Raw genomic sequence first — 121896 nt, 5'->3', positions numbered from 1 at the left:
GCGAGGGCGACCGGAGGAAAGAGGCAGGAGCCCAGACCTTGAAAGCTTTGGCAAGGCCTGGACTTGGTTTGATTTTAGGCTGTCTCTTCCTAACATTCAACAGGCATTCACTTATTAATGGTACAGTACAAAACCCGCAAGTGGGTTTTTAAACCACACATCTGCGCTCGGAGGCGGAGCGAAAGCCTGGCGCGTGCGCAAAGAGAGCATCTTCGGTTGCGCTTCGGCCACGTCCTACAACTCCCAGCGCGCTCCGCACACGCGTCGGGCGCGTCGCCGACTGCTGACGTAGCTCTGTAGCGCGGGGAATTTCGAGTGGTAGTGGAGCGAGGGAGATCAGTGGGTAGCGGACCCTCTACCCTCTTCAGGGGAGGCCATGGACTCCCTAGTCGAGCCCCAGTGGCCTCCGGGCCTGGCAGTCATGAAGGTGAGTGCTTCGGGGTGGTCGGGGGCGTACGACGTCCGCGGGAGGCCAGCCCCGCCTTGAGGAGGACAAAGGACAAGGCGCCAGCGCCGAGCTGGGCCAGGATACCCGGCTCTGCTTTGCCACTTGCCACCGCGTGGATCTGGGCCTCAGTTTCTTCCTCTCCTGGGAAGTACCGGGGACAGGCCTCGGTCCCTTATGGTGAGCCTAGGTTGGCTGTCGTATGGGACGGGGTATTCTGCCTTTCAGTCACAACAACCACAGTGATGTGGAAAGAAACTGTAAACAGTGGAAAGGACAGTGATACCTAATCCTTTCTTAGAGCTTACTGCGTGCCAAGCATTATGTAAACTCTCCCTGTACTTTAGTGAACAATCTCCCACAGTGACACCGGACACGGTTTGGAGTGGAGCTTGCATCAGAAAACATTTATGTAATCACCTAGCAAAGCGGGCAGTCTCCTTTACATTATCATTCATTTCTTCTAATTACCCTCAAGAAGCCTAGTGCTACTTTGCCCTAATTCCTCCCTAACGTGGCCTAACTCTTGATAGTTGTGCATCCTTTCTTTTAAACAAAGAAATCAGGACTCACGTTTAGCACTGGCCTTTCTTTTTTTCGTTTTTTTTTTTTTTTTTTTTTGCGGTACGCGGGCCTCTCACTGCCGTGGCCTCTCCCGCTGCAGAGCACAGGCTCCGGACGTGCAGGCTCAGCGGCCATGGCTCACGGGCCCAGCCGCTCCGCGGCATGTGGGATCTTCCCGGACCGGGGCACGAACCCGTGTCACCTGCAAAGGCAGGCGGACTCTCAACTACTGCGCCGCCAGGGAAGCCCTATCCTTTCATTTTATTGAAGTCTTTCACTCAAATAACATTGAGTTTTGTGGCTACTTTGTTTTTGGCAATGCATTCCTGTTTCCATGGACGGTAGTGGTTGAGTCCTGGATTCCTACTATGTTTGGTCAAGAGCAAACACACCATTCTGTACTAGCTAAAAATCAGTTGCTTGGTTTTTCTCCTTGTTCTGTGATTACTTCCGTTTGTGACTGAGCAAAATCACGTTCTCCTTCTGTTGCTCAGTTTTGTAAACTAGGGATTATGGCATCTGCCCCACTGACTCTTAAGGTGACTTTGAGGATTAAGTGAAGGGACTTGGGGGAGGTTAAAGTAAGTGGAAGGCCTTGTTCTACCTGCCATCATCAGTGTCATCTACAGGGCTTGGTGACTGAAGATCTCCCCGTGTTGAAGAGCTGACATTGTGGAAGGATCTGGGAAAGCCGTGGTTTTACAGTTGTGGTGGCTTTGGCTCCAGTGTGCAGTGGAGAAGAGCAGAGATTTGAGTTCCAATGGTTCTGGGTTAAATTTAGTCTCTGCCTTCTGTTTAACTGTGACCTTGATTCAGTTACTTAACCTCTCTGAGCCTGGGTTGCCTCAACTATAAACTGGAGACAGAAATAGTTTATAAGTTTGGTTAAATGAGTTGATGTGTGTGGATAGAGATCCTGTCTGGCTTATTCACTGTGCCTAACACAATGCCTGGCACATAGTGGGTGCTCAAAAATTATTTGCTAATTGATTGAAGGTATCTAGAAGGTAGTAACCATTAAATTAATATATCTTTATTATTATTATTAATGCTTAACATGTGTTAAGTATTTCTCCCCCTGCTTTTTATTTGTTGTCATGAAGATTATGAATTGGATAAGGGAAGTGAAAGCTTCCCCCTTCCACTTTCTCTAAGTTGAGGAAATCCTAGGGCATCCACTGGACTGAAAATCTGTGCAAGAATGTTATAGCTCATCGGATGCGGTATCACTTCCACAGATCTTGCTCAGCACATCTGTCAGAACCACTCCTCCTCCAGGAGAGGACGGTGATAGAGAAGAAAGCAAATAGACCAGGTGCCAGGGCTTTGGCTTCTGGTCCTGCCTCTGCTCTTGATTGATTTGCAACACAATCCTCTAGCTTTTTGTGTCAGTGGTAGCTTACCATCCAAAGTAATGGAAGATTTGGGCATTTGAATGTTTATTTCCCTGGTTTTACTGTAACAAAAATTTGTTTTTGACAGGTTATAAATGTAGAATGTGTATATAGTAGGAAAAAATTAAAGTTTACAGTAAGATAAAGGAGGAAATGAAAGTTGCCTAGCATCCTACCATCTAGAGAGAACCACTGTTTAACATTTTCTCTTATTGTTCTTCAGTTTTTCTCATGTGTCACCATGCACACACATACCCACAATGTGTATATGCATTGAAAATTTGGGATCACCTTGGAGTCAACCTCTCGGATTTGATCCAATGCCTTATAAGCTGTATAGGCTTCATCTAAAAAATTGGCATATAGATGCTATAGACCACCTAAGATTGTTAAGGAGATTAAACTACATAGTTCTGTTGTTATATATTATTGTTGTAGGTTTGTTCTCTGATTTTTTTTTGTTTGCATTAAAACATGAACATTTTTCCATGCATTAATTATTATTTGAAAGCATGTTTTCTTTAATGGTAACAATATATCATATGTGAACTATTGGAGACATTAGTCTTTGTTTGTTTGCATTTTTAAAATTTAGGTCATACACTCATGGTTCAAAAAGTATGCGAAATAAAAAGTAAAAGTCTTGCTCCATACTTGTCCCTCATCTGTCCAGTTTCCTGACCCCTTTGACCATTATTTGTTATGTTCTTGTGTTCAGATTTGCATTCAGATTTATATTCTTATTCCCTCCTCCCTTTGTAACAAAAGGTCACAGACCGTGTGTACTGCCTGTACCTTACTTCCTTTTTTCACTTTTCTTGGCAGTCTTTCCGTACCAGTACATAAGAGAGCACTCTCTCTCTCTCTCTCTCTCTCTCTCTCTCTCTCTCTCTCTCTCCTCTTAAATATCTGCTCAGTATTCTTTTGAATGAAATAACATTTTAGGGCTTCCCTGGTGTCGCAGTGGTTAAGAGTCTGCCTGCCAACGCAGGGGACACGGGTTCGAGCCCTGGTCGGGGAAGATCCCACATGCCGCGGAGCAACTAGGCCCGTGAGCCACAACTACTGAGCTTGCGCTCTAGAGCCCGCATGCCACAGCTACTGAAGACCGCGAGCCACAACTACAGAAACCTGCGTGCCTAGAGCCTGTGCTCCGCACCAAGAGAGGCCACCACAATGAGAAGCCCGCACACCGCAACGAAGAGTAGCCCCCTCGCCACAACTAGAGAAAGCCTGTGTGCAGCAACGAAGACCCAACGCAGCCAAAAATAATAAATAAATAAAATAAATAAATTTATATATATAACAAGAAATAACATTTTAAATGATTTAGAAGATTTTAGGTTGCAAGAGAGATCCTTTCCTGTTTGGGTCTCATTCCAGATGGACGCACATCTATGTGACTTTGCAGATTGCCTGCCTCTTCCCCTCCTTCTGCTGTCACTGGCGCTAGCTCTTTCCAGGGCTTCCTCATCTGGCTCCACCCTGTAGTACCGTACAGTACCGAGCAGAAAGCACTGGACTGACGGCCAGTAGACAGGAAGTTTTGTCCTGGCTTGACACATGTGCTGTGAGCCTGCTCTGGATACAAGTTTACTCATTTGTGAAGTAAGGGCTTTAACTAGATAATTTCTAGTGTTTCTCTTTAATATTCTCTGATCTGGTTCTTACCCTGTGTGGTGAATGGCTCCTGGTACCTTTCACCCTGCAGTGACAGTGGGCCAGGGAATGGGGTCTGAAGAGGAGGGGGCTTGGAGGAGGAGCTGGAAATACATGGCAAGTAGAAAAATAGAGTAGCCCTTTTGTGAAGGGCTGGCAACATGGAGTGGGAATCTGTACAGTGTCAGCTTTATCTTTCTGTAGTGTTCTCCATAACCTAAGATTTGCATAAGTCATATGGGGGAGGTTTTCTCTCCCCTGCAGTTTATGTGGACTTAGCTTTTGAGTTTGAATATTTGACAAAGAAGTATTATTAAATTATTTTTTTAGGGGATGGAGAAGGAGTTCTGTGGCAGATGTTCCAGTCTTGGTGGCTTTCTGATAGTTGTGTATGTATTTATGCATTTCAGACAATAGATGATTTGCTGCGCTGTGGAATTTGCTTTGAATATTTCAACATTGCAATGATGATTCCTCAGTGTTCACATAACTGTAAGTATGTATTGTTTCTCTGAGTTACAAAAACGTGGTTTTTTATATAATGTAGTATTATTTTAACACCAAAGATAAGCACACATTTATTATTTATTTCTCACCTTTAGCTCCTCTATCTGGAAGTTTTAGCAAGGTCTTTTCCATGACCTCCCTCTTAAATGTTGAATGTTTTTTACAAGGCTCCTATATTTTCTACCACCTTCCTCTTGGATACTTTTATGCCTTTTGTAACATTTACAGGAATAAAGATTTTGATCACTATATATTGTTATTTGCCCGACACTTTTAGATGTTAAATTTCAGATTTTTCATTTTTAGCAGGATAAGAGATAGGTGGTTCAACCAAGTAGTCCTTGGCATAGAATTTTAAAGTTTAAAAATTCCACTGGGAGAGTTCTACAACTGAAGAGTATTACAGACACTTTTATCACTTAGCTTGCTGTGTGATGGTGGGAAGACTCATATATTGAAATGTGCTTGTACTTCTCTCCATGAGTCTAGTATGTACATATTTTGTATACTGTAGTTTGACGTATTTAGTGCATGGGGTGCACTTGTCATTGTTCTGGATCTAGCCATCAGTTTATGGATTATCTAGGCTTATGATCGTTCTTATTCTCTATTTTCGAGTTGATTTGCCTTGGAAAGTTAAAAAAAAAAGTTAGGCTTAAAAAATGGTTTTAGTGGATAGTAGTAGCTTTGGTGAAAAAATTTCCACAGGGAAGACATAATAAGAGGATGGTGGTGGTAGCAACATGGGCATTAGAGATAAGCTTAGGCTTGACTCTTAGTTCCCCACTTATTAGGTGGGTGAGATTGCAAATGCTCAACATTTCTTCAGATGTGAAACCCTGGTGAGTAGTTTCTGCCTTAGGAGATGGTTGTGAGAATTAAATGTACAGAGTCCAGTGTCTGGCACGTTATAGGGCCTTAATAAATCTTAGTTTCCTTCTAGGCTAGATTCATATTAGGAACCAAGATAAGTTTTGGGGATTGTTTCTAAATATGTGTTAAAATCACCTTTATTTAGGTATGATTTATATGTAGTAAAAGGCATCCATTTTAAGTGCACAGTGAAATGTACAAGTGTCAACGAGTTTCAACAAATGTTTATACCAGGTAATGACTACAATTAAGATATTAAACATTTCTGTCACTTGATAGAGTTCTCCCCATTATCAGTCAGTATGGCCCCAGAGAATTATATGTGGGTCTGTTTCTGGATTCTCTTCTATTTCATTGATTTTTATGTCTATCCTTGTGCCAGTACTACACTGTTTGAATTACCCTAGCCTTCTAGTAAATCTTCAAGTCAAGTATTGTAACTACTCCAACGTTTTTCTTTATCAAGATTGTTTTGGTTCTTTTAGGTTCTTTGCATTTTATATGCATTTCAATATAAATTTTAGAATCAGGTTGTCAATTTCTACCAAAAAAAGCCTGCTGGGATGTTCCTTGGGATTGCACTAAATCTAGAGATCCATCTGAGGATATATGACTTTTTTTTTTTGAGATTTATTTATTAGTTATTTATTTTTTATTTATTTTTGGTTGTGTCGGGTTTTAGTTGCAGCACGCGGGATCTTTGTTGAGGCATGCGGGATCTTTCGTTGCAGTGTGCAGTCTTCTCTCTAGTTGTGGTGTGCGGGTTTTCTCTCTCTAGTTGTGGCGCACAGGCTTCAGGGCGCATGGGCTCTGTAGTTGTGGGGTGCAGGTTCCAGGACGCATGGGCTCTGTAGTGTGTGGCACTCAGGCTGTAGTTGAGGTGTGCAAGCTCAGTAGTTGTGGCATGTGGGCTTAGTTACCCTGCGGCATGTGGGATCTTAGTTCCCTGACCAGGGATCGAACTTGCGTCCCCTGCCTTGTAAGGCGGATTCTTTACCACTGTACCACCAGGGAAGTCCCTATGACATCTTAACAGTGTTGTCTTCAATGTAAGAATGTTGTCCTAAATTAGAAATAAATCCCAGAAAATAGTCAGGATTATCTTAAAGCAAAAGGACAGCTTTATTGCTTGCAGGGTTTGCAGACAGGGGTTATGCAGCCTTTGGCTGTAACCTAAAGTACCTTTGGGTGTAAGGGGTAAAGAGAGTGAGGGATTTTTAAAAACAAAATCTGTAGAAGTCACAGTTGGGAGACTTGCAAAGAGGATTGACTGACCCGTGCAGCCTGATCACAAGTCCTTGAAGCTTGACTATAGTTTTTGATGATTGGCTTGGTCATCAGAGCTTCTAGTTGGGGACGTTTCCAGGTAGGACCCTTAGCAGAATCAGAAGTCATAGTTTTCTGTTCTTGGTTTTTCTGAGAACACAGAGTACGTGACTGAACCCCAGGTCTGTCATGACTGCCTGGCTCTGTTTTATTTTGGGTCCCTGTTAGCCACACTGGGCCCATTTTCTAAGTTCCTTACACAGGGATTCCTCTTATTTGTACTTTTCCTTAGGGGATTTTATTTTTATATGAACGTGGTGTGTTCCTCCATTCTTTAGCTCTTCTTTAATTTCTCTCCACAGTGCCGTTAGTTTTCAGTGCACAGGCCTTGCACATAGAAATAACAGTTTTTTGTATTGACTTTTTATCTTGTGATCTTGCTAAATTCACTTTTTAATTCCAGCATCTTTTTTGTTGATTCCTTGGGAATTTTTATATACACAATCATGTCATCTGTGAATAAAAACAGTTTTACTTCTTCCTTCCTTAATCTGCATGCCTCATATTTCTAGTTGTTAGACAGGCTAAGTAAGTACCTCTAGTAGAATGTTAAAAAGAAGTGGTGTAAGTGAATATCCTTTCTTTTTTTTTTTTTTTTTTTTTTGCTGTACGCGGGCCTCTCACTGCTGTGGCCTCTCCCGCTGCGGAGCACAGGCTCCGGACACACAGGCTCCGCGGCCACGGCTCGCGGGCCCAGCCGCTCCGCGGCACGTGGGATCTTCCGGGACCGGGGCACGAACCCGTGTCCCCTGCATCGGCAGGCGGACTCCCAACCACTGCACCACCAGGGAAGCCCAAATATCCTTTCTTTATTCCCAGTTTTATGAGGAAAGCTTTCAGTCTTTCAGGCATAAGGTTAGCTGTAAGTTTTATCGTATTCTTAATACATTTTCATAAATTTATCAGGTTGAGGCAATTCATCTATGCTCTGAATTAGCTGAGAGTTTTTTTTTAATCATGAATGGTTACTGAATTTTGTCAAGTTTGTTTTTTTTGCATGTATAGAGATGCTCATATGATTTGATTCCTTTATTTTAGAATGTGATTAATTGCACTGATTTGTTTTTAAATGTTACAACAACCTTGAATTCCTTTCAAGAAATTTGTCCATTTAATCTAAGCTGTTGAGTTTATCAGCATAGAGTTTGAAAAATGCTACTCCCTAGGGACTTCCCTGGCAGTCCAGTGGTCAAGACTCTTCACTTACACTGCAGGGGGTGCGGGTTTGATCCCTGGTCAGGAAAAGAAGTTCCCACATGCCGCACTGCAACGGCCCAGAAAAAAAACAACAAAACAAAACGGAACAACCTACTCCCTACTGTCCTTCTCTTGTCTGGAGGATATGTAGTGATATTCCCTTTTATACATATGCTAGAAAGGTATGTTTTCTTTTTTTTTCCTTGATTAATCTAGCTAAAGGTTTATCATTTTATTGCTGTTTTCAAACAACCAACTTTTGGTTCATTGTTTTCTGTATTTTATCTTTTTTCTATTTTATTGATTTACACTTTTAGAATCTTTATTATTTCCTTTCTTTTACTTATATGAGTTTAATTTGCTCTTATATTTCTAGCTTTCTAAGGTAGAAGATGAGATCGATATTAGACCTTTTCTAATATAAACATTTAAAGCTATAAATTTTCCTTTAAGCCCTGCTTTAGCTACATTCCACAAATTTTGATATGTGAGTTTTCATTTTTGTTTAAAGTATATGCTAATGTCCTTTTTGATTTAATTTTTGATCCATGAGTTATTTAGAAGTCTTTAGTTTAATTTCTAAAAATTTGGGAGTTTTCCTGCTATCTTCCTGTTATTAATGTCTAATTTATGTCCTTTTCAAAAATCAAACAATTATGTCTGATTTCAGTTTTTAAATCAAACTGAGACTTGTTTTATGGCCCACAATATGGTCATTCTTGGTTAATGTTTCACGTATACTTTAAAAGAATGTCTATTCTAGTTGGGCGGAGTGTTCTATGAATGTCAATTAGATCAAGTTGGTTGACAGTGCTTTTTAAATCTTCTGTATCTCTGCTGGTTCTCTGTGTATTATTTTATCAATACTGAGAGAGGAGTGTTGAAATCTCCAAATATAATTGTGGATTTGTCTGATTTTTCTTTTTACTTCTGTAAGTTTGTGCTTTATGTATTTTTGAAGCATTTTTATTAGGCACGTACACATTTATGATTATTTTGTCTTCCTGATGAATTGGCTGTTTTGTTATTGTGAAATGGCCCTCTCTTTATCCCTGGTAATGTTCTTTGTTCTAAAGTCTTCTTTTTTCTGATATTAATATAGTCACTCCCACTTCTTTAAGATTAGTGTTTTCATGGTTTGTCTTTTTCCATCCTTTTACTTCTCATCTACCTGTGTCTTGATATTTATATTGGACTTTTTTAGACAGTATATATTTTGGGTCTTCCCATTCAGTCTAGTCGGAAAATATCTATTTTTATTTGGAATATTTAGACATACACTGTATAATATAGTAGCTGCTAGCCTCATGTGGCTATTTATATTTCAGTTAAAATTAATTAAAGTTAAATAAAATTAAAACTTTAGAGTCCCAGTTCCACTAGCCTCATTTCAAGTGTTGAATAGCACATGTGGCTAGTGGCTACTGTCTTGGATAATGCAGATATAGAACATTTCCATCATTGCAGAAAGTTAATTATTGATAAGGCTGGATCTAGAAATACTACCTTGCTTTCTGTTTTTTATTTACTCATCTATTTTTTCTTCTCTTCTGGCCTTTTAAAAAAATAATTGAACATTTAAAAAATATTAAATCTTTTCCACAGTTGACTTTAGTGCTATTTCTTTGTTTTATTATTTTAGCGGCTGTTTAAAATAGGCATCTTTAAGTTATTACAGTCTCCCTTTGAATGATATTATACCACTTGACTAGTGTAAAACTGTTAAAACTGTGCACTTCTTCCTTTTTTACATTGAAGTATAGTTGATTTACAATATTATATTAGTTTCAGGTGTACAACATAGTGATTCAATATTTTCATAGATTGTACTACATTTAAAGTTATTATCAAATATTGGCTACCTTCTCTGTGCTGTACAACAGCGGTCCCCAACCTTTTTGGCACCAGGGACTGGTTTTGTGGAAGACAATTTTTCCATGGACGCGGCGGGTGGGGGATGGTTCAGGTGGTAATGCGAGGCAGTTAAGTCACTTGTGGATCAGATTGGTTCTGTCAAGTTTTGTTTCTAAGCTTTGTCATGATGAATCTAGAGTAACCTTTTTTATAGGACTATAGTGGGGGGGAGGGTGAGAAACACATAACATAAAACCTTCTCCATTAACAAGTTGGTAAGTGTATAGTATAGTATTGTTAACTATATGTGCATTGTTGTACAGCATGTCTTTAGAACTTTCTCATCTTGCATGACTAAAATTCTGTACCCATTGCACGGCAGCTACCCTTTTCTCCCCCACCCTGGCCCTGGCAACAACCATTCTATTTTCTGCTTCTGTGAGTTCATTTAGATACCGCATATAAATATAATCATGCAGTATTTGTCCTTCTGTGATTGGCTTATTTCACCTAGCTTAATATTCTCGAGGTTCATCCATGTTGTGGCATATGACAGAGTTTCCTTCTTTTTTAAGGCTGAATAATATTCCATTTTATGTCTAGAGCATATATTTTTTTAATCTGTTCATCCACTGGTGGACACTTGGGTTGCTCCCTCCTTTTGGCTCTTGTGAATAATGCTGCTATGAACACAGGAGTGCAAATATCTCTTTGAAATTCTGTCTTCAGTTCTTTTTGATCAATACCCAGAAGTGGGTTGTTGGATCATATGGTAACTGTATTTTTAATTTTTTGAAATGTCTCCATACTTTTTTCCATAGTGACTGCACCATTTTACATTCCCATCAACAGTGCACAAGGGTTCTGATTTCTCCACGCCATCACCAATGCTTGTTATTTTCTTTTCTTCTTTTTCTTTTTTTTTGATAGTGGCTGTCCTAACAGATGATGTCATTATGGTTTTGATTTGTATTTCCTGGATGGTTAGTGATGGCGACGATCTTTTCATATACCTGTTTGCCATTTGTATGTCTTTGGAGACATGCCTTTTCAAGTTCTTTGCCCATTTTTAATCAGGTTACATGTTTTTTTGTTATTGAATTACAGGCGTTTGTTGTATGTTTTGATGTTTTTGGATATTAACTCATCAGGTATATGGTTAGCAAATATTTTCTTATGTTTCATAAGTTTTTCTTTTATTCTATTGATTGCAGAAGCTTTTTAGTTTGATGAAGTCCCATTTGTCTATTTTTGCTTTTATTGCCTGTGCTTTTGGTATCATATCCAGGAAATCATTCCTAAGACTAATGTTATGAGGCTTTTTCCCTTTATTTTCTCCAGGCAGCTTTATAGTTTCAAGTCTTTATTCTTTTGCAGTGGAAATCCAGTTTTCCCAACACCATATGTTGAAGAGACTGTCCTTTCCCCATTGTGTACTCCTGGCACCCTTTTCAAGGACCATTCGACTGCCTATGTGTGGGTTTATTTCTGGGTTCTCTGTTCCACTGGTGTACATTCCTGTCTTTATGCTAATACCATATTATTTTGATTACTGTAGATTTGTAATATGTTTTGAAGTCTGGCAATGTGAGACCTCTAGCTTTGCCTTTCACATTATTTTGGCTATTCAAGGTCCTTTGTGGTTCCATATGAATTTTAGAATTGACTTACCTGTTTCTGCAAAAAATACCATTGGTATTTTGATAAGGATTGCATTGAATCTATGGATTGATTTTGTTAGTATGAGCATTTTAACAATGTTAAGTTATCCAGTCAATGAACATGGAAGTGTCTTCTGCAGTTTCTTTCAGCAGTGTTTTATAGTTTTCAGTGTACTTGTCTTTTGCTGCCTTGGTTAAGTTTATTCCTAATTACGTTATTCTTTGTGATGCTATTGTAAATGCGATTGTTTTCTTAATATCTTTTCTGGATTGCTAGTTTTAGAAGTGAAACTGACTTGTGCATTTTGATTTCGTATCCATCAACTTTGCTGAATTCATTTATTAGTTCTAACAATTTTTCTTGTGGTATCTTTAGAATTTTCTACATATAAGATTATGTCATCTGTGAACTGAGATCATTTTACTTTTTCCTTTCTGATTTGGATGTTCTTTATTTCTTTTTAACGTTTAATTGCTCTAGGTAGGACTTCAAGTACTATGTTGAATAGAAGTGGCAAGAGTGGGCATTGTTGCCATGCTTCTGATCTTAATGGAAATCATTGGGTATGATATTAGCTGTGTGCTTTTCATAATGGCTTTTATTATGTTGAGGTAATTTCCTTCTAATTTTGTTGAGGTTTTTTTTTTATCATGTAAGGGGGTTGAATTTTGTCAGATGCTTTTTCTGCATCTATTGAGATGATCATATGATTTTTATCCTTATTCTGTTAGTGGTGTAGCACATTGATTTTTGTATGTCAACCTATCCTTGCATCCCAGGAATGAATCCCACTGGGTCATGGTGATGATGCTTTTAATGTGTGGTTGAATTCAGTTTGCTAATATTTATTGATGATTTTTCATCAGGGATATTGGTCTGTAGTTTTCTTATAATGTCTTTGGTATCAGAATAATGCTTGCCTCATAAAATAAATTTGGAAGTGTTTCTTTCTCAATTTTTATGAAATGTTTGAGAAAGATTGGTGTTCATTCTTTTAATGTTTGGTAGAATTCTGCAGTGAAGCCATCTAGTTGTGGGCTTTTCTTTGTTGGGAGATTTTTGATTACTGGTTCAGTCTATGCACTAGTTTCAAGTCAGTTTGTGTTTTCTATTTCTTCATGAATCAGTCTTGGTACGTACAACTTGTTGGTATATATTGTTCACACTAGTCTCTTAACTCTTTATTTCTGTGGCATCAGTTTTAATGTCTCCTCTTTCATTTCTGATTTTATTTACTTGAGTCTTCTCTCTTTTTTTCTTAGTCTGGTTAAGGGTTTGTCAGTTTTGTCAGTCTTTTCAGGAACCAACTCTTAATTCCATTGATTTTTTTTCCCTATTCTCTTTTGTTTATTTCTGCTCTAATCTTTACTATTTCCTTTCTTTCAGTAACTTTGGGCTAGTTTGTTCTTTTTCTAGTTCCTTGATATGTACAGTTAGGTTTTCATTTGAGATTTTTTTTTCTTGTTCTTAATGTAGTCATTTACTTCTATAAACCTCCCTCTCAGTGGTGCTTTTGCTACATCCCTTAAGTTTTGGTGTGTTGTGTTTTCATTTTTTTTAAACATTTTCTGATTTCCCTTTTCATTTCTTCTTTGACCCATTGCCCGTTCAGGAGTGTGTTAATTTCCACATATTTGTGAATTTTCCATTTTTTTTCTTCTGCTATTGATTTCTAGTTTCATTTTGTTATGGTCAGAAAAGATACTTGATGTGATTATTTTGTGACTCAACATGTAATCTCTCCTGGACAATGGTCTGTGTGCACTTGAAAAGAATGTGTGCTCTGCTGATGTTCTGTATATGTCTGTTAGATGCCTTTGGTTTATGGTATTGTTTAAATCCTCTGTTTCCTTATTCATCTTCTGTCCTATCCATCATTGAAAGTTGAGGCATTGAAACCTTCTACTATTATTGTTTTGCTCTCTGTTTCTCTAGTTCTGTTGGTGTTTGCTTTGTGTGTTTGGGTGCTCTTTTATGGTGTCCTGTAAGTCCCTTAGGTGTCTTCCTTTTTCCTTTTTGTGCCTATGAATGAATAATTTCAAATGACTTGTCTTTAAGTGCATTGATTCTTTCTTCTGCTTGATCAAGTCCACTGCTGAGCTCTTCTGGTAAATTTTTCATTTGAGTTACAAGTATCCCCTGCTTTTCAAAAGTTTGCTTTATAACACTTCCCTTTTATGAAAGACCTACATTAGGACCAATTTCCACTAACCAAAAGAAATCTGAAGAGGATTTTCACTTTTACAAAAAAAAGGCAAAAGGTGAAAATAGCCTTCAGTATTTTTTTTGAAGTGACCTGTAATAGAAGTGATGTGCACCCTGAACAGCGAGAGTGGCTCCCCTGGCAACTATACTCAGCATCGCAGCATCAAGCCGCCATAGCTTTGAACTGTGTCTGTGAGTATCTGTGTTTCATTTTGCTTTATTTTGTGCATCTTCACTTTTTCACTTTATGCCATTTTGGCTTATGAAAGTTTTCACAGGAACAGTCAACTTTCAGATGGTGGGGGAAACCTGTATTATATTCTTCATCTCCAGAATTTCTGTTTTGTTCTCTTTTGTATTTTATGTCTGTGTTGATACTTTCGTTTTGTTCATGCATCATTTTCCTTAGTTCATTGAGCATCTTTATGATGGTTATTTAAAATTTTTTGTCAGGTAATTCATACACATCTGTTTTTTTAGGATTAGTTTCTGGAGATTGGCCATCTTTTCCTGTTTCTTTGTATGCCTTGTTACTCTGTTGGGCTCCATGCATTTGAAAAAAACAGTCACCTTGTACAGGATTTACAGACAAGCTTCATATAGGGAAGGCCAGATGTTCCTGCACTAACTCACCAGCCAGCCCAGCTAGAGATTCTGGGGACCTCTTAAACCTTTTCTGTGATGGATCTTCTCTAGACGTATGAGTATAGTTAGAGATGTTTTGCTGGTTTCTTTTTTCATTACTGTGTAATCTTTTGCTGCTTCTTGTATCTGTGGTACTGTAGAGTCTCTGGAATTGCAGCAAACTGCCTAGCTCTTTTTTGTTCCTAGTGGCCCCCGGGCACTAGCGTATGCCAGGTCCCATCAGAACTCCAAGTCAGGCAAGGTAGAAGCAGTCCCTTGGGCAGCCCCTTGGAAAGCTGAAATACTGGTTGCATCCTTCTCTCTTCTCTTTCTCTCCACATGAGAAGCCACTGAGTTGTATCGGCCTCCATCTGTACTCTGGGTCCTCTGGAGCAGTGTCCCAGCTCTTTTTTGTTCTTATTAGTCTCCAGGCATCTAGAGTATGACAAGTCTCTTCAGTACTGTGAGTTGGGTGAGATAGACACAAGTCCCTTGGGAAGCCCCCTGAAAAGCTGGAACGTTGGATGCACGTTCTTCCCCAAGAGAAGCTGAGAGGTGGGAATTTCTCTTGCTCACTCCCAGGGGAGGGGTAATGGTGAATGAGTGACTACTCGTGCAAACCGTCACCTTTGTTCTCAGCGACGCCAACCTGGTCCCCTTTCTTGTCAGTGATTAGATTCAGGCAAGATGGAAACCAGTCCCTGGGGCAGCCGCATGAAAAGTCTGAACATTTCATATGTGTTTCAGTCTCCTCTTGCTCCCTCTCCCGGAGTTGGGAGTGTCTTTCTGATTATGTGGTGCTGAGCCAGGGGTAGGAACTCTGGCAAGTGAGGGCTACAAATTTTCTACTGGCTTTGATGTGGCTGGTTTTGTGCTTGCCTTGGGGTATAGGAGCATCTTAACTAGTATCTGGATTTCTCACAAAGGGAATTGGTTTATGTATTGTTGTTGATTTGTGTTTTCATGGGAAAAGTAGGTCTGGCTTCCCGTTCTGCCATCTTGCTGACATCATCCACTCTCTATGGCTAATTTATGAATAAATTACTAATGAATATACTAAGGTATGATGTTCTGGGGTGTCTACTCAATGCCCATGCATTTAGTGAGGTTCCTCCAACCTGGCTGCTAGAAATTTCATGAACTCTTGGTGCTTTGTTACCTCTCCAGTTATTGTTCTTTCCTTGGACGTTGATCTTTGTTTGGCCTTATGGATTTTCACGCCCATGTATGTGCAGATTTGCGTTCAGTCATAGAATCGAATGGATTTGTATTCATATTTCTGGAGGTCTCTCTGTATGTAGCATCTTTCTTTCTGGTACTCTGCCCTACAAATTCTAGCTACCTGGATTGCCCTGAACTCTGATCTTTGTTTCTTCAACTAGCAAGACTGATGGGCTTTTGGCTTTCCTCCCTGCACTGTGGTCCAAAGTCTGAAAATTTAGAAAGAGTTGTTTTATATTTTCCCCTGGTATTTTAGTTGTTTACAGAAGGAGGGTAATTCTGGATATTGGTTACTTTCTCATGGACAGAGATGGAAGTCTACTCTATATATTTTAATTATGTCATTTTAGGGAAGAAAGACTTGACTTTTTATGAAATCAGTGAACTCAGCTGAAAAATTAACCTTTACTTCTATTCTTTTTTCTTTTTCATGTTTCTTTGTCACATACAGTTGTCACTGATGTCATTCTTTATCTAAGAGGAATTCAGTGGAGAATACTTCCAATAATGATCATTTATTTTATGAGCACTTATTTTTCATACTCTACTTGTCATGATTCAATAGGCATTTTCTACTAATCATCAGTTGTCACAGGTTCCCTCAAGGCTAAAAGTTGCTCTGGGTCTGTAATTGTTTTAATGACATAAAAGCCCCCAGAGCTTAGTAGAAGCCAGACTTAGCTATCATGTTCTGCTGTCATCCTGGATTGACTAGAATTGGTGACCCAGAATCCTAGCCACTTTGCTGTTCTTTTCCTTAAACATTTCAGGATTTGTCATTTTAAATTCCTTTATTCGGTTTTCCTATGTTAGCTTTTTGGGTGTAGGTAATGAATATTGCATTTGCATATCTGCTGCTATTAAGGTTTGAGTGGGGTGCAGTGGCAGAATGCAGGACAGTTAAATTGATCCAAATTCATGCTATTAAAGAGTACATTTTGGGGGAGAGGGCCTGGACTTAACTCCAATCCATAAAATACCATTAAGTGAGAATGTTCTCACTAATAGATTGATCTGCTTAAGTGCCAATTTACTTTGCACTTGCAGTTTTTCTGACTTGATAATGGAAGATGCTCAAAATATTTACTGCTATGTGAAATCATTGGCTTTTAGGCACTGTTAAATTACCACTATTTTAAAGATGGACCAGCAGTCATTTTTCTTTTTCTTTTGTGGATTTTTGACTCATAAAATTAATTGAGGCTTGTGTTGTAATAAAAAGCAATTTAGGGCTTCCCTGGTAGCGCAGTGGTTAAGAATCCACCTGCCAATGCAGGGGACATGGGTTCGAGCCCTGGTCTGGGAAGATCCCACATGCTGCGGAGCAGCTAAGCCCGTGTGCCACAACTACTGAGCCTACATGCCTAGAGCCCGTGCTCCACAACTAGGGAAGCCACCGCAATGAGAAGCCCGTGCACCTCAGTGAAGAGTAGCCCCCGCTCCCCGCAACTAGAGAAAGCCCATGCACAGCAGCAAAGACCCAACACAGCCAAGAAAAAGCAATTTAATTTTAGTAAAAAAAAAAAAAGTGAAATGTGAAATGTTCTGTTTACTGACTTTTTCTAAATTAAGAGGCAGTGTAAGATTCTTTTAGGCAAATAGTCAGTGTTATTCTTCTTTATCATTCTTATGCGGCAGCACTGTGAAGCAAAACGGGAGAAAAGAGATAGTTACACGTACAGAAGGGACATATAGTTATGCAGAACTGCCCTTATGGAGATGCTGGAGTGCTGGTTGTTAGGTGGGGGGGTGTTATTCTCTTATCAGCTAACTGGTCACTTAACACTGGACTTGGAGGCAGAGGCCAGCTTTCTCAGCTTTGAAAGGATCCTTTGAAAGCATCTCCTATACCTTTGAAACTTGGAACTGGATTTTCTTTTTTTAATTGGACACTTTAGAATTATTTTTGAGATGGTTCAGTTTCTCATAAAATCCTTAAGATCACATGCAATATGGATTGGTTTAAGTTTTAGAAACTTGCTTTTTACTGTCAGGATGCTATGCTCTTCTGATATATGAATGCCAGCAGATGGTTGCATCCTGTTTGAGATTAGAAATACCTCCTTCCCCAGGCTTGCTTGTTTCTTTGAAACTACCCTTTATTTCATTGTTTTATTCTTCCCTCCCCCACCCTATACACATGGCTCATAGTTGGGCTTTTGGGTGGAAAAACAGACTTCACAGGTGATTTAAATAAAGCCAGCTAGGAATACAGGGTTCAGAGTTCTTCAACTGCTCTACTTTGATTGAAATATCATGGTTGCTCACTAGAGAATAAATTATGCTGGTCTGCAGTTCACCAGTACATATTTGGTAGTAGACTGGTAGGTTGAAATTAAGTCAAGGGCTTGATCCACTTTGGACTAGTGTCTGGTTCTCCATGTTTAGAAAGAAAACACGTATAAGATTATGCAGAAGAGAAAGCAGTAGCCTCATTTTACATACTCTGATACAAGTGATCCTATTAATTAAGTACATATTGGTATTACATAGATATATATAATAAGTACATCTTATAAGCAAATTATAAATATTTTAAATAATTAGTTAGAAATATGTTAAAACCTCGGGCTCTGGTACGTGCCTTTGCCACCTGTTAATTCCATGATCTTGGGCAAGTTGGTTAAGCTGTATGCTGCATTTTCCTTCTTGTAAAATGGGACTAATAGTACCGACCTCAGGGTTGCTGTATGGATTGAAAGTGTTAATACAGCTAGCATGCTTAAAACAGAGTGCACAGTAAGTACACAATGTTATGTTAAATCGAATGAAATTGCCAATATTTGTCCTTTTTTGACTTACCAAAAGTTTCATATGGTTCAACCTAGTAAAAAAACATATTAATTAAAAAAAATAATTGTTCAATCAGAATCACATATTATGGATGTGATTTACTGATGAAAATCCATTGAATCGGTATGACGGGGGATAGAGCCTGGCAACTAAACTAAAGCCAACAATAATCTCCCCAGGTGACTCAGATGAGCAGCCAGGTTTGGGAATTCTTGACTTACAGTATCACTCAGGAGACTTTATATACTGTGGAGAGAATAACATTGATAGTCAAGAGAATGAGTCTAGAGAGGAATTTTGCCTCAGGATGAATCATATTTCAGGTCTCATCCGCATCTGATTTAGGTGATGTTTAGATGAGAGTTTGGACTTCAGACTTTAGAGTTGATGTTGGGATGAATTATGACTTTTGGGATTGGTGGGATGGGGAGAATGTGTTTTGCATGTGAGAAGGACATGGATTTGGGGGGTAAGTGGTGAAATGCTATGGACTGAAGTGTCCCTCCCCGCCCCCCCAGAATTCATAAGCCCTCAGCCCCAGTTTGATGGTATTTGGAGGTGGTGCCTTTGGGAGATGCCCCTGATAGTGGGATTAGTGCCCTTATAAGAAGAGATGTAGAAAAATAAAAAAAATAGAAGAGCTGTAGAAAGCTTGTTCTTTCTTCTCTGGCCATAACAGGTCACAGTGAGTAGGCAGCTGTTTATAAGCCAGGAAGAGAGTCCTCACCACAAACCTATGATACTGGCACCTTGATCTTGAACTTCTAGCTTCCAGAACTGTGAGAAAAGAAATTTCTGTTGTTTAAGCAACCAGTCTGTGGTATTTTTTACGGCAGGCAGAGCTAAGACACCTAATTCCTCCCTCCAGTCCTTTGTATCACTGCTATCATTCATTTTACTTACACATAAGCATATGTGTATTTACATAAGCATAAATAATCTAATTTGCTGCTATTATTATTTTGAACAAACTATTGTCTGTTACATCAATTAAGAATAAGAAAAAAAGGTTTTAATTTTACCTGTACTTATTCCTTCTGGAATTGCTCTTCTTTTCTATATGTGGATCCAAGTGTCTGGCTTGTATTATTTTTCTTTTCTCTGAAGAACTTCTTTTTTTAACATTTCTGCCAATGTCAGTCTACTGGGAGCACATTTCCTTAATTATTGTTTGTCTGAGAAAGTCTTTTATTTCTCTTTCACTTTTGAGGGATCATTTTGCAGAATATAAAATTCTAGGTTGGTGGGTTTTTTTCTCTCCTGCTTGCATGGTTTCTGAGAAATCAGATTTAATTCTTATCTTTGCTCATCTGTAAGTAAGGTATTTTTTCCCCTCTGGCTTTTTCCAAGAGTTTTTCTTTATTTTTGATTTTCCAAAGTTTAAATGTGATATACCAAGTTGTGGGTTTTTTGGCATTTTTCCTGCTTGGTGTTCTTTTAGCTGCTTGGATCTGTGGTTTGGTGTCTGGCAATCTGAGGGAAATTCTCAGTCATTAATGCTTCAAATATTTCTTGCTTTCTTTCTCTTTTTCTTCTGTTTCTGGTATTGTTATTACGTGTATGTTACACCTTTTATAGTTGTCCTGCTACAAAATGTTCTTGAATATTGTTCTGTGGGGTTTTTTTTTTCCCCAGTCTTTTTTCTTTTTGCTTTACAGTTTTGGAAGATTTTATTGAGATATCCTCAAGTGCACTGATTTTTTTCCCCTTAGCTGTGTCCTGTCTACTAATGAGCGCATGAAAGACATTCTTCATTTCTTCTACAGTTTCTCATCTCTAGCATTTCTTTTTTTGATTCTTCCTTAGAATTTTCACCTCTCTGTATACATTACCCATTTCTTCTTGTATGTTGTCTACTTTGTCCAGTAGAGCCCTTAGCATCTTAATCATAGTTGTTTTAAGTTTCTGGTCGATAATTCCAACATTCCTGCCATATCTAACTATGCTAATGATGCCTGCAGTTTCTTCAAACTGTGTTTTTTGCCTTTTAGTATGCCTTATAATTTTTTCCTAATAGTGGGACATGATGTACTGGGTAAAAGCAAGTGTAGTAAATAGGCCTGTAGTAATGTGTCATGAGATTGGGGGTGTCATGAGATTGGGGGGAGCTGGGTAGCATTCTATATTCCTACAATTAGGTCTGTCTCTTAGTGAGCCTGTGGCCTGGACTGTGAACTTCACAAGTGGTTCTCAATTTTTTACCCCCTTAGGTGGGACAGGATGGCTAGAGGTAGCTGGAGTTGGTTATTTCCCATCCCCCAGGTTAGCTGGGCTCTGGTAATAGCCCAATGGAATAGGCTCCAGTAAAACTGTTTCTCTTGAAGTTAGGCCTTGTTAAGAAGAACAGAGTGCTTTCGTGTATTTCAAAATGATTTACTTTTCTTCCTCTCCCTGCAGAAGAACTAGGGAATTGTTTTCTGATAGTCACTGTGAGAACCTGGTAGAACCCTTGGAGCAAAAGCTCACATAACTGTCACGCCTCCCCTCCCCAATGTCTGGGTCCCCACTGAGTTTTTAACTCTCAGACTTGTCCACACTGAGCCTCCAGCAATTTGTCAGTTACGGTTCAGATTTTCCTACGCCAACAGTGGTTCCAGCAGAACCTCTTTCTCTGGTTCCCATGGAAGTTTCTGCTCTGGTAAGTTGTATTTCTTTGTATCCATCCTGTCTGTCTCTTCAGTTTTGGAGGCAGCAGTTTGCCTCATATGGTCACTTCTCTGAGGGATCTAAGGAGAATTATTGATTTTTTAGTTTGTTCAGCGTTGTACGTGTTATTAGTTGGCGTGATGACTTCCAAGCTCCTTACATGCCAAACTGGGAGTCCTCGTTTATTTGTCTTTGCTTCCCCAAAGAACTTCACTTGTTGCCCGATTTTTCTTTTTCATAATGTGTTTCACTGTTCCTGGGTGCTCTTACTGAGGCTGGCATGACTTGTTCACTTCCAGGATGTCTGTACCCGAAATCACACTGTCTCCTTCTCCTTAACTAAACTGAATCCTTTAATGAGGCCCCTTCACTAAGGTGAATTTGTGCCAATAGCAAATGGTACCAGTAAGGTACCATTGTATTAGTCACATTTTGGGAGATCATTGTATGCTGCCTTGGGTGTGAAGAATTAGTTCATGCCAGTTTCCACGTTAATTGTTAAGACGTAATACATTGTCCTTAATACACTGAATTGTACTGTAGTTGCCTCACGCTTTTTTAACTCCTTGAGGTCAAGAATCTTCCCTCTTTCCTTAATGCCTGCCACAAAGATATTTGTAAAGTGTGGGATGAAGGATATCATTTACAGAGTTAGGATGTAGAAATCCCTAATTTGATAATCCAGGTATATATTATTTCTTAACACATGTATAGATCTTATTTCAAAATTTATATTTTAGAATGTTAGGCAGTGGAGATATCTGACATGTTTATACAAATTCATCCTAGGTCTTAAGTGTATGTTTCCTTCATTTTACAGATGGAAGGTACAGAGAGTGATACATGTTGCTTATAGAGTTGTGTTATGCTAGGGACTCATAATTATTATTATTTGATATGTTTCCCTTTTCTAAAAATGCTATTTAATCATATTTGCAAATGTGTAGAGATAGAGTAGAGGTACTAGAATTTTGAGATGATACTGATATACCTTAGAGGATGGAAATATTCTAGGGTTTAAGTCAGGTTTTGTTAGAAGTCAGAATCCAATAGTCTTATACAGCTTAAGTAATTTATTATGTTGCATTTGTGTTTTTGCAGACTGTTCTCTTTGTATAAGAAAATTTCTGTCCTATAAAACACAATGTCCAACTTGCTGTGTGGTGAGTTTTTCTTTTCTTTTTTTTCTTTAAGGGGTGCAGATATTTCTGCTTCATGTATACACAAAAGCCCATGGGAAGATGTATAATTATTGAATTAAGCTATATCAAAGACAGTTTCAGAAAGGACTTATAAAATACATATATGGAGAACTGGGCTTTGTTCAACTTTTCATAAAGATTTCTGATAACCTAAATGTATTTTAGGAAGAAAAAACTAATTTTAAGATCAGGACATAGCACACTTTAAATCTTATGAACTGTGTTTTTATGGCTCCTCACTTTTTATAATTTCTCAACTTGGGTAGAAAATCTGATGGTAGGATCATTTATTTGCAAAGGATTGATGTTTAAGTATTTGTGCAGAAGGCAAAGATTCAGCTTAACGTGCCCCTTACCTCTTCCCCAAACCAGACCTTCAAGGAAAACACCAAGAAATTTGTTAAAGTTTCTGAAGCATTTTATGTAGTGGAAATAGGTGAAAAGGAATGTAAACAGGGAAGGTAAACATAAGTAGGAATAAAGAAAGAAGAAAAAGAGATAGTGAGGTCTGATAGAAAGGACGCTGGGGCTAATTAAAGGGTTTGGGTTCTAGTTTGGTGCCTCTGTTAGGTACATGGTGTCAGGATGTCCCTGAACTTGTTTGGCTCCCAAGTCTAAGCTCTTTACAGCCTGGGATGCTGCTGTCATCAGGATGGTATCATCACAGAGATAAAGTGTATGCCATTTGTGCTAGATAGCTACTGGGTTTATCGTTTTCCTCTTGCATTCTTGAACACCAATCTTGTTTTTAAAGTCTCTTTGAGCACCTAAGGCTCCCGTGTTATTACTTTAAAAGAGCATCTGTGTTCTGCTTTTCTAGGGACATTTTTGGGGAAGCTGAGTGCTGGCATTTTGAAGAAGGATTCTTGCTCATATTAGGTTTTATCTTAGTACAGAGTACATATGTTTTTACCAGATGCTCTGGAGAGTTTTTAATCAGACTTCCAGTCAGCAGGTAGTGATTCACTGTTTTAAAATTCTGTATTAGTATGAGATGAATGAACTTTATTCTCAGGTTTTCCTGGAAGACTTAGTGGGATGGGGAATCTCAGGAGGATGAGACACACGTTTTCAAAAACAAGATTATGACAAGTTAATTATTGTTTCTGACCTTTTTCTCTCTGTTGTTTTTCTTTTCTAGACAGTCACAGAGCCGGACCTGAAAAATAACCGCGTATTAGATGAACTGGTAAAAAGCTTGAATTTTGCACGGTATGATTTACTTTTGTGACTAATCCCTAACTGCTTTTGCCTTTTATATGTGTCCGCCCCTTTACTCTGTGCACTTTTCGGGATTAGGGAATGCAGGGCTGAATATTTGGGGGTAAAAGAAGGGATGCAACAACAGTCATTAATCACATACGGACAATCTAATCATAATAGGATTTTCTTCCTTTACCTAACAGAAAGTCTCCTGTTAAGGAAAACAAGAGTTAAAATGTAGATTTGGGCACTTACTTTTGAGTATTTCAGAAATACTTCAGCTTTATCTTTTATTTTCCCTGCCCCACCATTAGAATCAACCATTTCCCCAAGGAGCCCTGGTTCCTTTTATTGGAGAATGGCATTTAGAAATCAGGATCTGGAGCTAGGTATGCTCATTGTCACTGGGGTGTCATTGCTTCTAAACCCTCTCAGTGGACAGAGCTGGGTAGCATATGCATGTGTATGTGTACACGCATATATGTATAATGGTTTCTGTGTCATATATTAATCCATTAATTCTTAATCCAATTTGCTCAGCATGTGTAAAATGATATGTAACATGAAATGTGTAATTGCTGGTGCTTTATAAAGTGTAACTTTACTTCTTAACTGTCAGATGTATGATGGTGATAGTCAGTGCTCACCCAGAGGGATTTATTTTATTTATTTATTTTTTATTTATTTATTTTTTTGCGGTACGCGGGCCTCTCACTGTTGTGGCCTCTCCCGTTGCGGAACACAGGCTCCAGACACTCAGGCTCAGCAGCCATGGCTCACGGACCCAGCCGCTCCGCGGCATGTGGGATCTTCCTGGACCGGGGCACGAACCCGTGTCCCCTGCATCGGCAGGCGGACTCTCAACCACTGCACCACCAGGGAAGCCCACCCAGAGGGATTTAAAAAGGCATGTTTTATCAGACAATATCTTGAATTATTTTTAGTTTTAATCATGCAAGCCAAGCAGGAGTTTTTATTAGGAACATATTGTGTTTAGTTAATGGTTAGGTGCCCACATACTTAAGTACATGAATTCCAAGCTTGTTAGGACATTCTTGGAGGTTCATTACATTACTTCTAAAAATGTAAAGAGATTTCTTCCAGTAGAATTGCACATTGCATTGGTTTGCATACTAAAGATGATCAGATTTAGTACTCTGAACTCGCCTAGTAGGGCATTTTAGAAATCAGCTGGTTGGTTATTTCCCTAGGCAGAGTCATAAGAAGGTGGTATACTTTCCTAGATTAAGACACTCTGAGATTCTCTGGTGCTCATAATTAAAGTGATTGCTTTTCTTATTCTAAAGTCCTTCACCAGTTAGATATTTTTTTTTTTTTTTTTTTTTTTTTTTTTTTTTTTTTTTTTTTTTAATTAGTTTCTGCTTTATAACAAAGTGAATCAGTCATACATATACATCTGTTCCCACATCCCCTCCCTCATGCATCTCCCTCCCTCCCACCCTCCCTATCCCTCCCCTCCAGACAGTCACAAAGCACCGAGCTGATCTCCCTGTGCTCTGCGGCTGCTTCCCACTATCTTTCTAGCCTACGTTTGGTAGTGTATATATGTCCATGCCTCTCTTTCGCTTTGTCACAGCTTACCCTTCCCCCTCCCCATAACCTCAAGTCCATTCTCAAGTAGGTCTGTGTCTTTATTCCCGTTTTACCCCTAGGTTCTTCATGACATTTTTTTTCTTATATTCCATATATATGTGTTAGCATACGGTATTTGTCTTTCTCTTTCTGACTTACTTCACTCTGTATGACAGACTCTAGGTCTATCCACCTCATTACAAAAAGCTCAGTTTCGTTTCTTTTTATGGCTGAGTAATATTCCATTGTATATATGTGCCACATCTTCTTTATCCATTCATCCGATGATGGACACTTAGGTTGTTTCCAGCTCCGGGCTATTGTGAATAGAGCTGCAATGAACATTTTGGTACATGTCTCTTTTTGAATTATGGTTTTCTCTGGGTATATGCCTAGTAGTGGGATTGCTGGATCATATGGTAGTTCTATTTTTAGTTTTTTAAGGAACCTCCATACTGTTCTCCATAGTGGCTGTACCAATTCACATTCCCACCAGCAGTGCAAGAGTGTTCCCTTTTCTCCACACCCTCTCCAGCATTTATTGTTTCTAGATTTCTTGATGATGGCCATTCTGACTGGTGTGAGATGATATCTCATTGTAGTTTTGATTTGCATTTCTCTAATGATTAATGATGTTGAGCATTCTTTCATGTGTTTGTTGGCAGTCTGTATATCTTCTTTGGAGAAATGCCTATTTAAGTCTTCTGCCCATTTTTGGATTGGGTTGTTTGTTTTTTTGTTATTGAGCTGCATGAGCTGTTTATAAATTTTGGAGATTAATCCTTTGTCAGTTGCTTCATTTGCAAATATTTTCTCCCATTCTGAGGGTTGTCTTTTGGTCTTGTTTATGGTTTCCTTTGCTGTGCAAAAGCTTTGAAGTTTCATTAGGTCCCATGTGTTTATCTTTGTTTTTATTTCCATTTCTCTAGGAGGTGGGTCCAAAAGGATCTTGCTGTGATTTATGTCATAGAGTGTTCTACCTATGTTTTCCTCTAAGAGTTTGATAGTTTCTGGCCTTACATTTAAGTCTTTAATCCATTTTGAGCTTATTTTTGTGTATGGTGTTAGGGAATGATCTAATCTCATACTTTTACATGTCCCTGTCCAGTTTTCCCAGCACCACTTATTGAAGAGGCTGTCCTTTCTCCACTGTACAGTCCTGCCTCCTTTATCAAAGATAAGTTGGCCATATGTGCGTGGGTTTATCTCTGGGCTTTCTATCCTGATCCACTGATCTATCTTTCTGTTTTTATGCCAGTACCACACTGTCTTAATTACTGTAGCTTTGTAGTATAGTCTGAAGTCAGGGAGCCTGATTCCTCCAGCTCCTTTTTTCGTTCTCAAGATTGCTTTGGCTATTCGGGGTCTTTTGTTTTTCCAAACAAATTTTGAAATTTTTTGTTCTAGTTCTGTGAAAAATGCCAGTGGTAGTTTGATAGGGATTGCATTGAATCTGTAGATTGCTTTGGGTAGTAGAGTCATTTTCACAATATTGATTCTTCCAATCCAGGAGCATGGTATATCTCTCCATCTGTTTGTATCATCTTTAATTTCTTTCATCAGTGTCTTATAATTTTCTGCATACAGGTCTTTTGTCTCCTTAGGTAGGTTTATTCCTAGATATTTTATTCTTTTTGTTGCGATGGTAAATGGGAGTGTTTTCTTGATTTCATTTTCAGATTTTTCATCATTAGTGTACAGGAATGCCAGAGATTTCTGTACATTAATTTTGTAACCTGCTACTTTACCAAATTCATTGATTAGCTCTAGTAGTTTTTCGGTAGCATCTTTAGGATTCTCTATGTATAGTATCATGTCATCTGCAAACAATGACAGCTTTACTTCTTCTTTTCCGATTTGGATTCCTTTTATTTCCTTTTCTTCTCTGATTGCTGTGGCTAAAACTTCCAAAACTAGGTTGAATAAGAGTGGTGAGAGTGGGCAACCTTGTCTTGTTCCTGATCTTAGTGGAAATGGTTTCAGTTTTTCACCATTGAGGACAATGTTGGCTGTGGGTTTGTCATATATGGCCTTTATTATGTTGAGGAAAGTTCCCTCTATGCCTACTTTCTGCAGGGTTTTTATCATAAATGGGTGTTGAATTTTGTCGAAAGCTTTCTCTGCATCTATTGAGATGATCATATGGTTTTTCTCCTTCAACTTGTTAATATGGTGTATCACATTGATTGATTTGCGTATATTGAAGAATCCTTGCATTCCTGGAATAAACCCCACTTGATCATGGTGTATGATCCTTTTAATGTGCTGTTGGATTCTGTTTGCTAGTATTTTGTTGAGGATTTTTGCATCTATGTTCATCAGTGATATTGGCCTGTAGTTTTCTTTCTTTGTGACATCCTTGCCTGGTTTTGGTATCAAGGTGATGGTGGCCTCGTAGAATGAGTTTGGGAGTGTTCCTTCCTCTGAAATTGTTTGGAAGAGTTTGAGAAGGATGGGTGTTAGCTCTTCTCTAAATGTTTGATAGAATTCGCCTGTGAAGCCATCTGGTCCTGGGCTTTTGTTTGATGGAAGATTTTTAATCACAGTTTCAATTTCAGTGCTTGTGATTGGTCTATTCATATTTTCTATTTCTTCCTGAGTCAGTCTTGGCAGGTTGTGCATTTCTAAGAATTTGTCCATTTCTTCCAGGTTGTCCATTTTATTGGCATAGAGTTGCTTGTAGTAATCTCTCATGATCTTTTGTATTTCTGCAGTGTCAGTTGTTACTTCTCCTTTTTCATTTCTAATTCTATTGATTTGAGTCTTCTCCCTTCTTTTCTTGATGAGTCTGGCTAATGGTTTGTCAATTTTGTTTATCTTCTCAAAGAACCAGCTTTTAGTTTGGTTGATCTTTGCTATCGTTTCCTTCATTTCTTTTTCATTTATTTCTGATCTGATCTTTATGATTTCTTTCCTTCTGCTAGCTTTGGGGGTTTTATGTTCTTCTTTCTCTAATTGCTTTAGGTGCAGGGTCAGGTTGTTTACTCGAAATGTTTCCTGTTTCTTAAGGTGGGATTGTATTGCTATAAACTTCCCCCTTAGAACTGCTTTTGCTGCATCCCATAGGTTTTGGGTTGTCGTGTCTCCATTGTCATTTGTTTCTAGGTATTTTTTAATTTCCTCTCTGATTTCTTCAGTGATCACTTCGTTATTGAGTAGTGTATTGTTTAGCCTCCATGTGTTTGTATTTTTTACAGATCTTTTCCTGTAATTGATGTCTAGTCTCATAGCATTGTGGTCGGAAAAGATACTTGATACAATTTCAATTTTCTTAAATTTACCAAGGCTTGATTTGTGACCCAAGATATGATCTATCCTGGAGAATGTTCCATGAGCACTTGAGAAAAATGTGTATTCTGTTGTTTTTGGATGAAATGTCCTATAAATATCAACTAAGTCCATCTTGTTTAATGTATCATTTAAAGCTTGTGTTTCCTTATTTATTTTCATTTTGGACGATCTGTCCATTGGTGAAAGTGGGGTGTTAAAGTCCCCTACTATGATTGTGTTACTGTCGATTTCCCCTTTTATGGCTGTTAGTATTTGCCTTATGTATTGAGGTGCTCCTATGTTGGGTGCATAAATATTTACAATTGTTATATCTTCTTCTTGGATCGATCCCTTGATCATTATGTAGTGTCCTTCTTTGTCTCTTCTAATAGTCTTTATTTTAAAGTCTATTTTGTCTGATATAAGAATTGCTACTCCAGCTTTCTTTTGATTTCCATTTGCATGGAATATCTTTTTCCATCCCCTTACTTTCAATCTGTATGTGTCTCTAGGTCTGAAGTGGGTCTCTTGTAGACAGCATATATATGGGTCTTGTTTTTGTATCCATTCAGCCACTCTGTGTCTTTTGGTGGGAGCATTTAGTCCATTTACATTTAAGGTAATTATTGATATGTATGTTCCTATTCCCATTTCCTTAATTGCTTTGGGTTCGTTATTGTAGGTATATTCCTTCTGTTGTGTTTCTTGCCTAGAGAAGTTCCTTTAGCATTTGTTGTAAAGCTGGTTTGGTGGTGCTGAACTCTCTCAGCTTTTGCTTGTCTGTAAAGGTTTTAATTTCTCCATCAAATCTGAATGAGATCCTTGCTGGGTAGAGTAATCTTGGCTGCAGGTTTCTCTCCTTCATCACTTTAATTATGTCCTGCCACTCCCTTCTGGCTTGTAGAGTTTCTGCTGAGAGATCAGCTGTTAACCTGATGGGGATTCCCTTGTGTGTTATTTGTTGTTTTTCCCTTGCTGCTTTTAATATGATTTCTTTGTGTTTAATTTTTGACAGTTTGATTAATATGTGTCTTGGTGTATTTCTCCTTGGATTTATTCTGTATGGGACTCTCTGTGCCTCCTGGACTTGATTAACTATTTCCTTTCCCATATTGGGGAAGTTTTCAACTATAATCTCTTCAAATATTTTCTCAGTCCCTTTCTTTTTCTCTTCTTCTTCTGGAACCCCTATAATTCTAATGTTGGTGCGTTTAATGTTGTCCCAGAGGTCTCTGAGACTGTCCTCTGTTCTTTTCATTCTTTTTTCTTTATTTTGCTCTGCATCAGTTATTTCCACTATTTTATCTTCCACCTCACTTATCCGTTCTTCTGCCTCAGTTATTCTGCTATTGATCCCATCTAGAGTATTTTTTATTTCATGTATTGTGTTTTTAATCGATGCCTGATTCATCTTTAGTTCTTCTAGGTCCTTGTTAACTGTTTCTTGCATTTTGTCTATTCTATTTCCAAGATTTTGGATCATCTTTACCATCATTATTCTGAATTCTTTTTCAGGTAGACTGCCTATTACCTCTTCATTTGTTAGGTCTGGTAGGTTTTTATCTTGCTCCTTCACCTGCTGTGTGTTTTTCTGTCTTCTCATTTTGTTTATGTTACTGTGTTTGGGGTCTCCTTTTTGCAGGCTGCAGATTCGTAGTTCCCGTTGTTTTTCGTGTCTGACCCCAGTGGCTAAGGTTGTTTCAGTAGGTTGTATAGGCTTCCTGGTGGGGGGGAGTAATGCCTGTGTTCTGGTGGTTGAGGCTCGATCTTGTCTTTCTGGTGGACAGGTCCACGTCTGGTGGTGTGTTTTGGGGTGCCTATGGCCTTATTATGTTTTTAGGTAGCTTCTCTGCTAATGGGTGGGGTTGTGTTCCTGCCTTGCTAGTTGCTTGGCATAGGGTGACCAGCACTGTAGCTTGCTGGTCGTTGACTGAAGCTGGGTGCTGGTGTTGGGATGGAGATCTCTGGGAGATTTTCGCTGCTTGATATTATGTGGAGCTGGGAGGTCTCTTGTGGACCCGTGTCCTGAAGTTGGCTCTCCCACTTCAGAGGCACAGCACTGGCTCCTGGCTGCAGCACCAAGAGCCTTTCATCCACCCAGCTCAGAATAACAGGGAGAAAAAGCAGAAAGAAAGAATTAGTAGAAGAAAGAAAGAGAGAGGGAAAGAAAGGAAGAAGGGAAGAAAGGAAGGAAGGAAGGAAGAAAGAAAGAAAGGAGGGAGGGAGTGAGGAAGGATGGAAAGAAAGAAGGAAAGAAAGGAGGGAGGGAGGGGGCAATGAAAGCAAAAGGAAGAGTGAATGGAAGAAGGGAGGAGGGAGGGAGGAAGGAAAGAAAGAAAGAAAGACAGGAGGGAGGGAGGGAGGAAGGAAAGAAAAAGAAAGTGGAAAGAAGAAGGGTGGGAGGGAGGGAGGAAAGAAAAAGAAAGAAGGAAAGGAAGAGCGGAGGGAGGGAGGGAGGAAGGGAAGGTAGGAACAAAAGAAAGAGCAGGTAAAGTAAAATAGAGTAAAGTATGAAATATAGTAGCGTTATTAAAATTAGAAAGTAATTATTGAAAAAAAAAAAAAAAAAAAAAACGGACCGATAGAACCCTGGGACATATGGTGGAAGCAAAGCTATACAGAGAGAATCTTACACAGAAGATTACACATACACATTCACAAAAAGACAGCAGGGGGAAAAATCAAAAATCTTGCTCTCCAAGCCCACCTCCTCAATTTGGGATAATTCGTTGTAAAAAGAGGAAAAGGGCAAGAAGTCTGAAATCTTGCTCTCTAAGTCCACCTCCTTACTTTGGAATAATTCGTTGTAAAAAGAGGAAAAGGGGGGAAAGTCTTAAATCTTGTCCTCAAAGTCCACTTCCTCAATTTGGGATGATTCGCTGTCCATTCATGCACTCCACAGACGCAGGGCACATCAAATGGACCGTGGAGCTTTAATCCGCTGCCTCCGAGGCTGCACAGAGAGATTTCCCTGACTCTGCTCTCACAGCTCCCGGGTATCAGCCTTGGACCTGGCCCCGCCTCTGTGCGTAGGTCGCCGGAGGGCGTCCGTTCTTCGCTCAGACAGGACGGGTTTAAAGGAGCCGCTGATTCGGGGGCTCTGGCTCACTCATGCAGAGGGGAGGGAGGGGCGCGCAGTGTGGGGCGGGCCTGCGGCGGCAGAGGCCAGCGTGACGTTGCAGCAGCCCGTGGCGCTCCGTGCGCTTTCCCGGGAAAGCCGTCCACGGGTCTCGGGACCCCGGCAGTGGCGGGGTGCACAGGTCCCCCGGAAGGCGGGGCGGACAGTGACCCGCGCTCGCACACAGGCCCCGCGGCTGCGGCGGCGGCGGGCGGCGGCAGGCAGCGGCGGTGGCGGGCCGCGGGGGCGGCGGCGGCAGCGGGCCTCGGCGGCGGCGGCGGCGGGCGGCGGCAGGCGGGCCGCGGCGGCGGCGGCGGCGGCGGCGGCGGCGGGCCGCGGCGGCGGCGGCGGCGGCGGCGGCGGGCCGCGGCGGCGGCGGCGGCGGTGGCGGCGGCGGGCCGCGGCGGCGGCGGCGGCGGCGGCGGCGGCGGGCCGCGGCGGGCGGCGGCGGGCGGCGGCGGGCGGGCCGCGGCGGCGGCGGGCGGCGTCGGGCGGTGGGCGGCGGCGGGCCGCGGCGGCGGCGGGCGGCGGCGGCGGCCCACGCCCGTCTCCGAGGTCCACGCCTTACCCGCGGCTCGCGCCTGTCTCCGGCGCTTCCCTAAGCAGCCCTTTTAATGCCCTCTCCTCGCACACCAGGAAACGAAAGTGAAAGTGAAAAAAGACTCTTGCCTCTTCAGCAACTCCAGACCCTTTCCCCGGACTCCCTCCGGGCTAGCCGTGGTGCTCTAACCCCTTCAGGCTCTCTTCCTGCCGCCAGCCCCAGTCCTCTCCCTGCGCTCCGACTGAAAGCCGATACCCAAGCCTCAGCTCCCAGCCCCGCCCGCCACGGCGGCCGAGCAGAGAAGCCTCTCGGGCTGGTGTGTGCCTGAGGGCACCGATCCTCTGTGCCGGAATCTCTCCGCTTTGCCCTCCACACCCCTGTTGCTGTGCTCTCCTCCGCTACTCCGAAGCTTTCCCCCTCCGCCACCTGCAGTCTCCGCCCGCGAAGGGGCTTGCAGTGTGTAGAAACCTTCCCTCCTTCACGGCTCCCTCCCACTGGTGCAGGTCCCGTCCCTATCCTATTGTCTCTGTTTATTCTTTTTTTCTTTTGCCCTACCCAGGTATGTGGGGAGTTTCTTGCCTTTTAGGGGGTCTGAGGTCTTCTGTCGGCGTTCAGTAGGTGTTCTCACCAGTTAGATATTGAAGTTGATAAGAAAAGATGGAGACATGTATTTAGAAAGGAATCGATCAGCTGTTTGCTCTTCTCTGAGGCAGTAAAATTGTATCTCATGGCTTATGTTTTCCTCAGCTGGTATCAAAAGCATAACAGCCTCCCTGCTAGGAAAAAGGGACTGTTACGAAGAACTGCATCTGTTTGTTGAAGATAAATGATCAGCATCTTTGGGTTCATAGACCCTTTGGTAACTTAAAGGGAGGCCTTGGAATGATTGCGCTCTCTCCTTCTCTCCTCCCTCCCCGAAGAAATAGGCTATTTAAATATTCTTTGTAGTGGGTGTGGTGGGGTAGGAAGCATTCTTTGTAGATTTGGGACAGATTTTATCATTTGTTTCTCCCTCTGTTTGCCTTCTTGGAATTGCTTTATGGGGAACATTTCTTGGACATTTGTCATATCTAAAGTACTGTGGTACTTCATTTGCAAAATTAGTAGGAATGAAATTCAACGTAATCGGTTTCATTACTTGTTCGAAATTTGGTTTAAGATCAGTGAGGGAGGAAGTTTAATTTTATGAGTAAAACGTAAGTTATTTATATTGTTTGTTGATTTTATTTCTTCCTGTGCTTCCCATCTGTCATTGCCATTTTATGATATTATGATTTTTAAAAATTTAATATTCTAAACTGAATAACAAAAGAGTATTGGAAATAATTCCAGAGGTTTTCAGGCACAAGGCTGACATGCGGATCTTACATTTTCTTCTAACGTTTGCCTTTTATTTTCAGGAAACAAGTGTTTTGTTTTTTCCCTTGACTCATTTTTATTTAAAATAATGTTCTTAAGAAACTGTTGTATTGAACAAAATTTATTTAGAATATTGTTGTCCAAGTGGAACATTATTCTTTTTTTTTTTTAATGAATTTATTTATTTATTTATTTATTTTTGGCTGCGTTGGGTCTTCGTTGTTGTGCGCGGGCTTTCTCTACTTGGAGTGAGCAGGGGCTACTCTTCGTTATGGTACGCGGGCTTCTTACTGTGGTGGCTTCTCTTGTTGCAGAGTGTGGGCTCTAGGTGTGTGGTGCGGGCTCTAGAGCACAGCCTCGGTAGTTGTGGCGCATGGGCTTAGTTGCTCCGTGGCATGTTGGATCTTCCCAGACCAGGGCTCGAACCCATGTCCCTGCATTGGCAGGCAGATCCTTGACCACTGTGCCACCAAGGAAGTCCCTGGAGCATCATTCTTGACCTAAGCAAGAAAATGTTGTTTTGTATTTTTGCATAGCAGCCAGTCTACATGTATATTATATTTTTATTTTTACAAATTGAGAGTATAGAGCATTATTTATTGCTTTGCATGTATATTATATTTTTTTACAAACTGAGACTATAGAGCATTATTTATTGCTTTGGTTTATCCACCATCAAGGAATGAATTTTTCTCCAGGTACTTATTCCAAGTTTAAAAATTTAAACAGGGACATCCCTGGTGGCACAGTGGTTAAGAATCCAGTGCAGGGGACGTGGGTTCGAGCCCTGGTCCAGGAAGATCCCACATGCCGCGGAGCAACTAAGCCCGTGCGCCGCAACTACTGAGCCTGTGCTCTAGAGCCCGCAAGCCACAACTACTGAGCCCACGTGCCACAGCTACTGAAGCCCGTGTGCCTGGAGCCCGTGTTCCGCAACAGGAGGAGCCACTGAAATGAGAAGCCTGCGCACCACAATAAAGAGTAGCCTCCTCTCGCCGCAACTAGAGAAAGCCCGTGTGCAGCAACGAAGACCCAATGCAGCCAATAAATAAATGAATTAATGAACGAATAAATAAATAAATAAATTTAAACAGATGATAATGGATAATTCCCTTAGCATCTCACAAGAGTATGTAGAGTATAATTTCACCTTTCCTTATGGTATAGTTTAAAGCATACTGGGTTTGGGTTCAGGCAGAATTAGGTTCCAGTCTTGACCCTACTAGTTTTGATATGAGTGTGATAAAGATATTAATCCTTTTCAGCTTCTATTCCACATCTGAGAAATGGGAATAATATTGTTGACACTTTGAGGAATTGTAAGGATTAGAAATGAAGAGATATATTAAAAGATATATAGCATAGTACTGTATCTGGAACAAAGGAACCTAAGAAAAGGTTCCTATCATTACTATCTATATATTTTATCTATTTATATTGTGTTGCCCTGTTATACATATGTGTGTGCCCTAAGGAGCTAATGAGACCTTGTGCTTTGGTGGGCCTCTGCCTGTTTGACCAAATGGTGCTAGACTGCCGTTTGCGTGTTCCGGATTAGAACAAATATTTGCAGGGACATTTACTAGTTGCCAAAGTCCATGGACTTGATTGCATGGATTTTATGACTGCCCATGTCTACCCAGAGGCCTGTTTTCACTTATGATTCTTAGCCACATTCTGAGGAGGTAAAGTTATTGTATAGTTAACAAATGGGCAAGATTTTCCTGTATTTTATTGTCACAGTTATTCTGAAAGTCCATAATTCATCCAATGTGAATGTCTGTGAGGAATGCTGTTAGGCGTTATAATGCCAACTCACTTTAATATATAGGAGTGATGGAAAGTGAAGGAAAAATTAGCAGTTCAATCTGAGTATCAATTTTGGCATTAATATTTTCACACAGCTCATTTTTAAGGTATGTGAATTGCCGTAAACAATCTCATGGTTTTAAATACCAGTTGTACGTTCATGGTTTCCAGATTTATATATCAGCTAGATCTCTCTCCAGGACATCAGCATCACATATCCAACTGCTTATCTCACACCTCTGCTTGGACCTCTTAAAACCAAAACTAAACTGATTCCCTCTGCTGCCCCCGAGGCCCCACTCCCAATCTGCTGCTCCCACAGTCTCCCTCATCTCAGCAAATGGCAGCTCCCGCCTCTCTCCCTCAAGGCCAAAAAACCTTGGGGTCATCCTTGACCCCTTTCTTTCACACTTAGTCTGTCATTCCGTCAGTAAATCCCATTGGTTCTATCTCTGCTCTCCTTCCAGAATCTGACAACTTTCCCTCACCATGCCAATACTATCCTGTTCAAGCCAGCGTCAGCCCAGATACGGTGATTACTTCTTAGTGGTCTTCTTACCTCTGCTTTTTATTTAAAATAATGTTCCTAAGAAACTGTTGTATTGAACAAAATTTATTTAGAATATTGTTGTCCAAGTGGAACATCATTCTTTTTTTTTTTAAATGAATTTATTAGTTTATTTATTTATTTTTGGCTGCGTTGGGTCTTCGTTGTCGTGCGTGGGCTTTCTCTAATTGCAGTGAGCAGGGGCTACTCTTCGTTATGGTACGCGGGCTTCTTACTGTGGTGGCTTCTCTTGTAAGGACTCCTCTTACAGTCCTTCTGAGGGCAGCAACCAAACCGATCCTTGAAAATAAAAAGTCGGTCATGCTGCATGTCGTTCAGATGTGGTTTCCTATCTCATTTGGAGCAGAACCCCAAGTCATCTCGATGGCAGTCCTCTGGGCCCTACAGAGTAGGCTCCCTGACTTCCTTGCCTGCTTCTCTCACCCAGGTCAATTAGCTCCCGTCACACTGGCCTTCTCCCTGTTTCTCAGACATGTTAATCACACTCTGACCTTAGAGACTCTGTGCTTACTGTTATTTCTGAGTGAAAGTGTTTCCCTAGATGTCCACACAGTTTAATCCTCTACTTTCTTGGGCTGTGTTTTTCATAGGCATCTTCTCAGTGAAGTCTTCTGTGACCATCCTGTAAAGAGTATCAAGCTTATCCTCTCCTAATTCATGGCTTCATCGGCTTCCTTTTTTTTCATAGTAATTTTCACATATGTTGTGGGTGTCTATTCTCTCTTCCCTTACTATAGTGTAAACTTCATGAGGACAGAAACTATTTTGTTCTCTATTATATTTCCACTGCTGAGATTAGCAGGCAGCTGAAGAAGTTAATGAATTTTAATTTTAGCATGGGGCATAATTTTATTATTGCAGTGGTGCAACTGTCTGCCACGTTCTTTATTGGCATGTGTTGAAGTAAGAGATCAAATTGGAAGACTAAAATTCATCTGAATTGTGAATAAAAGCAAAAAGGAGTTATCTCTAGGGTAGACACTTAGCTGAAAAGGTATACTTGTGTAGCAGCATGGAAGTGATTTATCAGTGACAGCTTTATCCATTAGTTGGAGAGTGTGTCTTTTACTTTGTCATAATGAGATGAAAGCTTTTCTTAGAACCTTCTTTGTACCAAATCCACATCCTAGAAGGAAAAGAGACTTAATGATTGTGGTTCTCTACTTTTACTTTATTTCTCTTTCCTTGCAAAGATGAAGATCCTGAATTTTTTTTTAACCTTTCTCCCACTGTAGCTTTTATTCATTCACTTAAAAACTTTTTATTGTGGAAAAGTTCAAATATATATAAAAATAGAGAACATGGTATAATGACCCTCAGGTACACATCACCTGCCCTAAACATTTATCAGCTTATGGACGTTCTTGAGCTTCTACACATCTACTCACCCTCTCTCAACCCTGATTATTCATTTAAAAATATTTAATAATAATGTTGAAAATAGTAGATATTCCTATTAGTCTAAGGACATATTTGAAAGGATCAAAGCATTCAGATTATGACTGGCAATTAAATATGATATAAAGCAGGATATCTTGTTGTAAATAGAGTTTTTGTGGATTTCTGTAAAACTGTAAAGCAGAATAAGATATTTACTGCTTTTTTCTTTTTGTATTATTTCCTGCCCAGCGAAGTAACTAACCTCGAGGTGGTATGAGTGTTAATAGAGTAGTTTTATTGACGTCAAGCCAGCAGAGAAAGGGAAATTCGATAAAAAAATATGTCGTTGTGGTAAGCATTTGGTCTTTTTCTGGATCTTTTGATTTCAAATGATAGTATATGGATTATTTTTTCCCTGTTTCCATATCGACAGCCATTTGGGCTGTTTCTGTTTTTTATCTATTATGAATACTACTGCTGTGGACATTCTGGTACATATCTTTTGGCATGTATGTCTTTTGGCATATATCTAGAAGTGAAGTGTAGTTGCTAGGTCAGAGAGTAGGCATTCATTTATTTGCTGGTATCTTTTTTTTTTTTTTTTTTTTTTTTGTGGTATGCGGGCCTCTCACTGTTGTGGCCTCTCCCCTTGCGGAGCACAGGCTCCGGACGCGCAGGCCCAGCGGCCATGGCTCACGGGCCCAGCCGCTCCGCGGCATGTGGGATCCTCCCAGACCGGGGCACGAACCCGTATCCCCTGCATCGGCAGGCGGACTCTCAACCACTTGCGCCACCAGGGAGGCCCTATTTGCTGGTATCTTTAAAGCTAGTTTCCAAATGGTTAAAGCATTACATTTCTACTGTGAAGTATGAGAGTTCCAGTTGCTCCATAGCCTCACCAACAGTTGTTATTCCTGGTCTTTCTAGTTGTAGCCTTTTTCAAAAGTATATCAGTGAGATTTAAAAAAAATTATTGTTATTGTTTTTATTCTTTCTATTTCTTGATTTTTTCAAAACTGTGGTAAAATGTACATATAATGAAATACGTACAGTACGTTTGAACTTTGATCATTGAATGCTGATAATCATACATCTGTGTCATTACCATCATGGTCAAGATATGAAACATTTCCATACCGTGGCTTCTTTATTCTGCTTCTAGTCAGTCCCACCCCCATAGACCATTTGGGTTTCTATCATCATAGATTGTTCTTAAACTTCATGTAAGTGGAATCATATAGTATATGTTTATTCTTTTCTTTTGCTTCACATACTATTTCTGTTATTTGCCTATGTTATTGCTTGTGTCAGTATTTTCTTTTTTAGTGCTGAATAGTATCCATTGTATGAATACGCACAATATGCTTATCTATACCTCTATTGATGAATTTGAATTGTTTCCAGTTTATGGCTAATATTGTAAAAGCTCCTGTGAACATTTGTGTGCAGTCTTTGTGTAGGCATCTATTTTCATTCTTTTGGGTATATATCCAGGAATGGAATTGCAGGCTTATAGGGCAGATGTATATTGAACTTTATAAGGAATTGGCAAACAGTTTTCCAGTTGGTTTGGACCACAGTGAATTTCAGTTGCTCCACATCCTGGTTAATATTTGGTACTGTTAGTCCTTTTAGTTGTAAGCATTCTATTGGGTGTGAAATGGTAACTCATGGTGGTTTAATTTACATTTCCTGATGACTAGTGTACCTTTTCATGTGCTTATTGACTCTTCTTTTTATCTTTGGTGAAGTGTCCTGGTTTCTTACCCAATTTTTAAAAATTGCATTGTTTGTCTCTTTCTTATCAATTAGTGGTTCTTTATTTTGGTCAAATATATTTTCCTTCCTGTCTGTAGCTTGCCTTTTCATTTTCTAAGGGTGTCATTTGATGAACAGACATTTTAATTTTGAAGTCCAGTCTGTTGTCTCTCTCTTTTTCTTTCTTTCTCTCTCTCTTTCTGTGTCTCTTTCTCTTTTTTATAAAATGATTATAACTTTTTTTTTAATCCTGCCTAAGAAATCTTTGCCTACCTCAGGTCATAAAGATGTTTTCATAGAATTGTGGTTTTAGCTTTTATAGGTAGGCCTATGAACCTATTCAAGTTAACTTTTAGGTATGATGGAGGTAAGCGTCAGGATTCATTTTTTCTCAGCAGATATTCATTTGCTCCAGCCCCATTTATTAAAAAGACTCACTATATTGCCACATCAGTTTTCTTTTGGTTAGTGTTTGAGTGGTACATCTTTTCCTGTCCTTTTTTTCCCAACCTTCCTGGGTCTTTATATTTAAAGTGTTTTCTTTTAAATAGTATATAATTGCATCTTATATTTTAATCCAGTCTGATAAGCTTTGTGTTTTAACTGGCGTCTGTATCCATTACATTTAATTGATTACAGTTTACCACCTTGCTCTCTGTTTTCTCTTTGTCCATTTGTTCTTTTTAAAAAAATTATTCCTTTCCTGTCCTTTTTTTGACTATTTTTATTATTTTATCTCAAGTTTTTGCGTTATACTTCTTAGTGTTGCTCTTTTTAGTCTTTACTGAACAAATTACAAAATACATCCTTAACATATTATAGTACTAACCATAAGTTAGTACTTTTATCACGTCCTGAACAATGCAGGAATTTTATAATATTTTTGCGTTATCTTAATGCCTCTTTTTTGCTATGTTAGAGTTATTTTACTTCCATGTATGTTATGAATTCCACAAGCCATTGCTAGTGCTTTTTAAAAGTCAATACTCTTGAATTTAACCACATATTTACCTTTTCTCGAGCCTTGCTGACATTTTTTTGTGCTTCCATCTACGATTATTTTCCTTAAGCTGAAGAACAGTTCTTGTAGTAATTCTTGTCTCTTGGTGAGGAATTCTCTTAGCTTTTGTTTGCTTGAGAATGTATTTTGCTTTCATTTTGGAAGAATATTTTCAATGGGAATAGAATTCATCTGTGTTTTTTTTTCCTGTACTCTTTTAAAAATAAATTTTTAAATAAATAAATTTATTTATTTATTTTTGGCTGCATTGGGTCTTTGTTGCTGCACGCGGGCTTCCTCTAGTTGTGGCGAGTGGGGGCTACTTTTTGTTGTGGTGCGCGGGCTTCTCATTGCGGTGGCTTCTCTTGTTGCAGAGCACAGGCTCTAGGCACACAGGCTTCAGTAGTTGTGGCATGTGGGCTCAGTAGTTGTGGCTTGTGGGCTCTAGAGCGCAGGCTCAGTAGTTGTAGCACAGGCTCAGTAGTTGTGACGCACGGGTGTAGTTGCTCTGCGGCATGTGGGATCTTCCTGGACCAGGGCTTGAACTGGTGTCCCCTGCATTGGCAGGCAGATTCTTAACCACTGTGCCACCAGGGAAGCCCTCCTGTACTTTCAAGATGTCATTCTGTTATCTTCTTGCTTCCATAGATTTTGTTGACAAGTCACTGATATTTCTTACTGTTATTTCCTTAGAGCCATGGTTCTTAACTGAGAGTGATTTTGCTTTCTCTTTACCTCTTCCCCCAGGGGATATTTGGTGATATCTGTTTGTTTTGGTTGTACCAACCTGGGGCAGGGGTGTTATGCTATTGACATTCCTACAAGGCACAGAACAGTCTCTTACAACAACATATTATTTGACTCACAGTGTCAATAGTACCAAGGTTGGGGAATTGTGCCTAGAGGTAGTAGGTAGTGTGTCTTATTTTTCTCTGGTTGTTTACAAGGTTTTCTCTATTCTTTTATTTTTCAGCAGTTTGATTATCATGTGCCTAGGTTTCATTTTCTTTGTTTTATCCTTTTTTGGGATGGATTTTAATTCCCTCTTACAGCATACAATTTTAAAAATTCATTTGTCTATTATTTTCTTCTTTTTTCTTTAACATATTCATCATAGTTCTTTTGAAGTTCTTCTAATGCCATTCAGATCACCTGGATCTGCTTCTAATGACTATTTTATCTCTTGATAGTGGCTAATTTCTCTGCATGTCTAGTAATTTTTAAATGTTTGTTGAACGTGGATGTCATGTTATAGAGGCTGTGAATTACCTTCCTTTGAAAAACGTTGAATTTTGTTTTGACATGCAGTTAAATTACTAGCTCTTCACTTTCATTCTGTCAAGGTTTGGATTAGTTTTTTGTTAGATTTGTTCTATTTCACTTTTGTTTCTATTTCTAGAGTGTGGTCCTTCCGTGGCCTTTGTGGGGTTTCAGCTGAACGTCTAGGATCTTTACCAAAATCTCTCAGCTTTGGCTGGGCTCAAACTCTAACAACTTTCCAGCATTGACCTTTAGAATATCAGCTTCCCGGCATCTGCTTCCTGCCAGGCCTCCTATGGCTTCGTCTTATGCTTCTCCAGCCCTGAAGATGATCAGGAATTGATGAGCATTTCTCAGCATACTTTTAGGGTATTCTGTGGCTACTCCCTGCCCAGCACCCTGTCCCTCCAGTCCTAGTGATCTTTGCCCAGAGCTCTAATCTCTGTTCCTTCCACCCATGTTGACTATAGTCCATGCTTACAGACAGTTTTATATGTTCTGTTTAGATTTAAAATTATTTATGGTTGGAGAGTAAGTCTCATATGAGCTATTCTTTGTGACCAGAATCTGAAGTCCTCCCATTATTTTTTATAGACAGATGAACTGCTTTTAAAATCAGATTTATTGCTTTGTATTTTAGTCTAGAAGAAACACTGGTTTTGTTGTCATTATAGAGTAAGTTCTATATTTCGTAGAAACAAGTGTTGAGAACACAGCTTATGTCAGTTAGATTATTATGTATACAGAAGTTGAGGTCTTAATTAACTGTTATGTTTTCTATGCTTCAAGGAATCATCTGTTGCAGTTTGCCTTAGAGTCACCACCCATCTCTTCTGCTTCTTCCTCTTCAAAGAAACTTGCTGCCAAAGTGCACACTTCTGTAGCCTTCAGACATTCATTAAAGCAAGGAAGCAGGTTAATGGAGAACTTCTTGATTAGAGAAGCTGGTGGTTCTGTGTCAGAGTTGTTGATAAAAGAGAATGAAAGCAAATTCAGCCCTCAAAAAGAGCTGAGCTCTTCTGCAAAGACCAGAGGGACGCCTTCCATAGAAAAGTCAGCTCCAGGTTTCTCAGAGGCTAGTGTTCCTGAGACACCCTCTACATCGGCCTTGAAAGAAGTTACTAAAGGTAAGAAATTATTTTCACATGTTTGTTTTCTTACTTAAGAGAAATCTTCTCATCCCACATGACATAATATATAAGCAGCATTTTTGAGGGGGAAGGAATGGGAAAGGGCAGACCCGCTTTCATCTTGTAACAGCCTCGGAGATGGATGTAGGCAGTGCTTCCAGATGTGTTCTCTTTCTGCCTCAAAGAATAGGAATTCAGGCTGACGGCTGGAAAAGTGAAACCGTTTTAATTAGTTCATACTTCACGTATGGCGTACCTTTCTGTTTTTCAGCTTTTCATTCCCCCCTCATTCTTTATATCGGTTCCAGTTTAACCTTAAAGAGCTCATTTTATCTTAAGATATCAGCACTTGAACACTTCCAAGCTGTTCTCAGTGGCATTTATAGCCTTAGACAGTTTGACCACTCCCCTAGCTGTCTGACCTTATTTCTCACCTCTCCCTCTCAAAATCCTTCTGCCATAGCCAAGCTGATCTCCCCACTATTCCTTGAAAACACTTGGGCATTGGAAAAGTACAACCTGCAGGCCAGATTTGGCTTGTTGCCCGTTTTTGTAAACAAGGCTTCACTGGAACACAGCCATGTCCATTTGTTTACCTGTTGTCTATGGCTGCTTTCATGCTACCTTCCATGGTTTATTGGCTGTGACAGAGACCATCTGGCCCCCAAAGCCTAAAATCTTTACTACCTGCCCCTTTGCTACAAATGTCTGCCAACCCTGTTCCACCTTTCCAGACTCTATCCAGGTCTAACCATTCTTTGGTTATGTTACATAGTATTGGTTTCTCACATTACTAAAGTATTACAGCACTTCTTTTCTGGACTGTTTTGTGTATAGTTGGCTTAACTTTTGATGACTAGGTCAGCTTGTTTATTCTCTTGTTTCTATATCTTCTTGCCAGTGAAGTTCAGAGCACCTTTTAGGTAGAAACTCTGTCTTAGTTATTTTTGGTACGCCCATACCACACTCAGTGCAGGGCTATTAGTGGTTACTAAACTTAGGTTGAAATTAGTTTCTTAGTACTCAAGTGTTTAAATTTCATATGGCTATGTGAATTTTTTACTTACATTTCCTAGGATATCTTATCTCTTTCAATTTTTTAAATTAATTGCCACTTCTTATTATATGTTTTTAAGTTGATAACATTTTCCCTGTAGCAAAACCTTTTTTCCAAGCGAAATCTTGCAGTGAACCATAACATACAAAGTGGATAAAATTGGCCTTGCTCCATTAAAGTGGATGTGGAAGGTCTGGGGATTGTGCTCCTCCATGTGAGCTCCCCCTGCATCCCTGCCTGTTAGCCACGGTGGCCTCTAGGCCCTGAGATACCTCCACAGGTCCCTTAACTCCATCAAACAGTTTCAGAATGATTGTGTTTCCACTTTTTAACACTACACTTGTATAGGCATACCTCAAAGAAATTGCGGGTTTGGTTCCAAACCACTGCAGTAAAGCAAATATCACAATAAAGTGAGTCATGAATTTTTTTGTTTCCCAGTACATATAAAAGTTATATTTACACTATACTGTAGTCTGTTAAGTGTGCCATAGCATTATGTCTACAAAAACAATATACACACCTTGATTAAAAAATGGTTTATTGCTTAAAAATGCTGACAGTCTCAATTAATCGTCAACAAAGGAAACAGGAATATAAAATGGAGAAAAGACAGTGTCTTCAGCAAGTGGTGTTGGGAAAGCTAGACAGCTGCATGTAAATCAATGAAGTTAGAACACACCCTCACACCATACACAAAAATAAATTCAAAATGGCTTAAAGATTTAAATATAAGACATGACACCACGAAACTTTTAGAAGAGAACATAGGCAAAACATTCTCTGACATAAATCATACCAGTGTTTTCTTAGGTTAGTCTCCCAAGGCAATAGAAATAAAAACAAAAATAGGGGAACTTCCTGGCAGTCCAATTGTTAGGACACAGAGCTTCCACTGCTGAGGGCCTGGGTTCAATCCCTGGTCGGGGAGCTAAGATCCCACAAGCTGCCTGGTGCGGCCCAAAATAAAATAAAATAAAAGCAAAAATAAACAAATGGGGCTTAATCAAACCTAAAAGCTTTTGTACAGCAAAGGAAACCATAAACAAAGCAAAAAGACAACCTATGGAATGGGAGAAAATTTTTGCAAATGATGTGACTGACAAGGGCTTAATTTCAAAGTATACAAACAGCTCATGCAGCAGCTCAATAATGAAAAAACAAAACCCAATCAAAAAATGGACAGAAGGGGCTTCCCTGGTGGCGCAGTGGTTGAGGGTCCGCCTGCCGATGCAGGGGACGCGGGTTCGTGCCCCAGTCCGGGAGGATCCCACGTGCCGTGGAGCGGCTGGGCCCGTGGGCCGTGGCCGCTGAGCCTGCGCGTCCGGAGCCTGTGCTCCGCGACGGGAGAGGCCGCAACGGTGAGAGGCCCCCGTACCGCAAAAAAAAAAAAAAAAAAAAAAAATGGACAGAAGACCTAAACAGACATTTCTCCAAAGAAGACATACAGATGGCCAACAGGCACATGAAAAGATGCTCAACATTGCTAATTAGTAGTGAAATGCAAATCAAAACTACAATGAGGTACCACCTCACACTGGTCAGATGGCCATCAAAAAGTCTACAATAACAAATGCTGGAGGGGGTGTGGAGAAGAGGGAACACTGCTACATTGTTGGTAGAAATGTAAATTGGTGCAACCACTGAGGAAAACAGTATGGAGGTTCCTTTAATAGCTAAAAATAGGGTTACCATATGATCCAACAATCCCACTCCTGGGCATATATCCAGACAAAACTATAATTCGAAAAGATACATGCACCCCTATGTTCACAGCAGCACTATTTACAATAGCCAAGACTTTGAAACAGCCTAAATGTTCATTGACAGATGAATGGATAAAGAAGATGTGGTGCATATATACAATGGAATATTACTCAGCAATAAAAAAGAATGAAATAATACCATTTGCAGCAACATGCATAGACCTAGAGATTATCATACTAAGCAAAACAAGTCAGAAAGAGAAAGACAAATACCATATGATATCACATATGTGAAATCTAAAATACGACACAAATGAACATATCTACGAAACAGAAACAGACTCACAGACTTAGAAAATAAACTTATGTTTACCAAAGGGGAAAGAGAGTGAGAGGGGGATAAGTTAGGAGTGTGGGATTAGCAGATACAAGCTGCTATATATAAAATAGATAAATGACAAGGTTCTACTATATAGCATGGGGAACTATATTCAATATCCTGTAATAAACCATAATGAAGAATATGAAAAAGAATAGATATATGTATCTATATATATGTATAAGTGAATCACTTTGTTGTACACAAGAAGCTAACAACATTGCGAATCAACTACTTCAGTTAAAAAAAAAAAATTCTGGGACTTCCCTGGTGGTCCAGTGGTTAGGACTCTGTGCTCTCACTGCCGAGGGTCTGGGTTCAATCCCTGGTCAGGGAACTAACTAAGATCCCATGTGCCCCTAGCTGTACATACCCTCACCTCACCTTCCTCCTGTGGCAGGTATATCTTACTCAGGTGGTTAGGATTGCTTCGGTGCTAAAGATGAATGGGTCCTAAGATGGGAAAACTTAATATTAGTTTTATAGCTTTGTCACGCCTTGGTAGAAAAGATTTAACTAAAGCATTTTCTAAAAAACAGATTTCCAAACTTCTTCACAGTCTCTTCCTCTAGGCCCCGGATTCTAATTATGTGACTTTCCACAATGTAGCCCTTACCCAGTAAGCAGTCTATTCTACTCCTGATGCCCTGAGGTGTCCTTTTTCTCTTCTGCTTTTCCAAGTGCATGTTAAAGTTGGATTCTTTTTTTTATCTTAGTTGCTGAAAGATGCTGGGTTGTATTATTTTTGCTCTTTCCACAAATAATAAAATCTCTTTCTCTTTTTGAAAAATACAGTGGATTGTCCTGTTTGTGGGGTTCATATTCCAGAAAATCACATTAATAAGCACTTAGACAGCTGTTTATCACGTGAAGAGAAGAAAGAAAGCCTCAGAAGGTAAGAAAGTTAAGCATAACTGTTGAGCTACTTTAGCTTGTTGCTGCCTATGGTTTATAAAATATGAGCCAACTCCATTGGCTCTCCTTGTCCATCTCTCTCCTTGTTCTTTCCTCAACTCCCACCTTGCCAAATATAATTAACTTTATTATATGCTAATAAAATTTGACTTAACAAGAAACTAGTGATTTAGAATTAAGTTCTTTTTAAACTTGTTTTCTTCTCTTAGAATTTTAGAACTACCATAAAGCCCTTGGCCCAAGAAAGCAAGGTTAGACTCTGAATATAGAACACATCAAATCTGGTTTTGGTTCTTAGGAAGCTCAGAAGTTTAAATTTGTAAAATCTAGCTTTTTCAAAAATTCTGAATAGTTAATTACGATATACATATGACATACTATATACACATGACAGTAAAAGTGACAAAAGACACCTGAAAGTAACACAACATTGTAAATCAACTGTACTCCAGTAAAAATTAAAAAGAAAAAAGGTACAAAAGGGTATTTTTTTTTTTTGGTCTTTTTTTTTTTTTTTTTTAGAAAATATGGAATCATTTATTCATTCAACAAATACTTATTAAGCACATAACTGTGTGCCAGGCATTCTACAAAGCATTGGTGAATCAGTGGTGAATGAAAGTCAAATTCTCTGCTCTTAACACCCTTTTGTTCTGGAAGGATGCAACCAGTAGGCTTGCATTTTGAAGTCAGTGGTTTTCTCTGTTATTGCATATGTAGAAGCTTGCAGTTGTATAGTTTGTCTGTGGGGCAGATTCAAAAGGGTGTGTTTGAAATGTAGAGAGAGAGAGAGAGAGAGAGAGAGAGAGAGAGAGAGAGAGTGTGTGTGTGTGTGTGTGTGTGTGTGTGTGTCCGTCCCGTCTAGCTACCCAGGTGAGATAACTAAGTTGTCAACCCAGTATCTGCACCTAAACTCACACTATTCTGCCTCCCCTTATACATCAAAATCACAATAGTTTATTAAACTAGGCCACTGTTGTTACACATGTAAGTTTGTAAGTTAGGAATCAAATTGTAGTCAAAGTTAACCTGCAGGGTGTTAAAGAATCAGTGATAATGAAGATAATAAGGAAGCAGAAGCCGCAAATTAGTTGAGTCTGGTGATGAAGGGAAGAGGAGAGATGAGATGGTAGTTTGGGGAAGGATTAAGGAGCAAGATCAGAGAAGATTTTATTTTTTAAAATAGCAATTATATAAGTCTTTAGCCTCCTTCTACTATCTCCAGGGAGAGAGCAGATGATATAAAGAACAAGAGATCAAAAGTCCAGTAATGCAGTTATCCTTGACATACAGAAGGAACCCTTCTTCTGAAACAGGATGGAAGAGGGAGAGAATAGGTGATAATTCCGAGATCTGGAAAGGAGAGGGCGGAAATTGAAGAAATTAATCGTATCCGGGAGGTGGGAATGAACAGAATGATTGGCTCTTACGTTTGGTCTGTTTGGAAGAACTTGGAAGAGTGCCAAAAACCATGCTGATAAGACAGGACTATTTTACTGTTCTTTTGTGAGTAAAGCTAAAATGGTGTCACTAGATTTTATGAGTAAGTCTGGAGTCAGTGCAGGTTCCAAGGGACAAACTCTGGCTGTTATAATTTACAGAAGCTAACATATAAAGCACAGTGATGCTTTATTAATTTACAGTGGGGGGCACCAATTAACAGTTCTTAGTGTCGTGTTTTTAACTTGATAGTTAACTTCTTTCCCCGAGCAGAACCTTTTTTGCAAGTGAAAACGCACAGTGAACCATAACATATAAAAGAGAGAGAATTGGCCCTGTTTCGTTAAAGTGGAGCTGGAGGGCTTGGGGACTGTGCTCCTCTCCCTGACCTCCCTCTGTGTCCCTGCCTCGTATCCACAGTGGCCTTCAGGCCCCAACATCCCTCCACAGGTCCCTGCGACAGATGCCTGTGTGGTCCTGCGTGCCCAGTACTCACTCCTAGTGGGTATGTTTGTTGACGAGAATAAAATTTAGATTTTTAGGTTGCCTAGTTAGTCGAGATTCGGAATAAAGCTGGATCATCACGAGGATTATTTCTCTTAAGCCGTGAGAATCTAATGACCTGCCTTTCTCTTTAGAAATGTTTTTTCCTGAAGAGTGAGTTGGGACTACAGAAGCTGGGCATTTTCTCCTTGAAGAGTAAGGAATCGGTACTGATAATCTTGCTTGGACTGCTCTTTCTCTAGATGCATCCATTGTATTTCTTCTAACACACTTCGCTCTGTCAGTTTATCCAACGACGTACTCCTCCGTGTGTAATTAAGTTCAAATTCCAGCAGTGATTCCAGACAGGCTCCGTGGAATACCATAATCCTGCTGATTACTCTGTAGCGCAATTTAGAAGCACTGCATTCACTCCCTCTTTCTCTCTCTCTTAGGGAAAGAGTCACTGTGTAAGTTAGTGTCTTGAAGGCTCTGAGAATTCCTTCGTCAAACATAATTGTTGAATTTTGTTTAATCCAGTAATTCCTAAATTTATTTGACCTTAAAACCTTTTTGTCCTTATAACTCATCTTGCCAAGCTAGTGTTTGTGGAGATACACTTAGGGAGACATTGAACCACCTTTCTCTTTAGTTACATCCTGGTCCTGGGGTCTGGTCACATAAAAGAATCTCTGACATTTAAAAAATTTTCTCCACAACACCCCGACAGGCCACTTCTTTAATATGGATGACAGCCCTTAACCCATTCTATGTAGATTCATATCACAGTTGATTCAAAGAATACTCTTCCTTTTGATGTCCTCAGATTCTTAGGACCCTAAAATGCATTACTGTTTCACCAAACCATGGAAGAAAGGTAAAGTAGCATTTTCATGTTTTGGGAAACATTTATCAGGCTTCGTATTTTAAAATTCATGACAGAAATTGTTGATTTCTGCTGGTGCTTTTCATTGTAAATGCCAGTGAACAGTAGAGTTTTCCATTAGAATTTCACAGTCCTAAGTTTTATCATCTATCCTTAATAAAATTTAAAAAATGTTTTAGGTACAGACTTACTGAATTATCCCTCACAGTATTCTTGTATAAACTCCTACAAAAGGTTTTTCAGCTCTCGCTACCTTCTGTGATTTTATTTAGCCATAATCTTATCAGTGTTGTAGGGTCCAATAGGCTGTCTGTCATTATAAGAAGAGCAATTTTCAGAAAAATGTAATCTGTTGAGGGTTTACAGGTCTTTCTGCAGTTATATAGTTATTTCTGGCTTTTAGACCATATTGATAGAGCATAAAAGAAATAACCTAGCCAGGGAATGGTACTGTTGGGTAATAGAGAAATGTTTGGTTGTTTTCAGTCTGTATTCAACTGTACTCTTTCCCTCTCAGTGTGGTCTCTGGACCATTTGCATTAGATTTCCACGTGGAACCTTGTTAATAGAGATTTTAGGTTTCCACTTAAAGAGCTGAGTCAGAATTGGTGGGTGGTGTGGCCATGCGACTGAGAACTGCATTTTAAATAAGCTCTCCAGGTGGTTCTGAGATGCACTCAAGTTTGAGTAGCATGGCCTTGTGCCAGCTAGTTATATGCAAGTCTTTTGTAAAATCTTGTTTTTCTGGATAAACCTATTACTTTCAAGTTCCTATTAATTTTTACCTGAAGTTTTGATATTTCATCTAAAAATGATTGCAGTTGTAGTGACTACCTTGAATACATTTTTATTAAGCACTTTATTGCCATAGTGGTGAGCCAGGTGATGTACTTAGAGAACCAGGTATAATCAGACTAAATAGATTAAAATCCACTCTGGGTTTCCTGTTTAAATAATTGTCTCAAGTCATTGATACCCTTAGGTAGCTTGACTTCTACATATTCTATTTAAAGAAATAATGTTTCTTAATTGGTGTTTAGAGGGAGTATAAGAAAGTCATTTGATAGAGCTTTGTCATACTTAAAATTGTAGCTGAGTGCTTATCATTGTATTCGTTATGTAAATACAGTGAAGAGCCAGGTGGGGATTTTGCCAGTACACTTCTTAATGCCTTATATATTTGTTAATATAGTTAATTGAAGTTGGAGGAAAAAAAAAAAACAGTGCTGTGTTTCTTGCTGTTGTTTTCAGTTGTGTTCTTTTGAAGATGATCCCATAAGAATACTACCTACCCATCAACTCTGAATTCTTTTTCCATTGGTGTAATGAGTTGGGTAAAGCTAACCATCCCAACAAGTCTTCTTTTATGTCATCTAGTGCTTTTGCAAAATGATTGCCTTGGGCCTAAGCGGGCATTTTTGGCTATGCATCAGAAATTTTTTTAAAGAAGCTGTATATGATGATATTCTTAAATCCATATCCTGACCCGCCATAGCATTTGTACTCTAATCACCTGAGATAGCTGGTTTTATAGAGATTTGTGTGAAAATCATGGACAAATTTTAGGAAAAGCATGCTTTAAATAGGTGAAGAAGTGAAGAAGTTCACGTAAGTATGACCCTAATTTCTCATAGCATTTAGTCCACAAGCCTTCTGTATGAGCGCCAGGTCTGCATCTTTAGGCCAGGCCTCTCTCTGAGACCTAAACTAACTTTGTCTAAGTTTTGGCTGCCACCTAGGCCCCTCTATGTGAATGTCCCACTGCCACTTTAGATGCATTACTGTCAGAAAAATACTGTCAACTTTATTTGTAAATTTAATCCTCCTTCTCTTTCCTGCTTTTGTGTTAATGGTTCTGCTATTCTCCCAGTCGCCTTCGTATTGAGTCAGAAGGAAAATGACTGTTTTACACGAAAAGCATTGGATAATTCACAGTAAACCTCAGTGATCTCTTTTCTCCCTTTTCAGCTCTGTTCACAAGAGGAAGCCACTGCCCAAAACTGTATATAACTTGCTCTCAGATAGAGATTTAAAGAAAAAGCTAAAACAGCATGGATTATCTGTTCAAGGAAATAAACAACAGCTCATTAAAAGGCACCAAGAATTTGTACACATGTACAATGCCCAGTGTGATGCTTTGCATCCTAAATCAGGTAAAGTAATTAAACAATGAGTTGTGCTTATCCTCTGGGTAAAGCAGTTTTGTGTGGCTTAGTGGTTATAAATCACAGAAAAAATTTTTAATACATTTTTGATAATAGGTAAGGTACGCAAATGTACTCCTTCCGAAGGTACCTAGAGTGTCCTGTGATAAGCCAGCCTTTCTCTCAGCCTGCCTCTCCGTCCCCCTTCCCTTCTCAGAGACAACCAACCACTGCCGCCGGCTTCTCATGAATATGAAGGTTGATCTAGAGAGTGTGGCCTATAATCCTAGTTTTGCAACTTTATGACTGGGTGACTATGGGCAAATTACTTATTATATCTGACCTCGGTTTTCTCACCCATAAAGTAAGAGTTATAATACTACCTACTTCATAGTGTTTTTGAGCAGAATAAATGATAAAATGCATGTAAAGTCCTAGCATAGTACCTTAGCAAGTAGTCAGCATTGAATAAATGTTACCATTAGATTATTAAGGTTGTTATACACAAAAATATATCCTTGATCATTATTGTTATAAAAATGTTAATTTGACATACATACTGCTTAATAGTTTGTTTTTTTCCATTTAACCACACACAAATCTTGGAGTTATTTCAGTTATTAGCATATGGATGGAATTGCCTAATTAAAAAAAACTAAAGTATAATATGCAAATAGGAACTTACACGAATTGTAAATATATTGTTTGGTGAATTATCACAAAGCAAAGGGAAAGTGCCTTTGAAACCACTACTCAGATCACTACCAGCATCACAGAAGCCCCCTCCCAATCACTACTACCTTCATTCTCACAGATGACTACCTTCTTGACTTCTCAAACCATATATTCTTTTTGCCTATTTTTGCCTGTATTTTATCTTTATATAAATGGAATAATAAGTAGCTTATGCATTCTTCTCAGTCTGATTTCATTTTTTTCCAACATTATGTTTATAAGATTTATCCATATTTTTGTGTACAGTTGTGATTTTTAAAAATTTTTGTTGCTGTAACATATTCTATTATATAAATATATTACACTGTCCATTCGGTGGCTGATGGACATTTGGATTTTTCCACTCTTTGGCTTTTAAGAATAATGCTGCTATGAGTAACCTTTTGCAGGTCTCTTGGTGCTCGTAGGCACACATGTTTGGGGGATACGTATACCTATGCCCCAAATTATGTTTTTGCAGATGTTCAGCTTTCATGGATACAGGCAGAAACTCAGTGCCAATGTATGCTCTCATCAGGAGGGTATGAGATTCCAGTTTTTCCACATCCTTAACAACATCAATATTGTCAATTTTCCGTTTGGGCCATTCTGGTGGGTCCACAGTAGTATCTCATTATGGTTTTAATTTTTGTTTCCCTAATGGCTTGTAGTGTTCAGCATATTTTTATATTGTTATTGGCCATCTGGATATTCTCTTTGGTGAAATACCCATTTAAGTCTTGTGCCCTATTTTTCTGTGCCGTGGATCTGTTGTTTCCTGATTTACTTGTGGGGGTACGTGAATTTTTCTGGATACACATCTTGCTGGGTGTATATATGTTTCTCCTTTAATTTCATCTTTTCCCTCTCTTAATGTCTTCATTTGAGAGGTAGAAGTTTTAAATTTTATATCCAATTCGTTGCATTTTCCCATTGGTTAGTACTTTTTTGTCTTTGCCTACCGCAAGATCATGTTTTCTTCTAAGAGCATTATTCTTTTTGCTTCTACCTTTCAATCTACAGTTTATCTGGAATTGATTTTAGCATACGTTGCGAGGTAAGGGGAGAGATTCTTTTGTTGTTTCCATATGGATAGCTGATTGATGTCGCACCATTTATTGAAAAACCATCCTTTACACATTGAATTGTTGGTACAGCTTGGTTGAGAATCCGCTAACCGTATATGTGTGGGTCTGGACATTGTTTTGTTCCATTGGGTCATTTATTTATCCTTGTGCCAGTAGTGCACTGTCTTAGTTACTTTATGAGTAATTTGTAATAGATCTTGCTGTCTGGTAATGTAGTTCCTCCAGCTTTGTTGTTTATTGAGATTGTCTATTTATAGGTGAATGGGTATACAAATCGTGGTACAGCCGTACAGTGGAACACTGCTTAGCATTAAAAATGAACTACTGGGCTTCCCTGGTGGTGCAGTGGTTGGGGGTCCGCCTGCCGATGCAGGGGACACGGGTTCGTGCCCCGGTCTGGGAGGGTCCCACATGCCGCGGAGCGGCTGGGCCCGTGGGCCATGGCCGTTGGGCCTGCGCGTCCGGAGCCTATGCTCCGCAATGGGAGAGGCCGCGGCAGTGAGAGGCCCGCGTACCGCCAAAAAACCCCAAAAAACAAAAAATGAACTACTGATAACTGCAACAACATGGATAAATCTCAAAAGCATTGTGCTAAGTGAAAGAAGCCAGATACAAAAGACAACACACTGTATAATTTTAAAACTCCATTTATTTAGCGTTTTAGAAAAGGCAAAACTATAGGGACATAGAAGAGATCAGTATGTCCCAGGGCCTGAGGGTAAGGGGGAGGGAATTTACTGCAGTGGGGCAGAAGAATTTCTGGGGGTGAAGGAAATGTTCTAGATTTTGGCTGAAATGATGACTAAATGACTATTAATAGGCAACTGGGCTTGTCTCCAATTTTTGGCTATTCTGGATAAAGCTACTATAAACATGGTCTTATAGATTTTTATGTAGCCATGTGCTTTCATTTCTCTGGTATTTTCCTTTTCATTCAGTTAAAATATTTTCTAATTTTTATTGTGATCTCTTCTTTTACCCATGGGTTATTTGGAAGTGTTTTCAATTTCCAAATATTTGAATATTTCCCAGATATATATTTTTTTAATCATTTCTAATTTGATTCCATTAAAGCAGTTCTGTATGATTTCGGACCTTTTACATTTATTGAGACTTGTTTTATAACTCAACATTAGGTCTTCCTTGGTGAGTGTTCCTTAAGCACTTGAAAATTTTGGGTTTTTTTGTTCAATGATCTGTAGTGTTAGTTATGTAAAGTTGCTAGGTAGTATGTTCAAGTATTCTACATCCTTACTTATGCTATGTTTACTGATTCTATCAGTACTGAGAGGATTATTGAAATCTCCAAGGGTATTTGTGGATTTTTTATTTTTCCTTTCAGTATGCTCTGTTTTCTTTACATTTTGAATCTCAGTAATGAGGTGTATGTACATTTAGTATTGTTATGTCTTCTTGATGAATTAACCTTTTCATTATTATGACATATTTGTTTTAGTCTCTGGTAATATTCCATAAATAATAATCTTATTTCACTTTTTTCTTTAAACATACTGTGTCATTTTATTTAAACTGTGTTTTTTGGTAAGCAGTATGTGGTTTGGATTTGCTTTTTAAACTTAATTTGACAAGATATACCATTAAATTGTAGAATTTAAAACTTTTTCATTTAATCTATTTAGTTGGATTTAAGTCTACCATCTTGCTCTTTATTTTCTCTTTGTCCTGTCCATTCTTTGTTTTTTTCTTTCTTTTCTTGCTTTCTTTTAGATTATTTTTTAGTTCTCTATTCTATCTCCATTGTTGGCTTATTAGCTGTACCTCTGTTTAATTTCTTTTAGCAATTGTTCTAGAGTTTACCACGTGCATCTTAAACTTATCACAGTCTACCTTCAGATATTATTGTATTACGTGTTTAACATAAGGACCTTACCCTTTCCATCCTTGGTTTTATTGTCATAGATTTTTCTTCTATGTGTTATAAACCTCATGATACTTTGTTACCATTTTTGCTTTAAACTGTCAATTTTCCTTGAAAGAAATTTTAAAAATTGAAAAGGAAAGTCTTTATGTGCCTACACATTCACCATTTATAGTATTCCTTATTTCTTTGCTTAGATCCAGGTTTCCATCTGATGTCATTTTCTTTTGGTCTGAAAATCTTCATTTAATGTTTCTTGTAGTGCACATGTGTTGAGACAAGTTCTTTCCACTTTTATTTGTCTGAAAAAGTCTTAGCTTTGCATTCTTTAAAAAAAACTTTATTTGGAAATAATTTTGCACTTATAGGAAGGTTGAAACATTATCATAAAGAACACATATGTACCCTTTACACAGATTCACCTGTTAACATTTTGCCCCATTTGCTTTATGAATTATTGTTTCTCTCTCTTTATTAATGTATATGTGTTTGTGTATATCTTTATATACACATTTTTTTCTTAAACCATCTGAGAATAAGGCGTATAATCTTGTCTCCTAAATACTTCATTGTGTATTTCCTAAGAAAAGAGATATTCTCTTTTATTGCTGCAGTACAGTTATCAACTTTAGTAAATTCATCTTTGTTAAATAGTTCTTTAATCTATCATCTCTATTCCAGTTTCAGCAGTTGACCCCGTAATAGCCTTTATGGATTTTTTTTCCCCCTCCAGTACATGATCCAGTTTTGGATCACATTATTAAATTTAGTTGTAATATCCTCTCAGTCTCTTTCAGTCTGGAACAATTCCTCAGCCTTTCTTTGTCTTCTATGACATTGACATTGGCATTTTAAAAGAATACAGTCTTTGTTGTTGTTGGGTTTTTTCCCCAAATAGAATGTTCCTCATTTTGGCTTTGTCCTATGTTTCCTTATAATTATGTTCAGGTTGTGCATTTGTGGCCAGAATACTATATGAGTGATGTTTTGTCCTTCTCAGAATATCACATCTAGAGGTATTTGACATCTTTGTGCCCTTCATTTGTGATGGCAGGTTTGATCACCTTGTCGATTTCTTCACTGTGTAGTTTCCTCATTACTCCTAGTAAGAAATCTGTAGAGAGACACTTTTATACCATCTAAATATTCTAAACCTCATTAAAATCTCACGCCTGTATTTAGCATTCTTTGGTAATTTTTACCTGAACTGGTCTTTTCTGTGTAGTTGCACAATGTTGATTTTCTAATTTTAGCCTTCCTTCCGCATTTGCCAGTTGACACCTGCCATGGTTCTGAAAACAGGAGCCTTCCTTTCTTGTATTTAATTTGTCTATTATCAATATGGATTCACAGATTTATAGCTTATTTCCATCCTTAATCATTTTGGTGTTTATGTTTCTAGATTTGGCCAGCGGGAGCTTCTCCATGCTGATCCTTGGTCCTCATGCCATACTTTCATTATTATCATTATTATTTTTTTACCATTTCCTTATTTCTAGCATAACAAGGTAGTGATTCCCTGTCCCAGCCCTGGAATCAGACATTTCCCTGAGAAGCTTTGGCTCTTTTGAGGGGAAAACAAGATAAGACTACCAGCTATGCTCATTGCTACCTGGTACCTTTGCTTCTAGACTCTTTCAGCAGATGGAACTCAGGAATATATACACACATATACATATTCATACATGGATATGTGTATACATACACATGCATGTATGCCTGTATACTACATGTATATGTATGCATGTAAATCCACTTATACATATTAGAAATCATGAGAACATACCAATACCTTTACTTTCAATCCAGCCCCACAGAGGTCTTCTTTACCTTTCTGTATTTCATATTTCTATTTCCCTTTTTCGACAGGGAGAATCTTCCCTCTCAGTAGCATCAGCACGTTTACTAATTTGTTCAGTTCTGTAATATATCTAAAATCATTTCAGAATTGCTTCATCTGTACTACTACACCTCTCTGCAACCAGAGAAAGAATTCCAGATTTTTTTTTAGTTCTCTCTACCCAGTCTTCCCTCTCCCCTCCCCCGTCACCTGCATTAAGGGTACATAGTCATTTACTGTGTTCATAAGTTATTTTTTCCCTTTATTGTGGTTATGTTATTTGAAATAATACAGTGACAGTTCATTTGTTTCACTTTGTTTCCAATTTAAAAAGATAAGTTTATTTATTTATTTGTTTTTATTTTTGGCTGTGTTGGGTTTTCGTTCCTGCGTGCGGGCTTTCTCTAGTTGTGGTGAGTGGGGGCTACTCTTCATTACAGTGCACGGGCTTCTCATTGCAGTGGCTTCTCTTGTTGCAGAGCATGGGCTCTAGGCGCATGGGCTTCAGTAGTTGTGGCTCGTGGGCTCAGTAGTTGTGGCTCGTGGGCTCTAGAGCACAGGCTCAGTAATTGCGGCACATGGGCTTAGTTGCTCTGTGGCATGTGAGATCTTCCTGGGCCAGGGCTCGAATCCATGTCCCCTGCATTGGCAGGCAGATTCTTAACCACTGTGCCACCAGGGAAGCCCTTTGTTTCCAGTTTTTATTGTTGTTATTTAGTTTCCTCTTCTAAGTATGAGAAATTAATAACAGATATATCATTTAAACTGCTTTAAAGAGATATACAGTTGACCCTTGAACAACATGGGTTTGAACTGCAGATTATATGCAGAGTTTTTTCAGTAAATATAGTACCTGTGTTTTAATTTTACAGGTCTTTAAATTAACTAAGTGTGGGGAGAAGTTTGTGTGGCAGGCTGGGAGCATCAGCAGGGTTTAGCTGGAGTAGGTCCGATATTGTCAGAAAGGTTTCTGATCTCTTCCTTTAACTGACCTTTGCTTAAAATAGGTTTTTCTTGGGACTTTTTTTTTCTTTCTTCTGTGAGTGTTGGTGGTTCTGGATTGCAGGCTGAGTCTGGGATTTTGTGAAGATAAAAAGAAAACCCGGGAAACTTACCACAGTGTTGTTCCTCAAATTCTGAGGTCCTTAGCCAGTCCATTTTCCTCCTTCCACTTTTCAGAATTCTCTTAACCTTGTCTGTTATATCCAGGGTTTGTAGTTATACTTTGCAGGTAAGATTATGAGAAATGAGAAGAGACATGAATCTAGGCCGTCTTGTTTGGAAACAAGTTCTTGTTCTTGTATGTATTTTTGATTTCTGTTTTAGATGCAAACACATTAGGATTGTTAAGTCTTCTTGGTGACTTGACCCCTTTCTGTAATTTCCCTCTTTGTCCCTGATAACATTCATTGCTCTGGAGTCTCTCGCACCTCATATTAATACAGCTATTTCAGATTTCTTTCCATTGGTACTTACAGGATACATCGCTTTCCATTCTTTGTTTTGAACCTATTTTGAATCTATGCCTTTTATTTAAAATGGGTTCTTTGTTGACAGGATATTGTTTGGTTTTTCTTTTTTAATCCAGTCTGCATTCTCTGGCTCTTATTAGTGCCTTTAGACCATTTACGTTTGATGTAGTTGGCTTTCGACTTAACATCGTGCTAGTTGTTTTGCTTGTTCCATCTGCTTTTTGTTCCTTCTATCCTTTTTTAAAAAAATATCTTGGATTAATTGAGTATTTTAAAAATTATATTTCCTTTCTACTATTGACTTATTATTGTACCTCTTTTTCAAAATTTTAGTGTTTGCCTTAGGGTTTACAGGGTACACCTTTATGTAGTCACAGTCTGCCTTCAGATAATAACCTGCTTTGCTTGTAGTATAAGAACCTTATACAACAGTTTACTCCCAAAGCCCCTAATTCTTTGTGCTGTTGTTGTCAAATGCTGTTAACACAAGGCGTTGCTATTGTTTTCCCTTTAAACAGACAATTATCTTTTACAGTAGTTAAAAATAAGAAAAGTATATTTCATATTTACCTTCATTTTTACCATTTCTAACACTTTGTTTCTTCTTACAGCGATGAATTTCTGGTTTTAAATTTCTTTTGCTTGAAGAAACTCCTTTAACACTTTTTTTGGTACAGATCTGCTAATCATATATTCTGTCAGTTTTTGTTTGTCTCAGAAAGTCTTCATTTCTCTTTCACTTTTGAAAAATATTGCCCTTGCTATAGAATTCTGGGTTGGTAGGTTTTTTTCCCCAACACTTTAAATTCTTCATTGTTGTCTTCTGGATTGAATAGTTTTTGATGAGCAGTATGATGTAATATATGACTTTTATGGGTGTGGTCTACCCCTTTTTCTCACTGGCTTCAAGATTTTCTTTGTGTGTCTATGTATATTGTTGCATTTTTGTTTTGTTATGTTTTTTGTTATTTTATTCTGCTTGATATTCTTTGAGCTTCTTGCATTTGTGGTTTGACATCTTTCATTATATTTAGTAAATTCTGGCCATTAGGTTTTCAAATATTTTCTCTCCCTTTTTTCTTCTTCTGGCATTTCTATTACGTGTGTGTTAGGGCTTTTGATATTGTCTCACAGCTCTTAGTTGCTCTATTCTGTTTTTTTTTTTTTGTGGTTTCTTCCCCCCTTTTTCTCTGTTTCTATTTGGGTAATACCATCGATCCCATTTTTAAGTTCACCTATTCTTTCCTTAGCTGGGTCAAGTTATCTCTGCTAATGTTTTTTTATTTCTAACATTTCTGTTTATTCTTCTTGATGATTTCATCTCTCTCCTGAATTGCCCCATCTGTTCCTGCATGTTGTTCATCTTTTCCACTAGATGTTTTAGCATATTAATCGTAGTTATTTTAAATTCCATGTCTGGTAGTTGTAACATCTGGGCAACTGATATCTGAGTTTGGTTTTGTTATTGTTGTTTGTTTGCTTGCTTGTTCATATATCTTGTAAATTTTGGTTGAAAACCAGACTTAATATGTGAGACTCTAAATGCTGAAGTAAATAGTATGAATGACTAAAAAATGGACTTGTCTCCTCTTCTGCTAGGACTTCACTGTGTGTGGTTGATTGGTTTGGATTTTGTTATCGCTGTGGTTGTCCTCGTTTGACCACCACTTTCATATCCCTTGTGCTTTTTAGGTCGGTGCCTGAGCTACCAGAAATTTGTTTGTTTGTTTTTAAAATGTACCTGTATCACTCGCACTTAGGTTTTCCCTGTGAACCTGTGTCTTAAGGAGTCTTTCCATGCTCACTTCTCTCCCAGTGGCTGATTACAGTTACCTGTCACTTGGAGTGTCCTGGCTCTGTGGTAGGGAACATGAGGTTGTTCTCTGTTATTCTAGCTTAGCCTCTGTCTTAGGCAGGCCCTTGATTCTGGGTCTCACAGGTGGGTCTCTCTCAGTGATCCTGTGCCTCCCCAAGTGACAAGGGTCCTCTAGTGGTCTGGGCCCAGGGTAGTTTCCTGACCCTTCTGCCGGAGTAGAGGATTTTGTTTGTTTACTTTTTCTCCATTTACCTGTGCTCTGGCGACTTCAGTTTTGCTGAGCTTCCCTCAGTGGCTTAATGCTTTTGTTTCCTAGGGTTAAAAATCTGATGGGGCTTTTCATGTCCTTCCTGCACTGGGGGCTGTTCTTTCCCAATCCTGTATCCGGAGGGATACTTTTTCTAATTTCTTATCCTTCCCCCAGTAGTTCTTGAGAGTATCCAGTAAGGTCTATAGAAAACCTTGGAATAGGTGTGAGTCCCCTTGTGTCTAATATTCCCAAGATTTTTATATTTTCATGCTGGTTCACCCTTGGCCTTTTGCAGTTCATCAAAAAGTTTATCTGAGGGACTTTCCTGGCGGTCCAGTGGTTAAGACTATGTGCTTCCACTGCAGGGAGCACAGGTTCTATCCCTGGTCTGGGAACTAAGATCTCGCATGCCTTGCTGTGTGGCCAAAAAAAAAAAAAAAAGTTTATCTGAAATCTTCTTACTCAGCGATAAGATAATCCTTATTTTCTTATGTCAACCAGTACTCGTGACCCCTCTCTTCTCTAAGGCACCTGACTTTCCTTAGATTCTAGGCTAGTTGGTTTCCCTGTGACCCTGTTGGATTCGAGTAAAGTTACAGTTTTATAGGTTATCCAGCCTTTTCTCATTGTTAGGGTGAGAATGACACTATATCCAGCTCTTTACATCACAAACAGAATCAGAAGTCTCCCTGAAAGATTTAAGCCCCTAAATTGCATCTAATCCTAGTACAGTTTCCTTAATACCTTAGAAGAGAGTATGCCAGATATTCTCTAACTTGAGTGATAATTGGGTTAGTGGATTGGGTAGAAAGCAAGTGGTCCCTTTGCTTTCCTGTTACACCATGATTCACAGAGGGAGAGATTGTTTACATTGTTTCTACTGCTCTTATGATATTAGGGAGGCAAGAGGTACCTCTCAGTGCTTGAAAAACAAACTTTGAAATGAGGTAATTGCATTCTTAAATGATCCTCTCGAGGGCTGTCAGTTTTGTAAAAAACTTTTTAATAGAGATTATTTATAAGTTCTATAGAATTTAAATTCTTACGGTGAAGAATATGGTGATTTTCCCCTATTTACCTGTTACCTGACTCAAACAGTTGTCAACTCATGCCTAATTGCATGTTGTCTGTCATTTACATCCCTTCCCCCCATGGATTATTTTGAGGCAAATTCTAGATATAGTATCTTTTTATGTATAAATGTGTGTAAGGGATTGTAGTTTTTTTCCCCTATACTATATGTGTATTTTAGTCTTAATATGTTGGCCTAGTAGGCAGAAGGATAGCATTGGCGAATTTCATGCTATTTGCATTCAAAGGTATTTATATATGAGATGGAGTGTATTTCAGATCTCTTTGATGTATGTGATTGGTAAATACACCTACTGACAAAAATTCTGGAGTCAAGGCCATCTACCCTCTAGTATTCGTAGACCTTTGTCTTTCCTTGAGAAGTAGACTGTTGTAACATTTTGTACATTGGAGTTTCAGTGGATATCCCCTAAGAGTAGAATTCACACTAACATTAATTTTCATATTCCATTGGGACTCTTGTTTATACCTGTATCCTCAAAGGAAAGAGCAAAATGACTTTGCTGTACTCTTCCAGTTATATTTTAAACTGAAATTGCATGTGTAAAAGTTAAGTGTTTTAACTCTGTGTTTTTTTTTTTAAACCCTTTTATTTTGAAATGACTTTAGACTTACAGAAAAATTGCAAAGACAGGACAGGGAGTTCATGTATACCCATCGTCCAGCTTCAGTGTTAAGAATTTATATAACCAGGGTACATTGAGCAACACCATGTAATTAATATTGGCTATATGCCCTTATTTTAACAGCTGCTGAAATAGTTCAAGAAATTGAAAATATGGAGAAGACTAGGATGCGTCTTGAAGCTAGTAAACTCAACGAAAGCGTATGTTGATGGTCTTTTTCAGTATCTCGGTAGAAATGAAGGAAGGAAAAGTCGAATACCCTACAAATTAAAGCAAACCAGTGTTAAATCTGTTCAGTGGGAAATATACTAGAACACATTTCCATTTAATGTATTATGATTTACTTGCAGCTCATTTTAGCATTTTTATCATATTTAGCAGTCTTCTGGCACAAGATCAATCCAAAGTAGAGTTGATTGATGAATTACAGTTTTATGGAAAAAAGCATGTGCCCGTACATCAGGTAACCTTGGTATTGGTCCTTTTTCTGGTGGTTGCATTTAATAAGCTGTTTAACATTTGACCTCTGTGGCCCTTAAGATCTTCATCTGTAAAATTAAGGGGTTTAACTATATAATCTCTAAGATCCCCTTTTAGCTCTGGCATTCTGCAATTCTATGGTTATACTGATGGTGAAATTAAGTAATTTTAAGAGTTGATGAGGATTGAGCATCTATTGAGCTTACTGAGGAAATCAGAGACCTAAAGTTCTTCACTATTGCCTTCCTATAGCTTGATGGTCCAAAACTTGAGGAAAGGATACCAAAGAAGAAAATAGCCATTGTGTCCTTTGACACAGGAGGAAGTGTTTTGGGCTCTCCCAAGTAAACTTTTTTTCTAGACCATCGGTAATGTGTTTGTAAGGAAAGCAACAACCTTAGGGAAGTAAGTTTATAATCAGATAGTAGAAAAAAATGAGATTTTCATTGACTTTGCTATTACCTGTGTGCTAACTATAAGATGGAGACTATAATGAATCGTGTAAGTACATTTCAGATCTTTTAAGTCTAAAATTTTAAAAAGTGAATTAGAAATTTAACACATGAAGTCTTGTATTAGTGCATTTTCTCTGTATACCTTTGTGGTAGACTTGGACAAGTTAGGCTGGAAAAGGTAGAAGACAAACAAGACGATGTGCCTTGTTAATGATCTGCTAAATGTCTCTTCAGTCTTGTAGTTTTATGTTACCTATTGTAGTAATGAATGTGGAAAATTAAATATTGAAAGTAGGAAACTTAATTGATTGTTGTCTTAATACTTCATAAATTCTAATGGAATCAGTATTGCATTTTCTACTGATGAAAAAAAATAATGAGTAAAATGTATGTTAATTACAATATTCAAGAGAAGTAAACAGGAGTTAATCTTCCTAAGTCTATATAAAACAGAGATGAGAGATTATTTTGCTCTATTTTAAACATCCACATTTGAGATTTTAAAGTTTATAGTACTAATTTCTATTTTTTATCATTTTTGGTAATTTTTAATTAAGAATTTTTGGATTTTTTAGATAATGGTTTTTACAAAGGACCAAACAGAAAAGGAAATAGATGAAATTCACAGTAACTATCGTAAGTTATGTTTTCTTTATTTACAAAGAACTTGGGTTACAGTTTTTCATCTTAAGTATTTTTATATTAATGTTTAACACAAACTTTCTTGTTAATATTACTTAAGAGACTGAATTTTGGTTGAGTGTTTACTCAAGACAGTGACCTTTTTTTGTTACTATGTGTGTGCTCTTTGATTTGTGACTAACATTCTACTTTGAGCTTATCACTAAGCACTTTGCAAATATTAATTAGTTGCTCTCAAAGCATCTCTGTGAGAAGAAAATGGGATTAAAATGGAAACATTGCTGACTTGCCATCCTGTCCTCAGGCCAGTGACAGTATTTATGTAAAGAATTTCAGCACTCTGCAGCTTGCATATTTATGCTGAAGATAGTTTTCATTTTATTCATTATTACCAGCTTCCCAACTTTATCGCTTCATTTTCCTTAAATGACCTTTATATGTATCTTTCCCAGTGCTAGCACATTACTGTTTTGTCAATTAGATAGCTGCTTTTTCTTTGGCTGGTTGGTTGGTTTTTAGTTTAAATTTAAATTTAAGTGCCTGGCAAATGGTAGATAGTTAATATTTGCTGAATGAATATTCCACACATGATATGCCTTAGTTGTGCCAAAAGAACTGTGTTTTCTTTTTTCACTTCTTAAGCTTTGAAGGGGCAGATACAGCTGTGATCTGTGTGGGGAGGAAAGAGGAAGTACACAGGCACTAGATGCAGTTGTGATGGCCCGAGCCTTCTCGGAGTGGGGAAAGGAGGCTGGAGGATTCACGGACCGGAGGCTGAACCACAAGAGTTACAGCGCTGGTGCTCTAAAGATAGACAGATGTGATCGATCCTCTTTGATCAACCTTTGGGAAGCCAAAGTAATTTTTCTTGATACAGGAGCTAGAGAATATCAGACAATCACTGAAGTGGCAAAACTAAGGCCTGTAACAATAAGGAAACCAGAAAATGTGCATGGAACAAAAATAATTTAAATCACTAAAGGATGGTATCTAACAATTATGCTACACTAAAGAAAACGTGGGTTAGATATAGGCAAGAAAATATACAAATATCTATTGCCCACCATTTAAATATCTTTAAAAACTTTAATTTGACTAAATAGGTCAACATGTTAAATTAATTCACTTAGCTCTAAAATAAACCTCAGTATATACTTTTTTTTTTTTAAACCTTTTGGGCACTTCCTAAAGCTCAAGCACTTATTATTAGCATTATAGTCTAGTTACAGTTTGATTTAGTATCAGGATCTAAATATACCATTGATGGTTCTTCTGTTTTTTAAACATTTTTATTAATGTTTTAATGTACATGGGTTTTTAATTTTTTTAATTTACTTTTTGGCTGTGTGGGGTCTTTGTTGCTGTGCGCGGGCTTTCTGTAGTTGCGGAGAGCAGGAGCTACTCTTCGTTGCGGTGCACGGCCTTCTCATTTTGGTGGCTTCTCTTGTTGTAGAGCACAGGCTGTAGGCACGTGGGCTTCAGTAGTTGTGGTACACGGGCTCAGTAGTTGTGGCTCGCAGGCTCTAGAGTGCAGGCTCAGTAGTTGTGGTGCACGGGCTTAGTTGCTCCGTGGCTTGTGGGATCTTCCCGGACCAGGGCTCGAACCCGTGTCGCCTGCATTGGCAGGCGGATTCTCAACCACTGCGCCACCAGGGAAGCCCATGTATGTGGTTTTTAATCACATTTCTCTAAGGCTTATTAAAAACTCTGCCTCTCGCCACCTCCTTGTCTCCATCTTCATTTCCTAGAATTAACAACTGTCAAACCTTTTGGCTTTTGTTTTAGTAATTATCTTCATGTTTATAAAAGATTATTCTTTCTGCTATTTCTTGAAGTGTTTCAGTTTTCCATGTTAACAATTGATTGAAGCCCTAATTTGAAAAATGAAAATTTAGCTCTTTTGTACATCCTGACTCTTACCTTCTCCTCCCTCCCAATTTCTGAATATTGTCATAATTTTTTATAAGGTCAGTATTAGTTAGAGACCTTGTATACAGTTTGAACCAGGCAACATACAATACTATGGTTATGAAGTGTGTCAGAGTATGCCACCACCCAAGAATATGCCACCATGACATGTTGCTTTGAGCAGAAGGCAATTGAGAAGCAGCAGAAAGGAAAGCTCTCTGCCTTCCCCCATTTGCCTAAGTGTAGGACACAATTACAAAGGTGTCTGTCCCTCCTCCCCTCTCTATCCCTAGAAGTAAGTTAGTCTTCCTGTTGATGGAGAAGGCTGTGACTTAAATCAGCATAGCAGACTTCACTCTTGTTTACTGTGTTTTTCCTGGCCATCTCCCCATAACTGGCCTCCCACATACCTTTCTTTTTTTTTTTTTTTAAAGTCTAGCTGAAGATGATATTTAAGCCAGTGTTCTAAGTCACCTCCAAGTGGCTTAGAGTTACTTATTTTTCTCTGGGTATCTTCCATATATACATGAGGTATACATGTTAAAAGACATCTGTTTGTTTTTCTCATGTAAATTTGTCTTTTGTTATAAAGCCCCAGCTAAGAACTAAGAAGGTTAGAAGGGAGATTATTTTTTCTTCCCTTACAGTTGTAATTTCTTTTAGGAAAACATTCTATTTTCCCTATAATTAGTAATTTTATTTGCTTAGTTTTCTATTTATCTGATATTAATTTATCTGTTAACTTTCCATGAGAAATGTCAGTGACTTTCTATTACATTGAAACTCATAGATTATTTATCAACTCACTATTTTCTCCAGAACATCTTGCCTGAAGCAGCCCCCAGCCCTTTTCCAGGCTACTGTGCCTGTGCTTTGGGCCTCCTTCATAGCTACCCTGGAATTCCCTTTCACCAGCCTTCTGGGTATTCTCTCCTCCCTCCTGTGTCAGTTCACCTATTTCAGGATCCAAATCTGCCTCTTCTTTTTCCTTGTTTTGGTGGAATACATTTTTCCAGGCAAGTCTCTGGGGAAAAAAAAGGTATATGGAGGAATACTTTTTGAGTCCATACATATAAGCTTTAGTTTCAGGTTATCTTGCTTAAAAAAAGCTTAATTTTATGAATGAGTTACTTTGGTAGTTTTGTGACAATATGTCTTTCTTTAGCAGTCTTTTGGATAGATTTATCTTCATGAGTCCCTCTTTTAGAAGAGGAGAGAAACAGTGAAATCAATTTGAGGCTTAGTTGCAGATCTGTAGAAAGTGTATTTGATACAGAGTTGAATCAAATGAGTTTATTGAGTTACCTGCAGGTTTCAGGTTGCAAATGCTTTTGGTAGGTCTTCTTAATTAAGACTGAATTGCTCCAGTAAGAGGTGGAATCTTAGCCTGAACAAAGTTACTTTACTTGCCTAACTGCCATGACAGACATATTTTGGGGATCTTTACACTCTTCACCTTGGTAAAATATAGTTTTATACGTTGCCAAGAAAAAAAAGACATACCTCTAATGAACACTCTGGGATTACCTCCTGTAACTTTTCCTGAGAGCACCGGCTTAATCCTGTTAAGTAGGCAAGGCATTTTAGCTTAATATGTTCCTTTGTTTTTTTAATTTGGTTATTCATTAATTCAGTAAATATTTATTGAGCATCTACTATGTGCTAGCTGTTCTTCTAGGTAGTGAGTATAGAGCAGTGAGCAAGATACATAAATTTCTCGTCATGGAGCTTATATTCTAATAGCAGACAGATAAATAACAGTAAATCAGCAGATGATTATAACAATTTTAGGTGGCAGATGCTATAAAGGAGAGTAATTTATAGAAATTATGGGGGCATTAGGTAATGTAGTCAAGAAAAGGTTTTTCTTGAGGAGTTGACATTTGAGATGAGTCATAAGTAAAAAAAAAAAAAAAAAAAATCGAAATGGGCTTCCCTGGTGGCACAGTGGTTGAGAATCTGCCTGCCAATGTAGGGGACACGGGTTTGAGCCCTGGTCTGGGAAGATCCCACATGCCGTGGAGCAACTAGGCCCGTGAGCCACAACTACTGAGCCTGCGCGTCTGGAGCTTGTGCTCCGCAACGGGAGAGGCTGTGACAGTGAGAGGCCGGCGCACCGCGGTGAAGAGTGGCCCCCGCTCGCCGCAACTAGAGAAAGCCCTGGCACAGAAACGAAGACCCAACACAGCCAAAAAATAAAATTAAATAAATAAAAAATTAAAAAATGACGTAAAATTAAAAAATACAAAACAAAACAATATCGCTAGCGGAACTTCCCTGGTGGCACAGTGATTAAGACTCTGCGCTTCTAATGCAGGGGGCTTGGGTTTGATCCCCGGTCAGGCGCAGCCAAAAAAAAAAAAAAAATCGAAATGAAAATAAAGGCAGCCATTCACAGAGCCGGAGGAAGAGTACTGCAGGCAGAGGGAGCGTCAGGGGCAGAGGCGCTGAGGTAGACACCGCGTCAGCGGGTGTGAGTAGAGTGTAGTGAGCGAAGCGGAAGAGTGGTGTACAGGGAGGCAGGGCCAGGTCCCGGAAGGAAAGACCTTGTAACAGTGTACTTGGGTTTTATTCTTCCTGCAGTGGGAAGTCATTGGAGAGTTTAGAAAGACAAGTAATATGATTTTATCTATGTCTAAAAAGATGGCATCTGCTGAATAGATAATAAATTGTAAGGTGGCAAGAAATAGTAAGAAAACTAACCTAAAGGCTCTTCACTCAGGCAATATTTATGGATCACCCAGACAGTATTCTAGGTATTGGGAATATAACATTAAAGAAACAGACCAAGTCTCTGCCCACATGGGGCTTACACTCTATTGGGAATAGTCAGACAGTAAACAAACGAGTAAGATGTATCAGATAGTGATAACGTGCTATGAAGAGACTTAAGGTAGGGATAGAAAGTGATGGAGCTGCTGGACCAGAAGGGCTCCTTTAAGAAGGGTGATGTGATGTTTCAGAAGAGACCTGAATGAAGTGAAGCCATTTTAGTAAATTAGGTCAGGGATGTGGCATTTCTAGAGTGGTAGCAGAAGTAAAATACACAATTCAAGGTAAACTTTCAAAGTAGAACCAATAGTACTTTCTGATGAATTTAATATAGGGGGGTGAATAAAAGAGGAATCAAGAATGACCCCTAGCATTTTTGGTTCAAGCACCTGGAGAAGTGATGATGCCATTTACTGAGATGGAGACCAGGGTGAGGATTGTGGATGGGGAAATGGAATCAAAATTCCTATTTTGTCTCTGTTAAGTTTTGGTTTCTAGTGGATATCCAAGTGGAAAATAGAATTAAGTACAAATGGATGAATCTAACTAAAAAGACATGTGCTTTAAAATTGTATACTTAGATACAATTAGCTGGGAGAAGAGTACTGTGGGGAACAGGGCCTAAGGCTAAGCCCTGGGGCACCCCAACGTTTAGAGCAACAATTCTCAGTTCTTTAAGCCTCTGTACACTCTTAAAATTTGCCTAGGGCACCAAAGAGCTTTCATTTATGTGGGTTATAGTTGTTGATATGTATCATATTACAGATTAAAGCTTGGGGGACTTCTGCTTTTGGCCAAGACAGAATAATTGGGACCTGATATACAACAATCCCCCCGCCCCCCTCCAAAAAAAACAACAAACAACCATTGTAAATGGACAAAACATATGAAATAGTTTTCAAGACGTTAGACATTAGGTAACAAAGGAAAGGAATCTCTGAGAGATGGAAAAATTTATTATACGAGCCCTATAATAGAGTTTCTAGGCTGTGGGTCGGGCAGGGAGATCCTAGGCAGAGCTTGGAGGGCTCTGAGTTAAGGAGAAAGAAAGACCAGAGAAACTGAAGGAGCTGAAGTTTGCAAGACAGAGTGCGGAGAGGAGAAAGTTGCACTGAAGAGAGAACCCCGGGGATCTGCAGAAGGTCACCTTGTGGGTTCATTCAGTGCACAAAGTCTGTTCTCTACCATGAGATGAAATCAGATTAGAAATCAGTAACAAAGCCCTCTGGAAGATCACCAATATTTGGAAACTAAATAATACACTTCCAGATAACACATGGGTCTAAGAAAAATTAAAACCAAGAAATTTCAAAAATATTTATTAACTTATTTAAAAACAACAATAAATTTATTACGTTGACATAAATCATAAATAGCATATTTTGGTAAAAAAATAACTTTCCCAGCACAGAAAATTCAAAGTAATTGGAGATTTCTACTCCTAGCCCAGATGGAATAACAGACTGTATTTACTTTTCTCCATTAAAAGCTAGAAAACCAGATGAAATATATAAATCACTGGATTTTCAGATATTGGAAAAAGGTAGCACAGGACTGTTTCCCCTGAGAGAAAGAAAACAAATAAGATGGTGAGCTCTACAGGTCCAGCAGCTTGCAGGCAGCTTTAAGGTCCTGGGTGGGGGAACCTCAAAATAATCACTAAATAGGTACAACAATATAAAATTAACAATATCCTATTGAAATTACCAGGAATTCAAAGAAGAAAAAAAATAACATCCTAGAAAAGAGAAAAATCAATTAATAGAACCAGACCCAGCAATGACAGAGATGATGAAACTAGTAGATAAAAATGTTTAAACAACATTTACAAATATGTTCTTTGTATGAAGAAGGAAGAATGAGGGAGGGTCCTACTGAGTTGAGAAATGGACAGTATTAAAAAAAGACCAAAAAGGGAATTCCCTGGCAGTCCAGTGGTTAGGACTCCTCACTTTCACTGACCCAGGTTTGATCCCTGGTCGGGGAACTAGATCCCAGAAGCCGCACAGTGTGGCCAAAAAACGAAAACAAAAACGAAAAAACAAATGGAATTCCTTAGATGACATACATACTTGAATTGAAAAATATTCTGGCTGAGGTAAATGCAGATTAGGGAATAAATTGAACTGAATGAAAGGACATCATAGCAATGTGTATTGCAGCTAAAGCAATGCTTAGAGGGAAATGTGTAGCATTAAAAGCTTATATTAGAAAAGAGAAGAGGTTTTAAATTTGTTATCTATGCTTTCATCTTAAGAAACTAGAAAAAGAAGGGCAAATTCCATCCTAAGTAAGCAGATGGAAAGTAACAGTGAAGAGCAGAAATCAGTGAAATTGAAGACAGAAAAATAACAGAGAAAATCTATGAAACCACAAGCTGTTTGTAAAGGTCAACAAAATTGGGAGCCCTCTAGCAAGCCTGATTAGGACAAAAAGAGAGAAAGCACAAATTGCCAATATCAGGAATAAAAGAGGGAGAATTACTAAGTATCCTATTGATATTAAAAGAACAGTAAGGGAATATTATGAATAACTTCATGCCAGTCAGTGTGGAAACATACATGAAATGGACAAATTTCTTGAAAGACACAAATTACCAAACCTTACTCAAGAAGAAATAGGTAAGGTTGAATAGCTCTATATCTAGTAAATGAATTGAATTTGCATCCCCAGGAAGAAAACTCCAGATCCAGATGGCATCACTGGTGAATTCTATGAAACACATAAGGAAGGAAATAATACCAATTCTAAAAAATTTTTCTAAAAAATTGAAAAGGAAGGAATACTTCCTACCTCATTTTATGAAGCTAAAGTTTCCATGAAAGTAAAAACCAGACAAGGATGGTATAATAAAAAGTTCTGACCAATATTCCTCATGAACGTAGATGCAAAAATTCTTAACAATATTTTAGTAAATCAAATCCAGCACTACATAAAAAGGATAATGCATTATAACCAAGTGGAATTTATCCTAAGAATGCAAGATTGGTTTAATGTTAGAAAATTAATCAATATAATTCAGTGTATTAACATACTGGAAAAAAAACACTGTATAATTTTATAAGTAGATGCAGAATAAGTATATGTCAAAGTTGAACACCCATTAGTAATAAAAACTGTCACTAAATGAGAATTTCTTTAATCTGGTATAGCAGGGATCCCCAACCCCTGGGCCATGGACCAGTACCAGTCCACGGCCTGTTAGGAACCGGGCCACACAGCAGGAGGTGAGTGGCGGGCGAGCGAGTGAAGCTTCATCTGCCGCTCCCCGTCGCTCCCATTACCGCCTGAACCATCCCCCAACCCTGGTCTGTGGAAAACTTGTCTTCCATGAAATCAGTCCCTGGTGCAAAAAGGTTGGGAACCGCTCTAGTATAGGATATCTGAAAAACGTACAACTAACATCATATTTAATGGTAAAATATTGAATGCTTCTCTTCTGACTAGGAACAGGGTAGAGACGTCTATTCTTACCACTTTTGTTCAGCATTGTACCGTGGGTCCTTGCCAGTGTGATAAGGCAAGAAAGAGAAGTAATATTCAGATTTGAAAGGAAGAAATAAGAGTTTTTGTTCACAGTTGACATGATCATCTTTCACAAATAGTATGAAGCGTAAAAGAAAAAGTGATAAATTATATTTCAATAAAATAAAAGCTTTTACATTCAGAAGACAAATATGAAGGGACTTCCCTGGTGGTCCAGTGGTTAAGACTCCATGTTTCCACTGCAGGGGGCATGGGTTCGATTGCTGGTAAGGAAACTAAGGTCCCACATGCTGCGTGGTGTGACCAAAAAAAAAAAAAAAAAAAAAAAAGACAAATACGAAAATGAAGAAGCAAGTCACAGATTGTGAGAAAATATTGTAAAATTTATATTTGACAAAGTGCTAGTATCTGTATTATATAAAGAACTTTTAAAATTCAATAAGTCCTAGGATGTATTTTTTTAAAGTGCAGATATTTAAACAGATCTTCAGAGGAGATACTCAAATACCAAATAACCGCATGAAAAGATATGGTTATTTTAATGGCAAAAAAGAAAAAAAGAAAGGATAATCCCAAGTGTTGGCCGGATGTAGAGCTAATGGAACTCTCATACATTGTTGGTGAGAATGCAATATGATACAGCCACTTAAATAAACAGTTTAGTAGTCTGTTATAAATGGAAACATAAACCTACCTACCAGTAACTCTACTCCTAGTTATTTACCCAGCAGAAGTGAAAGCATATGTCCACATCTAGATTTTTATTTATTTTTTTTATAAATTTATTTTATTTTATTTATTTTTGGCTGTGTTGAGTCTTTGTCGCTGTGTGTGGGCTTTCTCTAGTTGCGGTGAGCGGGGGCTACTCTTCGTTGCGGTGCGTGGGCTTCTCACTGCGGTGGCTTCTCGTTGCGGAGCATGGGCTCTAGGCTCATGGGCTTCGGTAGTTGTGGCACACGGGCTCAGTAGTTGTGGTGCACGGGCTTAGTTGCTCCGCAGCATGTGGAGTCTTCCCGGACCAGGGCTCAAACCCATGACCCCTGCATTGGCAGGCGGATTCCTAACCACTGAGCCCCTAGGGAAGTCCCAATAGTTTACTTCTTTTTAGAGCTGAATGACGCTCTACTCTCTGGATGTACCACAGTTTATTATCCATTAACCTAACGAAGGACATCTTGGTTTTTTCCTCTTTCCATTTTTAATGCACTCTAGCACTTTTTATCCTATTCTTATTATTGTTTTTTTTTTTTTAAATGCTGGTCTGGATCTACTAAGTTGTTTTCACAACCCACACTCTGTTTCAAAAGCACGGTCCCGTCCTAGGCTTATTTGTATGCAGTGGGAAAGATTCAAATGAGAGGCGGGAAATAGATGATAGAGTAAAGGATAATTGCACATACTGTATCACTGAGAAGGCCTTAGTGATGGAATCCAGAGCATAAATTAGCAGTTGGCCCTTAATTGCAGCAAGGATCGCCATTTCATGCTAACTGCCAGGAAGATAGATCATGTGTGCACAGATGAAGTAGTGGTAGTTGGAAGACGACAGAGTTCCTGTTAGAACTTTTCTGTATTTTCAAAGTAGTGTGAGCCCAACTGAGAAGGGAGTGTTGGAGGTTTGGAGAAAGTATGAAGTCGACATTTTGGAGAATTGTAAAGCAAAGTTTACTTGAGAAATGTAGAAAAGTTGTACGATAGTGCTGAGTGGTTGTTTGAGACTTACGGTCATGAATTTAAAGTGAGGCTAGTCAGTTCAGGTTAAATGAATAAATCCTGAGTGAATGTTACCCTTTACTGTTGATCTGTTCTTCATCCATGTTTGCTGCGTGGGTGTCATAGGTAGTTGGGGAAAAAAGACATGAGATTTTACTTTGGGAGACACTGACTTCAGACTCACTCTGTGATTTAAAGTAGATGAGTATGTATCTCAGTGACATCACTTTAGAGGCTTGAGTCTCCCACTCTTGGGATCCTGGTTTTGGTGCACCCCTGGGTTCATGGGCAGACCCAGAGATACTCTGGCTGTAAAAGCTGCTCTAAAAAAAGAGCAGGTGAGGTGGTCGGGGCATGAAGGGCTTGACTTGGCACTAGAAAAGATTGTGGTATTTCAACTTGGTGAGGCAGAAAGGGTGGTATGATTCAAGTATTAAAAATCTTGAAGAGTATGACTTGGTTCATCGTGGGCTTATTCCTCAGCTCCTACCACTATCTGAACCACTTAAAACTTTTAAGAGGTAAATTCAGGGCACTGAGCCAGCAGAACTGAGACTTTAAAGTTCTCCCTGCCAAATGGCAGAACTCCTAAAACGAGGTGGAGAAATGAGTGGGAACAATTTTATTAGTGATAATCTCTTGGCATTGTTCATTTTTTGAGGGGTTATTGGACTTCTTGGGCCAAAGCCAAAGCTGTGGTTGCCATTTACTTTTTGGTTTCCAGCCTAGCTGTAGGGGTAATTAGATTTAAAAAGAAAATCTCTTCTAAACCTGGGATTTTATTACTTCAGAAGATAAAGTCATTAAGCCTCCTTACCTGTTATGAGATTACTTTAGCAGGTTTCTTGAGTCATTCTAAATCTACAATCCATAAGTACACAATGGAGGAGCCTTACTAGCAGGAGAAGCCTCACTAGCAGAATGGCCCAGGCTGATCTGCTTAAATTATGCAGACCCCATAGTGCTGTGTTACCCTTGCCTAACACAAACTACATAAGGATAGCAGTGGTGGTAGCCCATTGATTCCGGGGAGCTGAACAAGTACAAAGTAATCGTTCTCAAATGTATAGAGTTAAATAGGACTTAAAAGAAATCACCTAGCTTGTATTCTACATGAGACCTCACCTATTTCTGAAGAGCTAATTTTTTCTAGTAATCTTTATGGGCAGCTTATATGTTGCTGAAATTTTAACCAGTCTCTTATTTAAAATTTACCAGACACTTTGCAACCCAACACATTAGTTTCACTGGGAGTTTTCATACACATACCATGCACATAAATATGTTGGAATTAGGAGCATTCTCCCTAATGTCCAAAGAACAGTCACATGTATAGGTCAGGAATATTGAAATGAATATGCAAATGGAGGGAAAACTGGCTTTTTCCAGAGGGGGACGGAAGTCAATCGAACCTTCACCAGACAGGATTCTGCTTGTCTGTAGACAAGAATTGTTTTCTATTGTGGTCAGTTATCTACAATTTACAGAACTGTAACATAGCTCAAGGGCAGTGGATGACTGGAATCCTGGAAGGGTGGCTCTAGAAAATGCATAGTTTTCAACCGAAGCACAAATTTTCCCCTAAACCCAGTTATTCATGGTATTGCACTACAGGGAAAATGATGATTATTGGTGGAAAACAGTCTCAAAACTTTGACTACTAGCAGTATGAATCTTTCTAAAATGTATTTTTATAGGATCTACAACATCATTTTGGACCATGACTTCAGTGTTTAAGGTTGCTAGATAAGTAAGTACAGCCTCAGCTGTTTGAACCATGGTTCAGAATCACAAATAGATGTGTTCAAGTCCATGCTTGAATGACGAACGGCTACTCTTTATTGACTAAATTAATGTACATTAATAATGGTGACCTGGAGGTCAGGCTTAAATTATCTTCAGAGGTGTTAAAGTAGTAGTAAATTAAGATTGGTTAATTATAACATCCTAAGATAAGGTAGATTGGTGGTGGTGGGGATCTTAGATTATTCAAGGGGTTCTGATAGGAAACAGGCAAGAAATGTGAAGGAAAAAGGGGAAATTAAAGTAGATATCCTATGTTTTTATCCAACTTTCCTAGAAGCTTCTGCTTTTATACCCAGTTAATGTTCTTCCTCTTATTACTCGGTTGTGTCTGGGAAGTTAGAATGGTGTCTTTTGGTTATATTTAAGAAAACAGCATCTTTCATGCTCTATCAAAAAGCCTTTTTAAAAGAGTGGGATATGGGAAGAAACCTACAGTTGCGAACTAGGAATATCATGTTTCAAGTTTGTATCTGAGGAACGGGGAAGATATAAAAGAATGCTTCCTCAGCTCCCCAGGCCTCTTAAGTTCCTTGTGTGTCCAAAGAGTGCTGTTCTTGAGCAAGCTTGTGTTATTCTTGATGTTCAGTCCATCGGTTGTAGACATGTAACTTTTATAGTCCTTGATTTACTGAGAAGATCTTTTGAATTTCAGGTATAAAACATCAGAATGAATTTCAGCGTCTGGTGGATCAAGCCAAAAAAGGATATAAGAAAACTGTTGGAATGTCAAAAAAAAAAGTAACAGAAGAAGAAGATGAATCTACAGAAAAGCTATTATCTGTATGCGTGGGTAAGAGACTTTAACTAAAAACAGAAGTATATGGAATTTTATCATTTTTAATATCAAAAGGAAAAAACCAAAGGAATTTACTTTGGATTTAATTGGTATTTGAAATGGGCAAAAGTACTTTTAGACATATAGCAGTTGTTGGATGTAAACTAGGTTTATTACTCTGCGAAGAATGATCGTGGAGATGTCCTGAAGACACAGTTTCTAAAATCTGTCTTCCTTTCCATTAATGAGAAATCAGAAGTTTTTTAGTTGTTTAAGCTTGAGGTATAGGATTTATTGCTGCAGATCCTTAAGTATCCTACAAAGAGAATAAATTATTTTTATTATAGGTCACTGGTATTAACTTTGGATGGAATGTTCTGCTGAAATATCTAAGGCTAATACATAGCACATTCCAAATTCAACCCATTTTAAAATTTGAGATTGATATTATATTTATGTTGCCAGGACTTTGGGCCAGTGAACAAAAAACAATCATAATGGAGGAAAGTGAACAAGAAAACTATTTATTATTTTTTCTTTATTGTGATAAAAATATACAAAAATATTGATCATTTTAACCATTCATAAATGTACAATTCAGTGGCATTAAGTACATTCACAGTGTTGTGTCACCATCACCACTATTACACCCAAAACTTTTTCATCATCTCCAGCGAAAACTCTGTACCCATTAAATAATAACTCTTCCACTTTCCCCACCATTGCTTGGTAATCTCTGGTCTACTTTATGTGTCTATGAATTTGCTTATTCTAGGTACTTCATATAAGTGGAATCATGTATTATTTGTCCTTCTTTGTCAGCTTATTTCATTAAGCATAATGTTTTCAAGGTCCCCATGTTGTAGCATATATCAAAATTTCATTACTTTTTATGGCTGAATTCCATTGTATCTATATACCACATTTTGTTTATCCATTCGTCTGTAATGAGTTATTTTCACCTTTTGGCAGTTGTGAATAATGCTGCTGTGTGCATTGGTGTTCATGTATCTGTTCAAGTCTCTGCTTTCCATTCTTTTGGATAGGTACCTAGCAATGGAATTTCTGGTTCACATAGTAATTCTTCGTTTACCTTTTCAGAAACCACCAAACTATTTTCCATAGTGACTGCACCATTTTACATTTCCACCAGCAATGCTTGAGGATTCCAATTTCTCTATATGCGTGTCAACACTCGTCATTTTCCTTTTTTTTTTTTTTTTTTTACTGTAGCCATCTTGGTAGATGTGAATTTGTATCTCATTGTGATTTTTTGATTTGTATTTTTCTAATGTCTAATGATGTTTAGCATCTTTTTATATGGTTAGTGGCCATTTGTTTTTCTTCTTTGGAGCAATGTCTGTTCAAGTCTTTTGCCCATTTTTTAATTGGCTTGTTTTTTTGTTGAGTTTTAAGAGTTCTTTAAATATTTTGAATATTAATCCGTTATATATATGATTTGCAAATATTTTTCAGCTTTTTTTCTGGGTTGTCTTTCTGTTTTCAGGATAGTATCTTTTGATGCATAGAGTGCTTTATTTTGATGAAGACCAGTTTATCAATTTTTTCTTTTGTTGCTTGTGCTTCTGCTGTTATAGTCATGAAGTTGTTGCAAAATCAGTGTCATGAAGATTTTCCTATGTGTTTCCTCCGAAGAGTTTTATAGTTTTAGCTCTTATGTTTAGGTCTGTGGTCCACTTTGAGTTAATTTTTGTATATGGTGTAAGTAACGGTCCATCTTCATCTTTTTGTATGTAGATAATCCAGTTTTCTGAGCACCATTTGTTAAAAAGACTGTCCTTTCCCTGTTGAATGCTTTTGACATCCTTGTTGAAAATCAATTGACCATGTATGTGAGGGTTTATTTCTGTACTCTGTGTTCTATTTAGTTGGTCTGTATGTCTATCCTTACACCAGTGCTATACTGTTTTAATTACCATAGCTTTGTAACAAATTTAAGAGTTGGAAGGTATGAGTCCTCCAACTTTATTCTTCCTTTTCAAGGTTGTCTTGGCCATTTGGTTCCCTTGAGAGTCCATGTGAATGTTATGATGGATTTTTCTATTTCTGCAAAAAGTGCCATTGGGATTGCATTGATTAGTTGCTTTGGTTAGGTGACATCTTAACAATATTAAGTCTTCCGTTCCATGATCACAGGATGTCTGTCATTCATTTTTGTCTTTTTAAAAATTACTTTCAACAATGTTTTGTAGTTTTCAGCATGCAAGTCTTTCACCTCCTTGGTTAGATTTATTTCTAAGTGTTTTATTCTTTCAGTGCTATTGCGTTCTTTATTTTTGTCCTCAGTTCTCTTGGTGTCATGTAGTACGTTGCTGCCTGAGTATAAGTATATACTTCATGGTCTTTGTGAACAAGTTAAATTTGTTCATGCGGTTGTTAAAGGAGATTGTCAGAGAGTAGTTGAGGTCCTGAGAAAATCTGGCTTAATATCTCGGATTAAGAGAATATTTTTGTTTATTGCCTGAATCTCTTTTGAAAATGATTCATTGCTTGTAGTCAGGGGTGGTGTATTCTTTGTGTATGTGCACATGAGTATTGCTCTGTCTGGGGTTCAGAGATGAGTGCTGCTGGTAGATAGCTGTGCGTGAACACATGTGTCTGGGAGGGGTGGGGACTGTGAGAGAGAGGCAGACAGACTGGCACAGACCAAAAGGTTGGGCTTTTTTTTTTTTTTTTTTTTTGCGGTACACGGGCCTCTCACTGTTGTGGCCTCTCCCGTTACGGAGCACAGGCTCCGGACGCGCAGGCTCAGCGGCCATGGCTCACGGGCCCAGCCGCTCCGCGGCATGTGGGATCTTCCCAGACTGGGGCACGAACCCGTGTCCCCTGCATCAGCAGGCGGACTCTCAACCACTGCGCCACCAGGGGAGCCCAGGTTGGGCTTTTTATAGCATCATACAACCAGTGTAACTTTTGCTCTTTAGAGTAAACTTGCTCATTAAAGTGCCAATATAAGTGAACAAGGTATGTGTCCTGTTAAGTAAAACCTTCATCTGTTTTTGTTACTTTACGTTTCTTTAGGGAGGTTTAATGTCGGGGCCTCATGTTTTCGGCTTTATTTGGAGTTCTGTCCTGAGATCCATGGGCAGATATAAAGGATAACTGACTTTCATTGCCCACAGTTGTTGAATGATATTTGTCTGCAAGAGGGAATTTATCCTGTAGAAGCTTATATAAGATGGGAAGAAGTAAGAGAAGAATATAAATCAGGTGCAAAAATAAAAGGTAGTTTTATGTTGAGTTCCTGCTCCCTGGTTTGCCGGCTTGATTGCATTCTCCCAGCCAGTTGAGTGATAGAGTTGCCTGGGTTCACCGGGTTTACTGGGTGATTGATTCCTCTCAACCTGGTCCTAGGTGTCTGTTTAAAAGAGAATATCCTAGAGATCCTGGATGGTCCTCTTAGTTAACTGCTTGTTTCTCTTTCCCAGATAAACATTAGAGGGTACAGTTTTGTTTTGGTAATGAGCAGGCTTAGCGAAAGCCAGACAACATCAGGAGCTTATTTTTAGAAATTATTCTCTTGTGTGATGTACGCTGTTCACGAGTGTAACAAAAACTTATAATTATTTCTGGAAAAATCTTGACCATATGGAGTTGGAAAGGTTTTTGTTTGTTTGTTTGAAGAATCTGTCTTATTCTTTTTCCATAAACTTTATCTTTATAACAAAACCTTGACAGTTCTTGTTGGTGTCCTTTGTTAAAGGTCACTTGCCTCCACAAGTGCATGAGTGATGTGTGAAAGCTCTTCTTCTCTGTGAGCAAACACACGAAAGGGGGCTCTATCCCAGTAGCACGTGTCAGGCATGTCAAGAACTGACTTGGTCCCTGAATCTTAAAGCCAGCACAAGTGAAGTCCCAGCAGAGCCCTGAAACACATCGTGAGGGAGGGGCCTGGACACTGAAGAATCCTGCACAGAGATGATTTTCTGCACTCATATTCACAGATATTTGGTCACATCTGCATGTCATATTCCTGCAAACACTGTGTCTGCATCCCCCCAGCTTTCCTGGGCCTTTATCTTTATCTGCAATAAGAGACCTCGGAAAGTGAGAATATGACAAGGGATGTGTAGAAATGTGACATGTGTTGGATCAAACAGATATATTGGTTATGTCGGGTTAGTTTTTCTCTTCCCCAGTGAATATTAGATTCTGTGTAACAGATTCAGAAAAATGTCCAGATGCATTCACTACCATTCAGCAGTCAGTGACAAATATTGTGGTTCTCTTATTAATTGAATCTTTAATCCTTTTTTGTCATGTTTCTTATGTTTATCACTAGTCTCTGATCTGTGAAATATTCAGGAATTCTTTAGTAATACTGTAAATAAAAGGCTCATTAGAATTAAAAGGTTCTCCCTGCTCCTGGTTTTAAAGAACATTTTATTTTTGAATTAATTAATCTGGAAATACATTGCGTGGACAGTATAACCAGATAGCACCAGTGTAGTGCTAATTCTTATTCTCTGGCTGTCACTAGAGTTTTGGAATCAGTGTTCCATAAACTTCTATTTTACCAAATAGCAATATTAAATGTTGTGGAAGTAATAAATATACAGAGGTTGTAAATTTTAAGGTACTCTTAAATGTTTATTTTTTTTCTTTCTTTCATTTCTTTTTTCCTTTTTAGGACAGGAAGATAATAAAATGAAATTTTCAGATATGCCCTCGGTAACAAACCACGTCCCTCAGTCAAAGCTGGACTCCCCAGGGAAACTAGAGCCTGACAGACCAGATGATTCTTCCATTTGTACTGATATTCAAGAGGAAGCTCCTTCTTCACCAGAGTCAGATTCATGCAATAGGTAAGAAACTTGCAGTAGTTGATTATTTTAAATTTCTGTTTTCTGTGCATGCTAAGAGACCAACAAAAATAACCAGAAAATAGCTTTGAGGCCTGGTGCCATTCCTCATCTCCTTCCATTGTCTCCTGCTGCTTTGTAGGGTTCACAAAGGGATCAGGGCAGGATGTGGGGAGTATGTGCAGCAGTCACTGGGGACTTTGTCTTCTGCTCTGTAGGCTTTTTTTTTTTTTTTTAATTATTTTTAATTTTTACTGGAGTATAGTTGATTTACAATGTTGCATTAGTTTCTGCTGTACAGCAAAGTGAATCTGTTATACATATATCCACTCTTTTTTAGATTCTTTTCCCATATAGGCCATTATGAGTATTGGGTAGAGTTCTTTGTGCTATGCAGTAGGTCCTTATTAGTGATCTGTTTTATATATAGTAGTGTGTATATGTCAATCCCAGTCTTCCAACTTTATCCCTTCCCCCTCCCCCCTTATCCTGTAGTAACCATAAGTTTTTTTTCTGCATCTGTAACTCTATTTCTCTTTTGTAGATAAGTTCATTTGTACCCTTTTCTTAGATTCCACATATAAGCAATATCATGCGGTATTTGTCTTTCTCTGTCTGACTTACTTCACTCAGTATGACAATCTCTCAGTCCATCCATGTTGCTGCAAATGTAGCCTTTATATAGATATTTTTCCTAGAGTTAGAAAAGAGAGCATGACTGGCAGTGAAATTTTGATCAAGAGAATGAGTGAAGGAGATAAACACAGCTATACTAGAAAGTAGAGGTGGCCAGAAAGACAAAAGAAAGAAAAATTTACTTGAGCAAATAGAATGGAAGGGGAACCTTTTACAATGAGAGATTTGGAGGTGAGTCATTTTTCCAGATTTTTTAAAAGACAATTTAAGAAGATGATGTGTTTTTGAAAGATGACATAGTGTTGTGTTATAGCTACCATTTTGTGTTCTCGTGATTCACTTTATATGATAAATGCTACCCATGTTTCTACCTCATCTTTATAACTTTTTTTAGTAGATGCAGCATTCTGTTGGGTTTCTGTACCATAATTGACCAAACTTTTAAATTTCTATTGTATTTCTACATCTTCTTCAGTGTTTTTTATACTTACACACCTAAAGCTGTGGTAGCTCTCCCTATAGGAAGTCTTTTGTTTCTAATGAATTACTCCCTTAACTTTAGCATCATTTTGACCTTGGTAGGTGGTGTTGTTGCCTTCTGAATGAATTGTACCAGTTTTAAATGCTAACAGCAACATGTTATTTAATCTTTGGTATTTGTTCATTTAAAAATTGTTCACAGTACTCTAGAATGATAGGTTATGTCCAAACTAAAATATCAAATTAAGAAGAAATTTTTTTATGAGAAGAACATACCCAAGGACCCTCTGCTTTCCTAGGGTTCTTGGAAAACAGCTTCAGGTTATTCAGAATCAAGTATCAGGAAGGGAAAATCTTCTCATTTTGCCCCGAACATTTTCAAGATCAGATCGGGATCAGTTTTATCCCTAGTTGGGTAAAGGCAGAACATACGGTAGCCCGAGTTTCTGCAAGACTGTGGCTCTGCTGCACAGTTACTCTGGATCAGGCCATTCCTGTAAGTTCATTGGGTAGTGTTTGTTTTTAAACACAAAACTTATCGGAGTACAGGGTAGAAATGGAGGAGAAACAGAATTCAGGGAAATAAGAGTGAGTTTTTAACCATAGTCACGAGATGCCCGAATGTTCTGGAATGCCAGGATGAAATGGGACATTTTTATAAATTTGGAGTGGAGGGTGGAATGGAGGAAAATGAAAGGGGAGACACATGGCAGCCAGATGTATTTTTATCTTGTGATGAGAGTGTGGGAAACAGGATGAGTTTGTTGGAGGTCTTGGCCTCAGACAGACTTATAGGGTTATTAAACCATTTAATTTCTTTTAAAGTAGGCTCTTATATTCTTCCACACTTTAACTAGTTATGCATGTATATACATCTACACACACACACACACACACACACACAATACACCCATGACCAGTGGAACTACCTGCTAATTGCGAATTTTTAGCAGCTTTATTGAGATATAATTTACGTACCATACAATTCACTCATTTAAGTGACAATTCAATGGTTCTTACTGTGTTGCCGAAGTTGTGCCACCATCACCACAATTTTAGAGCCTTTTCATCACCCCGAAAAGAAACCTCATCCCCATTAGCAGTCACTCCACGGTTCCTCCCAACTCTGCTAGCTCCTGGCAACTACTGATCTACTCTGTCTCTATTGATTGGCCTGTTTTGGACATTTCATATAAACAGGATCATACAATATGTGGTCTTTTGTAACTGGCTTCTTTTACTTAGTATACTGTCTGCAAGGTTTATCCATTTTGTATCATGTTTCAGTACTATATTCCTTTTTCTTTCTAAATTATATTCCATTGTATGGATATGCATTTTATTTATTCATTTACTAGTTGATGGACGTTTGGGTTGTTTCTAATTGTAGTTTTAACAAGGACAAAAATCATCGACTTTGTTTGCACACTTTGGAAACTTAGCTTTAGAGACCAAATATGAGGATTTGCGTGGCTTGCCTTGAGAAATCGGTCAGTGTCTGGTACTCATATCTCAAATATAAAGAAGTGTTACACACATTGTGAATATTAAATATGTTAAACTTTAAAATTTTAATTTAATTAAGTACCCTTTTATACCCTCCTTTTAATTTGCCCTATCATTTTATCAGTCTAAGGTTTTTTACATTTAAAATGTTGAGTCTGGGGCTTCCCTGGTGGCGCAGTGGTTGAGAGTCTGCCTGCCAATGCAGGGGACACGGGTTCGTGCCCCGGTCCGGGAAGATCCCACATGCCGCGGAGCAGCTGGGCCCATGAGCCATGGCCGCTGAGCCTGCGCATCCGGAGCCTGTGCTCCGCAACAGGAGAGGCCACAGCAGTGAGAGGCCTGCGTACCGCAAAAAAAAAAAAAAAAAAAAATGTTGAGTCTGTTCCTTATATAAGACCTAGAAACTCAGGCTAAAGGGAGAGTGGGAGTGCAGTGGTATTTGCTTTGATACCAGGGCAGACCACTGGGCAGCCGATTCCCAAGTGAACTGTGAAGGAGGAAGTGTGCAGGGGGAGCAGCCGTGGTGCAGCAGGAAAGTCCAGGCTTACATTTGAGTGGCTTCGGGTCAGGATCTGCTGGGTGATTTGGGAGTCAATCTTTTGAAGTCCGTTTCCATAGCTATGAAAAGCATGTATAAATATCTTCTATCTCAGATCTGTTGGAAAGATGAAATGAGATAATAGATGTGAGAGTCTTTGATAAATATATGATTACTCTGGTTTTATAAAGACCAAATCAATTGAATTTTCTTCAGTAATACTGCAAAACCTGGGTCTCTAGGACTGGATATTTCAGCAATGCTTTCGTAGTCCTCTATTCCTTCATTCTAATTCTTAAGCTATTATATCATAGAGTAAATCCCACAATTTATCTTTTTCTTTTCCTACTTCCGTTCTGAACTTTAGAAAGTTGTGAGCCTGGGCTAATTAGTTCCATTGAAAATTCATTTAATTCAGCCTCAGCTGGGTGCTCACCACCTAATTTACTCCTTATTGCATTTCCAACCCAGTTGCCTGTGTCTGTTTCCTCACTTTGAATGAACACCTTGTCTCCCAGTTCACCAAGGCAGCTAATCTGACCTGTCTCCAGATCTTCCTTTCCATTTTAAGGTTTCTTGTAATTTCTGACCACTTCTTTCCTGTTAATTGTAAGAGAAAGATATATTTCTTAATACATTTCTAAAGACATATTCTTTTTTGTTTGTTTTTGTTTTTGTTTTTGTTTTTTGCAGTACACGGGCCTCTCACTGCCGTTCCCTCTCCCATTGCGGAGCACAGGCTCTGGACGCGCAGGCTCAGCGGCCATGGCTCACGGGCCTAGCCGCTCCGCGGCATGTGGGATCTTCCCGGACCGGGGCACGAACCCGTGTCCCCTGCATCAGCATATTCTTTCTTAAGAAGAATTCATCCACCTCCTCTGAGACTTTGCTCCATCACTCATGTCTTAAGTTTGCTCTCAGATGACCCTTTTTCGTAGCCCTTCCTCTGATCTCTTATTCTTCCCACTATGCAGGAAGTAATTTTGACTTCCTCTGTGAATTCCTGTAGCAGCGTCTCTGAATTCCATAGCAGTTTGTCTAAATCAGATCTTGCCTTGTATTATAGTTATTTGACTATCCTTGTCCTTCCTATTATTACTCATCAAAGTCCTTAAGAATTGAGTCTGTCACTCATTTAAGAAAAAAAATCTCCTGCTTCGGGTCACTACACAACCATTATTAAGTGAAGGATTTCTTGATTCTAAGGTGTACATTTTCTGTTTTACATTTTAATGTCTGAAGTTGTGATAGGTACAGTGATCAATGGTGTTTTACAGTTGCTGCCAGCCCGGTGGTAGTTGTGATATACTTGCCAGTGTGTGAGTTTCAGTTGAGTTACGTGTATTGTTAACATTACATTGGTTTGTCATTTAAAATGTCTTCAACAAAATAATGAGAAAAAAGTTGTGTACGAAGAAAGTAACAAAATACAGCAGGGTGAAGGTTTGATGTTAGCGAGGTAGTGTTCACTGTTGGATGAATGACTGCAGTTCTGTATTTTCTTGCAAAAACAGTCAAGTGATTTACGAGACCTAAAGATGCCCACAAGTGTCTGAAGACTTGTTATGTTTCGTTAGTGAACGATGTGCAAAGGATTGCTTGTTTGTTACGTGATCTACTGAAGGCAGGAGAAATGGTCACATCCCTTGGAATAGATGGGAAAAATTTCAAAGTAATAACAGTGAGCCTGACTGATTCATCTCTTGCAAAGACTATTGTTTGGGTGTCAAGTATCAGTTTGTCAGACATTTCTTGCTGTCTTTGAACAGAAGCGCTCATCTTCCAGTCACAGGTTATGTGATTGAGAAAAACAAAATTACGAGTTTAGTTTGCAGAATGGGTGTCAGTGTCTTAGATGAAATGCCTAGAGACAATTGTCAGGTAATTTGGAGAAATGCTTTATCTCCAGTGCTTTCGGTGGTACAGAGGATGACTTTGTGAGGGAAAAATCAGACATCGTAGATGTTGAGTCAAAACACGATGAAGAGTAGGGCTCTGAATCTGAATACGTTTTAGGAACACTTTAACCAACTTATTTCAGTTTTTTAAAAAATATACGTACAACAATGGTATAAGATAAAAACCTATGTCTACATATGTTTAAAAGAACTCTGGATATGTAAACATGAAAAATAATGGTTCCTCTTACTATTAATGTTGTCTTCGATTTTTGAAATATAGTATCTGAATATGAATAAGGTCCCTAACTCACTTCAAGCATAATTTTACCACCTGGTTGGAAACTAATAAAGTCGATCATAACTAACTCATAAAATTGGTGGTAACCTGGCAGAAGGCTGTCACAAATTATAGTGAGTGATCCATTGGTTAATGCCAGTGCGATTTAGTGACTCTAAAATCTAAATGGTCAAGAGAGATATGCAGTTGATTAGGGTAATTAACACCTTAGAAATCAGGACAAGAATTCAAAGTGAAAAGGGACCCATCACAACCAAATGCCTTTAGTGGAATCAAAGCATTTCAGAGATTAGTGGTCTTTATTTGTCTGGTCCAACTTTTATTTTCCATAATTCAGACATCACATGGAAGGGAGATGAGACATGACACTCAGTGACTTTGTTCAGATCTTTTCCAACCCTAACATTCTGTAATCCTGTTTTTTATGACAAGTGTAATTGTTGATAAATTATCTGTGTTCTTTCACCACTTGACCATTGCAGACCGTGAATCAACCTTCTAGAATTATGCTTATTCCTTGTATATTGAAGTGTTCATTTTTTACGAAAATTTTCTCACTTTTTCTTTTTATGATAGTTTTATTGCTTTCACTGTAAAGCCGTAGATTTTCAAAACAACTTTTAATTTAGATGTTATGCATGCTTATTGTGAAAAATAGAAAATTTAGGTAAACAAAAAGTAAGAGTCCAGTAAAATTTTATCAGCCAGAAGGAACTTTGTATTAACACTTTCATATGTACATTCTTCTAAAGACAGCAGTATGGGTACATGGATACTTAGAGGAACATTTTTAATACAGAAGGATCATACTATTTTGTAAATTTTTATGCTTTTTTTTTCTCTTTTAAAGAGACAAGTCATGCTGTTTTAGGTCTAATGTGAGTGAAAATAAATTGTGAGTTGTTTTTTTAATTCATGCAGTCATGCTGTAATACAGATTATAGATCTTATTGAATTACACTATTGGTTTTCTTTGTGTTAGAGTAGTATTTAAATTTATGTAATATGCCAGATTGACAGCTAAGAATAATCTTACTTTAAGATCCAATAGGTGTATCTAATCCAAATAATTACTGGGATGAAATTGTTTATTGCTAATTTGATTCTTAACTCTTAAATAAGTACCTCTTTTAGAGTTTTAATTATTAATGTTATATTGATTCTTTCTTGCCAATTTGAAGACAGATGATAAAAAAATTGATAAGAATTTTAGATTTTTGTACACCTCCTAGATGACTTCCGGGAGTTCAAGAGACTTGTCCAAATTTCTGTAAATTCACTTATTGTTCTTCTTAAGAAAAGAGGGCTTTTGTTCCCTGAGTTTTGGCAAGCAGAAAAAACTGCATTTTTATTGAGTGCTAAGTTATAAGAAAAGATGCTTTTGATTATTAAAACTTCCTAGAGAGGAAGCTTTAATCTTCATGTAGAGATGAATAGTGGTCATGCTATTCTTTGGAAGAACCTTTAGATCATTATTTAAAAAAAAATATTTATGCACTTTAATTCTAGGCAATATAAGTTAAAAAGAAACTTTTTATATAACTGGAAAAAATTGAGTAATGTCATAGATTAGGTAATATATCAGTATTCAATTTTTCCTGATTTTGAAAATTTTATTATGGTTGTGTAAGTGAATGTACTTGTTCTTAAGAAGTGCACGCTGAAGGGTTAAAGGGACATGATGGCTGAAACTCTCAGTGCTTAAAAAAATAACGTGCATGTGTGTGAGTGTACACACACACAGAGAAAGAGTGAGAAAGCAAATGCGGCAAAATGTTAGCAGTTGGAAAATCTGGGTGAAGGGTCTAAGAGTCATTTTTTTTTGTAAGTGTGAAATTGTTAAAATTAAAAAAATTTATTGGAACGGGTCATTTTCCATAATCAGAGAAGCTTGTTTATACCAGAAGATTTTCTAAAGGAAAGATTTATAGTTACGATTTATTGGCTAAAAAAGTGGTAGCCAGGGATCTACATGGGATGCTGAGTATTGTTTTCAGTCTCTGAAACCATATTTATTTCAGTCAGTCTGTTCAGGACCGACCCAACATGGTTACCTCAGCTTTGGTGTGTTAGAGAGTGTGGGCTAATGAAGCAGGGACTTTGATTTCAGTAGGAATGAAGAGTATCACAGAGACCGCCTAATTTCATTGCTTGGTAACCTGTAACCTGCGTGAACCTTCTTGCAGATGCCCAGTGCTGGTCATAAAAGAACCTGGGTCAGATAAGGTGTGAATGAGTGCATTTTAACTTTTCACACTTCCTGGCCAAAACCATTACCTCTTTTTTGATGCTAGGTCAGTAGCGGCATCATTGTATAGGAATTCCAATACAGACAGGCACAGAACACCAGAAACGTTGACAAAGAGGCGTATTAACTATGGGCCACGCATTTCATATATTTTGGTACAACTTTTTCTCACTTTTCAGTCATTTTTCCAAGAGCTATCTGTCCAAACTTCTTAAGAGCAAGAGAGCAAAAAACAAAAATATGTGAAGAAATCTTGATTACAATTTGTTGGAAAATTCAAGGAGTAGTTAAGTTTCAGCTTTTCTTAAATTCTGAGTCAATTGGAGAATGATGGGGAAATTGTAAGAGAAAAAGTGCCATTGTGACACTCATCTGAGGAATGTAGAGTACTGGCACCATCAGCCTGTTGATAAGACCACGCTGAGTTTATTGCTTATTGAAGGGAATGGGAAACACTACCTCTATCATCAAAGTGGCCTCTCAGCCAGAGGGGCAAAGCTGACTTGTGTGTTGAGATTACAATTTTTGTTTAGTCAGTTCTTTCAGTGCGGGTCTTGGTTAGGACTGGGTAAACCTAATAGTTCAGAATTGGTGAGTACAGCAAGATGAGGATTCTGAGGAGAGGAGCTCAAAGAGTCCTTGGGGGTATGTCCCCTGATGCTTGCTATTGAAAAGCTCATGGGTTTTGTAGGAGGTTTTTGGACTCAACAATATGTGAGTGCTAGGAGCGTTCTGTGTTATATCACTTAGTCCACAGGCAAGCCCATTTTAGAGAAGTGGAAATGAAAGGTCTCAGGAGTCACATAAGCAGCTTAGGGTTGTACACATGGTAGATGGCAGTACCAGGACTTGAGCCGAGGTCTAGTTGACCTCAGAGCCCAAGTTGGCCTGACTGATAATATGCTTATGGCCAAGCCGGCTCACTCTTCACATTCTTGAAAGAGTGTAAACATGCAGTGCTTGAAATGTTTGGGCTTCCTGAGAAGCAGACCCCGAGACAAGGATTTGAGTGGAAGTGGTTAATTTAGAAGGTGAAAGAACCACACTGTAGGGAGTGGGGAAGTGCGACAGGAAAGGGAAGATAGCATTTCAGGGGCATATTATCAAACCAGACGTCACTGTGAGCGACTGGGGTTTATCCCTCCTGGGAACTGGGAGCTGGTTTAAAACACACACCTGAGTTGTCCCACCCAAGGCAAGGGGCAGGGGGATGTCATTTGGTTGGGGGCTGCTCCCTGCTGCTTCCAGCCTTCCATGCTGGCGACAGAGCTGGCTGTAGCACGTCAGGCAAAGGCGCTTACGTTTGGAGATCAAGTACGTCGGGATGAGGGCAAGGGGGTAGGGTCAGGGCACCAGTGGGATCTGCCCAGGCCGTGATTCCAACTGAAGACAGGAAACTGGTTTGGTTTTCTGTAGACTCTATTAATGCAAATGGGGTACTGTAGACTTCTGTCTGTATCTGGGACCCAAGAGAAGGCAGGAGCGGGGGTGGGGGGAGTCCCAGAGCTCATTGCCCCTCTGTGCCCCTGTTTGCCAAGCTCACTTGCCCGTCGCTGCCAGGAAGGGGAGACGTAAGGGTATTTGGGGGCTGTTGAATAAGTGGTAAACGAGCAGATGCCAGGGAGAGAAAGGGACAGATAATCTAGAAAGCTCTGAGACAAATGGGTCCACAAACTGCTGGAGGAAAATGTGTTTGTTGATGAGAAACAATTTACTTTTTCCTCTTGTGTGATAGATAATGAACTGAAGTATGAAGTAATCTTTTTTTATCAAACTGAAGATCACCAACATACTAAATAAAAATTTCTGGGTCTTAGGCAGAAAAATCACAAGCACGGAGCTGGGAGTTCTTTGATTGTCGGGAATATTTCCTCATTATCCTGGTTTGTTTCTCCTCCGCGGCAGTTAGAGCACTGTTAATGGGCCTTGTGGTGTCTGTGGATGTCCTCTCCGCTTCGGACATGACTCTCCAGGGTGTGGCAGAAGAAGCCTGCTGGTCTTTCTGGGGAAAGTCTTTAGAAGTACCTCATTAATAGGTGACAATATTGTGTGCCTTTGAATCCTCCTTGGACAAAAAGGGGGGGAGAAAGCTAACCTTTTATTTGGCACCTTTAGTAGCAATTATTTTTAAATGTTTTTTACACAGAATTGTTTCTTCATGATTAAGAATTAGAAGGTATTTTGAAGTATACTGCTCTGTACTCTTTGATTTGCACTGATGTGTGAACCTTAAATATTTCTCTAATATGTATTTGCTGGGGTTTTTCCCTGACTTATTTCAGAAGACTTTTGTCTAATTCTGCTCGTCCATAGCTTAGCGTTCTCATCCGTAGCTTAGCGTAATATTTTTTTTCTGTCATGTTACTTGTGTGTCTTTGTCTTAAGTGGATGGCAAATGAGAGTCAGGTTTCTGACTGTTGGAGGGGAGATTACAGACAAATAAGGCTAAAACTATCCATGTGGTAGTGGACTAGAATTGGAGACCTTAAAATGAACTCATGTTTAGCTTAATATAGAGTCAGATGGATACATACAGAAATATTTATAGATCTTTGTGTGTAAGTGAGCTGGTTATTTTACACATGTGCTTCCTTTTTCTGTGAGCTGCCAGGGCCCAGAAGCAAGGGCAGCACAGTTGCAAGGAGCACACCTAGTGCCCTGATCGTGGTATTTAATAACATTTTCCAAAAGAAGGAACCAGTGCTTCTTGGAGAAATGGCTGAATCCAGGACTGGGGCAGGAAGCAGGGAAATGCTAGAAAAAGAGACAGAAAAGGGGGGGAAGGAAGGCGAGAAGAAAGGAAAGGGAAAAGAAGGGGAGAAGAAGAGAAAACAAAAACCTGACAGACATACCTCAGCCAAGAGATCAAGGTCAACATCAACAGCAGTGTTATGTTGATGGCGTGTGTGCTCTTGGTGTGATGCCCTGGAAATGACACATTACCTGTGTGGTCTTCCTCCTCCAAACTCATTAACCTCAGTCAGACTGTGAGAAAAACATCAGACAAACTCCAGTTGAGGGTCATTCTGCAAAATAACCTGACCAGCATGCCTCAAAACTGTCACGGTCATCAAAAACAAGGAAAGTCTGAGAAACCAACACTGTCTGGAGGCACCTAAGGAGATAAAACTACTAAATGTAATGTGGTGTCCTGAATGGGATCCTGGAACCAAAAAAGGACATTAAGTAAAGACTAAAGAAATACAAATAAAATATGAACCTTAGTAATGATAATGTATTAATATTGCTTCATTGGTTGTAACTAATGTATCAGACCTAATGTAGGATGTTAACAATAGAAGAAACTGGGTGTGGGGCACATGGGAACTTCCTGTACTATCTTTGCAACGTCTCTGTAAATATAAAACTATTCTAAAATTAAAGTTTTTTTTAAAAAGTACATTATAACATCAAAATAAGGAGATATAGTGGCATGAAAATATTCAAAGAATGTATTGAATATTGGAAAACCAAAGTCATTGAAACATTTTCTTCAGTGGTAAATTGCACAGTTTCTAGGTTGTAGTGAGTTTAGTTACTGAACTCTTCTATTTTCTTTCATTTAATATTACGTATTACATTTAGTCATATAAATTAATAAAGCCCTGTGTAGTGCATTCCATAAAGTGCATTATTTTGTACTATGTTAAAATTTAATCCATAAATGAAGCGTGAAGGAAGAATTCTGTTTTCCTCTTGGTTGTCTTACTTGTTTTATCAGTTTTGCTTTCTTGTGCTAATATTTTTACTTTATAGACTGATTCCACCTCAGCTAATGTAGCTTACCCAGCCTTTATGTTTCATCAAAAGAGAAAACATGCACCGTTTATGATAGGCCTCATCGTCTTCAGTTACCATGTTTTTATTAGTGAATATATACTTGTAAAAGTGGTTTGACTAGTGATCCTCCCAGAACAATGTGAAAGTACAGATAGTTTTTATCTTTTCTCTCGTTCTCATCGGCAAAGGGTATTTGCTGTTAAATAATGAGGTTTTCTTCTAATCTCAGATACTTCACGTTGGCACCTTTTAGGGATCTTTTTTTTTTTTTTTTTTTCCTGTGGTACACGGGCCTCTCACTGTTGTGGCCTCTCCCGTTGCAGAGAACAGGCTCCGGACGCGCAGGCTCAGCGGCCATGGCTCACGGGCCTAGCCACTCCGCGGCATGTGGGATCTTCCCAGACCGGGGCACGAACCCGTGTCCCCTGCATCGGCAGGCGGACTCTCAACTACTGTGCCACCAGGGAAGCCCGGATTTTTTTTTTTTTTAATGCATTTTCACTGAGTAATCTGATGGGCTTCTCTATAGTGGATTTTTTTGTTTTTGTTTTATAATAAATTCATGATTTTTCAGCATTCTGAGTCAACCCTAGGTGGTAGATATTTTTCTTTGTTTTCACCAAATTCATGAACTGCCATGATATAAAGATCCTCTGTAAAATTACTTTGCGCCCTTCAATTTTCTGTATCAGGAGAGAGTTTTACAGTTCCATAGTGGTTGCTAACTTGTGTATCTAAAATGCTTGTTGAAATTGGCAGTCCCTTCCAGGTTCTGCACTTGTCACATGATACCTTCATTGTCATAGCTTGTAGCAGTGTCTGATTGTCACCGGAGGTTTTGGTACGATGACTGTAGTGTTGAGAGTTTGGGTTGGCATGACGTGGTAATACTTGCTATTTGCATAAGGTTGAAGTTTTTAAAAATGTGTTTCCCTTTTTAGTTTTTCAGACATTTTGTAAACCATATAGGAATTCTTGTTTCAATGTGCTTCTGCGTATATTTGGCTTGATTCATAAAACTGAGATATAATCTTGACTGGTTCAGAGTTTAGTTCTTCATTAAAATAAAAAAAAAAGAGTAGGTGAGAACATATTTTTCATAATGCTTGGAGCAGAGTAAGTATGAGACCTTGAAGGAACTACCAGTTCCTTCTAAATGTTAGACGATCTATACTTATTTTGGATCAGCACTCCCAGACCCCCAAACATAAGCAGGCAGTTAAGAGGTTTCTCTAGTTTAAAACAAAATGTCAGAATCAGAATCCTTTAGTCTTGTTCTGGTGAATGAAATTGGATGAACTAGAAATGATATGTAACTTGCACATCATGCTGTTGGAATTTTGTATTTTCAGTGAATTGTTCAAGTTTATCATTTGTTATAGTCAACTTGAAAGTTAAAGTCAGAACTTTTTTCCTGCCTTCTCAGTTTATACTATCTTTGCTTTTAAATTAGAGGAACACATGTTATGAGATCTCCTTGGAGACCTTCAGAGCCTGGGAAGAAGGCACATTAGGATAGAATACAAACATTTTCAATTTCAAAGGTACCTTGAGAAATCACTAAATGTAGTAGCTTCATATCACAGGTAAGGAAATGGAGGCCTAGAGAGGTGATGTGACTTATCTCAAGTCATTCACTGGATAGAATTGAAGCCAGTAATTCTCAGCCCAGATTTTTCCCCATTATAACATGAATTGCATCAGAATTTTTATCCTGGGTGCCATTGATTCCTTTGTGAGTAGAACAGCATTTTAATTGAGTTATTTAAAATGTCAGTTAGACATAGAATGACCATATGTTCTGGTGTCTCTGAGATCGGCTGGTTCCCACTTATTCTCTTGGCATCATTATTAGTAGTACCCTGTATCACTCTCCCAAGTGTGTGGGTTTAGATGGTAGATTATATGGTTGTCCTGTCAGAGGGACATGCCATGTTTATTTGCACGTCTTCTTTGTTCTCTTAGTCCCACACAAATAGTCACATTCTGGAACATTGGTACATATTAAATTGCTGATTTTGCTTACTCCTATTGATTTTACCATGTAAGTAGTACCCATTGTTCTTGTATCTTAGAGAGATTCAAGCATTAAAATACGATGGGCCTCAAATGCGGAGGCTTGTTATTTTTTAGGTAATTCTGCAGAAGTCACTTGTGGAAGCCTGTAAGGTGCTTTACTACGCTGTCCCTGCCCTAGTAAGCACATTTCGTTAGAGCCTTTTACATCTTGTTACTGGAGTATGGGTAATAGTACAAATCAAAAATTTTAAAATGTGTGTCAACATTAAAATTTGGAGTCAATGTCATTTTGGAGGGATAATTCTCATACAGTAGATCATTTGGTCTAAGGCCTCATCTTTGTGGGAACTGAGTCACAAGGTGGTTCAGTGTCCACTGCCTAAAACCCAGCAGTATAAGGTAGTTCTAAAATTCTCCTCCTCCTTGAACAGATTGTAAGACTAGAGTTTTATGGCCTGAACTTTGACTTGATACTGGGTTTCTGTGGTTTGGTGGTTGGTATTGGCCAGGCATCCCACATTTGTACAGTTGAACATGCGTCCTCAGCATGGGCAGCTGGGCAGATGATACAGAAGTTGGCCTGGCTGTGCAGAAGACATGCTGCTCCCATCATGAGCTTCATACCCTGCCTCTTGTTGTCAAGGGGGCTTGTATTCGAATGAAAGCGTCTTCAGTGGTAGCGGAAATTTTCACCTTGAGATGCTGCTTGTCTTGTAATTCGTTTCTCCTTACGGGGCTGAATATTGTAACCTGTTACTGTGATCTCGTTGTCTTCTAGTACTGGGGTTTTTTTGTGTTGGTCATTTATGCTGCTAATAGTTGAGTCAGAACAAAATGAAGCATCATGATTTTGTCCCCCTGCCCACTTAACTTGAGGTTTTGATTCAGTATCTAGTTGTAGCAGTGAAAATTTTGCTAATTAAAAAAATTTGTCCCTTACATTAGACTCTCAGAGTTGATGTCTTCTTTTTTTTCTTTTTTTCCCTTAAATTTGTAAGTTAAACATAAGCACAAATATTTGATTGTACCTCGAAATTGAGTTTTTTCCAGAGGGCCAAGAGGATTCCAGTGTTCAGAATTAACCTAATGTCCTTTTATCTCTTCCTTGAAAAAAAATACACAGTACTTTTCTTCACTTTTTATAAGAATTTAAAGTGATTGACCTAAAAGGTATGATTCTCTCTTGAATACAGTATTTCCTAACCTTTTTCTTGCCACCTAAGAAAATGATAGCATTTGTGTGCCAGACACTTCCATCAAAAAGATGATTGATGCTAGAGGCCAGAGGTGCTGCCATGGGCTTAAAAATTGTTTTGGCTATTCTGGGTCCTTTTGCATCTCTATATAAACTTTAAAATTAACTTTTCAGTTGCTAAAAAAGAAAGAAGAGGTCTACTGGAATTTTCGATGAGTTTAAATTCAATCTATAGATGAATTTGGGGACCAACTGACTTATCAATATTGATCTGGTAACAGTATGGTCTGGTTTATATGGTTTAAAAGGGTGACTCCAGATGCTGTGAAGAGTGAACGGGGGGTTAGAGGTGAAGCGAGTGGCAGCAGGGAGACCAGTTAGGCTTTGGTCCAGTCCGTCCGAGGGGTCATGGTAGAGCAGATTAGGACCATCATGGTAAAGACGGAAATGGGTGGGATTGGGGATATATTTTGGAGGTAGGATAGACAGCACGTGCAGGTGGTTTGGACGTGGTAGGACAGGAAAAGCTCAGCCTGTGGATGAATTTTGGCTTTCACAACTGGGTGCATGGTGGTACTTGCTAAGTAAGATGGGGAAATCTGAGAGAGGCAGTACAAAGCTTGGCCAGGGGTTGGGCGGTGGGTCGTGTTGGTGATCAGGGGTTTTGTTTTGGGCCTGTGAGATGAGCAAGTAGAGATATTAGACAAGGAGACGGCAGTACGGAGAGAGATCAGGGCCCGAGATACACTTAAAGGCACGGTATCGGCTCCGAGCCTGTAGTGCAGGTGTGCAGAAGAAGAAGAAGGCACCCAGGACTGAACCCTCTCTCACTCCAACATTGAGGAAGTAGAAGCATGTAGAAAAGACTGAGCAAAGGAGATCCAGGAAGAATGAGACCAGTGGTGGATGAAGAAAACTAAGACGTTGTGATACCGTGGAAGCTGACAGAAGAAAACAGATGAGAAGTCAAATGAGACAAGACTTGTTTGACTAGGGAGCAGGGACTGTGGGCTTGGGCAACATGAAGGTTTTAGCAGGTGTGGCTTCGAGTGAAGGGGTTCCCTGGAAGACTGACCGGTGTGCACTGAGGGGAAGCCTGAGGGGACGAAGGAGAGAGCAACTCCCACCAGCTCTCAGGAACTTCTGCTGTGAAGGGTGGCGGAGATTAGGACTGTACGTGGAGGAACACGGGATTGCAGGAGGGCTTTGATGGCAATATGCGGTCGAGAAGGGGACGCTGATGAGGGGTGGGGAGCCAGCTGCGTGAGTGACGTCCCGAGGACGCAGCGAGGTGGGAGCAGGTGGAAGGGTCGGCCTTTGGTAGGAGTGGGGTTGACTGACCCGTAGGAGCAGCAAGGAAGGCGGGACATAGGCATAGTTGCAGGGGCAGCAAGTTCCTGCCGGTTTTTTTGTTTTTAATTATTTGGCTGCTCTGCGTGGCTTGCGGGATCTCAGTTCCCCAACCAGAGGTTGAACCTGGGCCTTGGCAGTGAAAGCCCAGAATCCTAAGCACTAGGCCACCAGGGAACTCCCCTGCTTTTATCTTCTTAACGTAGTTAAGGCAGTTTCATCAGCTGAGATTGGGGTGGGCTGGCGGGTAGGCAGTTTGAGGTGTGAGCCTTTGAGAATGGGGAACAGAACGTGCCAGGAAAGTTTTGTAGGATCACCTGATAGTGAGGATTGCCCATATAGTAGATGCTTGCTTTGGAATTCTTTGTCATCAACTAAGAAAAAACTTCGAATGTGTTTAACTTTCAGATATAACTTAGAAATGTTGTTGACTATGAAAGAAGACATGCTAATACATTTTCTTATCATGTATAGAGGTTTAATAGAACCTTTTTAAAACATTCAAGATTTGATATTCTTTTTGAGCACCTAGAGACTGAGAAGGAAAGGACCCACAAACTCAAAAGAAAAATGGGCAAAAGCCCTGAACAGATGGTTTGCCCAGAGAGAAATGCAAATTGCATCTATTTCTCACCCGTTAGGTTGGCAAGCATCTTAACATTTGCTAATAGACTCTGCAGTAAGGGTATGAGGAAACACACACTCATTTATTACTGGTTGGAGTGCTACATAATACAGTCCCTAAGGAGAGGAAGCTGGTGAGACCAACCAAAAGTACTGTTTGGCCTTTTACCCAGTATTCTCATGAATTTGTCCTATAGGTACACCTGCATGCGTACAAATGACTATACTTGGAGTTACTCATCGAGTCATAGTTTATCATAACAGAAGGTTGGAAACTACTTTGAGTATTCATCCTTGAGGGCTGGTTGATTAAACTCTGGTACATCCACACAATGAGATGCTATGTGATTGTTCAAAAAAGAAAATCTCTACATGCTGACATGGAGAGATTTCCAGGATACGTTTGCAAGTGAAAAGACCAAAATTCAGAACAGAATAGAAAGCATTCTGTTTCTTTTCTAAAAGGGGAGGAAATGAGTATACTTTTATTTGTTTGGTTTTGCATAAAGAAACATCAGAAGAATAAACAACAAACTAATAAGTGATTATGTGCTGGAGTCAGAGGCGAACGGATTGCCTGGTGACAGAGGAGGAAGTGAGACCTCTCAGTGTCCATCTTCTCGTGTCATTTTGATTTTGAACCATGTGAAGATATGAATCTACTTTAGCCAAAAAAAGAGTAGGTACTTTACAATAAAGTTTTGGAAATCGTCATCATCTTCGTCAGTGTCATAGAAATTGGTTCGTGAAGGTTTGTGGTGCAGCAGTAGGTAAGACAGATATAGTAACGGGGTTTTGTAATTTAGGGGCACTGGAATTATTAAGAAAATTGCTGAATAGGTGTTTATGTTTCTGGTCACATTAAGAGAAAACAGTATCTAAAGAAAACCTTGTCAAAGTAACTGAACCTAAGGTGTAAGTATCTTACTGTAATTCAATGATAGCTTTGTTATTTTTTAAAATCTTCTTAGTTGTTTTTGGAAGGTTAACACATTATATTTGGTTTTTAACTGTTAAGAATGTGTCATTGAATGAATTTAAAGTTGCCACAAAATCTTTTTCTACTAATATACCTTACTGTTTTGTATTTTATTACAGACTGTTTTTTTTTTTTTTTTTTTTCTGGGAACATTTCTGGACTTCAGAATACCCCTGAAAGCTAAATGGTTCATCTTGTTTCAGATGGAGAATTTTGATTGTTGAAAGCTTGTAGAGAAAATGTGGGAACATGGAGTCGTGTTCCCATATCTTTTGCATTTTCAAAAGAGCTTAAACTAGGTGGTACCTGGGATCTACAGTCCTTTGGATGAATGGGGCATTGTTCTGAGGGAGTGTATCTTCCCCTAAGATGCTATGACATCGAGTCCTTGAAATTTATATGCATCCATCAGATCTCTGTACCTAGCCATCCATCTTTGTTCATCAGCTCAGCCATGGCTTTGTGCCTCTAGCGGGGTGCCTGGCACATGGTAGATTATTGAATTAATTTCCCTGGCTTCAGTTTCCTCATTGATAAAATAGGATGATAGTGTTTGTGCCCTGCCAGCCTCTCTGAGTGATTCTGAAAAGCAAATGAGGTGATCATGTATTATGAATTCTTTGTAAACTGAACATTTCTTCTCTTATTAAGGATTTTCCACATATTACTTGATAAATAAGTTCATTCTGTTATTATATTTTTCTTATATCTGAATCTGGAGCTTTCTTCATTTTATCTTTTTCTAGATCTAGTGGAGACCATGAAAACATCCCTCTTTTCCCTTTAGCTTCTCTGAGTTTTTGTCTACCTGTCAATTGGGGATAAAACCTAGGGTTCTTATATGAATTAAAGCTAGTGTATATAAACTAGGCATCACAGTGATTTGTAGAAGTAAGTGCTAACAAAATGGTAATTTTTTGTTTTGTCATTGAGTGATTTTTTTCAACCTAGGATGTTTACTATTCTAATATTAGTGTCAGCCACTTGCTAAAATACTTGGCACATAAGCTGTTGCTCACCCTACAGAACAGAGTATTTGAAACAGGGGTGTGAGGAAGGATTCATGGAGCTGGTAGCATTTATTTAAGTACTGTTGTCTAGCGGGCTTATATGCTATCCATCAGTCCTCCAGTGATCAGCCCTTAAAGAGGTATTTTTTTAAGTTGGATATACTCAACCATGCTCAAATTAATGCCACAATTATGAGGGGAGATTTGTGGGGGTGGGGATTGGTGGAGAGTAACTAGTAGATAATAGAAAAATTCCACTTGTAAGTAATCTTTAATCCGCAGGATTTTTATAGCAGATGTTTGCATTTTACCTACCCCACAGTACCCTGTGTACCTGCCATGCTGGATAAATAAAAAGTTCTGATGAATTTGCACCCTGGTGTCATAGAAACCAAAGATTAAAGATTAAAACAGCACATAGTGATCTAGTCTCCTAGGGCAAATTGAAGCATGGTGCGGAGGTAGTTATTTGGGTAATTCAGACCCAAATCTGGTTTATGAAAACGGATGCAGCATTTATTGAACACTTACTGTGTGCCAAGCTCTATGCTAAACATCCTATGTATTATATTGGTTAATCTTTAAAATATTCCTTCGAACTACGTCTTATTATCCTGACTTTACAGGTGAGGATATTGAGACTTGGAAAGATTACGTAACTTTCCCAGGGTACACTAAATGACAGAAACAAGACTGAAACCTTGACTTTGTCCAACACTAAAACCTGTGACTTTTTTCCTCTGGGTAGTACGAGCAGTCATCCCTTTGCCAGAGGAATTTGGTATGTCACTTTTCAGCTTTGGTGGTAAAATCTTGACTGGTAGAAATAGAAGGCTGCAAGAGAAATAAGCAAAGAAAGTGTTTTCCTTCACCTGATAAGATGTTATGCCACTGCTTTTGATCAGAGAATGACAAGAGTAAAGTATTATAGGAAACCAACTAGGACAAAGACCACCCAGCAGCCAGCAGACAAAGAAGAAAGCAGGTGAGCTTACACTTCTGAAAGTCTGAGCTGAAAATGAAGTCTAAATGGTATGAAAAAGTAAGTGTGCGTGTTCCAAATAGAGCTACTAGACTCTTCCTGTATAGGGGTTGGGAATTCCATAGAATTGAAGATTCCTGTTTTTTGCCTATAAATCTTTATCTCATGTATTTAATTTGTATAATAATATCCACTCTAGCCTGGTCTGGATGGTGACATCAGACAGCACGATTTGAACACCCTCCCACAGGGAGCTCTAACGTTCAAGTTCCAGACTCCACATTCATCTGTCCTCTTAAATCATGGTCTCCCGGAGTGTTTCAAACCCAAATTGTAGGGAATCTGAAGTTTTCTCTAAAAAAATTTCTTGTCTGAGAATTAAAAGCTACAGCTGTGTAGGCTTGTGCGTGCCCTGACTCTGGGTATACTGGAGGGAGTAATTTATTTTCTCCTGTGGAGGATTGTTTAGATGCCTTGAAAGTGTGTGAAAGGAATTTTTGATCTCCAAGGCATATTAAAATGATTAAGATTTCAAAAATACTAATTACTGCTATACACAAGGAAGAGATCTGAGAGTGATAATTTTAGTAACACTGCCTATTTTGCCCAGTAGTCTCTTTGTAAAATCTTGTTTGTGAAACAGTATGTTTAATTTCAGGAATGTGGCTTTTGAGTAGAATATAGTAAGTACATTACCTTAAAAAGGAATGGACATTTCTGTCTGCTATTTTAATTGTATTAGTCAGCATCAACTCACAGTTTCTTAGTGGTGACTAGAATTGGAGCAGCAGACATAGCAAAATATGCTGAAACTTCGTTTTAGGTAAACGTCAAGCCTCCCAAACTTTCTATCATTCAGTTTAGTGATATGGTTATCATCAGGTTAGTGACTGAGCTGGAGTAGAAGGAAAGGTGATGAGAATTGAGGAAATCAAGGCACTGTGCATCATGCTTGTTGGTAGTATTGAAGTTGCAGACGAAGAGGAGATTGCTGACCACTTCCGAGATGTGTCTTGTAAACCTCCTGTACCATCTGTTTTCACTGAAGTAGTGTAGCAAAAACCTCTTAGATTTGTGTCCTTAATGCTCCTCAAATATTTTCCTTCAACAAATCAGTGATTTGTACTGATGGTTTGAAAACCTGGAGGTTAATTGATCACAGACTAATAGGTTATTTGACAGGCTTGGCCGTCCTGCTTACTTAGCTGGAATAGTAGGGATGCTTTGTAACCTTCCTGTTGAAAAAAAATTGTATGTGTGTGTGTTGGAGGGTGTGTGTGTTGGAGGGTGTCAGCAGGAAGCCGACTTTACTGTTTCTCTAGTGACGTGATACCTGCCAGGACCTAGAGCTATATGACCGCCCCTTTCTCCCATTCCCCTAGCTCATGGGTTCTCAGTAGGAGCGATTTCACCCCCCAAGGGGTGGGAATTGGGGGGGCTTGCTAGATGGTTAAAAAGAAAATCTTACTCCGTGTGTAAAGCATGTATACACACACACAGTATGTAAACAGATATACATTATATTTGTAGTATTAAAATTTCATGGAGGGGCAATTAGGAAAAAAAAGGCTCTGAAAAGACTTCTTAGGTGTGGGGAGTGGGGCCAGTCATGGAAAAAGGTTGAGAGACACTGCCCTAGCTCCATTCAGGTAAGGAAGAGCAGGGATGGAATCCGTATCACTTGGCGAGGAGAGAAGGAAATGAAAATCTCCCAGAAACAGCTTCAGTTTTCTTGATAAAGTTGGTGTAGTTACCACCAAAGTAAGGATTAACAAAGGTTGGGATCTTGTGAACGGAAAGGTTTAGACCTCTTCTATGGGAATAAGGGTGGCAGTGTATGCTAGCCGTCCCCGGCGAGTGGCCAGGTGGGTCTGTCTCTTAGGAAAATAATGACGTTGGTGAAATCTGCCTGTGTCTCCTTGAGGGTCTTCTGCTTTTTCCTCTCCTCTCCTAATGAACACTATATTTAGCTAGCTGTTTAATGGGAAAGCTTATAATAGGCTTGTATATACTAAGGTGAAAATGACTGATGATAAATTAATGTGTTATTATTTTCAGGGACACTTGCATTTGAGCCAGGGGGCCATCCTCAGTGTAAAAGTGTAGTAGATGCTTAGGTACTCTGACAGGTTAGGTCAATGGTTCCTGTCGCAGGGACCTGAAAGAATGCTTGCATCTGGTCTGCAAAAGCATATGCATATCAAGAATTATCCATGGACATAATCGAGAGTGTCTCACAGGCATATGTACTACTATTTTTAAAACGTATATATGTGCTTCTCTAATGGATAAAATATAAATTAACAATATTACTAAATTTATAATACTTCATTATTGTTACATGTTTTCTCCATCCACATATATGAGGAGTCTTGCTTCTACCCTTTGAGGAACCTCATCCTGAATTGTGCTCACTGTATTGGAGGGTCACTACACTGCAATGCCAATGGAGCGCTTACACATAGGCCATTGTACACACAAGCCACAGTCAGGGGCGCCCTGCGGATAGCTCCTTGAGGGTCTTGGGAATTGGGGAAATCCCTTGAGTAAAATGTTTGGTACAGAACTGTGTTTATTGACTGTTGCCCCCCCCCCTTTTTTTTGTTCAGGCACTGTAGGCAAACACTGCTTCAAAGTAGTTTTTCAGAAGTGGTTGAGAATGATTCACTGACACTTTAAATCTTCATAATTTTTAAACTTTTGTTATCTCTTAGAATATCACTAGGAATAAGATTGGCACTAAGATTTCCAAACCTGTTGCCTCTTGCCTGAGAGAGAGTTAGTCCTTTGTTTGAGCCTTCTTTATCCTGGGGGTTGTGACGACTATTTGAGTTGTCCCATACACTGCCCATGATATTCTGTGTCTTGTGTGTCTTGGATGTCTAAAGAAATGCTTTTTTTCCTAACACACACACACACACACACACACACACACACACACACACACACATAAGGAATTTAGTTGGGTAAGAACAAGATGCTAAAAGCCTTAAAACATTTTCTTTTAAAGAAGTAATACCTGTCCTCTCTATCCTTATTTACTCAGCTCCCCTGCCTCCCGCCCTGCCCTGCACAGATAGGCCAAAGATTACGTAGCAATTTAAGCTAAGTTGCATTATAACAAATTACAGTATTAGCACAGTTCAAATTAATTACATTTTACTTTATTTGGTTACAGAGGGACTAACAGACACTTAGGAACTTAATATCTCTTGTGAATTTCATTACTAAACTGCAGTTTTTAAAACATGATTTGACCTTTGGTCGCCATAAATTGAAATTGAAAAGGCTCACGATTATATTCCATTTGAATCCAGGTTCTTTTTTTACTGAGGCGTTTATTTAAGCTTTAGGGATTTTTTTTCTTTATTATTGCTGATTAATTAAGTTTTTTTTGTAGCTTCATTGAAATTGATGTATAATAAACTGCAAATATTTAAAGCACACAATTTGATGACTTTTGTCACATGTGTACTGTGAAGTCGTCAGCATAGTCAACGTGATGACCTATCCATCTCTTCCAAAGTTTCCTTGGGCCATTTTGTAGTCCCTCCTTGCCCACCCCCTGCCCCCTGCAGGTAACCACTGGTCTTCTGGTTTGCTTTCTGTCACTAGAGATTAGCTTTCATCTTCTAGGATTTTATATGAATGGAACCACGGTCTTTTTACTGTCTGGCAATATTGATGTACATGTCCTTTTAGTTCCAGTTCAGACATCATAAGAGATCTTCTAGAAGAAGAGGAAGCCTGGGAAGCATCACATAAGTGAGTTCTCATAATCATGAAATAAGCATGTACTTTGACCTGATAAATTATAATTCTATACCATTGATTTTCAAACCAAAGAATATTTGTGCTTACTGACTTAAGCAAGTAATAATTCACAAAAATCAAGGTAAAGATTTCCAGTTCACTACTTGTTTCTATATATTTCTGCTGAGAAATGGAATCTTAGTGTAATAACTCCAGTTACTTGTCTGAGGTTGTTTTTCTAAAGATAAATTGTTCCAATGGGCAATTAATAGTCAGGCATTAACAGTTGGGCCTTAAGCACTGTCTTAGACTCTTTAGAAAACTTTTAATCCTTTCCTAAATGTTGCCAGTCATAAGACTGTAGTACAACTGGGCAGATTTGTTCCACTAAAATTTCATGAAGCTCACATACCACAAGTGGGCCCTCAAAACTGCCTAGCCCTTTTACTGTTTCTGTGATTATTTCTTTGTCTTGTTCTTCACAAGGATTACTTGAACCTTCTCAGTTCTTTTCAGTGGCTCCAGCCTAGCTGAAGACCTTTTCTCTTCCTTTGTAGAGAAAATAGAAGCCATTGTATGGGAATCCTCGTCTTTCCAACACCAAATGTATAAATCTGCCTGTGTTTGTACATATTTTATCCCTCCTTTTATAATTTCTTCATTTTATAATAAAGGGCTGCCTCTTTATTATAGAGTCTAGTTTCTCCTACCTCATTCCTACCCTCTTGTCAGGAATGTTACCCGTTCTCTCTTCTCTCGTTTAGGCATCTCTCCCTCTCCTGTCCTCTCTCTCTCTCTCCCTCCCTATCTCTCTCCCCCCCTTCTCTCTCTCTCTCTCTCTCTCTCTCTCTCTTTCTCTCTCTCGTTAGGTTTTCAGCGAGCCCGAATCTCTCCCATCTTGAAACCAGCTGACTCACTACCACCTCACTCAGTCTCATCCTGAAGCTGCTCTCGTGTCTCTCCTTCCTTTCTCAGTAGGTGACCTCTTGCAGTTTCCATTCCTCATCTCCCACTGACTCATCAGCATCCTCAGCCAGACCCATCCTTCTTCTGAAATAGCCTTCATTGAAGTCATCGAAGACCTCTATGTGGCTAAGTCCAAAGGACAACTTTTTAGACTTCATCTCCTTTGACTTCTTAACAGCATCTGATGTTCTTGACATCTTCACCTTTCTGAAAGCCTCTCTGAGGCTGAAAGAGGTAAATCTCCATCCAAGGTCACTTAGCAATAAGTGATAAGTGATGGAGCTGAGATTTTAATCTATGTCAAAATTCAGCTCTATGGACCGTTAAGCTAAATTGTCTTTCCCAAGAATGAGGTTTCCTGTGCTGACATTTTGTAGTATTATAGCTGAATCACTGGGAGAATGGAAAAGTGTGATGTATCCAGGGAAAGCATTATGAGTAGGTTTATCAGGCCAATGAGATATTTGGCGGCTCAAACAGTAGCGTTTTATGCAAGTTTGAGATTGTGGCTGCATTAGTCTCACCTAAGCATTATTGAACTTTGAATTCTAGGAGAGGGGGCCACTCGTTAGCTAACTACTTCCTCTTGTACCAGGAATCCCCGTTTATGCTAAACTAAACCTTGACGTCAATGGCTATGACAAGCTGTAGCCCAAAATTCCTGAGTCCAAGGCCATTCTTGGCAATGATGACCTCTTAAAGTCATTATTATAAGAAATCACTTAGAAAACAAATCCCATCGCTTGATCCTCACAGAAAATAAATGTTAAAGCTGGAAGGATGTAAGTGCTTATCTAGTCCAGTCCCTTCATTTTATGGAGAAGGAGGCTGAGCTCCAGAGAGGTAAGTTGATGAGGTTGAGGTCCACAGCTAGTTAGTGGGCTGCTGGGGTAAGAATTCAGGCCTCCTGGTTTCAGCCAAGTGTAGAGCAGTTTAAACCAGCTTATGCCACAGTGTAGCTTTAGAAGCAGAATCAGGAAAAGGCTGCACAGCTTTACTTTTCAACAAAATGTGATAGTTCTACAAATACCCATCTTAAGCTTACAGGCATTTTGTGGTACCACAAGTGGCATATTTGAGATATTAGTTCTAGAACATACTATTTCAGCCCCAACACGTTCTCCTAATTCCATAAATGATTGAGAGGTTCTATTAGCAGCACAATGCCCCCATATAAAGAGCAGTATTTTCATAAGCAGCAAAAACAAAACAAAACAAAACCCAATACAAAACCCTGTTTTCTGCAGACTGGTCTTGGGTTCTTATATTTGTGAATATTGGTTCATCTTACCATTTTGAGCTACAGGATATATTTATGTTGAACAGAATGAAAATAGGAAGAAAAATGGTCCAGGTCAATCATTTCACGTTTCCAGATTTCATCTTCCTTATCCATAAAATGCGGGGAATGTCTCCTCGGAGGGTCTGAGTCCCTTCTCTCCTGACCTGCTCCTCTTCCACTGTCCCCTCCCTCAGTGAATGGTGGTATCACCGTCTGCCCCACTGTTCCAGCCAGAAACCTAAGAATCATCTTCAACTTCTCATTCTCCCTTACCTCTCACCTGCAGTGATTGTGAGGTCCTATGGATAAGTGGTCCTCAGACTTAAATTTACATCAAGATCACTTGGAGGACTTGTTAAAACACGGATTATTGGGCTCCACTCAATCCTGAGATGAGGATTCAGGAGATTTGGGCTGTGGCTCAGGAGTTTACATTTTAGCACGCTCCCCGGTATTGCTGACGCTGCTCCTGGGGCCCCGCGTTGAGTAGCAGAACAGAAAGTTTCTGTTTAGTTTTTAATTGCCATGTAACAAATCACCCAGAAATTTAGGAGCTTAAGCCACAGCCATTTCATTTGCTTATGATTCTTCAGTCTGGGCTGGCCTGAGGTTGCTGGTGGTTATTTATGTGGCACGTAGCCAACTGGCAGGGCGGCTGGAGGTGATGTTCCACTGAGGTGTCTGGACTTCTCTGTCTTTCCATGCAGTGGACGACCCCTGAACTGTCTCTGTTGGCCCCTCTGTGCCACGGCCTGTGCAGGCCCTTCGCTCTTCTCGCTGGCTTCCTACCACAGCCATCCAGCTGCCTCTGTGCCTCTAGTCGGTACGCTTCATTCTGCCCGTGAGACCTAAAATACCCTGTGTTCTCTCTGTGGTAAGGTCCTGCAGGGACTCATCAGCATCCAAGGCTCTTCCAGCCATGGCCCCAGCCTACCTGCTGGCTCCTGGACTGTCCTTCCTCCCCTCCCTGCCCCGCCTTGTTGCAGCCTGGCTGACCTACTCACATTTGCTTCAAAGTCATGCTGCCTTGTACCTGCTGTTGCTTCCGCCTGAGTTGCCTTTTTCCCTTTCTTCGGACGGGAGTTGTCGTTCCTTCCTTCCCAGCTCTGCTCAGAAGACCCTGGCTGCTCCCCTTGCTCCCGCAGCAGTGGGCGCTTACCACCCGACGCGCTTCCTAGAGCAGATGTTCATTATACCCCACGCCCCGCACGGTGCCTGGGGGGACCCATGGTGGGCACTCAGTAGGCGTATGAGGGATTGAATATGTCAGTCAGTATTCACTGGATCTGAATACACTACCTGGTGGATTCTAGCTGTTAGTGACACGGCTTACGTGGCTTTGAGAACCTGTGAATGGATGAGGATTGCCACATACAAATCTTTTTTAATCCTTTATCTCTTAGTGCCTTAAAAATCTTTTTTTAGGAAATAGCTTTTTCTAGCATTATAAAATCAGAAAAGGAAGAATCATTTTCTCTATTGATAATCTGCATTTCATCCTAACCCCATGAGAAGTCATTTGCAGCGTGCTAATGAGCCCATCGCATTTTCTAGTGGAGGACTATTAATAATCTGGCTGTCTTTCTTTGGAGGAGTGAACTTTATTAACTATTACTTATTAATAACTATTATTAATGTATGCACATCTTAAGTGTACAGCTTGATTAGGTTTTACAACTGATTACCCCTGGGGTTAGGGTTACTTTGGTGGCCCCGGTGAATCACGCCCCTCCAGTATTCACACTCCTGAGGCCCACGTTGATTCTGGGTTTGGCCATGTGATGTGAGAAGCAGTTTGGTAAGCGTTTGCACAGTGGGGCTTGTCCTTTCCAAACACTCACTTTTAGGATGCTTCTTCTTGGACCCAGCCCCTCTGCTGTGAGAAGCCCACCCCAGGCATGGAGAGAGGACAGCTGGAGGAGAACGGAGGTCCAACCCTCCCTCCAGCCAAGCTTCCAGTCAACAGCCAGTGCCAGCTTGCCACCATGTGAGTGAGCCTTCCTCACAGTGGATCCTCCAGGCCCAATTAAGCTGTCTATTCTGAGCCCTGCCCAGATCTAGAATCATGACCAAATAAGGGATTGTGCTATTTCATGAGAATGTAGCAGTAGAGAACCAAAACAAATTGAACAGAAAGTTTCTGTTTAGTTTTTAATTGCCATGTAACAAATCACCCAGAAATTTAGGAGCTTAAGCCACAGCCATTTCATTTGCTTATGATTCTTCAGTCTGGGCTGGCCTGAGGCTGCTGGTGGTTATTTATGTGGCACGTAGCCAACTGGCAGGGCGGCTGGAGGTGATGTTCCACTGAGGTGTCTGGACTTCTCTGTCTTTCCATGCAGTCTGGGAGCCTGTTCTTCTCCATGTGGTCTTTCCAGCAGGATAGCTTGGATTTTGTATATGGAGGCTCAGGGCCCCTGTGCCAGTTATCAGTTTACTGCCTCAGCTCCAAATTCATCCTTTTTGCCTGCTCTGTGAAAACTGAGTTGGGCCCTTTAAATATTTTTCCTTTGCCGGCTCTCCTGATGTTAAGTTTTATCAGTAGAGGGCACTGGAGAGACATTGCAGGAAGAAGAGGTTTTGCCTCTTGGTTGCAGGCCTTCCCCGGTGCCTGGTCCTACAGTGTACCCTGGCCAGCAGCTCATTGCTCTGACTCAGTTAGCCACAGCCATGCCCTCTCCACGCAGGTGTCTGGATCTGTCTGGGGAGAGGGCTCTTCCTGGGGTGCTGCATCTCAACCGTGAGGAGCAGCTCTTCCTTATTTCTACTCTTTCTATAATACATTCTTCAGGATTCTCTTTCCTTCTTACTAGCCAACCCCTCGTTACTCCAGTCCTCTGTTACAGTTAGTAATTCTTTATACTAAACTTTTCTGTTCAAGTTATCATGGTCCTGACTGGACCCAGACTGATACAGCTCCCAAGAGGTGCAAATACAAAAATTTCTTAGCCTTCTTAAGACTTAGTCCTGAAACTTGTGCTGTATCACTTCGGCCACATCCTGTTGGTTAAAGTAAGTCACAGGGCCAGCCCCAGACGCTAGGGAAGGGGATTGCACAGAGGCAGGAGGTGTGGATCATGGCGGGCCACCAAGGTCACCACCCAGATGTGGACGTGGAACACTCCTGGCATTCTAAGAGCCTTCTCATGCCTCCTCCTAGAGGTAAGCACAGTTCTCACTTCCATCACCATGGGTTAATTTTGCCTGGTTTTCAATTTCATATAAATGGAATCGTATAGTGTGCACTCTTGGAGACAACATTACATGTTTGAGATTTTTCCATGGTTGCAAATAACGGTAGTTTGTTATTTTTCACTGCTTTATCTAGAGCAGTGGTTTTCAAAGTGTGGTTTCCTGACCAGCAGCGTTTGTATCACCTGGGAATATATTAGAAAGGGAAATTCTTGAGCCCCACACCAGACCTTCTGAATGAGAAACTCTGGGGATGGGGCCCATCAACCTGTGTTTTAAGAAGTCCTCAGGTGATCCTGCTGCAGGCCAAAGTTTGAGAACCTCTGCTCTGTAATATTCCACCGTATGAATAAGTCACCATTTATTTACCCATACTACTTTTGCTAGATATATTTTTTCGAGTTTTTGGCTGTCATGAATAAGGTTGTCAGGAACATAACTGTTAAATGTCCTTTGGTGCATGTGCTCTTGTTTCTTTTGAGTATATACTGAGGAGTGGTATAGCTGGGTGTTAGGATGTGCATGTATCCAGTAGCTTCTCCCAAACATTTTTCCAAAGTGCTCACGCCGATTTAAACTCCCATCAACAGTGGGTGGTCCAGAAGTTCCATGTCCTCATCAGTGCTTGGCATTCTTAGTTTTTTCATTTTAGTCATTCTCCTCCATAGGGTCTAGTGGCGTCTCGTTGTGATTTAAATTTGCATTCCTCTGATAAGTATGTTATTAAAAATAGTATTCTTTTGTTGTTTGTTTACTATTTTCTAATTGCTTGTTGCTAATATATGAAGCAAATTAAATTTTTACATTAACCCTGTATTCACGAATTTTGATAAGTTTACTTAATAATTCTAATACCCTATAGGGCTGTGTTTTTTTTCAACATCTATAACCATGTCATCTCAATATAATACCTTTTCTAAAGTCTTTGTTAATGCTTAACTGAACAGGTTAGGACTGCTACTTAGACGTTAATTAGAAGTGGTAATAAGGGTATCCTTTTCTTATTCCCAATCTTAGTGGGAAAGCAGTCAATATTTTTACCTTATATTCCTAGTTTTTAATATAAATGGATGTTGAATATTTTCAAGTGTTTTTTATGTTTTCTATTAAATATATTGAGATGAATATGTGATTTTTCTCCTTTATTTTGTTAATGTGGTGAATTACATTGATTTTTCTCATGTTAAATCAAGATTGCATTCTTGAAATAAACCTAATTTGTTGATGGTGTATTAACTCTTTTATATGTTGCTAGACTTGGTTTCTTAATATTTTGTTTAAGATGTTTTGTTGTTATGTTGAGAAACTGGCCTGTAACTTTCCTTCCATGTAATACTTGTCCGTTTTTGGTCCCTCTTCAAGCTTATGCACTAGTATTCTGGACAGGCCCTTTGCCCCATACAGTGCTTAAAAAATTGAAAGTACTCACAGCAGGGAAACAACCAATCTTGTGTTTCCAAAAAAGAAAAAAGAAAAAAGAATAATCAGAAACCTCTTCCTTGTTTAAATGGCCCGTATTCTGCCCAGGTAAATCATCCTGGTAATAGTGTATACTGGAAGCAGGCTGGTAATAGATGGCCACACCTCCCAGGTATGGCTTCTGTATTCAGTAGATTCAGGGCTTCCTGATGCCTCTCACCATGGTCCTCCACAGGAGTATCCCCAGTTGGCTGACAGCATGCAGTTGGCAAAGTTTGCTCAAAAATCCATTGATTATACCTTCCAGAGGATAAGAATTTAAAAGCCTGTTGTGTTTGGGCCATGTTATTAAGTGTCATCATTCTAGTAAATAAGTGTGTTACATGCTTGGGAAAAAAATCTTGAGGTGGTTTATCCTATTAGGATTCCTGCATCTTTGAGGATGAGGTATTTTAGAGAATTACTCTGGGAGAACCTTGAGATCCTTGCTTGCTAGAGACTCTGCTTCAAGCCCATGCTTATGGTAGAGGCTGCTTCTGCCACTAACACTATAGCCATGTTTGTTGCCAGCTATTGTGAAGGCAAATCAAAGAGGGGAAATATGGGAGAAACACATTACTTAAAATTTTAGAAGGAAATTAAAAACAAGGTAAGAGAGCAAAGTAACAGTAATTTTATAGAAGTTAAATATAAGAGGGAACATCCCATTAAAAACAAAACAAAACAAAACCCAGAAGCCAAATAAATAAATGTCAATAAAATATTAAGATGAGAAATTTGGGACTTCCCTGGTGGCGCAGTGGTTAAGAATCCGCTTGCCAATGCAGGAGACACGGGTTCAAGCCCTGGTCCGGGAAGATCCCACATGCCATGGAGCAACTAAGCCCGTGCGCCACAACTACTGAGCCTGTGCTCTAGAGCCCGCGAGCCACAACTACTGAGCCCACATGCCACAACTACTGAAGCCCACGCGCCTAGAGCCCGTGCTCCGCAACAAAGAGGAGCCACCACGATGAGAAGCCCGCACACCGCAACAAAGAGTAGCCCCTGCTCGCTGCAACTAGAGAAAGCCCGCGTGCAGCAACGAAGACCCAACACAGCCAAAAATAAATAAATAAATAAGTAAATAAATTTATTTAGGAAAAAAAAGATGAGAAATTTGACTTGTGAAAGTTTACAGGTATTAAGACCATGAGTTAAAATCTGGGGGGAAAAGAAAAGATAAAGGAGAAAACATTCAGGAGACGTTGTGAAATAAGGACGTCTGGAAATTCTCTCCATAAAAGCAATGAAAAAATTGGCAAAACTTGTCAGAATCAACTTTTTCAAAACTGAAAATTAACCAAAGACAGCAGCAATCCAAGGAGCATTTCTTCAGGAAAAATATCTGAATTTTAGTTAAAACAGTGAGCTTTGTGGTGATTTGACTTCCCCTGTTCCCATCCCCCTCTCTCTAGCCCAACAATGGCCTTGGGAGTCAGTAGTGTGCTGTCTTGATGAGGACCAGCAGCCTGGCAGCCGGCAGAAAAGGCAGAACGGAGTTGGAGCTCCTTCACAGCCTCATTCCCAGAGAATTATTATTTGATCTGTCTGGTGGTTTCCTGGAGGACTCCCACTTACAAGACTGTGTTTACTTTACCTGACTTGGAGCTCACCCAGTGCGAAAGCCTCTTTTTCCCCTGAGGTGTTTGTTTAAAACAATTATTAGCGACAATTGATTAACTTCATAGCCATCTGAGGTAGATAACAGTTGGGGCAAACAATATGTTAAGCAAAAAGCTTAGAGGAAAAGCTGGAAAATAAGATTTCCATCGGGGCTTTGACCAGCTCTGATGTATTACTGTGGCTCTGGAAGGTCACATGCATGCTTAGGGCTCTGTGTGTGCTCAGGAGAGACCTGAGAGGGTCCTAATCTCTCACCTTGAGCTGACTACGAGGCTCCATGCAAGCTGAAAGGAGAGGCTAAGGCGGAGTTGTCCCCCAAGTGCTGAATGCGTGCCCCAACACAGAGTCCCTTGGCAAAGACTGATTGTCACAAGGGCTTCTGTGTTATATTGGTTCCAGGTGATTAGGGAAAGTTCTATGTAATCATTAGCTGACCACTAAGCTCATGTAGCAGACACGTCAGTGGTCTCACACAACAAAGAATGTATATTTACAGGAGCTCAGAAAGTCACTTAACAAACAGCAGCAGACACCAACATGAACAGACGCTGAGGAAGGAGGAAAATCTAATTCCCATAGTTGCCACAGTATACTGGTAAAAATGTCCAGTTTTCAACAAAATATTAGACATAAAGAAACAAGAAACTGTGGCCTATACACACCGGTGCGGGGCAGAAGCAACCAATGAAATCAGCTGTTTTGACTCTGATCAAAGGACTAAAGGGATGTATGAGAACAGTGTCTCACCAAATAGAGAATACCAATAAAGAAATAGAAATTATTTTTTAAAAATAGACATTCTGGTGTTGAAAAACAAAATAGCTGAAATGAAAATTTCACTAAGAGGCTCAACAACAGATTTGAGCAGGTGTAAGAAAGACTCAATATTGAGATGACAGTTATCCCTCAGAATCCATGGGGGGTTGGTTCCAGGACCCTGCCCCCCACTGCTGCAGGTACCAAAATCCATAGATAGTCAAGTCCCGTATATAAAATGGTGTAATATTTGCATTTAACCTATGCACATCTTCCCATATACTTTATTTATTTTAATTTTAATTTTATTTATTTATTTATTTTCGGCTACATTGGGTCTTCGTTGCTGTGCACGGGCTTCTCATTGCAGTGGCTTTTCTTCTTGCGGAGCACGGGCTCTAAGCTTGCGGGCTTCAGTTGTTGTGGCACGCAGGCTCAGTAGTTGTGGCACAGGGGCTTCGTTGCTCCACGGTATGTGGGATCTTCCCAGACCAGGGCTCGAACCTCTGTCCCCTGCATTGGCAGGCAGATTCTTAACCACTGTGCCACCAGGGAAGCCCCTCCCATATACTTTAAAACATCTCTTATTATTCTCTACATCATTTTCTAGTTTATAAGCCCCTTCCCATGCGCTTTCATTTAATCCTCCAAATAGCCTTCTACTCCACTGACCAACCTGGGAAATCAGGCAGGGCCTGACCCCTGCCGCTCCCCATCCCCTGCTTTACCCTTGTGCCCCACGTGGGCCCTCTTCAGCGTCCTGCCCTCTGTCAGTGTCTCAAGGAGCGCTGCCGAGGCTCCGGTGTCGGGGGCCCGCAGCACCAGGCTGTGCTGCAGAATCCAGCAAATGTCAACTTTCGTCCTCCCACCTGCTTGTGCGGCAGCCACCCCTTTCTCCGATGCTCTGCCTGAAGTGAAAGGATGCGTGTGGCTCATCTCTCTTGGGAGGGGATTTTGTTTTCTTGGTTCCCTCACAACCTCAACTGTCTGACAGGATCAAGATAAGTTATGATTTTGTTCGACTCTCTGGCTTCGTCTTGTTGTCAGGATGGAAGCACATTTTCTGCAGCTTTCTGCCTCTGAAGCAGAAGCGTAAAGCTGCTCGATTCTGATTCAGAAGAAAGGAGTTCAGTTCCTAACTCTGTCACTTATGACCTGTGATCTTTGCTAAGTCAACTGTTTTCTCAGTTGTGCAGTGGAAATAATAATAAAAGTCATAATAATTATCATAGCAGACTTGTCAGTGGAGTAGAAGGCTATTTGGAGGATCACGTGAAAACACACGGGAAGGGGCTTGTAAACTAGAAACTGCTGTGGAATAATAGTGAGCATCATTTTCTAAGCTGCCGTTTTGTTTTTTCCATTTTCAGGTATGATCTTCAAGACACAGAAATAAGTCCCAGACAGAATCGTCGCACGAGGTCAGCTGAAAGTGCTGAGCTCGAGCCAAGAAATAAGCGGAACAGGAATTAGTGTGGGTTTGTTCACTTTCCCAGTGCAGTCATCAGAAGATGGTACTTTTGTTGCCATGGTGATTTCATATTCATAGATGCCGAAGTGAAGATGTTACATTCTAAATATTACGTTTAACTGATTTTTATTCTTTTCTGCCTTTCCAGGAAAAAAAAAAAAAAACTTACAAAGCATCCTCACTTGGTCAGTTACCTCCTGCCCCTAAAACATCTCTCTCTAAAAATACTGGCATCCACACGTTCACCAGCTTTGCAGAGGACAGAGACTTTTTGGCAAAAGGGTTTTGTGTGATTTTGTTTCTAAATTTCAGAATGTCCTTAAGCCATTCTCCTCTTCCATGGAGAAGCCAACTTCAGAAAAGGATCCTTTAACCCCTCTACCACAAGGAGCAGTTGAGGCATTCAGAACCCCTGCGTTCCTGGAAAGGCAAGATGTCCTAACTCAAGTCCTCCGTGAGTGTGAGCACGCGAGGCCTGGAGGCCGGTGTGCGTGTTACAGCTGTTTCAGGATGGTGGTTGCCCGAGTTTCGTGTGGTTGTTAGTTAGACCCGTGTCTTACACTTTACTTGGAGTAGGATGTTAGTACCGTAACCTAAAGGCACACAACAGTAACTTTGAAACATTAGGCATATTCTTCAGAAATGCCTCTTACAAATGATTCCTTCGTCTTTTTTTCACGTGGGTACATCAAATCTTTAACACTTTGAATCCCAGCTATTAAATGGAAAGAATACAATAAATGAATTTTGTCACTGAATAGACTCTATATGCATTTAAAATAAAGTCCTTGAAACAGTCTCCTGTGAGTGATTGAGTACAAGCTACAAATCATTGGAAAGGGTTGACCAGAAATTGTTCTCTCTGTGCAACATGTCCCCCAGTTCCCAGTTCCCTCCAGAGTCCCTAATGCGTGTCTTTGGCATTTCAGAGCCAGTCCCCTGCACCGGTGCCAGCAGCTCTGGGGCTGCCTGTGTCCTGGTGACAGCAGTGCCACGTCACCGGAGTCCAGGAAGACCCTGCTGTTGGTTTGGGGGCGGAGGGCCTGATCCTGCCCTGGGCCAAGTGTCCCAGCACCTCAGGGTAGCCATCCTGGCTCCCGCTGAGCTCCTGGAAGGAGGAGGTGGCTGGAACCCTGCTGTTTAAAACAGCACCTAGAATTCGGAAGGAGTACCCGGGCAGGTGCTCTTCCATTGGCTTCCAGATGGCCGGGCATTTCTCGATTTCTTCTCTGCTTACCAAAGAGGCAAGGCTTTTGCCTGGAAAGGATTCTGGGCAACCATGCAGGTAAGTGGGGCAGCCTGCTCCGGCTTCAAGAAGTTGTTAGAATGCCACACCTTCTCTCGTGTGCCACCTTTGCAACTCTTGCAGGCGCCATGGGCTCCCCTCTCTGGTCCCAGCATGTTGGAGGCAACACTCCACCCCCGCTCCATCCCGTGATGCCCCACTCCCACCCTCTCCCAGGCAGCCATGGGTCAGGCTGGGGCAGACGTGCTCCACTGTATTCGGAGGGGTGGGAGCAGGCATCCGTCCCTGTAATCTTGGCTTGGCAGCCAGCACGGCTCACCCTCCAGACCACTGACCTGTGGGAAAGAAGAGGTGTGCAATTGCCTTGCCCAGCCTCTGAAAACCCTGCTTTGTGGCTGAACTGAAGTGGCTCCTGCTCTGTGAGGGCCTGCCAGCAAGTTCCTTGGAGGCACTGTGCTGAGGAGGATCTGAAGCTGCCACCTACCTTCCTGAGGGCTCAGGTGGTGAGTTACTAACTAATATCTAGGCTTCTGAGACTTGTAATTTAGGGAACAGGAGGGATGGAGAGGTTGAAAGGGGAGGAAACATCAACTGGGTCTCATCCATGGCTTCATGTAGATTCATGTAGGACTCAGAACAAATTCCTGGGAATCCTACCACTTGGAGACCACACCAACTTTGCTTGCTTGTTTCTTTAACAGCTTCATTGAGATACAGTTCACTCAACATACAATTCACCCATTTAAAACTTACAAGTATACTTAGAGACCATCACCATAATCAATTTTAGAACACTTTTGTTGCCTATGGTCCCCTTATTCGTCACCCCCCAACTCTCCCATCCTTCCCAGCCCTAGGCAACAACTAACCTACTTTCTGTTTCTATATTTCCTTATTCTGTATGTTTCCTATCAGTGGAATCATACAATACATGGTCTTTGGGGTCTGACTTCTTTCACTCAGCCTAATGTATTCAAGGTCATACATGTAGGATTTATCAGTCCTTCATTTCTTTTTATTGTGGAATAGTATTTCATTGTATGGGATATACCACATTTTGTTTATCCATTCATCAGCTGATGGATATTTGGGTCGTTTCAGTTTATTCTCACTATTGTTAATGGTGTGCCTGTAAGCATTTGTGTACAAGTTTTTGTGTGAACATGTTTTTATTTGTCTTGGGTGTATACCTACGAATGGCATTTCTGGATTATATGGTAACTCTGTGCTTAATATTTTATATTTAACTGCCAAACTGTTTTCCAAAGTGGCTTCACAATTTGCCCACTAGCACTTTATTAGTCTTCCAATTTCTCCATGTCCTTGCCAACACTTGTGATTATCTGTCTTTTTTATTATGGCCATGCTAGTGGGTGTGAAGTGGTATCTCATTGTGGTTTTGATTTGCATTTTCTCAATAGCTAATGATGTTGAGCATCTTTTCATGTGCTTTTTGGCCATTTCTATGTCTTCTCTGGAAAAATGTCTATTTATATCTTTTGCCCATTTTAAAATTGGGTTTTTAAAAAATTATTGCATTGTAAGAGTTAATTGTATCGTTTTTAAAATTTCAGCTTCTGATTGTGTATTGATAGGTTAAAGAGATATAAATGATTTTTGCATATTAATTGTGTATCGAGCAATCTTGCTAAACTCACTTATAAGTTTGGTAGCTTCTTTGTAGATTCCATTCGATTTTCTCTAATAGAGAATCATGTAATCATGTAAAGACTTTTGTATTTCTTCCTTTCCAATCTGGATGTCTTTTATTCTGGATATAAATTCTCTACCAGATAAATGCTTTGAATCACATTGGGAATATTTGCTTCTACTCCTAGTTTGCTGAGAATTTTTAAAAAATCAGAAATGGTTATTGAATTTTGTCAAATGCTTTTTCTGTATTTATTGAGATGATTATATGGTTTTTATTTTTTAGTTTATTAATATTGTGAATTATACAGTTTGGTTTTTTAATTTTTTAAAATTTATTTATTTATTTATTACTTACTTTGCGTTGGGTCTTCATTGCTGCACGTGGGCTTTTTCTGGTTGCGGCAAGCTGGGGCTACTCTTTGTTGCAGTGCGTGGGCTTCTCATTGCAGTGGCTTCTTGTTGCAGAGCACGGGCTCTAGGCACACGGGCTTCAGTAGTTGTGGCACGAGGGCTCAGTAGTTGTGGCTCACGGGCTCTAGAGCGTAGGCTCAGTAGTTGTTGGCGCATGGGCTTAGTTGCTCTGTGGCATGTGGGATCTTCCCGGACCAGGGCTCAAACCCGTGTCCTGTGCATTGGCAGGTGGATTCTTAACCACTGCACCACCAGGGGAGTCCCTATTTTATATATAGTAGTTTATACCTCTTAATCTCCTGCCCCTGTCTTGCCCCTCCCCCTTCCCTCTCCTCAGTGGTAACCACCAGTTTGTTCTCTGTACTTTGAGTCTGTTTGGGTTTTTGTTTATTTGTTTGTTTTGTTTCTGGCCACACCATGCAGCTTGTGGCATTTTAGTTTCCCAACCAGGGATTGAACCCAGGCCCTCAGGAGTGAGAGCACAGAGCTTTAACTAACCACTGGACCACCAGGGAATTCCGGAGTCTGTTTCTGTTTGTGCCTTTATATTTAAAGTACATTTCTTGTAGACAGCATATATAGTTGGTGTTGTTTTGTTATCCAGTCTGACAGTCGCAATTTCTGCCTTTTAATTGGTGTGTTTAAAACCTTTATATTTAATGTGATTGTTGGTGTGGTCATGTTTAAGTCTGTCCTTGTGCTATTGTTTTCTATTTTGTCCCATCTGTTCTTTATTCCTTTTTTTCTTCTTTTTCTTCTTTATTTGGATTAATTATTTTTTATTCCATTTTATCTCCTTTGGTGATTTATTAGCTATAGCTCCTTATTTTGTTATTTTAGTGGTTGATTTAGGGTTTATGGTAGTCATTTTTATCACAGCCTACTTTCAAGTATTATACTACTTCAGGTGTAATATAAGAATCTTCTGGGCCTCCCTGGTGGCGCAAGTGGTTGGGAGTCCGCCTGCCGATGCAGGGGATACGGGTTCGTGCCCCGGTCTGGGAGGATCCCATGTGCCGCGGAGCGGCTGGGCCCGTGAGCCATGGCCGCTGGGCCTGCGCATCCGGAGCCTGTGCTCCGCAACGGGAGAGGCCACAACAGTGAGAGGCCCGCATACCGCAAAAAGAAAAAAAAAAAAAAAAAAGAATCTTCTGATGCTTCCATTTATCCACCCCCCCACCTTTATATTATTGCTGTTATACAGTTTACTTTTACATATGTTATAAACACCGTACTACATTGTTATTGTTGTTTAGACTGTAAATGATCTTTTAAAGGGATTTATATAATAAGCAAAAAATCATGTCTGTTAATCTATGTAGTTACCATTTTTCATGCTCATTATTCCTTTGTATATATCCACATTTCTATCTAGTATCATTTTCCTTCCACTTGAAGGACTTTCTTTAATATTTCTTCTGCTGGTGATAATTTTGTTCAGCTTTTGTATGTCTTCATTTCACTTTTGATTTTGAAAGAAATGTTAGTTAAGTATAGAATTGTGAGTTGACTTTTTTTTTTCTTGTCACTTGATTTGTTTCCTGTGAGAAAGTTTCTGTCATCTTTGTCATTGTTCTTTCTGTTTGTAACGTCTTTTTTCTCTGGCTGTTTTTAAGATTTTCTCTTTTTTATTAGATTTGAACAATTTAATAATAATAATATGCATTGATGATGTTTTCTTCATGTTTCTTGGGGTTTATTGAGGTCTTTGGATCTGTGGGTTTATCATTTTCATCAAATGTGGAAAATTTTGACCATTATTTTCTTCTGTCCTCCCCTCTCATTCCTCTCCTTTGAGGATTCATTCCAGTTACATTTATATTAGGCCATTAAGTTGTCCCATAGTTCACTGATGCTCTTTTCATTTTTTAAAATTCTGTTTTTCTGTGTTTCATTTTGTATACCTTCTGTTGCTACACTTCAAGTTATTTCATCTTTTCTGAAATGTCTGATCTGCCTTTAATCACCTCCACTGTACTCTTCATCTCAAACACTGTAGTTTTCATCTCTAGAAGTTTGATTTGGATCTTTTTACATCTTCAGTGTCTCTACTTAGTTCATTATCTGGACACATGGAATTCTGATAGAATAACTGTTTTAATGTCCTGTCTGCTAGTTCTAATATATGTGTTAGACCTGGGTCACTTTTAATCAATTACTTTACTCCCACATCATGGGTTGTGTTTTCCTGATTCTTTGCCTGCTTGGTAATTTGTTATTGGATGCCAGACATTGTGAATCATACCTTGTTGGATGCTGAATGTTTCTCTTCCAAATAATTTGGATCATTGTTCTGGGAAACAGTTGAGTTATGTGGAAACAATTTGATTCTTTTGATTCTTGCTTTTAAGGTATTTTTGGTGGGCTCAGAAAAGGCTCAGTCTAGGGCTAATTTTTTCCTCCTATTGAGTCAAGACCTTCCTGACGACTCAACTGAATGCCCTGTGAATTGTGACTTTTCCAGTCTGGCTGGTGACAATAGGCTGTGTCCAGCTGTACGTGACTGCTAGGCACGGATGCCGCGAATCCTTCCCAGTAGTTTTTTGCCAGCCTCCAGTAGTTTCCTCACACGTGCTAATTAATATTCCCCTAAAGACTTAGGGCAGACTCTCTGCGGGTCTCCAGGGTTTGCTCTCTGCAGAAATCTCCTCTCTGTATCTCTGTCTAGCTGGTCTCCCTGGATTCCCAGCTCCATCTACTCAACTCAGGGAGCTCATCAAGCTCCACCGGGGTCTCCCTTCCCTGCACCCCCTGGAAACTCTCCCAAGGCACTTACCTGGGGCAGCTGAAGGGCTCACACACCTGGTGGTTTCCCGTCTCTCAAGGATCACCGTCCTTTATCACCCAATGGCAACCTTCTTGAAAATTGCTATTTTACAAACTTTTTTTTGCATGTGCCCTATGTTTTCAAAATGTTTAAAAAATTTTTTTGTTCAAGTGACAGAGTAAATCTGATCCCTGTTACTTCTCTTTGGCTGGAAGTGAAAGTTGCCCAAATTGCCTTGTAAGTAACAATTGCCTTGTTACTTAAATTGTAAAATAATAAAAATAATCTCAAGATCATCCATAGGGAAATAGTTAAATAAATGTGGTACATGCATTACATGCATTAAAATGTTGTATTTTAAAGCTGTTAAATGTTTTGGAAGATATTTATAGATGTAACTTGCTAATGTAACAAGTAAAGAGATTGCAAATCCATATCTATAGTAAATTCCAATGCTTCAACATACATCAATATGTGTATGCATAGAGAAAATAAAATACCCTAACATATGATTTCTGAATTTTGGCATTTTGGCTGAATATCAATTTTCTTGTTTTCTACATTTTCTAAATTGTCTCTAGAATGCATTCTTTGAGAATCCTATATAAGTGTGTATGTGTCTGTATGTACGTATATTATATGTTTGTGTGTGTGTACACGCACATAGGCACACACACGTTGTGGGGGGGTAAGGAAGAAATACAGAGGCTTGATTACAGGAGGCAGAGGAGACTTGGGCCATAAGCCAGGCTCTGCCACAACTCGCCTGTGTGATTCAGGGCAAATCATTTTCCTTCTCTGGCCTTAGTCTTCTCAGCAGCAAAATGATCTTCAGACCCCCCTCCTGCTAGAACATTCTGGGAGCCAGGACTGATTGAAAGTGCACATGGCCTTGCTTGTTCTGCCCTTTTCATTTCTCCTCCCGTGGCTTCCTGAAGAGCTGGATAAAGTCTCTCTGTGA

The 121896-nt window shown here is 39.4% G+C and overlaps 1 protein-coding gene across 8 annotated transcripts; it reads left to right on the top strand.

Moving 5' to 3' along the window:
- Positions 1-278: 278 nt before the first annotated feature.
- On the top strand, positions 279-114902 carry RAD18 (RAD18 E3 ubiquitin protein ligase). Of its 8 annotated transcripts, XM_060110946.1 has the most exons (15): positions 279-427; positions 4473-4554; positions 22072-22133; positions 23314-23384; positions 24121-24282; positions 41821-42158; positions 46099-46198; positions 50996-51180; positions 62072-62148; positions 63459-63519; positions 75863-76000; positions 80637-80811; positions 104057-104119; positions 107063-107178; positions 114758-114902. In XM_060110946.1, the coding sequence occupies exons 1-15, from the start codon at positions 377-379 to the stop codon at positions 114781-114783; spliced, it is 1707 nt and encodes a 568-aa protein (XP_059966929.1). In that variant the 5' UTR covers positions 279-376; the 3' UTR covers positions 114784-114902. The 8 variants fall into 8 exon arrangements, with proteins under 8 accessions (XP_059966929.1, XP_059966933.1, XP_059966930.1 ...); XM_060110950.1 differs by lacking the exon at positions 24121-24282; XM_060110947.1 differs by lacking the exon at positions 107063-107178.
- The last annotated feature ends 6994 nt before the right edge of the window (positions 114903-121896 follow it).

This window comes from Mesoplodon densirostris, chromosome 10 (genome assembly GCF_025265405.1).
Source record: "Mesoplodon densirostris isolate mMesDen1 chromosome 10, mMesDen1 primary haplotype, whole genome shotgun sequence".
NCBI classification, from domain to species: domain Eukaryota; kingdom Metazoa; phylum Chordata; class Mammalia; order Artiodactyla; family Ziphiidae; genus Mesoplodon; species Mesoplodon densirostris.
This window is presented reverse-complemented; position numbering and strand designations above follow the sequence as displayed.

Excerpts from the sequence above, each read along its gene's own strand:
- RAD18 (XM_060110946.1), top strand. The coding sequence starts at position 377 with ATGGACTCCCTAGTCGAGCCCCAGTGGCCTCCGGGCCTGGCAGTCATG. Across the intron at positions 46,199-50,995 it reads AAGAAAGAAAGCCTCAGAAG|CTCTGTTCACAAGAGGAAGC; the intron begins GTAAGAAAGTTA and ends CTCCCTTTTCAG. Across the intron at positions 107,179-114,757 it reads TGCCTCTGTGCCTCTAGTCG|GTATGATCTTCAAGACACAG; the intron begins GTACGCTTCATT and ends TTCCATTTTCAG.